Raw genomic sequence first — 101,898 nt, 5'->3', positions numbered from 1 at the left:
TTATTATAAAATTAACTTCGCTAGACAAACCCCTGCATATAATATATGTATAATTGTCATTATATTTTTTACTTATATATTAATATTCAGCAGTTATTTTTCAAAAATAGTTTGCTAAGTTTTTTTATTTTTTAAGATTTTTTTTTTAGTTTTTGAAAACAAGCACAATGTTTGGGAATTAATATTCTACGTTCTAAAGCAACAAATGTTATAAGTTACAATTCCCGTTAAAATTATTTAAATTTTGTAAACTTAAAAAATATCACTGTTTTCAAGAAAATGGGGCGTTGTAAACTTTTTAAGTTTTTGTAAACTTTTTTTTCTTTTTTACAAAATGTTTGGGAATTATTGTTCAAAGTTCTAAAGCAATAAATGTTAGAAATAACAATTCGTGTTAAAATTATTTAAATTTTGAAAATTTAAAAAATCACTATTTTCAAGAAAATGGGGTTTTGTAAACTTTCTGCAAAGCGTTTTGAAAACTTTTTTTTTCCTTATTTTTTACAAAATGTTTGGGAATTACTGTTAAATGCCTTAGAGCAATAAATGCTAAAAATTACAATTCACGTTAAGAGTTTTGTAAACTTTTTTATTCATTTTTTTACAAAATTTTTGGGAATTACTGTTAAAAATTTACAATTCACGTTAAAATTATTTAAATTTTGTAAACTTAAAAAAATTACTGTTTTCAAGAAAAATGGGGCTTAGTAAACTTTTTGAGTTTTTTTAAACTTTTTTTTCTTCTTTTTTACAAAATGTATGGGAATTACTGTTCTATGTTCGAAAGCAAAAATTTGCAATTAAAAATTTCAAATTATGAAATTGCAATTAAAAAATTGCGATTCCCGTAATAATTGTTTAAATTTTGTTAACTCAAAAAATCATTGTTTTCAAGAAAACGAGGCCCTATAAATTGCAGTCTGCCTTATTTGGTTGCCATAAAGGACAAAAAGCCTAGTTTATCGTAAAAACAACATAGCCTAAAAAAAATATGAAGCCGATGTGAAGTGTATTATAGTTTTATAAGATATGAATAATAATAATGATAAAAAAGAAAAGAATTAAAGAGTGTTGCGGGGCGATTGTTGTTTCCAAATTGAGTAGGCATGGAGTTCATCACATCATTGACCTCTCACGAAGAAGAAGAAAAGGGCCTGCATGGGAACGCACAGCGGAAGAAGTTCACAACACGCGGCTGCTGCTGCTTGCACCACATTTGGCTATTCATCTGCTGTGGCGGTTGCCTCACTCGCGTTCCGTGAACTGAATTGCAAAATTTCATCATCATAAATGGGCGATCAGTGGCGTGCAGACATGTGTTGAGCTCTTGACTATAGGCCGATAAAAAAAAGAGGGTTAAGACCACCGAAAGGGGCAAATAAAAACTTATTTAAATAAGAATTAAAAAAATATTCGATATATATATAGCATATTAATTAAATACAAAAAAAAAAAAAATAAAAAATAAAAAAAAAAATAAAAAAAACAGGAAGTAAATGAAGAAAAACAATAAGTTCTATTTACTGCTCATAAGCTGCAAGTAAATAGAACTCATAAAATAAGTTCAAAATGTAGAGAAAACATGGAAGAAATTACAGAACAATGAAAAAAGGGGTAAAAGAAAAATAATGATTAAATAAAAATAATAAGAATCCGGAAGAAGAAAAATTCCGAAAAAAAGGAATATATATGTATAAAATATTATTTATTACAAATAATATTATTTTTTTATGTTTAAACGTTTTTGAACCTTTTTTTTTCTTCTTTTTTTTTACTAGAATATTGAAAAACAACGCATAAAGCTATTGACACAAAGGATAAACCGAGCATTCGATTTTCTGTAAAGAGCAAAACGTTATGATTAATTAAAAATTAACAATATTAATAACGGAAATATAAATCGCCATTTCGATAATAAAAAAAGACAGGGGCAACTTAAATAGCAGTGCTAAAGAGGAACGTTATGTTTCGATTGTTTTAATTGTTCTGAGTAATTTCACCTTCAAGGTGATCTTTTAGAAATATTTCGTCTTTTTATACGAATTTTGAATTTATGATTTGAACTATTTTAAAATTAATAACGTCTATGGAGCCGTATTTTTTTTAGAAGGAAGAAGTTAAAAGCATGTTCTCGTAAAAAAAAATGCTACTGAAATGTGAACTCAAGACACGCAGAAAAGGAAAAGTTACTTTAAAAATATGTAAGGGAAAAAGATCTCTTAAATACATATTTAAAATCCTAATAAACCTCTTTGAAATCATAATAATATCTCTTTAAAAAGCGGGTTTATAAAAATAAATAAATAAACAAGCTTACTTTCCTCTCAACCTTTTGCCATCGCCTAAAAATGAGAAAAACCTGCATTCCTTCTCCTCCCTATTATAAAATAATGGCTGATCATAACAATATTAAAAAAAAACATTTCAAATTTAAAAAAAAAAATTGTAATGTAAGGAAGAATTTTAAAAAATAACAAAAGTGAATGAGATGCTTTCGAAACCAGTCTCTTAAGGAGAAAGTTAATTTGTGATTAATTGTTGTTCTTTGAAGTTTTTGAAAATTGAAATAGGTCGAACAAAAGTGATACAAATTTATTTTGTTAAATGTTTCAAGAATGATTTTAGCATTAATGAAAAAAATTTCAATTGTTTCTATAGTACGTGGTGTAACACATGATACTCTTCGTATCTTACGTATGACCGTATCACAAACATGCGGGGGGAGATACGCAAAAGTATGTTTCACAGGAAAAGGAAAGAAAAAAAATATCAGGGACAGTCATAATTTCTCGTAACGAATGACAAAATCGAATGAAACGAAACGAATGGCAATGAATGACTCGATGCACTTTTTTTTCTTTTTGAAGTTCTGAAGTCAATTTTAGAATTGCATCAAATCTAAATAATATTGGAAAATATTCAATAAAATGAATTTATCGATTCGGGAAATTTTTTTCACCAATTTGATGTAACGCAAATTTAGACGCAAAATTCTCTTTGTAAAATTTAATAATAATTTAATAATTTTAAGTAAAGCTTTCGAAGTTAGTTTTAATCTGAAACTCCTGCTGTATTTTAATTTTTAAAATTTTAGGACCGTGCAGAAGAGAGCATGGTCTTACATAAGTACAAAATACATATTTTTTTGTATTGATAATAAATAAAAGAGATAAATTTTTCACTGTTTTGATTCAATTTTTAACCTCTATATTACTAACTATGATTGTAGCAAGTAATTTTTTATTATTGCGTTTAGAGTTATAAATTTTTTTTTAATTATACTCAAAATTTAATATTGAATTACGTGCAATAGAAACTAGTTAAGTATTTGCAAGTTTAAGTGTTGCTAATAAGGATGAAAGTCGATTTTGCTGACAATGTAATTTTCTCAATAAATAAACTTTTATTTCACGATACAATCATGATCGATTAAACAAATGAATTTGGTTAAAAATAGAATAAACACCATTGAGCTAAAAGTTCTCTTAGAATCCTAAAATATAAATTACATTTTTATTTTATAAATAAAGTGCAGGTCGGTATACAATCAAACTCAAGATACGAAGAAACTCTTTTGCCAACAAGGCACTGTAACTAATTTCATAATCGATGTTTATTTAAGTTTTTAAAACTATATACAAAAACATCTAAAAATCATTTTAGCTTTATCAACACAGAATAAATCCACTGACTTCATATTTTAAATAATTTTTATTTATAAAATTACATGCTTTCAGAAGCAAGCCAGATCTTATTGGTGTCACAATGAAATTCATTGGTGTCTAGAAACAAAGTGTCACAGTTTATATCAATATTACGCATATAAACCAAGTGTTTAGCTGCCGTATTACGCATGTCATAATCCTGTTAAATGCCGTATTAACTCGTTCCGTCCTTATGGGCTTTTTGGGTAGCTTGGTCGCCAAATACTGACCACAGTGAAATCAGGAAATACGTTGATTCCTGTTTCCGTTAGAAGTTTTCGAAATGGTGTAAGAAATAAGGCAAGCGGCGGTGATTGTTGACGCTTTGGCAAGCAGCGCTTACGCTGTTCGTCAGTGCAGAAGGACCACAGCTGAATACCCCAACTTTGCTCACCTGAAATAATAAATATAGAATTGAGAAGTTTTATAAATTTCAAATTTAATGAATTTAGTGGCTATCTATAAGGATATCTTTATCTATAAGGACAATCTATAAGGATATCTTTATCTATAAGGACTATCTATAAGAATATCTTTATCCTTCTATCTATATAAGCATGCCTAGATCCTTCTATCTATATAAGCATACCCATATCCTTTTATCTATAAGGATATCTATATCCTTCTATCTATAAGGATATCTATATCCTTCTATCTATAAGGATATGTATATCCTTCTATCTATGAGGATATGTATATCCTTCTATCTATAAGTACATCCTTCTATCTATAAGGATATCTATATCCTTCTATCTATAGGGATATCTATATCCTTCTATCTATAATATATCTATATCCTTCTATCTATAAGGATATCTATATCCTTCTATCTATAAGGATATCTATATCCTTCTATCTATAGGGATATCTATATCCTTCTATCTATAAGGATATCTATATCCTTCTATCTATAAGGATATCTATATTCTTCTAGCTATAGGGATATCTGTATTGTAGGGTTTGTAGCGGCTGCTAATGAAACTAGGGAATTTTTACTTAAAATTTATTATTAAGTGCGTTTCATGGAAAATATTTGGATGGATGTGCGTTAATATTGAATTAATTACAGACAGCGCTAGATTGTTTTTAAAATTGTCAATCGCATTTGGAATTATTCTTTAAAGCATAATCTGTATAGAATAAAGGCAATGTTAGTATTATTTCGATGTTCTGTTTCAAATACCAGATTCTTTACAATTAATTGAGATTTTATGCATAAATTTTCAGATCTGTACTGCTGATTCAATTAAGTTATCGTCATTGGAACTAAGCTGACAAAAATATATGACAATGTATTTTTTTATTATACACTTAGTTTCATAACATTAAAGTTTAATTTGAAAATGATTGGAATAAAGTTAGGAAACAAATCCCTCTTTAAATCGATATTAGTAATTATGATTAATTATTATATTAGTAATTATTAGTAATTAGTATCGATATTAGATATCGTAAGTAATTGTTAGTACTGTTTAATATTCTGCTGTGTATTACGCATATCTATGACAAGTGTTACTCTAGAATGTTAATGTTTGTTAAGAATAACGTCCGTAATACTCTTTTTCTAAACGTTTTAATTCCAATATAAAGAGAGTTTTAAAGGATACTTAGAATACAAAAATAATGATCGAAACACGGGAAGTAAGTGAATGGACGACTTAATTGAATCACCTTCTCATTTGTTGGAGGAAACAGGATAAATAGAGTATTTAATGTAAAGATGAATTAGTTTGTAATATAAGAAATATAAATACATAATATCTTGTAAATACATAATTTCAAAAATGTGTAACTTATAAATTTGAACATACAGTTTAATGGCACAATAAAAAATGAGATACGTAGCTTTTTAAAAAAAAAAAAAAAATACAGTCGACTCGTGTTATAACGACCCTGTGATAGAACGACCAACATGATATAACGACCCTGTTAAGGAGTCCCAATTCACATCCATAGAAAATAACGTTATTTTACTCTTGCTATAACGACCGTAAAAAAGGTCAACTCTTAATATAACGACCCTCTCTGAATTTGAACACCGCTCTTTTCTAACTTCCTATTGGAAAGTGGGGTTGAATGGTTGACCTTGAACAAGCACACATATGTTAAGTCCTCTTAACATGTCACTTCAACAAATTAATGCACATCAAAAAATTAATGTCTTCGTCTAATGAAGCCTCGTTTATGTTCCTCGGTTTACTCTTCTTTATAATACTGCAGATTATGTACATTAAAAAAATTCGTTATATATACCGCAAATTATGTACATCAAAAAATTAATTCATTAGAAACTAGATTTTTTTTCTGTCAAACTAAGTTTTTTAATCTGTACTTTAAAATAAAATTCTTAAGTGTTAACAGTTGTAATTCAATTGTTAAAATGTCATTACGTTTTATTTTTGTATGCATCCTATCCTTTTTTGGTTTATAACATGTATACCACAAATAGTATATGCATGCATTATGACGTTTAAAACCATTATGTGACCGATTTTCAAAGGAAATTTGCTCATTTTGATATAGCGACCATTTGATATAACGACCAGATAGGGGCAGTCCCGATGGGGTCGTTATAACGCGAGTCAACTGTATTACTAAAATTAATGAGCGACAGATTATTTTTAACGAAATTATATCAAAATAAAATGACAAAATGCAAAGAAGAAAAAAAATTGAACGGCAATAAAATGAAAGCGAAACGTGAAACTAAAATGCTATCCATTAAACGAGAACTATAATTTAAACAAAAACGACATTGGTAAAAAATTACTGTAGTAAATTATTCGGTTGATTTGCTCTATAACAGGGGTCCCCCAAGCCTTTAGGGCCCCCCCCCCCAGCAATGGCACATTCTATAATCTAAGTCTGATAATGGGACACCATATACATAAACAAATAAAACAAGGAAAGAAACAAAAAAAGAAATGAAATTTTCAAAAGTAAAATTATTTTAAATAATTAAATTAAAAAAAAAAAAGGAATTGAAAGCCGCAAAGTGAAATAACGAAAAAATGTAACTCGTAGTCACACGATTATGTCCTTAAATTAGAGTTCTTTCTAAAATTTAATTTTATATTATATATATATATATATATATATATATATATATTTTTTTTTTTTTATAGCCGCCGTTGAATTGCCGGCCGAATTTTTTGGACTGACGGCTGCTAATGTTTAACCACGTAGCCTTGTAATTTTGAACCCAATCCAGCAGACAAAGGAACTCCTGGATCAAGTATGGGGAGAAATTTGCTTTTGTGAGGACTTTTTGATGAAACTAACCCGCATTTGCGTCCCATGGAGAGGAAGATCACGAAAACCTACCATGGTTAGCCTGACGCAACGGGACTCTAACCCATGATCCGTCTACCACTGTGTATATTTCACGTCCGCACTGTGGTCGATGCAAGCCGGATGCGGAATTCGTATTGACCAGCCATATATGTATATCGCAGCTGGTATGTGTAAAATGATCGGGAGGCGCCATGGAGCTAATAATACCATTAAGAAAATTGTAATATGGAATATTTATGCCTACATAGGAATGCTGATGCTGGACAAATTTCAGGAAAGAACTCATGTCTGGTCTTCCAAAATGATTGACTGCTTTCAAACCAGTAAAGATGCTTCTTCGATTGGAGATTCTTTGGAAGTGATTCTCACATATGTACTAGAAAAAGAAACAAGAAAAAAAATATATATGTGAGATGCGCACTTGTTTCGCTACATTTTTTTTAATAAAAAAGACATGTGCACGTTCGTAAATAGATTTTTTTCATACATTTTTTGAACACACATTTTAAAATTGTTTTCGATTTAATTGGTTTTGAGATAAATCAAGTGGTCTTTAATAATTTTAGTATAATTTCCTGTTTTCTTTGATTTGCTGTAATTTTTCTTTTTGAAATAATAATAAAACAGTAAATACTGAACGATTTCTTTTTATTTTGTTGGCAATGATTAGTTTCAGAAGAAATTTCTCTGTATTAGTTTAATTATATGGTTGAGCACTTATTTTTTTATTTTTAAATAAAATAATAATATAAAACAATATTTTAAAAATATTTTTAAAAATCTTTTTCTATATATTTTATTTGCTAGCTTTTGAAACATGTTTTGTTTTTTAACAACGTAAAAAATTTTAAAATTAAAATAAGAGAAATTATACATAAAGAACATATATTTTCGAGATAACAGAACAGCTAAGCTATTTCGTTTCTGATCATAGTACTAAATAATTTAAGAAAAAAGTGAGTTTTCGAATGAACATTTTTAACAGTTTCATATTCTCGGAATATTGTTAAAGAATGATCCTTACCAGCATAGTTGTCCTGAGATCAAATTTGTGAAAAAACTGAGTGACGAAAATGTGCACCTCCAAAACCTTAGTGACGTCTTTTCTTTCAACGTCACGTAGTACGTCAATAAACCATTCAAAATCTCGATGTGATGGACAGACCCATAGGAAATACACCTATTGAATAATAATTGTCAGTTCGGTGATAAAATAATAACTATTACTAAAAATAAAAAAATGAAGTAAAGAATAGGGATAGGGGTAGTCTTCGAAGAGTGGAAAGTCATTTAGGAAAACTGCTCCAATTTTTTTTCAAACTTTAAATGAATACTCGGACATTAGACTTTAGAAGGAAAAATTTCGTTTTAATTACTAAATTGTGTATTATTATTATAATTATTATTATTACTCATTACCAGGATTAGGATGCTAATGAATTAAAAATTCTTGAAACCATAAAAATGACCTTAAAATAAAAAATAATGCCTTTTAATTCCTTTAATTTTCGTCGCAATGTTTTACATTAGTCTTTTTTACTCTAAATACTAACTTGTATTTAATAATTTAATAAATATAAAATTTTAACTAAAATAAATGTGTGATTTTTGAATAAAATGATATGTATATAGACACCTAATAAAGATAAATGAGAATTAATTAATCTTTAGTTATAATCAAGTAGAACATCAGAATTTATCTAACCCTTTTCAATATTCTAAAAATTGAAAGAACGACTTTCATTCAAAAGAAAATTCTTATGTATCTTGAAAACTTGGATCAATATCAACACTTTTTATTGGAGCAAAAAACGTAGATTCAATGTGTAATTTACTGTAATTTATTAATTCCCTAGCAAACTTTTCTTAAAAGGAAAGGCCAAAGTTGATTTTAAAAAAATGACTAAAACGGGAACAAAATCGAACAAGTAATAAAAAATTATCAAAAATAACTATGAAAAGTGTCTTTAAAAATGGTTTTAAAAAAAAGGAACAAATATGCAAATACTGCAAAAGAGGAGAAAAAAATCCATTACATCATCACCCTAGCTATTTATCGAGCTATAAAAGATTTTATGTAAAATTAATTAACGCGTCTACCTCTATCTAGAAATTATTGCATTACGAAATAGTTTGTTACCAAGAAAGTGTTTTAATTTATTTTTGTAAATTTTGCGACAAATGTTTAACGGCGTTAACACAAGATTTGATTATGAATTAAAATCCGTAAAATTGCACGATATAACTTAGATGTTACAAATGAAAATCGTTATTTTTCTTTGGTTGGCAACACTTTAAAGAATAAATGAAAAAGCAGACGATTTTTTATCTTCTAAAAGTATTTTGTACCATTAAACGCTTTTTTGTAAGTGAAGCTAACGATTCTCTTTTGTACGTGGATCGTGAAGGGATTTTTCTGAGAATATTAATTTGTATAATTAGTATTGATCAGTTGCTGCTGGTTAACAAATGACTGGGAATGTGTTGCTTTGAATTTCCTTGAAATCATAACACTTCTATTAGAATTTGGATTCTTGATTTTTATTGCATTTAAGAGGAAAAGTGCTTCTAAAGAAGAGGCAGCTGTTTATGATTATTCATTACATCAGCCTCTTTGAACTCATTATCTATTTGCCTGGAAGCTTTTCCAATTGTGAAAACGATAAACGTGATTAAGCAAGGTTCGTTTATCAAAATATTTTTATTACTTGAATGATTTAGATTTTTAAATTATTTTAATTTCTAAAGCTTTGAGTAATAAAACTTCAATTTATTATCATATAACAGTAACAGTATTATGGCGATAAAATTATTCATAACTTAAAATCCAGTTGCTTGAAAACTCAAAAATTTGAAATAATAATTTTTGAAAACAAGTATGTTAGATTTAAATGAGTTCAATAACAATTTTGATTTATTTAATTTAATTAATTAATTTTTTTGTTTTAAAATTATTTGTAAATAAATATTTATCTTAAAGAAATATATTTTATTTAAAGATATATTTATTAAAATATTACATTTCTTATCTACATTAATATTTTCATCAGAAAAACCTCCCCCCCTTTGTTTAAAGGGTTTAATATTTGTAAAACACGTAACTATAGAAATTAAATAATCTTCTAATAGTAGTGTTAAGCCTCATAGCAGGCACATTAATTTAAAAATCTAACTTTAACAAACGTATTCTCATCCAAGTTTACAAACTTTTATTTAACACTGCGAGTCATTCAATACTTTTCGAGACCATAAAAAACATTCAGTTTTTTTATTTTTATTTATTTTTTTAAATTTTTTTAAGTATTTATTGAGAGATCGGCATTCAGATTCCTTTAAAAAATATTGTCCCATAGGTCCATAATGACGCTTTAGTTGACATCACACTATAGATAGGATCAAATTGCATTGTCCATTAAAATTTCGTGACAAGGTGGATTTTAGCTGAGTGTACAAGACTTTGCGAAAAGAAACCGTATAATGACCTAGATTTAAGATTATTTCCCCCTTGACACAAGTTTAATTAAAGGATTTTTTCACGCCTGAAAACCCTACGTCAATCTCGATTTAAGGTTTTCATATTGAAGATTGTTTTCCAAGGTTTTGGATTAGGGAAATGTGAGTAGAATAGAGAGCAGATTGTCACAGATCTTGTTTCAAGGTTAGAAGGTTTACACATAAACCGCACATCAAACCTTTTTAGGTTAACATTAAAAGGTTTTTGCCGAGCGAAAATGAACCTTATTTTGCTATCTGGGAGTGGAGGACTTATTTTTATGTTAAATATTTTACAGATATTTGTCGAAACGTTGACGGACACGATCATTAATTAATTTTTCAACTAACAAAAGAATGAATAAATACGATATATTCTTTTCTCTATTCAGAGTAGAATAAATCATATAATATTATTAATAACATGTTTGATATGCAGATACAAACGTTCCCTAAGTATTTTTATTTTATCCTTTATTATGAAATCGTTTTATTTGATAGATTCGCGTCAATATGACAAAGATTACTAGATATTTAAAAAAACGAGTAAATAATAGATAAGCAAATTTCCTTTTTTTGAAAAAAAGAATCTCCATCATACCTTTTTGCAAGCTACTCCAGAATATCTGTTAGTGGATGTACCAAACACGAGATCATTGAGAATGGATGCATAGGGGGTAACTCCGATGCCTCCTCCAACCATTATGGCCACTTCGAATTTGTACCAGTCCTGGTTTCCTCCACCGAATGGACCCTCTAGGCGCACTTTTTGTCCGGGCTGAAATAATGAAAGAGGGAGTAAATTTTTGAAAGCAAAAAAGTTCAATTTACAGGCTTATCCCTTAAATGCATACTAAATCCAGATCTGCATCGTAGGTTTGAAATCTCATATCTTCTTATGTAACAATTTTTGTAAAGTGCGATTTCACTTTTCGATTTTAATTTTCCAAAACTATTTTACCGTTTCCGAACGAAACTAGAATCTTTGGTTATTTATATCTTTGTAACAATTTTCATTCTTGACGTTCTATCTAAGAACAATTTTATTTCTGCGGGTGTTACGAATTAAGGTTTTTTACATAGAAAGTACTTACGTTGGAAAATGATTGTTTTTATTAAAATTTATGATTGAAATATTATATTACTGTACGCAGTAGATTTGTAGAGCTCAAGAAATAATTGTTCATAATGTAGAATTACATCAATATGTTTTTTTTTTTTTTTTTTTGAAATTTAAATCTTATGTGGTTATTAATATAATATAATTAGTTAATATTTTCCCCAGTAACTAAACCCATTTTCTGGGTTTTTTATTGAGAACATGCATTTAAGGTTTTATGCCCCTTATAACAAATAACAATGCATAGTGCATAAGAGAGATAGCGTCCTAATATTTGATTATGATCTGACTAGGAAACAATCTTGCGTGCTTTTAAGGCCTGTGTGAAGAAGCCGAAAGTTTATATATTTAAATTGTGAATAGTCAATTTCTCAAAAATTTGATAAACCTAATTTTTAGAAAGAAAAACAACTAATTTCTTTCTTAACAAACACAAATTCCATTTTAAGAAAAATTATATTTTGATTAAAACTAAAGTATAGGTAAAAGAGAAAATTAAAAAAACTTAATAGTTAAAAAACAAAGACAATTTTCTAAGCTTGTACTTGAAACCTCAAGAGATTCACCTTAAATTTTCAAATTAATTAGTGCTAACAATATTTTAAGTTCAGAAATCAGCCACATAAATGTATTATCTCTGAAAAAAGAATTTTTTTCTTCCTATTGATAAATTTAGATTTTTCATCCAAAAAAATGTGAGGAATAAAATATGCTCCAATACCTTAGGCTTTAGAGATGTCGAAAGTTTAAGCTGTAAATGTTAACTTCCTTTTTTCTGTATTACATCGTTTCAAAGTAGTCGTATTTTAAAATTTTTTATTCTCAAGAATTATTTTACCGATTCCCTTCAAATTTTAAGCTTTTTTTGCCATTTAAAACTACGTAAACCAATGTGATTAGAGATAGAGATGTCATTTACCTTCGGGCGAATGTCTGCACTGGGATCGAAGAAGTTTCGAAGTTTCCATGTCCAGGGCCCTTGTGCTTTCACGTGCACAGAGAGATAATTTTCGTGAGGGGCAGACGTTAAGGTAAGAGAATGGCTCTCAGATGGTTGAAAGGCTGTGAAAGAGAGGCGAACCCACTGACCAGATAAATATTTGAAGTTAGGTGGACGACTGAATTTGACTTTGGTCACATCTGAAAAATTAGATTAAGTTCTTCTGAAGTTTTTACAAACAGAGATAAAAAAAAAGATTGTTTCATTCTACAAAGAGGTGACAAAAGCCGTGGGACAACAATAAAATACACAGATGGCAGTAGTATCACGTGTAAAATATATGTTTGGATAGTACATTGGCAGGACTTTTACTTGTGTTCAAGTTATTCATCTGCGAATGCTGATGTAATTATGACCGCAGGACGAGAATTAACAGAATTTGAACGTGAAATAAATATTAAAGCTGAACACATGGGAGATTTCATTAAAAAAATGTAAGGGGATTCGACATTCCTAGACTTACAATATCATGAATGTGCAAGAATGCCTAATTTTAGGCATAATCAACCTTCCACCATAAATAACCGAGTGGCTGCCAACCTGAACTTAACAACGGAGACCATCAGAGTGTGCATATAATTGTTAGTGTTGACAGACAATTAATATGGCGTGAAATTGCCGCAAGCATTAATGCAGGACGTGTAATAGACATGTTCGTTAGGGTAGTGTGGCGAAATTCAGCTTTAATGCGATACGGCAGCAGAAGATCGACTCTAGTGTATTTACTAATAGTATGACATCACGTCCAGCGCATCTCCTGGACTTGTGACCCTATTGGTTGGAACCTAGATGATGAGAAAACTGTAGCTTAGTCAGATGAGTCATGATTTCAGCTGGTCAGAGCTGGTGGGAGAGTCCGAGTGTGGCGCAGACCCCAATGCAATGGACTCAAGTCGTCAACAATGCACTTTGGTAATCTGGTGGTGGCTCCATAATAGTGTGGACAACTTTTTCATGACCTGGATTGCACCGACTCAGCTACTCGGAGACGACTTGGATTCATGGATTTCATGTATTCAAACAATGACGACAGTTTCAAGGATGACAATGCGCCATGTCATAGGGCCGTAATTATTCGCGAATATTCTGAAGAACATTCTAGACAATTCCAGGAAATTATTTGGTCACCTAGACATGAATCCCATCAAACACTTATCAATATAATCGAGAGATCAGTTCGTGCAAAAAGATCCCGCATCCGTAACACTGTCACAATTATGGGCATCTACTGAGACTGCATGGTTGAATTTTTCTGCAGGAGACTTCCAACTACTTGTTGAGTTCATACCACGTCGAGTTTCTGTACATCATTGAGCTAGAGGAAGTACGACATGATACTAAGAGATATAACATCACTTTTGCCAACTCAGTGTATTTCAATGATGGATTTTTTTACTAAACAAAACCAATGAACGAATATAATAATACAAAGATGATTTATTTACAAATGATGAAAAACACAAATAAAGAACAGATACATCGCAATTTGTACTTATTCAAGTATAGATACTCTAACTAATCTAACATCCACTCGCTATCTTAACTGTTCACAATTCCATTTGATCTCCTTTAAAAAATAACAACTCAGTCTCGCAATTACGTCTTCCTCCAGTTTCCATTGATATAGTCCAGTACATAATTACCATAAATTCGCAGGATAGCTTATGACTCACTAAGTACAATTCACGTTATTACTCAATTTCATGGAAACCTTTGTAACGATACGAAATCAAAGATAGAATCGGGGCAATAGTTGTTGAACGCGGTATATTTTATTCATATGACTAGATTTTTTGATCTAATTTTCTTACCAGAAGGCAGAAGCTCCGTTTCAAGAATGTCTAATTCCATATATCTCGTCTGAAGACTGACCACTTTGTCAAGTGCAAATAAGATTGCTGGACACACGAAGAACATCCAAAATCGAGGTGACTGATTGAAAAATAAATTGGAAAAATTAAATAGCACACTGATTGATGTAATTTTAATACACTTTATCTGAATAACAAGCTATGGTTAAATTTAAATTGCATTTGAGAAAGAATAATTTACTCCCTCGTTAAATGGAATAGGAGTTTCAAGGTAACATGATTTCCCCTCTCCCCATGCTTTCCCATTTACCGTTACAGAAAATCTTGCGTTATTCGCGCTTGAAAATCTTTGCTCTTCATAAGTTTCTGTCCACAAACTTCCTGTATGTTTATAGTAATTATAAATATGTTTCATTTCCTAATGAGGTTTAATGTTATATTCTTTGAGAACGGTTATGGTTTCATAGCAAATCAAACATATCGCCCTCTTTCTGATTAACCAAATCACGAAATATATTTCGAATGCAAATTTCAATATATTGAAAGTTCCATTGATATTTGTATGTATTGCACTCACTATCTATCTTTTGCTCCCTTTTTATATTAGTAAATCATAACAAAACACAAACAATTCAAATAAACATTATGTTATGTATGGGCTTTGGGTGATTAGATGTCCTTTAAACGGGCTTTGTTGTTGCTGTAGTTCATTTACGTCGCACTAGAGCTGCACGATAGGCTATTGGCGATGGTCTGGGAAACATCCCTGAGGATGACCCGATGACAAGCCTTCCCAATTTTGATTCTCTGCAGAGGGGATGGCACCCCCCCTTCGGTAGCCCGACGACCTGCATGCGAAGTCGAGAACTTTACGGTAGAACAGTTTAACGAGAACCAATACCGCACAATCTCGGTCCCTACGCAGACTGATCCAAGTGGTCACCCACCCCCACACTGACGGCAGCCAGTGATGCTTGACTTCGGTGATCTGCTGAGAACCGTTAAACGGGCTTACACACTACTTTATTTCACAGCAGACAATTTTTCTTTCTTCGCCTGAATAGAATATTCAGTTGTTTTCCTTGAGCCGTGGTGGATCAAGGGGTAGAGAGTCGTCTCTCAATGAGGTGAAATGGGTTCGAATCCCAGCGATGACTGGAATTCGAATTCCGCACCAGGCTTGCACAGACCTCAATTGTGACGTAAGGTTATACTCAGGTGTAGACGAATCATGGATTAAAGTTCCCTTTCCATCACGTGGGTGGTTTTCCTCTCCATTTAACACAAATGCTGGCTAGTTCCCTCAAAATGTCCTCCAAGAAAGCAAATTTCTTCTAATACTTGGTACCCTTGTCTTCTGAATTGGGTTCAAAATTACAAAGTTCTGGAATTGAGAATTAGTAATCTTAAACTCAAAATTTGGGTCGGCTGTTCAACGTTGGTTATAAAATAAAATAATTGTTATGCTGTGCTTTCGAATAGACAACTAGATCCATCTGTTAGCATTTAGCGTATAGAGGGTACTACCTTTTCCCGCTTTTAACCACTAGATGTCTAGAAAATTATAATTGTTTGGAACTTACTCGAGTAATCAGTAGGGTTCTAAGATTGGAAAATTTAAAAAAACCCTGTCTATATTGCAAAATTCTTTGTTTATAACGATGTTTAAGTGTAGATGAATTTTGTTACGCTATAAGAATTTGTACTTACGCCAGTTATTTTAGCTAACCCATGAATGAGGAGGAGTATATAAAGCACTACGTACAAAGAGTGCGTTAACCAAAAATATTTATAAGCCTTCTCTCGAATGCTGGAATGAGCGAAAGTAAAAATTATGCAGATGACAACATATAACAGCATGCCAGTTGCACCTGGAAAAAATATATACCATTACATAAGTTTAGCAGCGATTTAGTTGAAATATGTAAATCAAATGTCATCAATTTCAATCGAATTGAGTTTTAAAAAATTTCTTGGGAGGCTTTTCAGGAGATTTAGAGTAGAGAGAATAACAATTACATTTATAACATTTTGAAGTGATAAAACATGGCAAATTCCTTTAAAATAAGTAGCATTTTTATGCATGTTGATTACTTATAAGAAGAAGTTTCAATTTGCTTTAAGGCAAAACAAGCATACAAGTTGTATGGAAAGCTTTTCGTAATTAAGGAAATCATAAAATAACTTTGCCAACATATGATCTTTTGACGATGAGTGTAGTATATCCTTGGAGGGAACGGGATAAATTTTGTATGGAGGTAAAATTAAATATACGGTGAAGAATAATTTTAAATTTTTTTGAAGTTATACTTCTTATGCGACTTCCAACAAGGTTGCGTTAAACGTTTAACGCTACATTTTTATTGACCGGGAAATCACGTGGTAGGATCCAGTTTTCCCTCATTCATTTCCATAATGTTTTGGTTCTCACTAGCATAAAAATAATAAAAGTATTGTTTTACCATAAATATTTTTTAGTTTGATTTGATACACATATAATTTAATAGGGTAGTATTTTTTATTTTCAAATTTAATTGGATAACAATTGTAAAAAATGAGTGAAAACAATCCCACGGACAATGCGACAGATTTAAGGTTATGTCAAGGTACGTCTCTTGTGAATATCAATTGATTGTCAGGCTTTCTCTTCTGAAATTATATTATGACGCATTCACATGCATTATTAATACAAATACATTTTCCAGGGCGAGACGAATCACAAGCACTTCCACTGGTTCAAGAGAGAAAAATGCACAATATTAACGTGATTACAGAGCACAGAAGCGAGCGGAGTAGAAAAAAGAGTCGTTGAATAGAACTAGTGATCCTTCAACGACTGCTGATTCTTCTACAATTAACGTCGCAGGTTGCGAAGTTTAACTTCTTCCGCGCGGAGGGACTCCACGCACTATTTTTTTCCCCGACTAGCAGTTACCACCTTAAGAATTTTAAAATTTTCAGACCGCTAAACGTTTTTCAAAGAAAAGCGATCTTTTCAGCAAAAAGATTAGACTTCAGATAAACTGTTATTTTTCTTGAATAGATATAAAAAGAGCAAGATAGGTATACAAATAAAAGTTCGTTCGCCCTCCTTCCCGTAGTGGTCAGAGCTCAAAATATTTTACAATTAAAATAATAGACCAATAAGACATAAAATTGAAAAGAAATTCGTTTATACGTATTCTATGATGCAATAACTTTGTTCGAGTTTTGTTTCCGCGCCCTGTTAAGCCCTTATGTTTTCTTTCTAATACTTAAACATTTTGAGGTAACAAATTCAATTTTGAGAAACAAGAATGAAAAAAATGATAAGGAAATGAATTAGTTTTACCAGTCACCGTTTGAAAAAGCCAATAGCATATGGTAGGTTTGAAATCAGATCTGAAATTTAAAAAAAAATCAAATGAATAAAGTTTTTTTAAATTCTAAAAACATTTCAAGGCAATTTGTAACTTACTCAAAATTGATTTCTTGAGTAAGGCATCGCAGGTTATCCGTGTTTTGTGTAGAAACGTGGTAAAAATTTATGCAGTGTCCCACAGTGTGAATTACTGAAAATAAAATCCAAAATTTATGTCTCAAATATACTTTACTTAAGATGTTATAGGGGCATCATAATTTTTTTTTTAAAAAAGTGCGAATGGAAACTAAAAACAAATAATGAATAAAATAAAATTATTGAATGTATAAAAAATGAAATGTTCGTTTTTTAACCAGGTCGAGTTACAAGTAAAATATACCAAAATATTTTATATAACATGTGAATCAAGTTGAGTTTCAACGCAATTTATGTCTTAAAAAAGAAAGACTCTTTCCTTTGAGAAAAACGCTTTTCTCCCCTGCTTTTCTCAAAGGAAAAAAAACACTCTTGATTTAATGTAATGTTAACGTGCATAATTTATTGAGAAAAGATGCTACAGCACAAAAAACTGTTTATTGCTACATCTATCAAAGCAACAATTAGTATAACCAAAATAATGATTTAAAAGTGTAATTATTAATTAAAAAACTTTAATTTATTTGTATTTTAACCCTTTATAAGATCATTTCTGGTAGTGTTATGTTAAAATGTCTTTAGTCTTGATTTATAAAAAGAAATTCTTTTTAGCTTATTACATAAAACTTAATTTTATTTTTAAGATCATTTTTTTGTGGAAAGGTAGGTGGAAATATCAGATTTTGAGCTTCCATAAAGAACTGGTGATAAACTTGCATATCTATGCGTATAAATAACCTAGTTTATAAATTCAGTGTTTATAAGTATCGAAGAAAAATGAATTAACGCGTTAGTGAAAATAGCTTCCCAGTAATGATCTCTCTTTTTGACCAATACGAATCCTTACTGTTATCTACATTTATGTAAACAAACTCTTCATAGTTTTTTTTTTTTTTTTTTTTTTTAGAATTTATTGAAGTTATCAGGTCTTAAAATTTCATTGCCGGGAAATACTTTTTCATTGACATTCAAAAATTATTATAATTTTAAAAATTTTGAATTTTGAAGTTTACGGTAGTATGCTTCCCACGCTCTTATGTAGTTAATAACATATTTTAAAACAAATTTTTGAAGGAAGTCAAATTATTTTTTAATTTCGATTTTTATAATTAATGTTTGATAAAATAAATATAAAATATATAAGTTTATTTAGAGGCTTTGTTTTTGATTCTATACCACAAATTCCTAACATTTTTCGGTGCATCGCCTAATTTACAAGACGAAATTTATGGTATTCGTTTAATCGCATAGTTCATTTATTGAAAATTCCTACTTAACAATGATTTTATCGTTGAACATACTTTAAAAAATTTTTTTTTAGGAAAGTAACCTTCATGAGCAAGAGAATTACTCGGTGCGAACATCTAAATGGGGTGTAAAATAAATTTTAAGGAAGTTATCTTAAAAGTTTCAAACTATTGTATATGCTTATGAAAAATGAATAAAAAAACTATCAAGACAATATGTAAAACGATTAAAAAAAGAAGCTAGAATTACAGAAGGCAAAATGAAAAATAAAAATAAATCGTATCAGACATCTAAGTGTAACAAAAAGAAAAATGAGTAGAACAGCAAGCAAAGTGTTATAATATCTATAAAATTTGGTCAGTAATAAATTGCTGAAAAGTGCACTTTAAAAAAATTATGCATTAGGATATCCCAGCGACCCTCTAGAAGTCTTAACCGCCCACTGATTGGGAGGAACTTATGGTAAACGCAAAATCCGATGATTAATTACAAGATGTAACAAGCAGCACATGAACTCGACAGTATCAACTCAGTGCAGTTACAATACCTATTCAGGTAAACCTGAAAACTTTTGTCTTAACCCTTAATGAGTTCATGGAATGTTCACTTCCACCAACTTCATTAATTTTTAAATGTAACTGGGAAACTATTTTTAAGCCATGATTTGTGCTGCCATCTGTTGATAACTTTAAAAATATAACTGAAAGGCTTTGTTTGAAGTGCGGGTAACAGTGATGGTTATTGTGGGGTCAAGAAGAGAAGAGAGAAAAGAGATCGTTGTGCGTTCGCTAATTTGATCATCGAGTTTATTTCTAGTTTTACACACAGAAGAAAATTTATGTCTTAGGTCAATAAACACGGGGGAAAGTGTGAAAATTTAAATTCTTTTTTCCACCTAACAAAAGTGGTTTTAAAAATTAAACAAATTTTTTTTTATAACAGTCGTTGAACAGCTGATCCAATTTTGGGTTTGCGACTACCAATGTTCAACTCCGTAACCTTGCAATTTAGAACCAATCCGGAAGACAAGGAATTTCCTGGATCAGTATCCCCTGAGGTATTATTTGTTATGATAGCAGGGAGGACTTTGTGAGTCGAGAGATTTAACGTGCACCAATCAGCATTTACTACACGGGGAGTCTTCAGCCGGCAGGGATCGAACCCACGACCTCTTGAACACATTATTTGCAGAAATGCAAATAATATGCAAAGAGTGTGAAGTCTAAAGTAGAACTTTGTCAGAAAAATCATTTGATATTGTCTATTATGAAAGCAGTTAATCTTTATTTGGACATGGGTCCAAACCCCTACCAACCAGGCCTTCGCGGCCAAAAATTACATTTTATGTGATTGGCTAAAAGAATTTCTTTTTACAAATCAATATCAACTTCTAAAATATTTCAACATAACATTTCTGAAAAAAAAAACGGGCCACAAAAGGGTTAATCTATTGTAAATGTCAAATTTATGTCACTCACGTGTAAAGAAGAGTCCAGTGGCAGCAACCACTTTGTGAAACTGAACGTGAGAGTCTAGGGGAATGTACTGGTGTAGAGGCAGTTCTCTGAGCCTCGTCAACAGATTGCGGCACATGGTCAGAAGTAGGACCGAATAGCAAAACGAAAGTGCTGCAGCAGATCCTCTGGTGATGGCGATCCCCACACCCATCACGTGACGCAGATCTGTATGCTCTGCCAGGTACATGTAATCTGTTAAGAAACAATTTATTAGCATATTTACAAAATTCACACTTATTCTATGATCTCCAAATTAAAAATATTAGTTAAAAACTGGGACAGCTTTCTTGAACTGTATTAAAACATTTCTAAGTTCAAGTGGTTACAGTAAGGATATAGAATCCCTTTACGGGCTTTTGACCAATTCATTATGTTTCTCAACTGACCTTCAAAGGCCCTTGAAGAGTTTCCATCGTACATTGTCTCTCTCTGGTTGCTTTAATGACTCACTTCGGCAGTGATACAGTGTGCATTATTCGAGCTACTGGTTAGGAATAATCTTTTTAAACTGCTGTTTGTAGAAAATGCAACACCATGAAGGAATCATCAGAATCAAATGAAATTCGCAGCAAATGTCAATTATAGGATATTATGCAAATTAATAAAGTTTCAGAGCCATCGCGCGTGCGTGGCGCGCGCAGCGCCCTCTGAATTGATGCTGAAAGCGTATAAATAAAGTGCTGTAGCGGGACGTTGAAAATAGTCTATGATTATTTGTTAGTGGCAAACGTTTAGTGAGACCTGAGTATGCCTCCACGACGGAAGAATAAGAAATTCAAGCAACTTACGGAGTTTGAACGAGGGAGGATAATCGGCCTTCGAGAAGGAGGATTTTCCTATCGCGCAATAGCAGCTCGTATGCAGCGGAACAGTTCCACAGTGATGCGAGTTTGGAAGCAGTGGACCGACGAGCACCGAACAACTCGAAAAACAGGCACTGGACGACAGAAGGTGACGTCAGAGCGCGATGATCGACACCTGCTCCGCATGGCGGTGAATGGTCGCACAGCTTCCTCCAGGCAGCTGGCAGCACATTGGTCTACTGCTACAGGTGTACAATTGTCGGCTTCGTCAATTCGTCGTCGTCTGCTGCGCCGTGGATTGCGTGCAAGGGTGCCATTATACAGGATTCCCCTCACGGCGGATCATCGACGGCTGCGTCGGCAGTGGGCTCTTGAGCACAGAGACTGGCGAGCTGATTGGCACCAAGTTGTCTTTTCAGATGAATCACGCTTCAATTTGTGGACCCATGATGGCCGTGTTCGTGTTAGACGTTATGCCGGTCAACGCTGCCTTCCTGAGTGTATTATTGAACGACATAGTGGTCGAACACCCGGAGTTATGGTCTGGGGTGCGATTTCGTATCATGGACGATCCAATTTGATACGAATTGAGGGTAATCTCAATAGCAACAGATACGTCCGTGAAGTGCTACAGCCCGAAGTCGTTCCTTTCCTTCAAGGCATCCCTGGAGCTATCTTTCAGCAGGATAATGCACGCCCACATGTTGCGCGGACTGTTAGAGACTTCTGTTCAGCACAACGCATGCAACTTCTTCCTTGGCCTGCTTATTCGCCGGATATGTCGCCTATTGAGCACGTGTGGGATATGGTTGGTCGGCGTCTCACTCGTGATCCGCGTCCTGCAGTTTCCAAAGACGAACTTTGGTTGCGCATACAAGCGATATGGAATTCTCTTCCTCAAGCAGATATTCAACATCTGTTTGACTCCATGCCACGTCGTATAGCAGCACTTGTTGCAGCGCGTGGTGGCTGCACCAAATACTGATTTCGGACGCTTAATTTGTTTCTTTTGTTTTGAAAATTTCATCATTTATTTGTATCAGTACAAGTCGTTTCTGCATTAAATTTCATTTGATTCTGATGATTCTTTCATGGTGTTGCATTTTCTACAAACAGCAGTTTATTTAAAGGGATCTCAGAGATCATGTATTAATCGTAGGGATTATAGTATAATTTAAAGTAACATGCACGGCTGTCAACCACCTATACACCTTTCTTTAATAATTAATAAAGTGTATATTTTGATTTCCATTACATGTCAATAATTCAAACCTACATACTGCAAGAGTGGCATAAATAACACACAGAGATATATGTATAAATGTTGGAGGAATTAATCAATTCCTTCTTATTTTAATTTTACTCTGTTTTTTCCCCTATCAGTTCAAAAAGTTTTTAAAAAAAATCACTTAAGTTGTTTGCTTCTATAACAATACTCACACAGAATCCTTTCGAGTAAGAGTACGAAAGTGATGACGTAAAATATGAATAGGTAGAAGACGTGCTGCCGATATTTCTCCAAAAATGTCACCATACTGTTGTATTGTCCTGTCCAATAACCAGGTTTAGAAAATGGAGGATACTGGAAACTGGTCATCCTATGATAGAGGGATAAATTTATATCATTTAAATGATCGTGAACTGATCGTAATTTTAAGGAAATTAAACTGAGAAAAGTATAAAGAAACCGTAATTTGCAATCAATTATTTTGTTTTTAATTTTTTTTCTTCAGCTTTTGCTGTGATGCCTTTTTAAGAGAATGCAATAAACGTTTTAAACAAATTTAATAAAATAAAGAAGTACGAAATTGTGAGTTTATTTAAACCAAGAGTAAACCACGAAGTTTCAAATGCCTATTTTTTCAGTTTTTCGAAATTCAAACTAATTATGACAGGAATACCCAGGATTACGCAGAAGCGAAATAATCCTGCCACAATTGTTTGCAAATTTTGTAATGATTTTTTGAGAAATTGAAACGTCACAGTTTATTTTGTCTTTACTTGAATTCATTTGTTTCTCTCTACTTTAAGTTTTGGAATTCAATCAGAATGTTTCAGGAAACGTTTTCTCCCGCGCTATAGCTTATCCTCTTATGCGAGCAAAAAAATGTTTTTTCTTAAATTATGTTTTTCTTTTAGCACTGTCATTTTTCATTAAAGTCAAGAAAATAATCTTACCTAGCTACGTTAGTTGATGTGTCCAAAAAATTTTGCTTTGCACCTAAAAATAAATAAATAAATAGAGTTGAAATAAATAAGTATGTTAGAGTGTTAAACATTACGCTGCATTATGTTTCAAAGCATAAAATGTATAAAACTTAAAATCTTGAAATTACAAAATTGTGTAGAAAAATATGCAGAGTATACAATGAAATAAAATATTTCAAGATTTGATAATTAGTTCCAGAATAACCAACTTTTAAACTTGTAGTAAAAAATACATTGCAGACTGCCGAAATGTAATTGGGGAGTTTAAAGTTGATGCGCTGAAATGATCATCATTTTTTATGAATTTGACGCTTGTTTTTTTTCTTCTCAATATTCCAACTTGTTTGAAAGTTATTAAAATTTGAAGTGCTTTTTTACGTGTTTTTTTAAAACTTTTTTTAGAAATTTTTTGTTTGTTTTAAAGAATGATTACATATCCGTTGTGAGAGATAAGATATTGCCTTGTATTGCCTATGTCGAAATTATGAAATGTCCAAAACATTTACGACTGATCAAAACCGTTCCGATTTTAATATAAAGGTTACCGTTATTTATTGTCAACAAATATATTTACTTTGCATTCAAAATTTCATATTTTGTCATACATTCTAGATTCTTAAGTATCAATAATTGTTCTTTTCAAATGTATCAAGTGATTATTTTTTTGAAATCCATATAGTCTTTCACTGAATAAAATGCTCTGACATAAAATTATATTATCTATATTTTATAAACAAAATTATCTCTTTTTTATCTTGACTTTTGAAAACAAAGAAAAAACACTGAATGATAAATAAAAAGCAAACACGGGGGTTGGTGAGGAGATACTCTAGGTCAGGGGTCCCCAACCCTATGACCGCGGACACCATAGCGCCCGTCGATCGGTCTAGGTACGCCCGCTGCTTGTGCCCAACGATAAAATATTTCAGTTTTCCATTTTTCCATTAAATGCAATGCAAATTTTATGCTATGCAAATACATACTGAAGTATGCTGGCTCAGTAAAGGCAAAGTACTTGATAGATTTCAACATTTAATTGAGGAAATAAAAAATTATCTGGCAGCCAAAAATCAAAAATTTTTAGAACTAAGAGATCCTCTTTGGCTCGCTGATTTGTCTTTCATTACGGATATAATGGAAAAACTAAAAAGTTTAAACTTGAAACTGCAGAGAAAGAACAAGCAAAAATGATAGAGGCTATAAACTCGTTCAGAGCTAAGCTTGGTTGTGGATATCACATTTGAAAATAAAGTCTCTTGCGCATTTTCCAAACATGAAAAAAATTATAGGTGACAGTGAAATTGACTTATCAACATTTGTCATCAACCTCCAATTGCTTAAAGATTAATTTGAAAAGCACTTTCAACAATTTAATATCATCGAGCCTTTGATAACCTTTTTTGTTAATCCTTTCACCAACCAAATAAACGTAACCGTAATAGCAACATACACTTCAGAATTTATTCAAGTAAAGCGAAAAGAAGTGGAGATAGAAATTGTGGATCTTCAGAATGACATTATTTTCAAAATTATTATATCAGATGAGAAATTCTGGAATATAGTTGAAGGAATAAATTCCATTCTTAAAAAGAGCAGCACATAAAATAAAATTGTTTCTTGGTTCCACATACTTGTGCGAATCATTGTTTTTGACAATAATATCATAAAATCAAAATATAGATCCCGAATTACAGATGAACACCTTGACGATTGGTTACGAGCAGGAATTTCATCATATTTTCCCAATTATGAAGCGCTAGCCAGCGAAATGCCATGCCAAAGACCACATTGACTGTATTATATAAATAATTTTTATACTTCGTATGTTTTGAAACCAATTTAGTGATCATTTATTTTACACAAGAATATTAATACTAATTATATTCATATGTTAAATAAATTTTTGTGCATTATATGTAGTGTGTATTATTACCTATGTATATCAACTATTAATTTATCTTGAAAAACTAAATGGTGCCCGCCATTCGACAGATATTCTGGTATTTTCTCTTAGGTACAAAAAGGTTGGGGACCCCTGCTCTAGGTAATATACAAAAAATCTTGTCTCTTTTGACCTACCTTCACGGAAAAAACTCCAGCAGGAAGCCTTTCTCAAAAAGAAGAAAGAAAAAAAAACTTGTTGTAAAAACATGTTCTAACATGTTTTCGATTGAAGGAAAGAACTACCAAGTCTTGCCAGTTACGGATATTTTATCTTTATAAGAAATGCTAGAAATGAAACGGTTTTGTAATTATTTTTTTTCTTCTCATTACTGAATCAGGTTCTGTGCGAGAGTTCTAACATGTTTTCGGGTGAAGGAAAGAACTACCAAGTCTTGCCAGTTACGGATATTTTATCTTTATAAGAAATGCTAGAAATGAAACGGTTTTGCAATAATTTTTTTTTCATTACTAGATCAGTTTTTCTCGTGACGTTTAGTCAATACTTTTTAACTCACTTAAAATCGATATCGTTTTTTCTTTTCCCTTCAGATTTCGACTTAAAAGATCGTTAGCATGAAATATCTTTTCTAATTTAGTTTTAGACCCGACGATGCGAATATGACGTGATATTTAACATGAAGGGATTATTATTTTATAACGGCCGTTGAAGAGTTCACCTAATTTTTAATTTACAACTACCGATGTTCAACTACGTAACCTTATAATTTCGAACTAAATCCAGAAGACACAAGAACTCCTGGATCAAGTATTGGGGGCAATTAGCCTTCGTGGAGGGCTTTTTTTGATGGAACTAATGCGCATTTGAGTTAGCCTGACGGCATGGAGACTCTAAACGATGATCCGTCTATCAATGAGGACATTTTAAGTCAGCACTGTGGTCGGTGCGAGCCGGATACGGAATTCGTATCGACCAGCCATCACTTGGATTCGAATCCAGGTCACTTCATTGGGAAGCGGGCGTTTTATCCCCAGAATTACCTCGGCTCGAATGGATTATTATTGAAAACAAGGCTGCAAACAGTTAACTAAGTCTTTAAAGTAAAGGTCATTAAAGCGTGACTTGTGAAGGACATTTCGGTGGTTAGCAAAAGTAATTTTAATTTTTTTGGGTTTGTGACTACTAATGTTCAACTCCGTAGGCTTGTAAATTTGAACCCCACCCATAAGACAAGAAAACTCCTGGATCAAGTTTTGGGAGAAATATGGCTTCGTTGAGGACTTTTTCATGCAACTAACCAGTAAATCAGTTACATGAAGAGGAAAACCACGAAAGCCACCCACGGTTAGTCTGACGACAAGGGGAGTCTAACTAGTGATCCGTTTTCCACCGAGGACATTTTTACGTCAGCACTGCGGTCGGGGCAAGCCGAATGCTGAATTTGTATCGACCAGCCATCTCTGGGATTCAAACCCATTTCCCCTCACCCGGTTCACGCTCGATCCTCTGAGCCATCACTGCTCTAGAGCTTATATCATTGATATCTGACGCAAAAGAGTGTGTAAATATTTGATAGTTTTTCATTGCATTATCCATCAAAAAAATTTGAGTGCCATGTCTTTTTGAATCTGTTATGGTTGTAGTTGTAAAATTGGTTGACTTCATCTGGTCAAAAGAATGATATTTACTTTATAATAAGGAAACTAATATTACTTTATGAGTAATAATTATTACTTTATGATATTTACTTTTTTATAAAATAAGGAAAAACTCAAAAAATTACACTAAAGTTAGCTGTTACCCTCATCAGCTACTGAATTCCTTTTTCTATATTAACTCACGTGTTGCCTAAACGGTTTAATGAATTTATTACTGTGGTCCTCATGTGCAAATGGTAGAAGATGTGAACTCTTAAAAACGTTCATGAGTTATCATGGTTATTCGAATTTTTCTCTTTAATAAATGTTTTTAATCTCAATAGCTGAAAAAAATCAAAGAACTATAGTTCATTGACGCAACGATACTTAGTTTAACTTTTAGTTAAATTAATTCAAAGTATACGTGTTTCATAAGGAATAAGACTCAATGAGAGAATCTTTTACCTTTGCAATCTAAACCGATCGCTATGAAGTCTCCGCGAAATTCACTCATCATGAATTTGAAGTCGTCATAGTTGAGTTCCTCCTTGTGTTGCAGCCTGGAGGAAGAGAACATCCCTTCTATCAGTCCCTGCACGTCCTCCTGTCCAAGAGACTCAGTTTTGGCTATGTCTACGAGAGATCGCAGCATGTCACTCAGTTCCTGTTTGTCGATGACACCGTTACCATCGTCATCGCACATATCAAATACTATCCTCAGTTTGTCCTCAGTTTTACCTGCAAACATGAAAGTAAACGGCACATTGAGTAGAATGGAATGCAATATTTAATACTGACCCATTGCGAAAAAAGAACATTACAAGGTGAAAAGACATAACTTAGACACATATAATTCAAGCTTTTAATGCTTATTAAATTATCACTATCAAACTTCTAAATAAACATGAAAATATTACTACCGGTGATATATTTATAAGTTATAATGTAGAGCCGAAAACATGTCACCGAATTTATTTTGCCCTATTCGTTGCACAAATATTTTCGTTAGGATTCTAAAGTCCCATAAGGTTTTTGTGCAAACATTGGTCTCCAATATGTCCCAATCATAAAACTTCATTGGATCGTATCTATTCATTACACAAATATTCGTTAAAGTCTCAAGAGGTCTTACCGCAAATCTTCGTTTCCAATGTGAACTAATCTTAAAACTCTTTTGGATCATGTCTATTCGTTGCATAAATGTTTTCTTAAGGATGCTAAAGTCCTGTAAACTTTTAGCGCACACCTTTGTCTCTATAAACTAATCATTAGACCATTTCTTGTGAATAAAATGGCTACTGTGCTCCCCGATAAAGTGAGAAAAATGCACTTTGTGGCATACTTGAGTGCCTTTAATTTTGTGTGCTTGAGCAGAATTATAATGGATGGTCCATATTCGGCAATGAAAAAAACTTTTTAAGATTAAACTTAACATCTTCCAGAATTTTGTGGTATGAGGAGATCAAAATATTTGGTTTTAAGCTTTGCCCAAGTTACTTGAAAGCTTACACTTGAAGCCGTTTTCTATTGACTAGCATCAATGTGTCTGGAGGATAATTTTTTTCTGGAGTCCAAAGGGTGGCTTTCACACGCTCTACACGCATCACCTATCCATAGCTCAAGATCAAGCCCTGTCTTATGGGCCCTATCTTTAAAGTCCATCATAGAAATGTCACATAATTTTTAAACCAGTCAGAAAAACGAAGACAGCACTTGAGCTGATACTCCTACATCCAAACTACAGAAAGACGACAGGATTAACGTGCAGTCAAGATTAGCCGGCTGTCAAGATTGAATTCACAACTCCTATCTCTCTACCAACGGAATGAGCGACTGCTTTACCAACTGCACCTTCAAATGATTTACATTTACATTTCATGTAGGGTGCCGTATAATGTTGAGCAAACTTAAGCGAAAACTAGAATATAGTGGTTCAGAAGCGATGCTCGGATGCCTCAAGGATCTTCTTCTCTACACGGGTTAAGCCGGAATTTATTCCTAATTTGTGCTCCACGTATAACATTTGCTTTATCTATGCATTTTTTTCACTGTCTATAACAGAGGTCACCGAAGTGGTCTATATAGACCCCCAGGGGTCTATTTAACAAAAGTGGGGGTCGATCTGAGCCAAGGGGTCGAATGGGGGTCTATCCGAATCGGAAGGGTCGATTGAGGTCTATGAAAAAACAGTTCTTAATACGCAAATCACATATACCTAATTAAGTATGTAAAATTTGTGAATTTCTTTATAACTGACTTAATATCAGTTTCTTTATAGAACATAAATAAATAAACGTATATTTATTAGGGTGAAACAAGTAATTACGTACCAGCGCGCAGTGGCACGAACTCTGCACTTCTGGTTTATAAGTCATATGCATATGTGCCATAAAATTGACCAATTTTGAACCCAATATAGCGAACCTTGCAAAAAGACACCAAGCACACCCATCTCATTGATTAAGAAGTAATAAATCTGTGGTTATTTTACTTATTATTTCTACTTATTTAAAATTACTTATTATTTAATAAATATTAAGGTATTTAAATTTCAACATTAATATATTTTTCATAAGACTACTGTTACACAATGTACTATTACTTTAATAAATGTTTAAAATCATTAAATAAATGTACAAACACAGTATCTAATAGAGTTTTATGACAGAACGGTTTATTAACAGAAACTACTTTTACGGGGGTCGATGGAGATTTTGAAAAATTATATAGGGGTCGATGATCAAAAAAGTTTGGCAACCCATGGTCTATAAGAATGAACAGATTGCAACCCCTTTATGATAGAATCACCTTTCCAGTTTTCTGAAATATGGTATCAATTTGCTGATTATTTTAATTTATAAAGTTTTAATTTGCAGTCTTATTTGTTCTTAGAGTAATAGTCTTAAAAATTCCTACCTCTGGAGAAGAGAAGGACAGTGTCCAAGAATTCTTGAAAGCTGATCTGACCGTTCTTGTCTTTGTCGATGCAGTTGAACATGCGCTTCACGAACAGAGCGTCGGATCTCATGCCCAAGGCTTCAGAAAATTCTTTGCGGGTGAGGGATGTCCTCATCACCATCACCACATCATTGCACTCTTCCAGGTAACGCTTCTCTCCCGGTCGTAGTCCGAAAGTCTGTAAACACCGTATTTTGAACATTATGTTGTACAGAAAAGCAATAGGAAATATACAGGGTCTTTATAATTAAAGTTCCACTTTGAAATGGCTATAAAAATTAAACTACCCGACCAAATGTCATCAAACTTGGTAAATGTCTATAAGAGGTCATGAGATTTTAGTTCCCGCAAAAAAAAAAAAAAGTTCAAAAATTCACCACCAGCAGAGAATGGCGCTGTATGCAATAGTGTTAAGCAAATGTTAAATATGTAAATTTGTTTTACACGGCTTTTACCGTAAATTTGCCGTAAACCTTGCGGTGTCACTGGACCTCGGCGTTTTCCTCTTACAGTATGGAACTTTTGTAAAGCCCTCCGTTCATTGCTGTCGCATTCATAGTAACATTTCACGAGCAAAGCACGGTCTTGCATGGTAACAGACATTGTCCACTCAGAACACTGACAGCTCAGACAAGGCGCCTCACATTTATAACTGCAAAGTCACATGATGACGTGTAAAACAAATTTGCATATTTCACATTTGTTTAACACTATTGCATACAGCGCCATTCTCCGCTAATGGTGAATTTTTGACTTTTTTAAATTTTTTTTTTTTGCGGGAACTAAAATCCCATGACCTTTTATAGACATTTACCAAGTTTGATGACATTTGGTCGGGTAGTTTTATTTTTATAGCCATTTCAAAATGGAACTTTAATTATAAAGACCCTGTATAATGGATTTTTGTAACAATAACCGACTTGCGAGGGCATTAAAGTTTGTAAATATTCTCAGAATTGAAAGTTTCTCGATCTTTGTATTCACTTATTTTATTTTATTATGATTTAATTTCAGATTCATGTACAAATCAATCAAAATTTTATTTTAGATTATTTTCTGAATTCAAAAATTGCAGATTGAAAACAAACTCAATATGCGTGATCATGGTTTACGAAAGTAGTTATTTAGGATTATGCGACTGCGAAAAGCTAGTAAAACCGTACAGAAAAAGAATGATTAAGGTACAGAAAACTTTTCTAATTGAAATAAATTGAAATTTAAAATAAACCATAATTATTTAAAATGAATTTTTTTATGGATTTAATAAAAAAATACATGCCTAATTCGGTTTTTGTAATTCAAAAAAGTATTTTGTATTAGTAGAAGTATTTTTGGGTGTAAGTTTTTCCCCCATCTGAATTGCATGTGATAAAGTATTGTGGGGCGTGAGTTGTTAGCGACCATGTCAACCTTCATCTATGTAAGGGTACCCACACCGTAGAATCGAGTTAACATGTCTTATATACTAGGGCAGGGATGGCGAACCAATGGCACGCGTGCCATTTATGGCACGTGGGGCAATATTTTAGGCACGCCACCGATCACAATTGTTATTATACTATGAATTGTTATTACATAAATGTTATTGCACTATGAAGTTTATGTAGCAATTAAATTAAAATTCACAAGAAGCAAACAAAATAATAAACAATTATTAATAAAAAAAATTCACAATTAATGCTAAAAATACAATTAATAACCATAAAAAACAGGTAACAATAAATAACTAGAAAAAAAATTAACAGTCCTGCTTAAACTAACATCTTACAACCTAATATAAGTTGGTTGGTAGGTTTTGTATGCCTGTTTAGGCAGAGGGGTGCGATAGTTCTTGTTTTCCAGTGGCGCCATCTATGGCCAATAATTCGACTTCTGCCACATCCATTCGTCTCACCCGTTTATAGGGAGAACCCATTCATACATCCATTCATTCATCCACAGATCAGAATTTTGACCTGAATCAGTGAACGATCGCTCTCCAATCCATTGTCCCCAGAGGTATTGATTTGTTATGGGAACGTGGAGGACTTTGCGACTCGACAGATTTAATGTGCATCAGTCACCATTTTACTACACGGGGAGTCTTCGAAATCGCGAACTCTCGGGCATGGACCCAGCGCCCTACCGACCAGACTATTCCGGCCTCTAATATAAGTTATTTGTCATCTAATCTGCAACAACAGAAGTCACACTGATGTTACTTTAAGTTGAATTACGCGTATAACTGAGACATTGCGAAATGTTTTTTTTTCTCTGTAAATAAAGTGTTTTGAGTTGATAGTATTTTAGATTATTATTTTCCCAATAATCACGAAGTCAAACTTATTTGACGGTACGTCTATGACCTCATTAAACAATTTTTTAGAAAAAATGGCACTTTGGTATATAAAGGTTCGCCACTCCTGTACTAGGGAATTGGAATTATGTTTTTGCAGTGGTAGATACACTATACAGTATTGCTCAATATTAACGAACAAATTATAGTACTCATTCTATTTTGCAAAAACTTTGATTTTTTAAAATATAAAGGAAGCAAATACCTTATAAGAAGTATTTGTACTAAGAATAGCATAAAATAACATACTGAGTAACTAGTATACAAACTCTACTGTTACTTCTAAGTACAAAATAAATACTTTTCGCTTCTAATAGTAAAAAGCTCCTAATTTTATTACTCAACTCGTTTAATGTTGTAGCATTTTATATGCTTTCTCACTGAAAGTAGTATACTAATTAGAAATCTCAGGGATTCAAACTTATTTCTTTTATATCCTCTGAGCCCTCCAGGAAAAGAGAATAAGACTATTAAAAAATATGGACGTTGATGCCAAAAGCTGACTTCACATCTAAGAAGAAAGAGTATTAACGATTACACTATTTATTTTTTAATTAATTCTTTAAAATTTGAATGGTACTGTAGAGACTCGATTTTATTTAATTTTGGGCTTGCGACTAATGATGGTTAACTCCGTAGCCTTATCAGTTTTGAACAAAAGCCATAAAACAAGAGAAATACTGGAGGCATTAGGACAAACCAGTCTTTGCAGAGACTTTTTTGACAGAATCTACCTATATTTCCTTTACAGGAAGAGGAATATCACGAAAACCTCACATTGTTGGCCCGGCAGAAGGGGTATTCTGATATATGGTCCGTTTGTCACCTAAGATATTTTAAGACTAGCTTGTGATTGATGTGAGCCGGGAATGGAATTCAAATGACCAACAATCGCTGAGATTCGAACCTTGGTCCCCTCATTGGGAAACTCTATCTCCGTACCATCACGGCCCATTCCATTTTAATGTAATATTTAGCTGTGGCATTTTGAAATGTTGGATGAATAAGGCAATGTTAAGTGATGAGTCATATTAAAAAAAAGAGGTCAAATATTTTTAAAACATAGTAATATGAGTTTTTAATACCAGAGTATAGGCTTCTCTGAAGAAGTGTTCCAACTTTTTCTGCCGTTTCTCTTTGGTCTCAGCATTGGAGAGCATCAATTCCCTCTTGACAGGGGTTAACTGAATCTGCCCATTCCGGTCTTTTTCGAGCTTCTCCAGAAATTTCGACATAACTCCTCTGTTTCTAAATTGGAGTACCTGTAGGAAAGAAGATTGGCGTTGGAAGATATAGGAATAGAAGTAAAAGTGTGTGTGAGAAAATTGACACATTTTAGAGGATTTCATAGGAAATATTAAGAAGTATTATTTTAGCACAAAAATTAAAAGTTTTTAACTGGCCTATTTTTGTTCTTTCGAACAACAACAACCAGAGTTTCAGTTTTGAAAGTGTCAAAGAAGAAGCGTGTTGCAACTAAAACCGAAAAACTGACATAACCACACGTGTCGATCGAAGAGGCCGTCAAACAGATGCAGGTGACTGGCAAGCGAAAATTCCAATGCGGCTCACCTTAAAGAGATAAAGTGTTCAAATTGCAAAATGTAACTCAGATATCACAGCATCTTTAACATCGTTTATTTGATCTTTATCTTAAAATTAGAATATTATAAAATATTCAAAGATAAAGTTAAAGCAAAAATCAGGGGAGGGGGATATTATGAATTACTTACATAAGCATGTGAGGCAGTTTATGTTTTGCTTACTTTTGCAAACAAGGGGAAGTTTAAAAGCATGCATACTTAACATTTGAACGACCCCTATCATCATCATCATCCAACCTATATCCCTGATCATCAAGTACCTAATCCCATCTTTAGGGCTCTATTTTTTTAAAGAGAGTGCCATGCTTTCATATTTACTCCCTTGTTAGACAACGCGAACAGCACCTGTGCTGATACCCCTCCCTGGAAACTTCCACTTCATAACCAACGAAAGGATTTTCAGCCAAGACATACTTAACGTACACCTTGCTGCGTATACATGCAAGTTGTTTTGTCAACAACAAGGATCGAACTAGCTACCCTGAGCTCTCCAACCAGTATTGTGAGCGACGCCTTAAGCGGCTGTGTCAACGAGTTCTATCTCTAGAATAGTTGAAACAGTAATTTTTGATCTTAAAAAAAATTATGTTGCAATAAGCAGGTTGTGAATTCCAGATTGGTGTTATTTCATTTTCTGTTCGTTTTTCTTTTATCTGGGGCTCTTTTTTATTAAAGTAATAGTGATTCGAGGCAGTACGTATACTTTCTTTGCAAGCACATTCCGCCACAGTATTAAAAAAAGTAAATAAATAAAAAAGAAGATGTGAATCGTATAATTTTGATTAAAATCTCACCATATCGTGGTCCTTGGAGGATCGGACGAGTAGCATTGGTTTCCTAGTTTCTTCGGTGATTTCAAAATGCAGAGGATGTTCTAGAAAAATCTTCCTCAGTACCTCCCCTTTTCTGTTGAGCGTCGACAAAGAGTTATCTGTTCCTATCTTAACTTTCACACATCGCTTATGATTATGGTGGAGCCACTCTTTTACTTCTTCAAAAAATAACAGGAAACACTGTTACAAAAAGCAATGCAAAGATAAACAAGAGAACGTTCATTTCTCTTCTTTGACTTAACATGGCCCAACAAAAAGTTTGTATTACATTACAATACCATTAGAGTTTTATTTAATGGATGACTTCAAATAATTTTTATACATTAGTCTAGAAACTGCAATAAAATCATTTAGTGAAATGATTTCGGGTGCACTTAAAAATTAAACAGGTCAAATTGATGATTGTAATCATAATTTATGTTGTTACAAAGCTCCATAAGTATGTGAATGTTTCATCAGTCAAATTATAGTCCTTTTGGCAGGGCTCGAAAAACCGCCCGTCCGCCCATCCTCAGCGGTCAAAAATTCCCCGCGGACAACGTATTTCTCGAATCCGACGTCCGCGCGGACGATCATTTTCCCGTTAATGTTGGTGATACATTTTCAATTTTTGTTATCTTACAAGAGTCTACCGCCTCACTTCTAAAATGACCCTCTAATCTAGAAATACAGCATACTGCACATGGTGGAATTGATGTTTTCTCTGTCTGGGAGTACTGCAGCGGTTGAAAGGGGCTTTTCAGCAATCAACTTACAAAAAACACACATTACGCCTTCTTGTTTAAGACCAGTACGTAAGTACTGGTCTTAAACAAGAAGCGTTAAATGGAATTATGAACATCTACCTAACTGGAAAACCCCTTTCAGATTTCTGTGCAGAAACCTCTGTAAATCATTGGCTTGATTGTAGAACTGGCAAATGTCATATCTGATTAATTTAAAAAAACACAGTACCCTCGGATAAATTGACCTTTGTCCTTTAAATTATTTTATAAAAGAAATACTAGTTTACTGTTAGTAACCTAGTATTTTTTTTATTACTGTATAATGTAATCCTAGTAACTACTAATTCATTGTGCAATTTATATAAATGTTTGTAATAAATAAGAGAAAATTATATTTTTATTTATTTAGGAGCTACGGATTAGTTTCAAAGGAGGGCGAGTACATTGTTGGACAAGCCGTCCTCTGGGACGGGTAAAATTTCTGAGTTTTTTCGAGCCCTGCCTTTTGGTATACCTTGTTTCACTCTATATAAACATTTATTATTACTTTAAATCGCAATTAAGGTTGACCCAGTTTAAGACTATGTGACTGAAAATATTAAGAGAGAGAAAATAACAAATAATTTCTCAAACACTACCCACACTGGCTTATGAATACTACTCACACTGACCCAATGATTTTGAAATCTCCCGATGATTTTGAATATCCTAGCAGCAAAATAACTTGGACACTCATTGGGCCAATATTCATGAATCTTACCTCAGTAAGGGTTCAAAGGGCCTTTATTTTTCCGATATTGGTCCTATATAGAATTGTCCGATTCACCTGATATTTCACAGCCACTTCACAACCAATATCGGTCCTTTATATAGAATTGTCAGATATACGTAATATTTTGTATCCATTATTTAGCGGATGTTAGCGTTAATATTGACCAATGTAGGCCATTCTAGGAACAATATTAAAGAATCTAGACAACCCAATATCAGTTCCTCGGGGCATATTTTTATAGGACTCATATCGAGCCAATTTTGAACCCAACTGGGGCCAAGGTAAAATTATTACTAGGGCTTAGATTAATATTTTTGAGATTTTCTTTTGCGCAAAATCATTCTTTTGAGAATTATTCGTGAGGGCATTGATTCCAGAATTCTGTACAACTTGGTGGACATATATGTCCAGAGAATACCATGCATTGGTTACACACTCTTCAAGATAATGTAAATTAGATGGAAGAGTCGTCGGATGTGTCTTACCAACGTGTCCCAAACATACAGAGTGACGTTCAATGGTCCCATTTTGTACCTATCTGACTCAATTCGCAGTTGAATTTTCGTCTATGAAGTATCCGTCATCTTCGGAGTAAAAATGTAACATTTTAGGATGAATTTGATTGGCCAATGTGTCCAAGTGTTGCATGGCTTTTTGTTTAGCTTTGAAAAACACCATTGATTGGCATAACTTTTATACTATAGTTTGTCTAAGGTAAGAACTCCCCCCGCCACAAAGTCTGAAGCCGTCTTCTGCTATGGAAACAAGAATAGCGCATTTCAGGAAGGGTAGCTTCTCTTTGTTCTAGGGCTAACACAATAGATCAAAGAAAAATATCCACTTTCTCTCGCCGACCAGACCGAGCCAAAACCTGTCCTACACAATGACCCTACATCCCTAACTTGAAATAGTTATACCAGCCATGGGTCCAGACGAATGGCTAGGGGAGTTCTTACTTTAGACAAACTATTGCAGAACATGTCTCACATTAAGATACTCCCCCCAGACATTAGAACAGATCCCCAAAGAAAATCGCCCAAAATATAATTTATTGACCAGTATGTATACTTAATCATATTTCTAAAAGTTATTCTATACAGTTTCGTTCATTATCCGAAACTGTACATGCTGGCATGGTCGTAAGAAACAAAGTTCTAATTTCCTTGACGGCACCCCTTAAAAATGGGCCAATAATATCAAGCCCCCGGGTGTGAAACTTGAAAAAAAGGCATGATTTTTCTCAAAAATAGGACGTTTTCTGCTATAATATTCTAACTGATAATTGTACAAACACAAATATAGACTAATTCTTCAGATAATGGGGGCATAAAGCGATAAAAGGGAACCTTTTTTTTCATAAACATGTTTATGAAACATATTTATTTCATGACATATTTATTTCAAAGTTAATAAGTAACTTAATAATTTACTTACCAAGGTTTTCGCAATGTTTACCAACTATCACTTCTTGTTGCAGTTTGATACGTCTCTTCCGACTATTTTGCAGCTTGATCACGCCATACCCTGCTCCGGCGCATGCTAAAAGTCAACATCGCATTAAGTTGCATTGCAATTTAAAGGCTTATAATTTGCCCCAAGTTAACGAGACTAAGTTACGAAAGCTACAATACGTAACAATGATTTATAATTGTCAGGAAACTTTTAACAAGAACAACCTTGAAAAAGCTTACTGAATGAAGGATTAACAATATAGTTAAGGCGGAAAATAGCGAGATTTTCTTGCTTTGAAACTAAGGTCAGTATGTAGGGCTTACAACGCTAGGGAACAAATACTGTTTTTGCAACCACCTAATCATATTTAAAGGGTCATGTTTTTCAGGAACATTTTGAAATTCAAGTTAGAGTTTTATAAAACCAGAATTGTTAGGCATACATTTCAGATTTACGTATCATAAAAGAATTAAATTCGTTTGCACAACAATACTTAGAAGATATATGCGAATGAGAGAAGAAATATGTAAACAAGAAATTAGAATGCTTTCAAGAAATTTCTTAAAATTATTTTTTAGTCAAATATTAAACTGATTTGAATTGTGTTAGAGTATTTTGAATAGTTATTTTTCTTTAATTGTTTTGTAATTATATAATATGAATTTGGCGGTCCTCCAAAGTTGCGCTTAGGGACAGCTGTCCCTTATGTCCCCTCTCGCTTCACCACCGTTGAAACAAAACTACTTTTGCTTTACGTAACCTATTGTGTAATCTATTGTAACCTTTTGTATAACTTAACCTATTTAAATTATTTTTTTTTATTTTAAGAACAAAAAAAATTAATTTGTTAATTGTTTATAACTTAGAATTTGATTTATTTGAAAAAAAAAAAAGAAAGAAACAGAGAGTCCTAAATTTTTACAACTCTTTTTCTTCCTCCAAACTTTTATGCAAAAATGGTTACAACACAAACCAGTTAATTCACAAAAACTTACATTTATTTCTTAAATTAGTTTTTTAATTAAATTATGTTGTATATGGATACTACATCAGAGTTCCTACCTTCACGAAAATATAAAATAATGAATTAATAATTTCACAAATGATTGTAAAATAATTCAAAATATTTTCACGTCCAAGCGTATTTTCTATGAATAGGCTGTGAGACTTTATCTGTCTTTGTTAAGACTTTATCTTAGCTTTATCTGTGAGACTTTTTTTTAGACTGTATTAACCCTGTACTCTGTCTTAACAGTTTCTTGAGCTATCAGATACATCGTATTATCCTCTCTGTTATTTGGGATAGCCGATATTCGATATTCGGTTCGACAAAAACTGGGTTTATAAATTCAACTAAAGAAAATCAGGAGGAGTTATAAATGTTTACTAAATCAGACAACTATTTTCGCTAAAAATTAAAATTAGTTTGAAAGTGTGTTAAGAGATGGCGATGATGAACGAGGACACATTACATGTTTTCAAAGTAATCACCATTGGAACCACAGGAACAACGTGGTGCAGTCTGAGGGTCAAATTACACAGATACCTTTGCAAGTATTAAATGATCTGACATGAAACAGAAAGCATTACTTCATAGTTTTATACGCCATCTATTAGCGAATTTTGTGACGAATTTTAAATTTTGATTAAAATAAATTAGCTACTTTCCTACGCAGAGCTTAACATTCTATTTTTCTTTTATTGATTTTTTTCAGTGTTGATCCTCTTTGGTCACCTGATATTTTTGGTATGTTTAGACGATTTTTTTCTTGTACTCAGTACGCGTTTTTTGTGCACTTTTTCAATTCGAATGCAATCTTAATAACTTACGCCAATATTGTATGCTACTGTAGGCTATTGCACACTTCCAAGTTATGCCGATGCGATACAAAATAATTTAAATCACGATATCCTTCTTACCTATAGGTATAAAAACAAGTATAAGGCAGGAGTAAATGTAAGCAACTTCATTTCCGTGAAAGCTATCATGTCCGTGCAACATTAGGCAGGGTTCCAGCGCATCACCAGTTAATTGCATGGGTTGCGGGCAAGGATCACCTATGATAAGTAATAAAAGTCACAATTAAAATTTCTTAGTCGACAGAAGAGTTTTTTTTAAAAAAAAAAAAAAAAAAAAACTAGAAGTAAATATAACGAGAAACCATTCTAAAACTTTCAGTATAACTGATGGTATTTCAATCGAATCAAATATTAGTGGATGGTATTAAATATCTTCTATTGCGTGAATGAATTTCTAATAATGAGAAGTGGAAGCAAATGTGTTATTTATATTTAGTAAACAAAACACTCCCTTTTATTTTCAGCTGATAAAATAAGTAAAAAAATTGCTATTGCATGATGACAGACTTAAATGCATTCATGCTTTCTAAGTTTCTAATCTTATGATATATTCTTTGTAAATGGACGAATCCTCATTTTACACTCTCCGTTAAGGCTTGTTTAGACGATCCAATTTTTTGGACAAAGATTGTTTGATATTGATGGAAACTTGTTTTGCTTTGAGCTTGGATCGTGTAAACAATCATCCAAGAATTTGGTCCAACTTCTTCGACGATAGTAAAGCATGTTCTACTTTCCATCCAAGTTTTTTTTATCTCTTAACCAATCAGCGTCTTAGGTTTTGTGACGTCAACAAGCAGGCAGCAAATTATGTCATTTTGTTCTCTGTTTTCATATATTTTAGTCCAAATAAATTGATTTGTTGCGGTTTATTTGTGTTATTATGATTTTATTTGAATTTATTTAGTAATTTTAAACTTATGTAAGTATTATTTTATAATGTTGAATATGAACAACGAATCAGTGACATTCAAGAACTTGATAGTGTCGACGAATCTTCCAATTTCTTGAACAGAGAAATCCGTCCAATTTCTCGGATTCAAGAAATTGGACTGTGTAAACAGGCCTTTAGTGGGACTTAGGCAAATCTTGATTTTGCCCCACGGTTGCAAGTGAGAAGTTTGAATATGTAGGCGTGAGGCAAAAGAAAGATTTGTCGAAGGGGGTGAAGTGCGAAAAAGAGAGAGGGGAAATCATGTAACCTTGCGGAGCCTATTTTATTTACAATGTGTATAATCTGGGGAGAAAGAATTTCTACTTTAGCAAACTTCTATTAATAGCTATCTTTAATAATAATCATTTAATACTTTCCGACATTATGACATTCGTTTCTTCCTTCTTTTCATTTTTGTTCTAATGTATTTTATATGCTCAGACTTTTTTTTTCATTTGTGTAAATATATAAAATATTTGTCACACTGTGAGAAATTCTGGATAAAATTACGAAAAAAAGTAACGGTACTCAGACTGCCAGAACTTCTTTACGTTAAATTTTATGGAACAAAAAATATCTGATATAACTTAATTTTCACAGTAAGATTTGCCATAAAATTACTGAATCACTGTATTTAAATAAATACTACTCTTAAAATTACAGTATGAAATTTTACGGTAAAAAGTGGATCTTATGGTAAAAAGTGGATTACACGGTAAAATGAATTTTAGGAAAGCTGCACTCAGGGTGCCAGTACTTTTTAACGTAATATGATAAAAAGAATTTCACTGTGCATGGCGGTTCATTTTGATTTGTTTAGTTTTTAATTTTTACAGTAAAAAAATTACTTCACCATGGTAAATAAATATGAATGACTTTTGATATAGCGAGTGAATAAAGGGATTAAAAGGAACGTTCAGAGAAAGGAAGTGAATCATTAAACTGGATACATTTAATCTTAAGCATTTAATTAAAAGTTTTAATTGGGTTTTGTTTTAAACTGAATAATTAAATTGCAAAAACCTTACCTTCTGACCATATGAATAAGCTGTTTTGTATCGAATCTTCTGGAATGTCTGTTGTACTTATGACTATATCTTTCAAAGTTACTTTCTTTATTTGTTCAACTTCATCTTTCGTGAACACACTAAAAAAATAAAAAATTTCAGTATTGGATTGAAAAAATAAATAAAACGGATATACTGAAAAGAATAATTTTAGAAAATAATTGAAGACTGCAGTGGTTACCACGATCAACTTTATTGTTATCGTGATTCCTCGTTTTTAGTTGTTTGGTTCTTCTGGTCATTATTAACAAATCAAAAACAAAATCAATGCACTGCTAGAAATATTAATTTTAATATGAAATTGCCCGTCTTTAAATTAATTTAAACAACTAAATGTTTCGTTCAAAGTCAAGTGGGTCAATTTTCAGAGCTGTTTGCAGTTTTATATACTTTGTATGTTACTTATTGAATAGATTACACAATTTTCCACTCTCCACACTTTTACTCTCTCAAAAACCATGCTTTCGGAAGTGCATGCTTCCTCACGGTTTCAGTAAGAAAGTGGATCATACTGGAGTGGAGAAAAAAACAATATTTGCAGAAACCATGAAAACGGAGATGGGAAAATGTGCAAAGAGTTGGAACTAAGCCTTGTGAAGTTAAAAAGCTATAAGAAATATTATGATCATATATATATACATAATATTGGCGTTATATATGATATATGTGATATTGGGGCGTAAAAGTTTAAACGTTCTTAGAATATCTAATAAAAACCTGTTAAACATTTTTCATTTCATAAATTAAATCTTGCAGATTCTTTAAAACAAGAAGAAAAAAAATGATTCATCATGATAGGTACTTAGGTACTTTATTTGCGTCGCACTAGAGTCGCACTATGGGCTATTGACGACGGTCTGGGAAACATCCCAGAGGATGATTCGAAGACATGCCACCACAACTTTGATCGTCTGCAGAGGGGATGTCTGCCCTGCTTTGGTAACCCGACGACCTCCGCTTGACGTCGAGCACTTTACGGCGGAACAGTTTAACGAGGACCGATACCGCGCATCCTCAGTCCCTACGCTGATCAAAGTGGTTACCCACCCACTTACTGACCGAAGCCAGGGATGCTTGACTTCCTGATCATCAGTTAACCTCAATGTAAAAAAAATCCGGATCAAATTCCGGTAAAAAGTACCGGCACCTAAAGTAACTTTTACAGTAATAATTACCGTAAAGTCACTGAATCACTCTAATTGAATGAATACTGTAAAAATATGTTTTAACATTTTACGATAAAAATGGATTTTATGGATAAATAGATTTTACAGATAATGCACCCAAAAGTGCCAGCACTTTATATTGTAATTTGATCCGATTTTTTTTTTACAGGTTAGCGAGAAACGTAAAGAAATTTCTCTCTCAAGTTTAACAACTTTCCCAATTTACTAATAAACTAATTTTGTTGATTCGTTTGCATCTTTTTTACAAAAATATTTAACACATAAATTAAAGTCAATCATTACAGTCTTGTAGATTTTTAATGGTATGATTTCATTCTGATTTTTTTCAAGTTTCCATGAGATTGACAGAAAAGAAAATATTTGATGAGGAACAGTGTTGAAATCATGCGTAATATTGAAAGGTTTTTTTGACCCTCTTAGGAGTATGTCACATTTGAATCCTTTCAAATCTGTGATAAGTCACATCACAGATGTGAAAGAAGTAAAGATTCTGCGAGTTACACATGTCTGCAATTCATATTATTCAGGCAACGTTTCAGCATTTACGAAACTTTTGTGATTGCTCCAGCAGAGAGGCAACGAACGATTCGGGGTTCTTCCCTTGTAGTTACCTCATGAATATCACAACGCTAATTGGAATTTTGATAGCATAACTTTTGTATTTTTTATACACCTTTATTTAACTAGATATCAGTTTGTCAAAATTAGTAATTCAGGACAATTGTTGTCAAATTCCTCTTTTTTTCCCTAAGCGCCTAAGAGTTGATTGCTAAAATGCTTTAATTTTGTAAGCCGATAGCATATTTGTCCCTTAATTGCTAATGAATTATATAGTTTCAAGAGAAATTTTCAGTTAATGCTGTAAAATGCTCCTTAGTAAACATCATGTAAGTGAAGATAATCCATCATTTACAACATATCACATCATTTACAACATATGTTATCTGTAAAACCTCTATTGTTGAAATTACTATGGTTTTTTTAAATTAAAATTAGTTTAAATATCTCTTATCCTCATAAGGATGACACATGGTAAGTGTTCTAATTTAAGGTAAGCAAATTTCGCGAATATTTAATATCATATAGTATCGAAAAAATTACGAGGTATACAAATTTTTATATCATTTTAAAGAACGTAATTTCACATGAAGAAAAAATTTCTCGGTCGAATAGTTATTGAAAAATCGAATTTTAAACTTCTGAAATTTTAAAATTCGATTTCCCAGGAATTCGTCAAAAAATTGCATGTTTATTCAGAGGAAGTACGTTTTTGTGTCTGATTTCATAACTTAAAATATCATACAAACTTTTTAATTAGTATATTTGAGGTCACCCATCCGAACCATTAAGATAGAGCCCAAATACGGGAAAATTCGATCATTAAATAAAAAGTTATTCAGAGTGATATTTTTTTTTGCTGTGCTCCCTACACATTTTATCAAGTTGATTCTTATATTAAATAATAATTATTTTAAGAGGGTCAAAAAGTTTTAAGATATCATTACATACTTCGCTTTCAAATCATTCGTAATTAAAAATATTTCAGTGAATGCATACTAGTATTTTGTGAAAGGAAAATACTTTATTGAGTCTGAATTTTGTACCAAAATTATTCACCCTGGATTCTCGAACCAAAATCGATCGGCATCTCTTATTCTCTCAAACTGCTGCCGGATGATAGTCCGGAAGAGAGGTCCGGGTCTTCCTGCTTCTGTTTCTAACATTCCACCGATGTAGAGATCAATTTCATCGAAGTTCTTATACAGGGTTTTAATATCTTCCAAAATCTACATAAGACAAGTTTAAAAAAAAGTTATTCAAAGACTTGATTTAAAAAAAGAAACAAATTTTTTTTAAAAGTCCGCAGACTTAATGCAAAAATTGTTATATGACATATTTTTGAGTATTTTAGTAAAGTCACCTTAGCTTTTAATCTTTAAACAATATTTTATCTTCCGTAGACAAGTTTTGTTCAGGAATATTTAACAGTAAATCAGGCACGACTGTTTATTAGCCAATCAGATATGCCCTATCTGGAAACACCCAGTGGTATAGACTTTGAGCGTACAGAGGAACATATTAATATGATGCTGGTCCGACTTTTGCATCGATGACAGCCTGTACACCTTTGGGAAGACTTTTCCACCAGTTTTTGTTAGGAATTGACTTCCGTCACAGTGATGATGGTCTATTTGGCTGGCTACGTCATCAGACCTCTACTTCGTTCCAAAGGTGTTCTATGGGATTTATATTGGGCTTTGTGAAGGTCAGTCCAGTTTTAAAACACCCATTTCGTCAAATCACGTCTGTGCAAGCCTCTATGTGTGATTGAAGCAGTTATCCTGCTAGAAAAGAAATGGGCCTTCCCCGAAGTATTACTAGACAGCATTGTCCAGAATATCCACATACATCTCAGAGTTCATGTTTTCAACCACAGGAAGTAACGGACGCTGACCAAACCACGGAAAACACCTCCACACCATTATGTTTCCACTATCATAACAACCGGGTGTCCGGATACTTTTTGGTCGGATAGTGTTTTAGATGGTAGTTATCACTGGTGTCTAATTTTTTTCGCATTTTATTTCAGTTTCTTATATAGAAAACAAGCCTACGCAACTTTTTTATTAATTTAGGCTTCCTTTCTTAACGCCAAGCAGTTTGGCGCCGTAAGTATCCAGCCTACATCACCAAGCTTTCAGCCTTTTGTTTCTAGCAATTCATTTAAACATACCTTTTTCATAATTTTCTTTCATTTATATTTATAACATGCCACTCTGGGTCATCCCTTTTCCACCCGCTCTCAAGAACACGGGAGGAAAATACGTGTCTTAATTTCTTATTTAGTACTATTAAACTTGGTCTATTCATTTGCCACATCTTTTATCTAATTTTTTCTTTTATTGTAGTAGTTGTCTTGTCAATGAACTTTAATGTATTTGCGTTACCCGAAAAAACAATACCAAATAGCCTTCTACCTTCTACCGGATGGATATAGGCACTAATTATGACTAGGCTTACCAACTTGGATAATTTATATACAAAAATGAATGTTACAGTAATAAAAAGTTTAATGAAAACGCAATTTATGGATGAAAATTTAACCCTGCGTTTTCAAGACTATCTTGATATTCTCTTCCAGCTATATCAACACAACTGAGGAATATCTTAAAAATATCAAACAAGAATGAGAAAATTTGCTTATAAAAGGTCAAGCCAGTCAACGAAATGTCTGTAGTTAACCCATGCGATCATCGGCAACCACTTAAAACCGAAAACGGCACAAAGATTGCAAGGAATAGAGTGGCGCTATTTTATCTCAGTAACCAGGGCTCTAACTGAAACATGTTGTTGTGCAAATTAAACTATCTCAATTTTGATTAGACCATGACTCAACTTAAAATCGAAACATGGTGAATTTAAAACCTCATTAACGTTGTTGCCACACGATATTACGATTCAATACTGAACAGAATTTTTTCTGTACGTAACAGATAGATCGTGTAACAACTTATACGCATCAGCCATATTAAAATTAAATAAACACTGCAGTGCTAGTGCTTGCTAAGTAAGTTAAGTATATTTGTGCTCTAAAAAAGTATTATAGGATAAAATCAGCCATATATTTGATTATTGGATTTTTATCAGTTAGTCTTATATCTTATGCGGTTTTTAAGAATTATTTTAATCAGCGAAGCAATTACCTGAGGGTTAGTCTCCATGAGTTGAGGATTTATATCAGACCAGTTGCTTAGTCCTGGAAATCGAAAGTGTTTCCGGACGGTGTTATAATCAGGTAGCCCATTGTCTCGTCCTCGCATCACATTTAGAGCAGCTAAATCTCTTCTAGAGAATTCTAAAGAGCCGAAAAGCCTGTCTGAAAATGAATATAAAATTTTTATTAATGTCGAATAGTAATAATTTTTATTTGAAGGGAGCTTCAATGAGATATGGTTGCTAAGAATACAAGGCAAATACAAGGAAATAAAGAAAATAAATTATTGAAATCGCCGTATTTGAAACAAATCTCTAAATGATTTATATTTTTAAATTATTCTTTTTAAATATTTATTGGACTATTATGAACTGTTTTCAATCTATCTTACTACATCTCTGTTTGAAATAAACAGTTAAAGTATGTTATTGTACCTTTATAATCTTTATTTGGTCGAATACTTTTATATTTTTACTTTGTTTTTTTCTTCTTCTTTAAAGTGGTTTCTTCCTTTTTAATTGTATGGACCTGGTTATTTTAAGCAATTTCAAAAATAATCGAAGTTTACCTGTAAACCATAAAAAAAATTCTCATAAATTACAGCAAACTTTTTTTCCAATGTGTCTTTCCCTCAAAAAATGGGTTCCATTTTCTCAATTCTACTGACCTTATTCTATCTCTAGGCCAGTTAAAGAAATTTTAAGGGCCTATATTTTACCAATGAACCACTTTAAAAAAAATTTAATAAATTGCAGTAATTCAAAAAAATGAGCCTTATTTTTAATTTTAGAGGTAAGAAGATTTTAGTATTAATTATTTAAAATAAAAATTGTGAATTGGGAAGAAAATTATGTTTTATATGTTTTACGGAATGCAATAATAAATATTAAAAAAATATCTTTTTTACAAAAGAGAAATATACATATATGTTACTGGGAATGACAGAAATTGGTGGTTATTGACTTCCACCGGTGAATGTCGACAATCACATAGTCGCTTTGGTAAATGTCCGAAATATATACTAGCTCTAGTTAAGTGCCACTGCCCGGTATACATTTGTCCGGTATGCTCAACATCAACGTTTTTTTAAGGTCAAGTCCTATTGCCCAGTATGAATTTCAGCGGTACTGCTAACATTGATGTTTCTCCTAATCTTTCCTCAAGAGGTTTAAAAATATCGAATAAATATAATAATATCAAGGAATGAATTAATATCAAATCGTATATAACAAATATTTCGGACGTTCACTAAAGCGACTATGTGATTGTCGACATTCACCGGTGAAAATCGACATTCTCTTGATTTCGGTCATTCACCGTAACGTATACACCTTAGGAAAACTGGAATTGGGATAGCTGAAAATTAATCAATACTTTTTTTTAGAAATACTAGCTTTTGGCAGTAATTATGAAACAAAAATGTATAGTATTTTATTTTTGTAAGCTTTATTTTTTCCTTTTTTAAATTAATCTAAATAACTCAGAATTGGAGCTCTATCAATTTATAAACATTTTTTAACAACCATCAAAAATGATTTTTTTTGTAACTTCCTGTCTTGCGGGGACGACCAGCTGCGAGCTGATGTTTAAATTATGTTGTTTCTCTGAATATTAATTAGGGATTTCGATATTCGCTTTGTTAATAACTAATACTTCATTGATAAACATTTTTCAAAATTTAAATATGACCTCTGACGTCGGAGCAAATGACATTGTCTTCTTTCTCGGCTATCTGAGATGCCATTCCCATTATGATTTCTTCTATACCATCTTCTACTTTGTCTGGATCCCACCAGGTGGAGCACAATCTTTTTGCCGGGTAACCGGATAATGTCTTTCGAAATTCACACTCAGCATTCCTAAAGAACAGGTATCATTATCTGTTGAGTAGTACAATCACAATTTGACATGGAAAGGTATAAAATGACAATCTGTTTTGAGCACCATTTCAAAGCCTGGTTATTGAAACATAATTGGGTATAAAAGATAATTTATAATTATTAGTAATTCTTCTCTTTAATATTGAATCCAATAATGATCTATAAACTTTTGATCAAGTCATTTATTGGACCTTTTTTTTCTAGTAATATAACGTTAAAATATTTTTGGGATCGAAATTCAGTTATAAAATAAAAATTCATTTAACTTGTTACCAAGAACCATTTTGATATTTCAATTCTTTTTATAGCGAGAAAGTGAGTCATCTTCAAAAATTTCAACCAATTTAAAAAAAATTGGCCATAAACTTCCATGCTTATAAGTAAACGAATTAATAAATTCAATGTTTATAACTAAAAATTAACGCGATGAGAAAAGATTAACCGAACAAACAAGAGATACATCTTCCCCGTGTTGGTTTCTCTTCTTGATTCAGCGCGAACCTTTACCGTTACCCACATTTATCCTAACAAAAACCTGCATTGTTTTTTTTTTTTTCGATTTTCCGAAATTATCCAGATATGGCTTCCCAAACTATGAGAGGAAAAACAGCTGTCATCGACATTTAAAAATCAATGAAACTGGTAGGACGGCTTTATAGTGGGTTAAACTATGTAATTTTGAGTGCTAAACTAAGTGGAAAATAACTGAGTGGGATTTGAGTGGAAAATAAATAAGTAGGTCAAATAATATCCAAGAAAGTGAAATTTTAAAACATGAGTTTTAATTGAGGTAATAAACTTGCCGTAATATTTGAAAAAAAAATATTTAGTTAAAACCTAAAAACTGCACTGATACTTATTCAATGTTGGTAGAATTGAATTTAAACAAGAATACTAGTTGGTGAATCAACATAATGTATGTTAATAAGATTTATTAAAAAGAAAATATAAATAATTACTGTAACCTTTTGTAAATCCCTGGAGGAATCAGTGTATGTCCAAAGCGAAAAGCTGCTGATTGAAAAACGTGGCTAACACCTGGGTGGAGATCTGCTTGATAACCTTAAAAAAAGGACCACAAACGCAGTGTTCAATCAAATTAAAATAAAGAAAGAGCTAAGATTGGATTATATGTTGGATGAATACATTAATTCTTATCAAAATTGTTGATAAAAAAAAGATTACACTGTTAGGAGTTAAACAAATTTTTTACTGCATTTATACAAAAGCTTGATCTTGCCTAGTTCGGGTGTGGCTACTTAAAATCTGAAATTAGTTTTGCTCCCAAAACAAGAGATTGCTTTTTTAATGACATTTTTAATCTGTTTTGTCGAAATGCACGAGTTTAAAAACGTTATATATATATATATATAGGGAATCACGCAAATGTTACGATAAACTTCCAGGGGAGTTAGAGGACATTACCAGGATTATAATTGCATTAGGAACTCACGCCGAGAAGCGTCGTCATACGCGGTGAAGGCCACTTTCCTGTTATGACCTGTTCAGAAGCAGTAAAAGAGCTGGTTGATAACAGAAAAACACCCTTGCGACGTATGACGATATTTCTGGGATGGGTTCCTACGCAATTTTAATCCTGATGATGCACCTTGACTCTCCTAGAAACTTTTCGCACATTTACGCGACCCCCTGTATCATATATTTTATTTTATAACCGTCGTTGAACAGCCTATCCCGAACCGACCCATTTACGGCTACTCATGTTCAACTACGTATCCTTGTAATTTTGAACTCAATCTAGAAGACAAGGGAACTCCTGGAACAAGTATTAAGAGAAATTTGCTTCCATGGAGGACTTTTTGATGGAACTAATCCGCATTTGCGTTGCATGGAGAGGAAAACCTCGAAAAACCTGACGGCAAAGTATTTTAAGTTACGATTTGTCTATCACTGAGAATATTTTACGTCAGTACCGTGAGCGGTGCGAGCCGAGAGCGTACTTCGTATCTACCAGCCACCCTGTAATATATATCACATTTTTAAGCTTATACATTTCAAAGAAAAAATAGACTGAAAATGTAATTTTAAAAAATCTGTAGCTTGGAGAGATAAACCGATTGTCGATTTGACAACAGCGATACAAAAGTATAGTTTGTCTACAGTAAAAACTCCTCTAGCCATTTGTCTGGAGCCTTGGCGGTGACTATGGTAACGAGGTATAACTATTTCAAGTAGGAGTGTAGGGTCAGTGTTTAGGAAAGGTTTTGGCTTGGGTCGGCGAGGGAAACAGAATCTTTTTGTCGGTCTACTGGTTTATCCCTAGAGTGAAGAGAAGCTATCCTCCCTGAAATGCACTATTCTTGTTTCCATAGCAGCAGACGGCCTTAGTCTTTGTGGCGGGGGGAGTTCTTACCGTAGACAGACTATAACTAAGTTTTAGTAAAAAAATATCTCAAGCAATAGAAAACGAAAACAAAAAGGTTACCCAGTGTTATTTACGGATGCATCTAAATCGCAATAATTGGATTTGTAAAAATAGAAACATACCTTTATAAGCAGTTACATTTTCCATTAACAAAACTGGCAAATATTCATAGAATATTACATTCTAAAAAAGAAGAAGAAAATATTAGTTTTGTTTTGTTGCAGTAGAAAAAAAGGGTCACCTTCAGAGGGAAGAATGATTCTACTTTTTGCATGTCAACCTACGAAAAATTTTCCGAATTGCTCCGAATATTCTTATTTATTCAGTTAAAAATTAATAATTTTGTAAAATTTTTATTTCGTTTTATCACTGGAATGTGTTCTACTGTTCTTTTCAATCGAATTTCCAATTTTTAGGTTAGGTATCTTTCAAGCCTTTTGCAAACTCTAGAGTTTTAAAAATATATGTTTTTGTTGTCGTAGGTAATTAATGCAGTGAGGGTGCGATTGTTCTTGTTTTCCAGTGCCGCCATCTCTGGCCAAGAATTTGACTTCTGCGACACCCATACGTCACACCCGTTTATAGGAAGGACTATTCATGCATCCATTCATTCATTCATTCAAAGATCGCAATTTCGACCTGAACCAGAGAACGATCAATATCCAATTAAGTTCCCTCACATGTATAATTTTTTTAATGGAGGCATGGAGGACTTTGTGACCCAACATAAATAACGCGCATCAGTCACCATTTACTACAGGTAAAGTTTTCAGCCGGCTGGATTCGAACTCACGGTCTCACGAACGTGAATCCAACCTCTGCCAACCAGATTATCCCAGTTTTTTAAAATACCCATAACCCTAAAATTTAAAATTATATTAATGTATTAAGTTCGGTAACTGAAGTTCAATATAACACATTTCAATGAATGAAATGAAACAAAAGTTATTTAAAAAATTTAATTAGTTACTGAATAAAGAAACTCCGCACGTATAATTTTACGTAGATTAGCTTGTAGGAAGTCATATTAATTTTCTGTTTACATGTAGGGGACTCTTAAGGATAAAAAGGTCATTTTGAAGAACATAAAATATACTAGGGTTAATTTAACTGCAGGATTTAATCCACTAATGGTTGCAAGACAATTAATGTTTGTTGTTATACTTGTGATTATATTTAGTTTTTTGTATACCAGTACATTTTATGTCATATTAGAATATTTTTTAAACTGCTCCCAAAAATTATTCGTAACGTAATAGAAATAAAAAAAAAATTCATAAAATATAAAAACAGATTATTTCTTCAATTTCCTTCGAATTAATTATTTTTCTAACATTAATAATCTATTTTAATTATTCTGCATTGGAATAGAATTCAGAATTTAATGTAAAGCCGGAATCAGGTATACTGCGAGTAACTTCAACGATGTTATGTGTATTCAAGAAATGAAATAAATAAAATAGTAAGAAATTAAATAAGTAAAGAAAAAAAGTTAGGTTTAACTTTTGAACAGCTTTGTTCATTAACCAGTGTTTTCCCAACTTGTGACCATTTCTAAATATTATGCATAAAATAAGTTAAAAGAAAGTTTTTTTTCCTCACATTTATTTTAATAAAGAAAAGACCATTAAGAGAATTTCAATGAAAATTGTTTTGAAATAGTAAGTAATATATTTGAAGCGTATCATACAAAAGGCATGGTGAAGTAAAAGACTAGGTTAAGAAATCTTTAATTAACTGCATCTTTTTTTTCTTTAATTTTATTATAGAATTATGATTTACAGCATGTATACAAAGAAATGACTCTCTTTCTTTCGAGTAATAGCCATTTAACCTAATTGACTGCCACTTTCTTGACACTTAAAACCTGTTTCTTTGATTGAAAACCTTTGAATGAAGTGCGAAGTGAAACGAGAGAAAAAAAATTCCTTTTACTCTTATATAATAAATTAAACAAAGATGATTAATATTTACTGGTTCATGTATCAAAAATGTTTCAAGCCAATAAAACCTATCTTTAAACTCGAGATAAAATGCCAAGATGAACACGGGTGAATGCATTTGGCGGAAAATTTAAACTTATTATTGAAGAGAAATTGGATTAGTTATATGAAAATCCAAATATTTTTAAATTGCATATTAGATATTGCATTTTCTTTCCATTTTTAATAATCTCGTTTCTTAATGTTCATAATTTTCCAGACAGCGTTCACATTTGTTCACCATTTTTAGGATATATCTGAATTCTATTGAGGAAAATTGAAACAATCTAGTACTAGAGACGAGTGAATAAAGTATCTATATTATATAAAACGCTAATACGTATGTATCAATAAAACCGATGATATTTCTTTTCTCGCGTTGGCAACAGTTTTCATTTTTAGTTATAGGCTTCGGTGCGGAAAAGCACGTAGTGAGCATCATATGGCTAATCTATATTATATAAAACGCTAACACGTTTTAATTGTAAGGTTTCAGCGCGCAAGAGCACGTAGTGAGCATCATATGTCTAATCGGGTGAATTCTCACCGAATTATTAAAAGAATTCTCACAAAATTACCTTCATCGAAGCCGATGCTTTACATCCGGCGTTCAGTACTATTTCATATTGTTTTACAACACATGGTTTTAGCCCTCTGGTGGGAAAGACTTTAAAACAAAACTTACAACAGTTACTTTTCTCAACAACTGAAATTTAGAATAGTGTGATTAAGAAAAATATGCGAACTGTTTGCAATTTCAAATTAATATTGAAATGCACAAATTTAGAATTTTCTACAGTGAAAAGTTTTAGGAACTTCAGTGTTCAAAAAAGTATACAAAAGCTAGACGTTAAGAACGTATCCAATGAGCGAGCATCGGATTGCTTCGCAATCCGAAATGAACCGCGAAAGCAGTTCCGGGTGTTGGCGAGCGGCAGCGAGAAGGGGGCGAAGCCTCCTTGTTTGTGAATAATTCATGATCTTCATATTTCCTCACTTTTGTAATTTTGCAACTCAACTTCCACAATAACTTCAAATAATACCAAAGCTTTATGAAAAGTTGGTAAGACAATGAACTTTCTGCGTTAGTATACAAATTATAATTTTCTGAATTAAAGATGTGTACTTGTAGTAATGGGGGGAATTGTGATTTTAATAATTTCCTTCATTTAAAACGGTGTACGAAATGGAGAATTGTTACATTTCTTACGTAAAACCAGTGAACGATATCACGTATATATTACGTATAAAAACTCTTTAATCATATCTGAGATTTACGTTGTAGATTCTTCTATTTTTTGCATTAAAATCCTGTTTGGAAATAATTGAAAAACTTGTTTGACAGAAAAGTGTTAATTGTTTTTTCCCGATCATGTTTGAAAGTAAAAAGAGAGAAAAGTAACAGCTTTTACATTTAATGAAAAAATGAAGATATTGATTACTGCTAAGATCTTTTAAAAATAAAAAACTACAGGAGTTCTTAAAAATCACTCCTGTGCACAAATATCCACATTTAAACTGTAATGTAAATTAATGAAGATTATTTTTTAAGTGCCTAGTTTAAAAAAAAATTACAAGTCTTCAAAGTTTGCAATTCCTTATATAGAAATTTTTTTTTAAAAATTATACTACGATATTTTAATCAGTTTATAACCGTTGTTGAACAATAAACTCAATTATAAGTTTACGGCTATCAATATTTAACTCCGAAACCTTGTAATTTTGAATCCAACCCACAAGACAAAGGAACTCCTGGTTCAGACATAAGAGTATTTTTAATGAAACTACCCTCATTTGCGTTACATGGAGAGTAAAATCTTGAAAACCTCCTACTGTTATTCCGACGGCAAGGGGATTCTAACTGAGGTTCCTCTACCACTCACATCATTGGGAGGCGAGCTCTCTATCTCCTGAGCTACCGAGACGATTTGAGAAAATTAACACTTTTTGCACAAAATAAGAGTTGAAAATGAAGTACACATTTCTATACCTTGCAAATTAAAAACTTTTTAGACATTCTTAAATGAGATAATGAAAAATACAAGGAACTATTGAAAGTAATTTTTTAAAATAATTTAGTAAACAAATTTTATAATAGTAAGTGAAATCTTTTAGACTCATTCAAAATCTTCCCGAATTATGGCTAAATACGAAAAAAAGTGAAATTAACACTATTGCTATAGTTTCTAGATAGCAGCTATCTCCATATTTGCCCGTCAAAAATCCAAATCCGTTGAATGAAGTCATATTTCTCCAAAGATGGCACCTTTTCGCGTCTGATTCCATAATTTAATTAATTGGCACTAAAAAATTAGCACACTAGAGGGCTATTCATTTAAATCTATATATTATATTAGTTCATAGATTGTGAAAATCTACGATAACGTAAGATATTGCATAAGTTTTTTTTTCTCCTGTTTTATCGTTAAATTTTTTTGCACGAGGTTTTATAACAGCGTAGAGATGAAGTCGTGCTCGCCAGTGGAGATCCAAATCCACCCGTCATTTAAGGCCCTAGTACACCTGAGCCTGAGATAGGTACAGGACGGACTGAAACTTCAAGATGACTAAAACAATATGTAAAAAAGAAAAACAAAATCCTAAGCTAAATGGAAGTCATAAGGAAATTAGTGTTAGCCTGACAAAGTAAAAGCACAGAACAGAAGTAGGTCATTGTTATTTTTTATGCCTAGTATGTAAACTTATTATATTAATTTATACTTAATAACAGAAGCAAAAATTTGCTTAAACGTAGTGAAAAATATTTTTTTTATAACCGTCGTTGAACATCCGACCCAATTTTTGGGTTTAAGACTACCAATGTTTAACTACGTAGTCTTGCAATTTTGAACCCAATCCAGAAGACAAGGGAACTCCAGGACCAAGTATTGGAAGAAATTCGCTTTCGCGGAGGACTTTTCGATGGAACAAATCCACATTTGCGTTGCATGCAGAGGAAGACCACGAGAACCTCTCACGGCTAGTTTGACAGCAAGGAGACTCCAACCTATGATCCGTCTACCACTGAGGATAATTCACGTCAGCACAGTGGTCGTACAAGCCGGATGCTAAATTCAGATTGACCAGCCATCAACGGGATTCGAACCCGTTTCACCTTATTGGAGGGCGAGCGTTCTATCCCCTGAGCCATCGCTGCTCAGTAAAAAGAAATTATGAAAATTTTATGTCCGAGCTCGTCTCATTTCTTATAGGATTAAGAAGAGCTCAACCCGAGAGCGATAGAAAGATTCAGAAAAGCACAACTGTGCCTTTCTAGTCTAATCAAGTTCAATCCTCTTGCAACGTCATATAGTTGTTTCTTTTTCAAGAACGAATGTTCGCCTTGTTTATCGAAATATCTGACCAAGTTTAAGATTTCAGTGAAAATACAAAACTTTTACCCCTTTTTAATAATTTTTTATATATGCCGTGAAAGATAATACGAATTAAATTTCTGTCTTACGAGTCAAATTTTTAAAAGCTTTTATACTGTTTTGAAAGCATTTTTAAACAATTGATAAATAAATAAAACGTAACTATATGCAGCCGCTGATGGTTATTTAAATGCTATACCGCAATGGTCTTTTCTATAGTCGACTTTTATTCAACTGCTTTAAAACGTTTGTTGTATTTTTTTAATAGTTAATAAATGATCGATTTATTTCGGAGATGTAAATAAAATGTCACCTGCAGTGTAGCAATAACCCATCTTCGAGCCTTTTGAAACACTTCCTCATCTGACCAATCAGGATGCTCAGTAACAATCTTAGTAGCTATAACGTTGTGCCACCTGTAGAAGAGGATGCCCAAAGACAGGAGAGCAGGATTTTGGTGGACGCGGGGATCTCCTAACACTGAAAAAAACAGTAGAGTTTCAGATAAAAATATTGCTCCCCATTGTATTTTTGTACTTATTCGATAAAAAAAGGTTCGACACCCATATTTTTGTTAAATTTAATTTACATAATTGTATATGAAACATTTTTAAGACATATGCATGATAACATTTACCAAATGAATTAATTACACAGAATACAAAAAAAAAATATTGACAAAATAAGAAAATTGATTTAACGCTGAACTATGATATCGCTATGGTTAACTGTAATACTGCTATGATAAACTATAATCCTGTAGTCTTGATACAACCTCAATAGGTAGGGGAACGCAGCAATAATTTCGTTCAAATTGAAACAAATTATTGCGCTTCGTTCGAATTGTAATGCACAAAAACTGAAATTAGCATTAAGAAATTCAAATGTTCGAACTCTCATTTGACCAAACTAATTTGACCATATTTCCCTGATTGCGACTACCCCATAATTAATCAAGAAACCAAATCCGTCGAAAAAAGTGTGTTAATTCAGGGAATGTCTGTTTTTTTGTCTGATTCTGCAACTTAATTAATAGTTTGTGATAATTAACACTAGATGGCGCAAAGGAGCTGTCTTGACTGCTTTTTAATTTCAATTAGAAAAACAATGATGTGTATAATGACACAATTTCTTAAAATTTTATGACTTTTGTACAACATATAAATTTTTTTATTGTTGATATTTACTTATATTTTCTTATATAACTGTAAATAATATAAAAAATATTAAAAAATTAATTTTAAACATTACACATCAGCTATTCTGTCACAATCCAGCCAATTTGACTGCTTTTGGGCAATATAGGTATATACTAAGTTTCAGTGTTTCTTGTGTTAATTAACATGTCTGAGGTCCTCTCTTAGAACTGTTATGACCGGTACTTAGTTCATAAAAAAACTGGTCAAAGAACAAATGTTATTCAAGGTAATATCATTTTAATTTGCGCACTAATACAGTTAAGAGTACCTTTCAAATTACTTTCATTGCTTACGGTATTGCAAAACAATTTAAAATCAAAACCAGTGCCGGATTACTCATTAGGCCAGACTAGGCCATGACCCCCAATGATTAAAAGCCCCCTTAAAATGGATTTTTTGAAAACAAATTTTAAAAAATTAAGAAAAACAATGATTAAAAAAAATCAATTTCAAATATACACTGAGTAGCCAAATTATTATGACCACCTCAGAGTTTTAAGCAAATGAGTTATTGCGTCACAGCGTTGCCGCTAGAGGGCAAGATAACCATAACACGGGAATGCTGGACAAGTGAGTCATCAGTTATACTGTGTTGCTTACTCAGATATGGGAAAGAAAAGTGATTTAACTGAATTTCAACGTCGAATGATTGTGGGTGCGAGATGTGTCGGAACGAGCATCAGCAAAACGGCTGCAATTGTGAAGTGTTCTAGAGCAGCAGTTGTTAATGTGTACAAAAGGGACTAATATAGGGACAGGGACAATCAAGCAAAAAACCGGATCTCAAAACGTCAGACTTGTGGTTACTGAATGCTCGATCAGAGAGAAGGCTGGCCAGGGTTGTGCAGCGCAACAGGAGAACAACAGTGCGACAAATTGCAAGTGATCTTAATCAAGGAGCAACTGTGAACGTCTCTGAACGTACTGTTCGAAGCACATTGCGCCGTATAGGGTATGGAAGCAGACGACTGAAGGGGTGGTCATAATAATTTGGCCACTCAGTGTATATGTTATGATTATGAAATGTTAGGATTATTTTTTATTTCTAATTTAACAAAATAAAGTAAAATTCAATTTATTATTATTTATTTTTATTTTAAATATGCTTTCTTGAATGAAAAGGTATATAAATACTTTTATATTTGAATAAATAAAAACTATACGAGAAAGAAAAAATTAATTTAAGGACCCCAAAAATTTGAATGGCCTAGGGCCCCGCGTAGGCTTAATCCGACACTGATCTAAAAAAACATTACATCTTTTATCGGCTTATATATGTCATTCAGATGGAGGATTATAACTAGAAAAAAAAAAGAGAAATATTTCGTTAAAAATTTTTTTTTTTAAATAGGATTAAGGTAGAGTAAAATAACAAAAAATTTTTTTTTAAACTGACTCACAAATTAAACTTACTAACAACAACCAAGGGCGGGGCTGTAGATTTTTTCAAGTAGATCAAAAATTTTATTTATTTTTTGAGGGGGGATTTGTGTCAATCAATTTCTTGTTTCTGATCGAAACGATCGAAAAATTAAAACATTTACTCAACTTTTAAATAGGTCATGGTTAAAAACTAAGAGTTTAAATGTGATTGTTTCTCTGTTTGAATATAACTTAAGGAATTTATTTATAAATTTTTATTTGGTTAAAAAACTTTTCTTATGATCAAGAATACTATGCATTAGAAAGGAAAGGTTAAAATTATCTGTCACTGAATTTCCTTTTTCAAGTTTCAAACATGTGTTTTGTTTATACATTAACAAAATAATGCATTTTATGGAAACTTATTCAAATTTTCAAATAGATAAGGTAAATTTTAGCCATTATTTATCTTATCTAGTATTTGAAATTCAAATTCCTATCTTGCATTTGAAATTCATGTATTTGAAATTCATATTCTCTGCCACATGTCAGTTAAAACTATGTTTGTATTTCTTAAACTCAAGTGAAATGCATTTTATTTTCAGATAAAGAGTTTACTAGAATCAGCTTTTAAAGATTCTTCTTTTAAATACATTTCGCAATTTAATTTAACCCTCAGTGCTAAAGATATTACTGCTTGCTGGCTAACAGATTCATATACAGGGATGGCGAAAATCTTTCGATAAGCGTCTCAATTAAAGTACAATTTATTTTTTTACAGTCCAGTGTGCCCCACATTGTATTTCTTTTTGTTAAAAAATAATCTTTAAACCATTGTTTTAATTTTGAAATATAGAATTGCATTGTAAAACTATATTTGATGTCTGGTCATTAATTTGCTTAAAATAGAAATTGAATAACCAATATTTTAAAAAAAAATATTTCAGTTAAATTTTAAGGTAAAGTATAATATCCTATGAATGTATACTGGGTATTGGCCTTTAACCACTAAAAAAATGCCAGCGCTGGGTATTCTGAGAAGTGGCACTTAACCTTAAATTATCAGTGTAAGATGTACCGGGTAATGACCCTTACTTCACTTTGATTAATCCGATTATTAAAACTAATTGATTGGCTATTATTATCAATAAGCGCATTAGATACACCAATACTTTCATTAATCGTATGGGAGAGGAGAGGTTAAGGGGAGTGGTGACAAGCAAAATATAGATCTGCGCTAGTCCTGCCTTGTTTATCACTAAATCATTTAAAATCTCCATTTTTATCATTTCTACGTATAGAGTGTTATGGAATATATATTTACGAAACATGCGCTCAGGACTCAGCAGTCGTAGATGGTCGGCGGGTGGGTAGCTGTGAAGTGGAGCTCTCTCGTGATTTCTGGGTGGAAATCCAGAAGGTCCCATTCTGAAAGTGCCATTCACAAAATTCCGCATGCTGTTCACCCATGCCTCGCTCGTGCTGTAAATAAAACTTCCGTCAATCCAACTTGTTACTTGATTCACCTGCAGAAACAGAATCTGTAAGGCTATTTTATATAAGCATCAAGTGCCTTAGAAATCGAATTTTAGAATAAGCTTGTTGTTCTACAATGATCACCCTTAATACATGATTTTAGAACACTTGCTAACATGGATGTGAAAGAGAATGCATGTTTATGTGTTAAAACAGCCGTGTACATGCATATAAATATTTTTTTAAAATAATCTTTAACAAGGACTCTCGAAATATAGATTGACTCGAATGATATATATTACGAAGGACGCTGTATATAATATCTTGTGTAAAGAATTAAAGTTTAAAAACGAAGTTTTCTGAAGAATAAATTCGAAACTTTTTTTAATTTAGATGAAAACTCTTAAAATCGTTATTTTTTTTTTTAATGTAGCCCAAACACATACTGTGATAAGATGAATTTTTAAGCATTAAAAAATTCGATCACATATGATTTTCATTCTTTTAGAAACGGAGGAATTTTTTTCTTCTTTATTTAAAGTTTTCACATTTTTCATTATAAACAGAGAATTTATGGGCTAGGAATAACAAAACCTAAGCTGTCAATTAAAAATAGCTGTTACATGTACACTTATAACAAATTGAATGGTTGAAAATATTTTTCCATAGAAGCAACGCATTAGTAAGTACAGATAAAAATTGTAAAGATTTGTTTACCTGCTCTCGTGGATTGTTGGGTGATTGTCCTGTCTTGGAGTCGTAGAGCGCTCGATAGAAAGGCATAAATTTCGATCCTTTGCAATGAGCATCAAAAGCTTCATCACATTTCTCCAATTCAATCCTCTGCATTTCGATTGGACAACCAGATTCACTGGCCATCACAATCTCTGACGCCACCATCTGACCTATTGGTCACAACAGAAAAATATATGTAAGTAATGTGTGGTCAGATCGGTATCATCGGTGACGATGCGTTTCACAGATGAACATTGCTTCTATTTTATTTTATAACCGTCGTTCAACCCAATTTTTAGGTTTACAGTCACTAATGCTCAACTCCGTAGCCTTGTCATTTTGAACCCGATCCAGGCAACTCCTGGATCAAGTATTGGGAGAAATTTGTCTTCGTGGAGGCCGTTTTGATTCAACTAACACGTAATTACGTTACATGGAGAGGAAAACCACGAAGACCTCCCGCTGTTAGCCTGGCGATAAGGGAACTCTGACCCAATACATATTAACTGATGCAAATACACGCATTAGAGTTATGGAAGCCTCTGAATAAAAAGAAAGAACAATAAAGAACCAGCAGGATTATTTTATTTTATAACCATTGTTGAACACCCTACCCAATTTCGGATCTGCGACTACTAATGCTCAATTACGTAGTCTTGTAATTCTGAACCCAATCCAGAAGACAAGGGAACTCCTGGATCAAGTTTTGGGAGACATTTTGCCTTCGTGGAGGACTTTTTGATGGAACTAACCAGCATTTGCATTACATGGAGAGGAAGATCACGAGAACCTAACACGGTTAGCTCGATGACATGCCTCTAACCCATGATCCGCCAACCACTGATGATATTTTACGTCAGCACTGTGTTTGATGCGAGTTGGGTGCGAAATTCGTATAGAACAGTCACAGCTGGGATTCGAACCCAGCTCACCTCATTGGAAAAGCTCTATCCCCTGAGTCATCGCGGCTCAATTGTTCTATAGAACTTTTTTGATATTAAAACAAATCTTGTACTTACCGAAAAATGTGAATAGTGTGGTTAGATTTCTTGTGGAGGGTAGACCATCCCCACCTCTCATCAATGCTTGACTCAATGCTCGGGCATTCGGTATATTTTTCATTAAATACACACCATCGGAATAAGAAGCACTCACTTTCCTGGTCAAGTGACTCCCTATAAATTATTATTACATAAATGAAAAATCTTTGGTAATACATGCTTGAAACTATATTTTGACTACGGTTTTATAACTGAAGTACTATAAATGAAGGTGAAAATATAAATATATAAATGAAAATTGTTCAGGGCAGCGGGAAAAATTTCTTTTAACCCTCGTAATGTTCATTCTCAACTAGTATGAAAATATAGGCTATATATTCCCATTAACATATTTTGTTGTAATTGTCATGTTATCTTTCACTCTTAATTGTTTTGTTATCTTTCACTCCTGTTAGTTTTAAATTAACACTTCTAAGTGCTGGATTCATTCCGTTAATATTATTGAAAACCTGTGTTTGCAATAGTTTTCAAAAAGATTTCAATATTTAAAAAGAAACTAATATTAAGCGTAGCTTTTAAACAATATTACTTCATCTTTTCACCGAAACACTTAATTGATTTGATCAAAATTAAATCACTTACACTCTTCTTTAGCATAACATTTTGAGTTAGGAAGTTTTTATTTAGCTGGTTTTACTAAAAAAGAAAACAATAAGTAAGAAAAAAAATATTACTCGAATATCTAAACAACTGAAGATTGAGTAATTAGATTTTTAATTTTCATTATTAAGAAAATACTTTTTTCCTTAATTTAGTTTTAAAATGTCAATTGCTATTTTTATTTTGTTTAAAGAGAATTTTAATGTTTCTTCACTTACCGCATGAACCCCAGTGTGCATGTGCCGGATTATTGTACCAACCATCATATCTCTGCTTCTCAGTTTCAGACAACAATTTCTTACTATCTGCAAATCATAATTTCATAATTTTTATTTTTACACACAAATAATACTTACAATTAGCATTATGCTGTTGATTGCATGCAAGGAATTAAATTCCCGATATTCTAATGGGTTATCCCAGCAATCCATTAGAATAAGATCTCGAATAAGAGAACCATACTTTGCGAGAGAAATCCTTTGTGGAAAATGCTTTGTCACCTCGAATGGAAATTTATAGTTAAGAGAAAAGTTCATTTAAATCACGAGTAAACAATGGAATTTTAAATGCTGAGGAAATATTTTCAAAATATGAAAATGGAAACAAACTATGGCAGGATTACTCAGTATTAAGCAATGGGGAAGATTCTTTCAAACATTTGTATGCATTTTGAAAATTTTGAAATGTTTTAAGTTTGAGACAACAGTTTCCTACTATCTGTAAATAAGTAGTTCATTCATAATTTTTATTTTTACATGCAAATAATGCTTACAATTAGCATTATGCCGTTGATTGCATGCAAGGAATTAAATTCCCGATGTTCTAATGGATCAGTGCAAGAATACAAAACTACGGAATCAACAGCATATGTTATTATCTTACCAAAACGTTTAAGTTGACAAAAGTCATTGATGAATATAATAAACAATAAGGGTCCTAGAATAGATCCTTGAGGAACACCACGGTTTGAAAAAATATAATTACTAAAATTACTTCGGATTTTAACTCTATGTTCTCTGTTTGAAAGATATGAAATAAACCAATTTAAAATAATTCCTCTGAAACTAGCAAATTCTAATTTTTTGATTAAAAGATTGTGATTGACATTATCGAAAGCTTTTGAAATATCAAGAAATATAGCTACTGTTATCTTATTTTCAGCAATACTATTATGAATAAATTTTGAAAATTCCAAAGGAGCTTTTTCTGTACTTTTGCCTTTAATAAATCCATATTGATTTTCAGAGAAAAAATTAGTATGTTGTAAATAACTGTACATTTTATCAGCTAGAGCTTTTCCCATGATTTTGGAAAATGCAGATAATATTGAAATTGGTGTATAGTTTGATAAGCAATTTTCATCCGCGGTTTTAAAAATAGGAGTTATGGTTGCACTTTTTAAAGAAATGGGAAAATGGATGATTTGATTAAGGTATTGATGAAATTAGTTATAAAATTTATGTTATCAAGAGCAAATAATTTAATTAATTTTATATTAATACCATAGTCAAAGGAGTTTTTATTAGAAAGAGAATTCATTAAGTACATCACAATCATTCAGTTCTAGGAAAACAAACAAGGTTAAACTTGGCAAAATATAAATTTGAAAACTGTTTGAATTTGGGTTTGAGGTACTGTTTGCATTTGGAAATGATTTATTAAATTGATCAAAAGATTCATAGTCGTTTAAAATATCAGGTAAAGTAGGTGATTTTCTTTGATTACCAATAATACTATTTACAAGATCCCATTTTTGTTTATTTGAATCACAATTTTAAAATTTGTATTCTGATTTTGCTGTTTTAATTAAGTTCTTAAGCTCAGAAATTATAGTGTTGTATGCTGTTTTGTAAGTAATATCTCATGGCTATTTTCCAGTTTTTTTAATAGTTTTTCCTTTCTTCGATTTAAAATCAAGATATTACTATTCATCCAGTTATTTTTGGCTCTTTTGTTTGATTTATGCGTATATTTAAAATTATTTTTTAAATTATTGAGTTTGAAAACAAAGCATATTGTTGATCAAGAGAATCTTGAGGATTGTAATTAAATTTGTAATTTGACAGATAATTATAGAGCTTATTATAGTTGATTGAAATTTTATTTTCAGTTTCCTTAATTGTAATTACCTCATCATTATAAATACTGCAAAAAGTTGGATAGTGATCGCTTATGTCGTTTATGAATATTCCGGATTTTACTGAAAATTTATTTGTTTCTACGAAGACATGATCAATGCAAGTTGACGAGGAATTTACTCTAGTTGGCTTGTCTATGTAATTTTGAAATCCAAATTGGCATAATAAATTAATATATTCATGAGTAATAAAATCATCACTTAGAATATCAATATTTATATCACCCATCAGTATTATATTAGTATATTTAAGTTCAGAGATAATTACTTTAAGTTCAGTATTAAAAAAATCAACACTAAAATCATGAGATCTATATAAAGATAGAAATAATAAATCTAAAGGTTTGCAATAAAATAATATAGATTCTGCGGAAACAAAATGTGTAGCTAACTCTAAAATATCAAGACATCTTTTAATAAAAACACAAACACCTCCAGAGCGATTATTATTTCTGCAATTAAAGAATGAATTATAACCATTTATTGAGTAAAAATTAGTTTCATTTTGGTAAATCCAAATTTCCGACATAATTACAGCACTTATATTTTCGATCATGCTAGAAATATGTGAAATAAAATTATCAAAGTTGGCTCTTAAACTTCTAATATTTATATGTAAAATATTAATGTTGAACTTACAGGTTGAGGTAATAAAAAAAATTAAATCGTCCAAATTTTCAATTTTTAGGCAGTCCGGCACAGATAAAAATGTTTCTTCAGTTGGATGGAATATTAAGGTCTTGAGATGATTTCACACGTATTATTTTGGACTATTCAACTTTTCTCAGGAATATTGAGTATTGAGAATAGTAAAGTTCTACGAGCTCTCTGCTTTCGCTTATAGCTCTGTATTTCAATAGGTAAAAGCTTAATTTAGCCTATCAAGATTTATATGAGCTCTGAGGCTCTTTTTCAAATTCAACCGGGTGGGTGACCACTTGGCTCAGTCTGCGTAGGGACCGAGGGTGTGCGGTACTGGTCCTCGCTAAACTGCTCTACCGTAAAGTGCTCGACTTCGCGTGCAGGTCGTTGGGCTACCGAAGCGGGGCTACCATCCCCTCTGCAGAGGTTCAAAATTTGGATGGTTTGTCTTCGGATCATCCTTAGGGATATTTCCCAGACCTTCGCCAATAGCCCATTGTGCAGCTCTAGTGCGACGTAAATTAACTACAACAATCTTCAAATTCAACATCAGTCAATATCTATTTTTTCATAGGTAAGGCTTAAGATTGGGGCACGTGCGTCCCCGTCAAACGACAGGACGCTTCCAACCGAAATCACGAATTTAACACCCAGGAGTATTGAGTATTGTAAAGTGCTACGAGCTCTCTGCTTTAGCCTATAGCTCTGTATTTCAATAGGTAATGCTTGACTTAGCCAAACAAGATTTGTATGAGCTCTGCCACCATCTCATTGTCACCATTTTCACCACCAACAACTCAACTCACAAAAGATACACCTTACAGCAAGGGGGATAAAAGCAAGTAACAAAGATCCCCCCCCACATCATCATCAACAATCAACAGTATGAGCTCTGAGGATCTTCTTCAAATTCAACATGCTTCCACCGAGTCCAACAAGGAACTCCTCTCAGGAATATTTTACCATCGCGAACCCAACAAAATTTGAATCCCTTTTCAGATTTAGCCTTACGTGAAAGATAAAATAGATGCTTCAGTTCGGTAGTCAAATGCTCATTGAAGTAAACAGGCATTTCTGTGAACCTGGAGTTGACTTCGCAGGTTGTAAGTTTACGATTTCTAAGTTTCTTTAAGAGCTCATCACGTACAGATTTGGATTTAACTTGAACGATGATGGGTTTAGGTTTATCTTTATTAAAGCTGGGGACTCTGTGAGGGGTGATCAGATTTTTGGATATATTAGTATTTGCAACATTATCAATCTGGAATATATTACTTATGGTATGTCTTCATTTTCACATTCGGGTAAGTTATTTATTTCAAAGTTGGATCTTCGGGAATATTGCTTTTAAACAACTGCTTCTTTTAGTTCATTTATTTCTGCGTTTTCTCTAGTTAGCTGATCATACTTTGTTCGTAAAGTTTTGTTTACATTTTGTAGCTCTGTGATAGAATTTTTCAACTCTTGAATTACTTCACTAATGAATTCCATTGAACAGGTTAAATCGTTGAATTTGTTAGTTATTAACTCTTTTAGGTCTTTATTTTGCTGTAAGATATTCTCGAGAATGTCTGGGCTAGTTGCACTTTTTATTTTCGTTGGGTTTTCCTTTGGTTTTGAACATAAGTCCACTTTTGTATTTTATCAACAGAAAAACAGAATTACATTCACCTTTACATGTTAACTTATCCTAGTCTTACAGAATTGGTTCTGTACATGCTTTACACAAAATTTTTGATGAAGACATTGTTTGAAGCAATATCTATGTATAAAAAGCTTGTTTACTAAAACATTAGATTGATATTTTCAAATTTTTAATAATTATAAGTAAAATTAGATTTAAAACAATGGGTAAAATCAAAGAACGTGTGCAAAGGCGAGAAAAAACGTGTGCAACAGAGGCTACCAGCTGTTCCCCTTCATCATTAATAATTAAAGATAAAAGGGGAAAAACGCTCATGTCCATTTTATTTTACAAAAATGCCATATGTTGCATTTTGGGGATAACTAAGTTTTAGCAAATCAATGTCATGAAAAATTGGCACCCAACTCCGAGAATTATTACTCAGTGAAGATGGGCCGTGCTGTGGAAAAATAGTTTCAGTCCGTGCGCGAAGTCGTTTTTTTTTCCTTTCAGAATCAGCTTAATGTACATAAATCATTTTTCTACCTTGTTCGTCTTATAAGTGTTTTTCTTAAAAGTCTATCAAATGACCCCTCTAAGCAGCTTTATTTATAATTAGAAAACAAAGGAGAGCAATGCCTAGAAAAGAAATAGAAAAGAGTATACATTAAATGTAGACTAAAAATAGTTTTTTTAGCCCACGTCATAACTTATTTGCATCATCAACAATGTTAGCGACACCTGTGCTGACTATACAGAGGGACAAGGATAAAATAACAATTTTAAATAAATTTTAAAAATATTTATTACCATATATGTATATATTTTGACACTTATCTTTTGACTTGATATTAATATCAAAGCTATATTTTGAACCAAAAAATTATACAAAATTACGAAAGTGTCCATCAAATGTGTTTAATAATTATTAGAAAACAAAGGAGAGCAATGCCTTTAACCGAAATAGACAAAAGTATACATTAAATTTAGGCTACATCGTATTCTTTTAACTCGCCTCATATCATATTTGCATCATCATCGATTCTAGCAGCATCAGTGCTTACTGTATAGAGGACAAGGACAAAAGAAATTTGTAAAAATTATTTATCAACATTTTTTAGCGTATGTATATGTTTTTAGAAATTTTGGCCCCCATTCTCTGACCTTATATTAACATCAAATTTCTTTTTTGAACCAAAAAATTGTTTGAAAAAATAATTAAAATGTCCGCCAAGTGACCGCCTTAAACGCAGCTATTAATAGTAATTAGAAAACAAAGGAGAGCAATTCTTAGTAAAAAAAAAGACAATTAAATGCAGACTACGCAGAATTTCTGGATTCGTTCATATCATGCTTGCATCATAATCAATTTTAGCAACACCTTTATGACCTTCATACAGTGACAACGACAAAATAGAAAAAGTTCTTAAAAAACTTATTAAATATTTTTTAGCATGTGCATATGTTTTTAGAAATCCTTTCCTATCCTTTGACTTAATATTAATATCAACGTTCTCTTCTGAACCAAAAAATTATGAGAAATCACTAAAGGGCAATTCCATATGTGACGGAATGACATTTTGACTTGCAAAATAACAATTAATTGAAGTTTCTATGTATCTAATTTCAAATAATTTTTTTTTATCATGCATATCATTATTATTGGCATAATGCTCTTCATAAACTAAAAAAACAGGATTTTCTATATTTTTTACTTTTAATTTTATGAACTTTTTATTTGCGTGACGGAATGACATTTTGGCAACCAAGCTTTTGGCATGCCGCTTAGAACTGGTAGTTTCTGCGAATTTTGCAGCTATTATTTTTCTGAACTATTTTATACTTTTAGTATAATGTGTAAGCAATGTAAAATGTGAATTTGGAAAATTAACGTCAGGTTGGCTAGCAGTTATTAACATCTATTTGCTGTGACGGAATGACAAAAAGTTTAGTAGAAGAAAGCCTTCATTTAAAAAATGTTTTATTAATATGTAAATGATAAACAGAATGTAACAGATAAACAGGATTAATATTTATGTAAGAATTTCAACAGTTTGAAATTTAGGTTGTCTCTGAGGAGGTTTTATATCTAACTTGCCAATGTTACATCTTATCTTCGTTCTCAGGAAATTTATGCATTATTAAGACATGTGACGGAATGACGTAAAAGAAGTTACTTTTATTTAATATATTAAACTTAAAATGTTTAAATTTTGTTCTATATGCATATTTTTTATCAAAATATTGCAAAAGAAAGATACATTTCTTTTATTTTATAAGTATTTTTCAAGAAAACAATTTGAGCACAAATGTGAACAATTCACCTGTCAGCCATGTGATTACTTTAGAATGCTGTCAGATTCAAAAAATTTAAAATTATCAAAAATGAAACGGCAATATGTAGACTTTGGCTATTTTTGAACATTATTTTTGAAATTAAAATATGCAATTCATAAAAAAAAAATTCACTTGAAAGTTGACACTTCCGTGGAATTGCCCTAAAGTGTCCTTCAAATGATTCCTTAAACGCGGTATTTAATAATAATTAGAAAACAAAGGAAAACAAAGGAATTAGAAAACAAAGGAGAAAAATGCCTATAAATAAAAAAAGAAAGTATACATTAAATGAAGACTACGCAGAGTTTTTTTTAAAAAAAATATGATTTTGTGCAAAAAATATATATAATTACTATAATTTTATGCAAGCTCATTTTAGTAAATTAAAACGAAAGGATAGCTGGATATCAAAAATAATCCAATGTATTTGTGAAAAAATAATTAAACTTAGGAATACAGAATATTTGACACAGTAAGCAGTTATAATCATAGAAAAATATATCTTTTTTATCATGTCAAATTTTCACTCGGTAGTTGGATTCCTTCCACCACTAAAGTAACCGTATGTTATTTTTTTCAACAGCTTTAACAGTTAACAATTCTTCAACTAATTATCGAATGTTCTTTTTTTATTTTTTTTTTATTTCTGTACATTTTTCTATATACCTTGATTATATATTATCTTAGTTATATACTTATTGTACCTTAATTATATATTATCTATATACCTAAATTATACGTGATTTCAAGTTGTATAGTGTTTTGCAGTAAAACAAAATGCAACGCTAAGGCGAAAACCCAAAATAGTCGTAGCGTTGATGTCGATTTTTAATCTAAAGAGATTTTACTTAATAAGACAAAATCCTTAAAACTAAGACCTACTTGAAGCCTGTTTCATAAACAGCCGGAGGCGATTGTGTATAAGTCATATCTGATAAAGGATTTCAGATAAGTTACTTTTTTACTTTAATCAAACTTAAAATGTGCATCATTTCTCCCCGGAGAAAAAAATTTTAAAAAATCCATAAATAGTTCAAGGTTGCACTATTTCCTTTTAGAAAACATCAGTAAAACCCATTCCTTATAACGAACTTAAACATATAAGAATCATTTGTTCTTAGAAATTGAATTCGCTTCTAGTATTTAGATCTGTTTAAAATGTTCTATTTCCTAATAAACTTTTTTCATTTATTTCCAAACAGTTCTAAAGAAAAGTCAAGGAACAACAAAAGGACAAGGTCAACATCCAGACGAGTTCTCTAGGATGAAAATAAATTGCTTTGGCAGGGAAATTAGGTTGAATATAAGAGACTCAGCGTTGACAGAATAATTGCAGATATTGATGAATCAGTTATTACACCCTGTTAAGCCTTCTACTTTATGATTTTCGTTATGAGTGAATTAACATTGTCTTTATTTCACGTCTGCTGTGATGGATCGGTTGATTTTTCTAATTAGAGAAATAAAGATTAAAGTAGAAGTTAATTTTTTTGAACAACGTTTTTTTTCCTTATTTCAGATAATTTGATTCATTGTGTTTGATATAGTCAGGGAATTCTTCATTATTTTAATAAGAATAAAAGTGATTAAATGTCTCTTACGCTACATTTAAAAAAATGATTAATAAAATTGTCTTAATTGTCTAATATATATATATATATATATATATATATATATATATATATATATATATATATATATATATATATATATATATATATATATATATATATATATATATATATATATATATATATATATATATTAAATAAATCGCTTATATTATTTGTTTTGGTTAATTGTCGCAATTTTTGTCTGAATAAACTAATAAACTGACAGTTTTCAAAACTATAATGGATAGCGTGATTTTTGTTATAAATCCTTTGAAGTTAATTTTGTAGAATAAATCCGTTAAAGTAAAAAAAAATGTGTAAAGTTGTAAGATGTGAAAAAGTTAAATCCTAAAAATTTTTTCCAGCAATACTCTTTAATACTTTAAAGAAATCGAACCACCGTGTTTTATGTTAGAGATTAATAAATTTCAAAGCAAAAAATTATTTATTATTTAGGTAGAATTACAAGTAAATAAAGACGTCTTTCACGATATAAATTTTTTAAAATTTCGAAATATTTAAGCTTTTGGTCTCTAATAAAATATGCCACGAATTATAGACTTACCCTGCAATATTGGAAGAGACAATTTCGGTTATTGATATTTCTTTGAATTTCTTTAAGAATTACTTAAAGAAATATTTTATAACATAAGAATTGTTTAGTTCTTGCGGTTTTTCATACTTTGTAATAATGTTTAAAACTTTCAAAGGTTTTAGGGACCGACAATAAATTATGAAAAAAAACAGTATTTTTGAGCACCCTAAGCCAGAAAATAAAGCAATAAGCTTGTAACTTGTATCGATTGGTTGTTACTTGCAAATGCAAAAACTACTAAAATTTCGTAAACTTCGACTAAACATTTATGGAGATATGGACATTTTTATAAGAAAACTAATTTTTTGACTTTGACGTTTTTTTGTTATAACTTTAAAATTTTTGAACAAAATTAAACAGAATTATCGAAGTAATTTAAAATTAATTACAAAACTATTATTTTGAAATTCGAAAGAAATCATTCAAAACTGAGCAAGATATGACTATTTAAAGTAATTCTTTTATACTGCGCATGCGCGGAAAAATTTAAATAATTTTTTTCTTCTTACTTTTTGTATTTGACTACTGAAGAAAAATTTTGGTTTGAGTTTCGACAAATATAAAAAAGTTTCAGTAAATTTTCTAAGCAGTTTTTGTACTTTTAAAACTCAAAGCGACTTGGGGTTTTCTACAAATTTAAGTTTGTTTTTTCCGTGTGGTTTTTATGGGGTAGTGTAATTTGCAATACTTAATAAAATTTGTGGAACAACCATAATAGTTTTGAACTTTATTTTAAGAAATGCAAAAACTGCTTGGAAAATTGTTTAAAATATTATACGTCTTAAGCGTATTTTAATGTATTTTTTTATTTATTAGTTGCCAAATACGATTCACTACAAAATTAGGAAAAAATAATTCCAAATATTTTCCGCATATGCGTAGCATGAAAGAGCTACCTTAAATAGTCATATCCTGCGTATTTTGAAACAATTTTTTTTAAATATCCAAACAGTAATTCAAATTAAATTACTCCAAAAATTTAGTTTAATTTTACTGAGTAGCAAAAGCTGTAGGGGAAAAAAAAACATAAGACAAAATTTAGTTTTCATAAAAATGTCATTATCTCCATAAAAATTTAAGATAGATTTAAGAAATTTTATACAGTTGTTGCAAATAACAACTTAAGTAGCCGATTCAAGTAACAAGTTTATAGCTTGATTTGCTGTCATAGGGTGTTCAAAAATGCTTGTTGTCTTTTGTAGTTTATCGTCAGTTTCTTAACCTCTGAAAGCTTTAAACCTTATTGCTAAGTATGAATGAATTAAAAATTTCTAAAATTAAAAAATAATCCTCTAAATATTTTTTGAGAAGTTTAAAAATATTGGAATTCGTCAAAAAAAGTATAAAGTAAGTTTTTGTATCAGATTTCGTAACTTAAAATATCGTCTGCACTAATTAATTTTATAACTGTCGTTTAACAGCCGACCCAATTTTATGGGTTTACGACTATTAATGTTCAACTCCGAATCCTTGTAATTTTGAACCCAATCCAGAAGACAAGGGAACTCCTTGATTGCGAATTGGGAGAAATTTGCCTTCGTGGAGGACTTTTTGATGGAGCTAGCCCGCATTTGCGTTACGTGGAGAGGAAGACCACGAGAACCTCCCACGATTAGCCTGACGGCAAGGGGACTCTAACACATGATCAGTCTACCACTGAGGATATTTCACGTCAGCATTGTAGTCTTTGCAAGCCGGATGAGGAATTCGTATCGACTGGGATTCGAACCCGGTTCGCCTGATTGGACGGCAAACTCTCTATCCCCTGTGCTCTCCCAGCTCTGCGCTAATTAATTGGCATATTTGAGGTAACCTCTTCGAACAATTAAGATCCGATTCTTAGATCAAAAGCTATACAGGGTTAATTTTTGCGCACTGTTGATGAGTTAAAAATAAATATTTTTTAAGTGAAAAAAAAATCACTAATTTTATAGAAGAAAGTGACACAAAATGTATTTTACACAGAATCTGTTTTTTTTTATAATAATATTTTTTTTAAATAATATTTTAAGTATGAATTTTGCATTTCATGTTATTTATTTTAGTTATTTGTAAGGAGAAAATATTTAAAAAAAAAAGAATTTCATCTGTATATATAAACAAAATTGCTCATTTCACGATCATTATGATAGATCTATTAATATTTTAAAGAGAAAAATAAACCCGTTTAGATTTTAGAGCAATGAACATTTTAGACAAATTGAAGCATTGTATAAATATGTCTTAATCATTTTCTTCTTAATTATTTTGCACTTTTTAATTATCTTGCAATGATTATAAACATTAAAAAAAATTTTCAAGCAATAAATTTTTGAAAAAAATTGGAAATGGTAATATTTTTATTCACAAATAAGGGTTAAGAAGAATTTTGCACTATAAATGCTCTTAAAAATGCATGCTCTCTTAAACATGCATTTTGCTCATAAAAACGTGTGATTATAATAGTAAAAAAATTAAGAAAACAATTAAAATCTCACAAAATTCACTTTCATAAAGTTTGCAATAAGGTTATAAAACTCTAAATTCTAAAATCATTTCAAGTTGTTCACTGTTACGCTAAAAACTATTTTTATTTCATATCCATTATGACAGATCTCTTTTTTTTAAACAAAATTAATAATTAATATTCAGAATTTAATGTTTAGAACAGTATTTTTCATTACATGTTTTACATAAATTGAAACACTGTGTTTTATAATTGAGATACTTTTTAATGTGTTCAAAATTAATTAGATAATTGGAAAATACTTTGTAATACAACTTTAAATCACAAATAAATTGCTCAGAAAAAAGTTCATATTAAGTAAAACAATAATAATAATTGGGGCCGGGATAGCCTGCTTGGCAGGGCGCAGGTCGCACGTTCGTGAGAACGGTAGTTCGAATCCAGCAGGCCGAAGACTCCCCAGTATAGTAAATAGTGACTGGTGCACATGAAATCTGTCGGGTCGCAAAGTTCTCTATGCTCCCATTACAAATTATACCTCTGGGGGTACAAGATTAGAGACTGATCATTCTCTGATTCACGTCAAAATTATGATTTGTGGGAATGGTGTGAAACGAGAATGAATGAATGGGTGTGTAAACGAGTGTGACGTATGGGTGTGACAGAAGTCAAATTCTTGGCCATAGACGATGCCACTAGAAAACAAGAACTATCGCATCCCTTGCCTTAATGGCCTACGACAACAATAACAACAAATAATAATTAGCAGCTCACAAATTAAAGTTTTAATCGAATTTAAAGTTAGGAAAGTAATGTTAGCAGGCTCATATAAGAGTTCGCAGACATTTCAACTATTTCTTCCGGAGTTCAGTTTTTTATTTATTTGTTTATGTAGTAGAACAAATTTATTTTAAGAATTTTGCGCAACCCAATCTTTGATGTAATATTGTTCATGATATTTCTAGGGCTATGTCATTTTCACGCTCTGAAAAAGTTTGATAATTTTAACATGATTTCTACCCAATTTCATTTATTTATGTGTCGTAGTTAAATTGAAAAATCTGGCTGTTTGCAGTTATGTCCGGTATTATGCTGTTGTTGTTGTTAATTTACGTCGCACTAGAGCTGCACAATGGGCTATTGGCGAAGGTCTGGGAAACATCCCGGAGGATGATCCGAAGACATGCCATCACAATTTTGATCCTCTGCGGAGGGGATGGCACCCCCACTTCGGTAGCCCGACGACCTGTGCGCGAAGTCGAGCACTTTACGGTAGCACAGTTTAACGAGGACCAATACCGCACACCCTCGATCCCTACGCAGACTGATCTAAGTGGTCACCCACCCGCACACTGACCGCAGCCAGTGATGCTTGACTTCGGTGATCTGCTGGGAGCCGTGTCTTAACGACCAGTCCACTGCGGGACCCGGTATTATGAAATACACCTGGCTAATATGAAGAATCTTAGCTTTTTAATCAACCTGACTTCATTTGGGCAGATTACAATTTGCCTTGAAACTAGTTTTGGAAATCTGTGAATAATTCTATCAGACTAACTTTCTTCAAGCTTACTGCAATAAACCTTTGCTAAAGCTATTTGCAATGAGAATTCATTACTCTGGGCTTATTGTAAACGGTCTGAAATAAATCATGCTAATTGAGCAATGAATGATATATTTCCTAATTAGCCTATAGGTACGTCACTTCACTGCAATGAACCTAAACAGTGTCAGACTGAACAGATTAGAAAATACTGGATACATATCGAATTAGCCTGGGGCATCTTTTTGTTTTTGTTTCATAACCGTCGTTGAACAACCTACCCAATTTTGGGTTTACGACTATTAATATTTATCTCCGTAGACTTGTACTTTTGAACCAATACAGAAGACAAATAAACTCCTGGATCAGTACCCCCAGAGGTTTGATTTGGGAACATGGAGGACTTTGTGACCCGACAGATTTAAGATGCATAAGTCACCATTTACTACACGGGGAGTTTTCGGCCGGAGGGGATTGAACCCACGACCACTTGGAGATGGGCCCAGTGACCTATCAACCAGGCTATCAGGGCCCAGCCTCGCGCATTGCAAAATGACTGCGGCTTTTTGCCAACTGCTAGATTATGTAACTAACCCAAGATGAGCCACGGCAGCTTAGGGCTAGAGCGCTTACTTACAAACGTGATGCTACCCTATCTGTTCGAAATAATTGGAGTTGAACAATCTTCGACTCTGGTCAATATGAAATTTGAACCCTACTCGCACCGACCAGGACCACAGTGTTGACGTAGAATGTCCTCAGTCATAGACAGTTACATGTGTTAGAATACCCTTGCCATACTAACTGTGGGTGGTTTTCGTGGTTCTCCCCATTATGTATCGCAAATGCGGATGAGTTCCATAAAGATAAGTCCTTTACGAAGACTGATTTGTTCCAATATTTGATCCTGGGTTATTTTGTTAGTTTGGGTTAGTTCCATCAAAAAAAGTCCCCCACGAAGGCAAAATTTCTCCCAATACTTGATCCAGGAGTTCCCTTGTCTTCTGAATTGGGTTCAAAATTACAAATCTACGGAGTTGAACATTGATAGTTATAAACCCAGAAATGGATCAGCTGTTATAAAATTAAATATAATTAAGCTACGACAATTGCATTTTTATAACCTAAAAGTAACATTTTATGATCTCAACATTCAATAATTGTTTATTTTTTAATGGTAAACCGCTTTCTGTTCCATTTGGTGCTTATTCCATAGTCATAAAATCAGACGTGGTCATTTTTTCATACGAATTACACGTGTTTCTTTTGATTGATTCTTTCTGTAACAGTCATTATTAAACATTCATTATTAAGCATTACTTGTTTACTCATTTAATTAAGTATTCATTCCTATTTTGGAAGAAGAGAGATTGAACAAGGAATGATTAATGTAATTTTTAATTAAATGTCCTTTCATGTTCTTAGCGGTGTACGTAAAAATCATTTTTCAAAACACGTCTTATTTATTTCATTAGTTTCGAAAGAAATAGTTGATATGTCTTTCAACCAATCAAAATTGATCATTGAAGATTATTTGAACGTTTTCGCAAATGGTTTTTATCTTCATGCAAATAGAGTTATAAAAATGTCGGCTACTTAAATAATTCTTTTATATTTTCAGATATTTTAACTATTTTTTTATTTTCACAAGTTTTAATGCATTCTTTTGGTCCTTTTAATATTTTAAAACTTTTTTTTCGAATTTTTTAAATTTTTTTATACGTTTTTGATTTTAATGCACTATTTTATAATTCTTCAGTAATATTATTAATTTTTATGTTCCTTTGATATTTTTATTATTTATACTTTTTTGATTATTTTAATTAATTTTTAAATTTTTTCAGTCCCTTCACTAATTATTCTGTAATATTTCATGGGCCATTTTTCTATATTTTCATTCATTATAATATATTTTTTAAGTCTATATTTTTGCTGATAATTTTCATAATACATATATCCCTTTATGACCAGATGTAATTTTAAAGTACTTATTTCTGTTGTAAAAAAAAAGGTCAAAACCTAAAAAATTGCGAAAGTTATTTCATTAGCACGATTAATTTATGAAATAAAAGATAACTCATTCCCACTAAACTATATTAATAATTTTAAAATCTATGTTTATGTTGGCAAATAATTACTTAAAAACTAAAATGGTAGCTAAGAAAAGATATTTTTACTCAGTTTGAACATATTTTAAAACATATTACTACTTTATACAAACATTACCACTTTTTACACTATGGGTTAATTACTAATCCAATCCGATCGTTGTGATAATTTTATTTATCAAAAGATTTGATATATTTGATTAACATATTTATTATTATTTGATTAACATTATTTGATTAACATACATAATATTTGATTAACATTTTATGTTAGAAAAATATTTTATTTATTTTAGAGCCTATTTAATATAGCTAAAATTTATATTGATTCTAGTACAAAAATAAAAATACCTGAACAGCGTGCTGAAAAGCGATACTGTAAACTATTTCTTTTTGACTAATTTTGAACAACAAAATCGAGAAAACATACTTAGCCCACAAGAAACATATATTACATACATATATACGTACAAGAAACATACAAATAACAATCAATTTGCATGAATACATCTGGCAGAGGTTAGGCAACAGTATGGGAATTTTTATTTTCAATTATTAAGAGAGAAGTCACTTCTTCAAAAAATACTTTTACCTTTAATTTCTACAATATTTGACAACATGGGGAAAACGAAATACCGGAAAAACTTTTGATAGAATGAGTGGATTTTCAAGAAATAAGGTACAATTTTTATGGTTCACGGGGGTTGATTATAAACATGATTTACTTGTTAATACCGGATTAAAAGCATGCATTTCCTGAATGAAAAACCCTCTTTTCGTTAAATTCGGATTCTTACAGATTTTGGCTATATTTAGAATGCCAAAATTCGCAATCTCTCAAAAAAAATGTATGAGTAAATGTTAATGGTAAGACAACGTATATTTTGTGTTTGTTCGTCGTGAACAAATTAAGATTAAAAATTACAGTATAAGTTTTGTATATAAGATATACTTGGTTCTGTTACCGACTAAGTTATTTTGCTTCATTTTTGAGGAACAAAACTCAATTTCCCTGTTTTGGGATTCAGTTTCCAAAATAAGAATAAAGAGAAACAGATTAATTTGTAAAGTACCCAAAATGTAAAAAATAATAAAATCAATATTAATATTTATTTCATGTATAAATTTTTTTAAAAAAAAAATGAGTTTTCAAAGAAAGGTAATTTGAAAAAAAAAAGTTTTTTTTGTTTAAAATCATTGAAAAAGGATAAAAGTGGGCATAAATAAATAAATAATTAGTGACATAATTAAAAATAAAACGCAAAACAAGAAAGTAACAAAATAGCAAAAAAATTTTCAGATCAATAATATAATTTTGTTTAGTTATCAAACTGAGCAGTTTTCAAAAATCAAAAAAATATTTCATAACGCCTAACATTTTTGGATTCCTCTCTCTCTGTATATATAATATAAAATAGAATATTTATATGATTATTTTTACAGACTAAATATTTGAAAACACCTATTGCTATTCATTGATCTTCTATAAATATCATATAAAATAGAAGAGTTACATGAAACAAGAATTACTTTTACAGACTAAATGTTTCAAAACATTTAGTGTTATTTTCGGATTTTTCTATAAATACCATTTAAAATAGAACAGTTATATGAAACAAGGATTATTTTTACAGACTAACTGTTTTAAAACATTTAATGCTATTTTCGGATCCCTCTATATATACCTTATAGAATAGAAGAGTTATATTATCAAACAAAGATTATTTTTACAGACTAAATGTTTCAAAACATTTGTTATTTTTGGATCCCTATATATATGCCATATAAAATAGAAGAGTTATATGGAGCAAAGATTATTTTTACAGACTAAATGTTTCAAAACATTTCTTATTTTTGGATCCCTATATATATGCCAGATAAAATAAAAGAGTTATATGAAGCAAAGATTATTTTTACAGACTAAATGTTTCAAAACATTTCTTATTTTTGGATCCCTATATATATGCCAGATAAAATAAAAGAGTTATATGGAGCAAAGATTATTTTTACAGACTAAATGTTTCAAAACATTTCTTATTTTTGGATCCCTATATATATGCCATATAAAATAGAAGAGTTATATGGAGCAAAGATTATTTTTACAGACTAAATGTTTCAAAACATTTCTTATTTTTGGATCCCTATATATATGCCATATAAAATAGAAGAGTTATATGAAGCAAAGATTATTTTTACAGACTAAATGTTTCAAAACATTTGTTATTTTTGGATCCCTATATATATGCCATATAAAATAGAAGAGTTATATGAAACAAAGATTATTTTCACAGTCTAAATATTTCGAAACATTTATTGTTATTTATCTCTATATACCATATAAAATTGAAGAGTGATAAAAAAAACACGAATTCCAGACTCACCTATTAAACACAGACTTTCTATGAGAACTGATAAAAATATCCAATAACAAATTATCATTTTTCTTTCTATTTGGAGAGAGCAGTTTCTCTTACTCGATACATTTAGATCAACTAGTTACACTGACCTAATGAGGTAGGTTTTTATTCCAAGAGGATTATTTGTAAGAGAAAGGTGACCAAACAACTTCGATTTCATTTCAAAAAAAGCGATCAACCGCGCCCAACCACCCCCCTTTTTCTTCCTACCCTACCAAGTTCTTTTTTACACTTATCGTTTCAGGTTTCTTTTGGGTGCCTATTTCAATTATAATTTAGATCTTTCTATATTAAAAAATAGTAAATGCCGCCTCCGCCGTTGCTACTTTGGGTGTACAATTTTACGTTACATTTTTAGTTGCGCAATGAAAATCAGACTAAGAAACTTGAAAATGCGATGGAGTTAAAGCATTTATCATTCGTAAATTACTGTCCCTGGCCAAAGTATTAGAACCAGTGTAAGATTCTATGTGAAATCTTAATTATCAGGTGATACTCTACAGCTTTATTGTTTTTAAGGCGGCTGAAACCGGATTACATTAGTTTTGTGTATCAATTGATTAGCATTGTAATGCAATACGTTAAAAATAAATACAAATAGGAAGTAAATGAAAAATAAACCCACTACATGCATACTTAAATAAAAAAAATATTGCATATAAACCTGTGCAAGACATGTCTAGGACTGGGCTATAAATCGATGTATCGAGACATATCGATTTAACGCATATATCGGCAAGACGATACAGCGACTTTCATTCAAGGCGATACATCAGAAATCTGATTTAAGCCGTCGAGAAAAAAGAACGAGCGCAAAACGATATAGCGATATAAGACACGCAAGGATATAGGATAACGATATAGCGATATAAAACTCTTCTCTTAGGCTGAGGGCAGGCTGCTTTGCTTTCCTCAGTGAAATAGATATCCCACAATTACAAATTGATAATTTGTAAGCTACAAATCGTTTGCGGTCGCCCCCTTTTACATGGTGGACGCTAGAGGAAGGGGGTTTGAACGGCGAGAGGACCACTCGTCTGGTCAGCAGAAGGGGAGATAAGGAGTGATAGATTTATGAGGAATTAGAATGCAGAACGCCTTATCTTAACAATTTGTTCTTGTGGAATATAACATTTCTTTCAATTTGTTTTTGTGGTATATCTATTTCATTGAGGGACGAAAAAGTTTCTAGTTGCGACCTTGCTCTCAGCCTTACGTTCCGATGTCGACTCGCGCTGTGGAAGACGATGTTCGTTTCGTTATGTTGAAATGTCCTTGATTGGTGAGCTGTAGAATCAGAATCAGAGTTTTGAGAACACATATCGTTATATCGCATGTTCCTTTTCGCACCTCTTAGCTTTTTTCTTTCTTTGTCGCGACTTTTCTTGTAGATTATTTTCAGTGGGACTAACTTCGTGATCGCCGATGTTACCTTGTTCAGAAGGCAATCTATTATTGAAAAGAATATATAAAGAAGAGTTTCTTCATTAATTAGATAAGTTTTTTTTAAAAAATTCTTTTTATTTTTAATGAAAATTATCGGCAATCTAATTTAGGCGCCCATAAAGAATTGAATTTGTTAGGCTATTTTTTACTTTCTTTTAATTTATTAAAAAGTTTTTGGATGAAACTTCTAATAATTTAATGAGTTTTTATTACTGATTTTAAATTTATAAATCTTGTTGTTTTTATTTTTAGAAATAAAGTTAAAACAAAATTTATTTTTGTCATTTGGATTTGGACATAAATCAATCAACTTTGTTTATACAAAAAAATTTGAAAGGTTTGCGTATTTTATTCATTTTTTTAAATAATTTAGCACTTAGTTTTATTAGAGAGTATAATAATTTTTGTTAAAAAATATTCTTTTCATATTATTTGTTAATGAGCTAAATATATTATCGAATATTACAATTTTTTTGTTTTTAAGAAATTAAATCTTACTTTGTTTCTCGTTCATAATTCGGTCATTATTTAATTTAATTTAATTATTTATCTGAAATGATAAGGTCCCGCTGTGCACTGATCGTTAAGACACGGTTCCCTGCAGATCACCGAAGTCAAGCATCACTGGCTGCGGTCAGTGTGCGGGTGAGTGACCACTTGGATCAGTTTGCGTAGGGACCGAGGGTGTGTGGTATTGGTCCTCGTTAAACTGTTCTACCGTAAAGTGCTCGACTTCGCGTGCAGGTCGTCGAGCTACCGAAGCGGGGGTGCCATCCCATCTGCAGAGGATCAAAATTGTGATGGCATGTCTTCGGATCATCCTCAGGGATGTTTCCCAGACCGTCGCCAATAGCCCATTGTGCAGCTCTAGTGTGACGTAAATGAACTATAATAGAACTATAATAACTGAAATGATAATTATAAAAAATAGTGTTTTAAAAGCGTTTTTTCTAGAATTTATTTAGCACTTTGTTTTAAACATAATGATAATTGTTAACGTTTCATTTAGAAATTGAACATTACGAGCGAACTTAATAATTATGTAATTATTTATGCATAATAGTACAAGAAAATATTAATTTGTAAAAAATGCTTTAAAAAAAGTTTTTAGCACTTTGTTTTACCCGTATTATGAATTTCTAAACAAACATTTCAATAAATATTTTAAGTAAGATTTGAACATTGTAGTCAATTTATTTAATATCTTTCTTAAGCAAAACATATATATCTTCAAATTTATAAATTGATTTAAATCAATCTGAGTATGAAGTTTTGATAGAAATCTGACTTTCTGTGCCTTACAAGTAAATGAAATTCAAAAATACTATATCGCGATGCAAAACTGACGATGCATCACGATATATAATTTCTAATATCGCCCAGTCCTAATGCTGAGCTAAGAAATCAATCACGAGACTATCAAAGGACTAATAAACCTGTAAATAAAGTGGTTTTTGATTAACCATGGTTTCCGATGTTTCTTTACTTTCAGAAATTTTCAAGTTTCAGAATATTACCCACCTGATTCTCAATAATATAGTTCATAATCAGATATAAAATTTTATGTTTCATTAGTTAGTAATTTATGCGAACTTTGTTTAACTATGAATTAACACTTCCTTTCAAAATGAATAAATTTTCCTTTAATATTTCTTCAGTCAAAAATTTTACTTCACTTAAACTTTAAACATAATTGCATTTTAATTTTGAATCAAAAGTTTTTAGAGTTCATTAACAGAATAACTGTTCATTGAATTTCCTATGCTTTTTAAAATTAATTTTCTCTAAACTCATTTATGCTATGCTTTGGGGATTGAATAAGTCATGCTACTATCTTAACACTATACAACTTAACTCTGATTAATTATTCTAGGTCTACAAAATAAAAATAAAAACATTTATTTCTCCACTTATGTCAAAATATCAGAGTAGCTTAAGAGAAATGTACTTAAATTTATTCAAGTCAAGTGCTAAAATTTAATGTTTGCTCTCTCTGAAAATATTAAAGTAAGACATCTAGCAATCACTTATGTACGCAAAAGACAATAAGTCAGAACACTATATTTAAAGAAGGATAAATTTCTTAGTGACAAAAACTAAAAACAACATTACGCTTTAGTAATAAATTTTATTAAATTCTAAATTCATAAAATATACATTAATTTTTAGGTGATAAGCCAAATATACAATTACATTTAATGCTGCAATTTCAAAATACAACAATATGCAACATCTTTTTGGTCTTACAGTAAAGAACTGGATGCAAAATTTGCCAACTGCAATTTTCGTAAAGAAACTAGTATAAAACTTTTCCACAACTTCAATGTTAACCCTTTCTCCTATTTTTATTAAATGATTTTGATTAAACTTTTCGTCATGGTTTGTTTGAATCCTTATTTTTAACTTAATAGCAGTTAACAGATTTTGTTACATTATGGCATACCAACAGTTTTGTTCTAGTACAGATGCGTAAAATATAAAAACAATTACAACAAATTTGCTTTAAAAAGAAAACTAAACTATGAATTATAGTACTGAATTAAGAATTTTTTTTAAATAAAAAAGCCTTTAAAATATACCAAAGTTGCAAAATACAGGTTTTAATTTGGAAAAAAGTTATTTAAACTGCATCCAGCACAATGTAATTTTGTACAAAATTTTTTTCCAGATTTAAATAAACTTATATTTTATATAAATTTTATATTGTTTGCTGTCACAATTTTGTTATTCTAAATTACTGCTCAGTGTGCATTAATGAATAAGCTTAAATTTATATTCTACTATCGAAAAGGCTGCAATCACTGAGATTTAACGTTAAACTTTCGACACAGTACAACGACATTGTTCCACAGCAGAAACTTGCAGGCACAAATCGAAAAGTTCCGAAACGGCTGAATGAGTGTGAAACACGAAGAGAAAGCAGAACGGCCGTCTACCACCTCCACTTCATGCCCAACACTCCCCCAGACGTTACGAAACTTCCGATCCACACCTGCACACTTTCCTGTTGCAGATCGATGTCCCCGTAATGCACAAAAAGCATCCGTCGAATGCCAGTTCAAAGCAGCATTTTAATGAACTAAATTTCAAAATTTTTAAAACGTTCATCATTCATATTACACTCTTGTAAATTGTTACAGGAAATTTTCGAATCTAATATTTTGTTTCAAAAAATTTACTTTATTACGCTGAATATGTGCTTAAAAATTTTGCTTCTTTTAATGCCGTCTGTTCATGAACTTTGGCATTTTAATATCTAATATTTAAAAGAAAAATATTTTATTTTTATTGAGCTGAATATATTCTAAAATTTTTAATTTAAATGCAGTCTCATCATGAATTTCGGCATTTTAATATCTATGTTATGAATACGTGAAATTTCGGCTGCGTTTTCAATACATTGTATAAAATGAAAATGCAATTTGAGAACAAATTAAAGCATGAAGTCCGTTTAGTTTAAATTCCATAAAAATCCGCAAAATTGTGATTTATACAATTTTAATAGTTAGTCTTACTATTTAATGCAATATTAGATGTCAAAGAAACATTATAAAGGGACTTTAAAAATGACGGTAAGTCTAAACTAGTTTCAGTTAGTCTTTAATTTAAATAATGGAACATTTAAGGTTTATGTAATAAAAAACGGTGAGGAATGGATATATTGCCAATAGAACTTAATATACGCAGTTAATTTTTTATTTATAAAATTAATTTACCTCTGTCTGGAACGGTAGTGCTGTTCTTATCGGTAAGCATTCCACACATTCCTTAAATTAAAATACAATACTTTTAATTATCCACAACTTAGGGTTCGCAATTATTTCCCCGTAACATTTCTAGAGTATTATTCAAACTGTTATATTTGCCAGTATCCTATTAGGAACCTGATCGTATAGTAAAAGTTAGGATATATTTAAAATTGTGTAAATACTTAAAGTCATATAGAGTGACTAAAAATTTTATTGCAAAAACTGGGCTTGCTTATCAACGGGAAATTAGAAATCTGAAAACCTTCATTTTATTTTTATTATTATATTTGAACGTATCCTCATTGTTTCAGAATTTTCAGAGCTCCGAGAGCAAATGTGTTATTACCGAATTGTCACCTTTGCTACAAAGGGGAAAAATGTATCTTAAATTTAAGTTGGTAACATCCTTACAAAGTATACTTATAACTTAAGTATTTTGAATATGGGCTTAAGATTTGAAAGTAGTTATATAAAAAGTTGGGATAAAATGTACTGCAGATATCTAACGGATTTCTGTATTTCTTAATTTAAATTAGAAAACTCACTTCTGAAGTTCGTCTCGTTAAGGAAGCACGATATTTCAAAAAAAAATTCCATAAATTTTTTTTTAAATAATTTAACACAGATTTTGACTGAGAACAAACAAATAAGTATAAAAATTTAAATGGAACAAAATTTAGGAATTTCAACTTTATTGTATTTGATAATTTAAGATTTCCCTCAAATTTAAATTACGAGATACAAAGTAGAAATTTTGAGCAAAAAATCGCTCTTTATACTTTTATTGTGCCGTACATTTAAGTACCATTTAATTAATCCATACATCTAGACAAAAGATACTTGATGTGATAACTGAAGTTTGTAAGGAGAGTTCATTTTGAAACCTGTTACGAATTTACAATATTAGACAAAATTCCAATCTTAACAAATTTATATCTGGGTAAAATTTAAAGCATATTTTAAATAAGGGTGAAATGTGTAAAGTAATGTAATCGAAATTTTTGTCACTAACTATTACTACTTTATGATATTATAATAATATTTTTACCGAATTAAAATAGAACTATTTTGATCGTCTTAAATATTTTAGATTTCAAAATAACTAAAATTAGCTTCAAAAAATTCTTTAGCAGATTAAGGTTCAAGTTGGACAAGGTTTGCGTTTAGTTAAAAGTTATAAATGTAATATTTTCAACGAACTCTATGTTGCAGATCTCAGATTGAAAATCCCCTATAACACAATATTAAAAATTCCTCCTTATTTTACTCCATAAACGGACATCGGAATTTAAAATTTGGTTCAACTTGTTTAGATACATTTACTATATTTAATTTTAAATCTCGATTATTGTGTAGATGAATTAAATGAACTAGCAGATTTCAAGTACGTAATTTTGCTTCGTTGGGAACTAGTTTGTTATAAGCTAGATTAAAGCTATAAAATCGTGAAAAATAAATTGAAATAATCAAATTCTAAAGTAAAATCAGTAACGGGTAAATTCTTTAATTTGTTAAAAAAAATCATTGAAATTAACATCTAGAAACGGAACTAGACTGAATATTCGAAAAATTAAATAATTTAGTTACTTTTAACCAAAATTATAAAATTTAATTATTATATAATCAAAGTAAAAATTAAATTTATGGAGAAAATTTTATTTTCTGGAATTAAACACAAGATGAAATTCCCGGGCTATTTCATACCATGTTTTATTCCATTTATAAAAAATTACTCCGATAAATATTTCTCATAATCTGAAAACTTCCAAAACAATATTCACCCCTTCAGTCATATTACATTAGATTTTATCAAGTTTTATATTAAAACATTTCGTTACTTTAACAAACTACATCATTAGAATAAGTATTCCTTTTGCATTGCTTGATTGGCATCTAAAAAACTGTACTTACTGTAACATAACATTTGCACTACTTACATGGACTGTATAGATCATTTTATATTTGATACATAGTAACAACATTTCATAACATATATTCTTTGCAAGTTAAATTTACTAGTTTCATATCCTGGGATCTACAAAAATACAAAATTTCTAGGAATCAAAATCAATTTTTAAGAGCCAAGAATGCTTTCAAATATAAAATAGCATAAAAGCGTTTTGCTTTGGTGTAACATTCTCGGCCAGCTGCAGTTTTTTTAGAAACAATAGAGACCTGCCCGATATTTCTGATAGTTGTAGATCCCTGATATGTAACTTTACTGACACTTCTAAATACTTCTCGATGTTTTAGATTATTAGTATTAATGTTAGTGTTTATTAAAAGTCAAAGCATTTAGTAGTGTAACAGTGTTGCTGATACCAGTTTAAAATACCTGCATCAAAACCACATACTTACAGTAACAATTGGTTTTCCAAAATACTTACATTCATTTTATTACTCGCCGTTTTGGTAGTTTCTTATCAAATATAAAATTAAATACTAAAATATTGTATCGATGTTTCACAAGCAATGCGAAAGAAATAAAATATTCCAAAGTAAATAAAAATAATTTCGATTTCATGAAAAAAAAATACTGAGTCTTATACCTTTTCTTCCTAATCTTAAGAATTATTAACTAGTTTCTCAAATTACAATTCCCGATAAAATAGCAATACTTATTTCACTTTTCAAAATTGTGTTGTTACATATGGCTTTATTGGAAATATTAATCCATATACAATGCTCAACTTTGAGTGGACTTAAACAAGGAGTAAAAACTTTTTAAAATTAAATCCTCTTAAACTATTTTCAGATTACGATATTAGTAAATGAAAATACAAGTACACAACTTTTGAAAGTGATAAATATAAAATCTTTAAAAATTAAGTTTTGCGTATTAAGGTCAGATAATATATTTCATTTAAAAAACATTTTTTCCCCAAATATTCAATCTTAAAAATGAGCTTGAATTTTCCTTCACAAAATTTAAGATTAAAAATGAAACGCTTATTTGACTTTTTTTAAATTGATCACATTAGAATTTTTGATTTAAATAAAAATAAATATTATCAATATTACTTTTAAAAAATTCCTGTCAATATATTTTATAATATTTTGTTTTGAAAATATACTTAACAGAAAAATTTATTTCTCTCAGAACTCTAAAAATTTTTTCCTCCAGAAATTAAGAAATCAAATTACGCGGTGATGAGTATCATATGTAATGTTTAATTATGGACTGATTATAATGAAAATTATATTGGTTGTTTTATTTATATTTGTGTGCATGCATCCTCAGAAAGCAAGCAATAAGTAAAGTACACTTTAAACGAAACATTAAGACCGAAAATTATTAATATATACCATTTAATAAATAAGTTTCATAAAAAGTAAGATAAAAATTCATTGAAAAGCAATATGGATGTAGAGCTTTAAAAATTTCTATGTTAAGAGTAACACGACACCCAGTTCGAATTATTAATTTATTTTATTTTAAATTAAAATACTATTCAGGTTAATGTAAAGTAAACTTAATTAACTGGATTTATGAATATTAACTTTTTTAGCAACGAAGAATATTTAATGAACAAGATCATAGAATGTTTGCTTCAGAAAATAGTTCGTCAAAAATACAATCCAGTTTACCACTTAAAAAACTATGTCCTGAGATTATAAAGTATATTTTTACACTGCGTAGAATGAATAGAATTTGGAGCTTTCATCAACTTCAGTTAACACAAACGGTATCTTGTCCCCTTAAAAATAAATATTACAATGTCTATATACGTTTCATTTTTGTTCAATATAATTCACATGCATGAGATTTTAAAAGTTTCTTGGAAAAATAAATCGCAGCAAATTTTGTGTAATAATGCCTTAAAAGGTAAAATACTTTAATATTAATTAGCATGTGAAAGCCGTCACAAATAGATTTCTAGATATGAATCTAACATGTTTATCAGTATAGGATATTTTTCTTTTAAAGGACAAAAATTTACACCTACTCTCATAGTATTAAAAACTAATCAAGTATTTCTTAAAAACTCCCTGAAATATTTAGTTTGATAGAAATTTCAATGGGATCCCAAAATCATATGATAACACGCGATATTTTTTGAAGCTGGACAAAATTGATATCTATTTAGGCAAAAAGTTTTTAAATAATTATACTTGGAAAAAATTTTGCGTATACTACTAAAAGTATTTGTTAGTGCTTGGCTGTTTATTAAATTTATTTATTAACTTTTATTTTAAATTATTTCAGGAATAGAACGAAGTTTTAATTTCTAATATGATATTTAAACCCAAACATCAGGTGACTATTCAGTAACAAACCATGTAACATCCGAAACTATCACAGTAAAATTAAAGATTTGGTATATTTACAATTACTGATTATCCCTAGAACGTGGAATTTGTATATAATTTACTGCATTGCTTTGAAAAGTCATTTCTCATAAAATCTATCGCAGTTTTGAAACATACAGTAAATTTGTTATTTATCAGTTCAATTTGAAGATGTTGGAATTTTCTTTAAATAAAATTTTGAGGGACTTCGAACTTTAAAATACTCGAAGATTTGTTGAATACTTTAAAAATTCACAAGTATAACATTCTATCGTTATTGCGTAGAGTTTCTTATTAGCGACAAACGAAGTACGAGTAACGTGTAATACCAGAATTAAAAATCTCAGCCTCTAAATTTCTAATCGTATAAAAATTTCAATAGAAACTAGGGGATCAAAGCATTGGTTATCTAATTACTCTTACTAAAATTATTTATGTTAATAATTTTATCATGCAATAATCTGTCCTCAAATTAAAAATTAAAAATAAATTTAATTAAAAATATTTTGAAAAATAAGTTGTAACAAAAACTGCATTCAAGATAAACCTTAAAAAGAGCGGCTAACTTCAAAGCTAGAAAATTAAAGAATTTTGACCTAAATGTTATCACAAAACAACAAGGGAGACTTTGAATATAACATGATAAAAAATTGTGTTGCATAAATCACTCATTTCCAACAATGATTATCAATGATTTTTAGTTTTAAAGTATTTCAAAACATTTAATTTCGAGAGAACAAGAAATAACCCATTATTGATATAGAAAAAGGGGACTGTCTTGGGAGGATTGTAAACTATTGTCATAGCTACTGTTATAATTGTTGGAGACATTCTAATAAAGTAGTGATGGAGGCACCCACTGATACCTAAAAGGAAGAAAGAACATTTATGAACACAAATGAGTGCGTTCAATTTATTTATGCCAAGCCACAAATTAGAGTTGAAAAATAAACTTCTATTTTTTTTCTTTCTAATTTCTAACATTAAAAAAATCATTTAATTTTTTTATTATGTTTTGTTGCACCTGTTGGAATAAGTGTTAATGTTCAGATTAAAAGGGAACTGCTAAATTAGAAAAGATTTCATTCTAGATAAATTTTTTGCTTTTAACCAAGGCTGAAAAAGCTGCTCCAGATATTTATGCTATGTATGAAATGGGTATCATAGTATAAAGAACCGGTTAAGATTGATTTGCTAAACTTAAAAATGAAAATTCTACCCTCAAAAACGAACCTTCCTCCGGTCGTCCAGTTGAGTTAGAGCAAAGTAAAATAGTTAACAAATATTCGAGTCCAACGAACAGTTTCCTAATTTTTTTAAAAACAATTTTGACGGAAGCTCAGTTACCAACCAATATAAGTATTGATTGCAAAATAAACTAGAAAATTATGATCCAGGTTATGGATATTCTACGTTGGAAGTGATAATTCCAAAAAGTATACTTCTGTAAATAATACTAAGAAACAGTAATCTAAAAATGTTTTAAAAAGTCCAAGTTAAGAAAATTTCAAATTTTTTTAAAAAAAGTACGAAGTCTATTTTAGAACGGGGGAGAGACTACATAATCAGTGAAAAGAAACGATTGATTAAAACTAAAAGCATTGTTTACATCACTTATAACTTATTTCTAGAAATAAAATCTTACTAGCCCTTCAAGATGCTTACTTAGATATACCATATGTAATTAATATCTAATAAAAGAACGAAAGTTTTACCCAGTTTCATAATTGAATCAAGTTTCTATTTTAAAAATGCATGAATAGTAAAGAAAAAAGCTCAATTAAAAATTTAAAAAATGTGGATTCGGCAAATTATTTCAGTTATTCTAAAAAGTATATAGAAGGTTCAGTCAACTTGGCATAAGTGAAAGAAGATTCTATCAATGAATTAAAATTTGATAAATAAAATTCTCTTACTGATAGGAACTGCACTCAAGCCAGTCCTGTGATTGCGTGACTCCCAGTCGGTAAGCCAGTCCTGTGATTGCGTGACTCCCAGTCGGTAAGCCAGTCCTGTGATTGCGTGACTCCCAGTCGGTAAGCCAGTCCTGTGATTGCGTGACTCCCAGTCGGTAAGCCAGTCCTGTGATTGCGTGACTCCCAGTCGGTAAGCCAGTCCTGTGATTGCGTGACTCCCAGTCGGTAAGCCAGTCCTGTGATTGCGTGACTCCCAGTCAACAATACAGTCTTAAATACGTGGCTTTAATTTCAGTAGATGCAATAGCCAATTAACCTATAATGACACAGCAATATTTAGAATTTTAAATTTCACATAAATTAAAAAAAATCTTTTACGGAAAAAAACAAATTATTCACAGACTTAAAATTTTACTAAAATCTTGAATTTAAAATAAGCAATCTCACATACGACCAGTTTTTATAGAATTTAATTTGCAGGTAACTTGAGAAATTAATATAAGATAATCGAAACCTTTTTACACAAGTGTAGTTTAACCACTTGTAGATTCAACTGCTTTGTTGATGTCTTCAAATTTTTACCGATTTCTAACTTTTTTATCTTGTTTTTTTCTTTTTTGTTTAGGCCCAATCGCATTAATAAATCTGTTCTCGACGGCGAATACGTATTTATTTTTACGAATGTAGGCTCAATAATTTGTTCATAAACAGTACTTATGCTATTAAATTAAAAGTAAATTTGTTTAAAAATTTCAAATGTTTGGACCTTTTATTTATGAACATTAAAAATGAATGCTGACCAAACTTCATTAAACATCGTTCGACAAGTTTAAAACACTTCCGTGAGAAAAACAGAATATGAATTTAATCAAATTCACTCTGATGAATTTTTCAAAAGATTACAATATCTAAGAAACCGTTTTTATTTACTCAAACATAATTAATCTTTAATTTTACTAAACTGTCTCTTATTGATCATAAAAGCACTTTTAGATATATTTATGCCGCTTAATATTTCCTATTTAATTTTAAAAATTAAAATGCTGCAATTTCTTTAAAAATAGTAAATTTTTAATAAAAGAAAATTTTAAAGCACTGCATATTTTGTTCTACACTACCAAAATGTCTATAGAGCAACAAAGATACACTTACCTAATATAACTGAAGCTGCCGTAGCTTAAATTTCTAAAATCCAGAAGGTTATTCGTAAGAGGGTAATGAAAGTAATAATACTCAGTTATCCAAACTACTAAGAGATTGCTACGTGGCAGCTGGATAGCTTAAATAGATTTTTATCTCATGGTCACAGTTATATTACTTGTGCTGGTCATTATTAACGAAAGATAATTTAGAAGCAATGCAGTGATTCAGAATTCGAATCGTAACATAATAAATTGTATAACAAACAATCTGGATATTTGTATTGAAGTTGCCATAAGAGTATTGCTCTCTTACCAAATGTTGCGAAGAATAAAGATAGCGAGTTCAGTTTTTTTATAATCTGTATTCCAAATTTTAGAAGTAGCATGAGGAGGTATGCTCGTTACTATTTTAATCCTACCATCAAAACTAATTTTACAAGAAACAATAAATTTCTTAAAGTCATTCTTAATAATTTAGATTTATGTAATTAATGAAAAGTCGTACCACATTAATTTTTTACTGAAGAATAAAAGCCAGAAAATTCTGGGCGTGGAAAGGTCTGAAAACTGAAGCACCAAATTGAAATAAAGAGAATCACACGTTTATAATCCAAATTTATCGTATAGCTGCAACGAATATTTATAAGTATCACATGACTGTTTAATTATAAGACATAGAAACACAATATGATACTGCTGTGTAATATTTAATGTTCCAAAACAAAGTTTTTATGCAGATCCCTCAGTTCCTCGTATATTGTGCTGGAGTTCTATTGAAACTTCGGGACTCGATTCTGCGACCTTCTCCTCTGTGATGCAACTGGAAGTAAGGCCTTAGAAAAATTGACCACTGTGAGCCGAATCAATTGTAGTGTACGAATGCGTCTGTATTGTCTTCGTATCCTTAAAAAGAGAAAATGCCCAGATCATCAATAAGAGAAATTATTGTGTTGCTAAATTAAGAAGTTAACAATGAAATCTTACAAATTTTACTTAAATTAAAACATACAATTATGATGAAGGGGCAGTTATTCTTTAATTTTTCAAAGCAAAAGAAAAATATTCTTAGAATTGAAGAATTTTGCGAAGTGTTTTATTATCCATAGGATTTAGTGACTTTGCTGTTGTTGTTAATTTACGTCGCAATAGAGCTGCACAATGGGCTATTGGTGACGGTCTGGGAAACATCCCGGAGGATGATCCGAAGACATGCCATCACAATTTTGATCCTCTGCGGAGGGGATGGCATCCCCGCTTCGGTAGCCCGACGACCTGTGCGCGAAGTCGAGCACTTTACGGTAGCACAGTTTAACGAGAACTAATACCGCACACCCTCGGTCCCTACGCAGATTGATCCAAGTGGTGTCAGCCACCCGCACATTGACCGCAACCAGTGATGCTTGACTTCGGTAATCTGCTGGGAACCGTGTCTTAACGATCAGTCCACTGCGGGACTAGTGACTTTTCTGTTAGATGACAAACTGAAATCGTTGGAAGATTTGCATCTTGACTTTTCTTAATCACCCCAGCACTATAAAACAGTAAGTAGGAAGGTATTTTATTTACGACGCAGTAGAACTGCACAATGGCCTATTGGCGACGGTCTGGGAAACATTCCTGAGGATGATCCGAAGACATGTCATCGCAATTTCGATCGCCTGCAGAGGGAATGGTTTCCCTGCTTTGGTAGCCTGACGACCTGCGCGCGAATTCGAGTACTTTACGGTAGAACAATTTAGCGAGGACAGATACGGCGTACCCTCTGTCTGATCAAAGTGGTCAGCCCCCAGCTAAATAACTGCAATCAGTGATGCGGTGTTCTACAGTTAACACGACCCGATTTTACGACTATCCATTTCAAACACGGTTAGCCTTGTAATTTTAAACCCAATCAATCCAGAAGACAACGAGTATCGGGTGAAATTTGCCTTCTTAAAGGACTTTTTGAGGAACATTACTCCAGTTTGAGTTACATGGTGGGAAAAAACACGAAAACCTCCCACAATTAGCTTGACGGCAAGGGGACTCTAACCCATGATCCACTGATCCGTCTACCACTGAAGATAATTTACGTCAGCCCTGTGGTAGGCGCGAGCCGTGTGCGGACTAATTTATACCCTTTATATCACTATACATGAATTACTTACACGTGTAAGGTATATTTCTGTAACACCGTTCTATTGGAAACTGTGTCTTTGTTATCTTACATTGCATACGCAATGTAGTTTCGTGTTGTACATTGCGGGACCACTAAAAGTGTAATTACAAGGACTAAATTAACTGCTTAAAACCAGTAAATGCGCTCCCCACCTAATGTAAGAAGGATTCTCAGTATAATCCAAAAGTCGATTTTCGTCTGTATAAATAATAATGATAAGATGACAAATGTAGGGTCGCAAGTTTCCTAATCAATATTACTAACATTATAACCTTATTGCTGAAAAACTTTGAGAAAAAAAAGTCCTCAAATTCTAAAAATTATCAATTACCTTTTCTCCCGATTAGCGTCACTCTATATTTTAAAGGTTTCATGGTATCAAATTGCATTGTACCATCAATCGTTCACTCAAAATCGAAAAACAAATCGAGAGAGAGCAGATATACGGAATCCAACCAAAAATCTAAATGAGTGATGGTAATTTTGTTGTTGTAGTTCATTTACGTCACACTAGAGCTGCACATTGAGCTATTGGCGACAATCTGGGAAATATCCCTGAGCATGATCTGAGGACATGCCATCGCAATTTTGATGCTCTGCAGAGGGGATGGAACCCCTGCTTCGACAGCTTGACGACCTGCACGCGAAGTCGAGCACTCTACGGTAGAACAGTTTCACGAGGACCCATACCGCTCACCCTCGATTCTTCTCAGACTGAGCCAAATTATCACCCACCCGCACACTGTCCGCAGCTAGTGATGCTTGACTTCGGTGATCTCTTGGGTACCGTGTCTTAACGATCTGTCCACTATGGGACATTCAATAAATCGGAAATGCTTTTAAGTATTGCAAATATAACTTCGTTTAATTTAGACATAATTTTAGAAATGTTCATTTAGAAAATCCCCTACCTTCCTCTATACGTTCCCCCCCTTTTTTTTTTAGGCAAAAAGGGCAGTTTTGTGGGGTGGAATTGAATTTCTTCTAAATAGACAAGTGAGGCATTGTTCCCAGCGTACGCTGAATTAAACGAGATTAATCCTAAAGAGATCGCACTAGTTGAGAAGTTATAAGAATTTCATATACAAAAAGTACAAATTTGTACTAGTATCTATTACATATGAGAGGTTGTTTCCGTCAATTTTTTCAAGGTGAATCGAAAGAAATTATACACAAGTCATTAGAATACACAGTGGGCCAGCATCCAAGGTTTTGTGGCCAAAATTAGTATTTCGCTAAAATTTGTTTCAAAATTTGGAGGTTTTTATTTAAAGGTTTTTATGTGCAGGTAAGTTGAATTCATAGTTTAAATTTTGAAATACACTAAAAATACCCCCAAAAAAAACAAAATGGCGGCTGAAATATGACGAGCAAAAATAAAAGAAATAATATAGTACGTTTAAATAATTAAATATAGCAATGAAAATATAATAATTTTCGTAATTTTATATTAAAAATGAAAAGCCAATTATATTTCCGAAGTAATATTACAAAATAATGCGAATTAATTACAAAATAACGCGAAAACATGAAACAAAACATAATTTTTGTTTTTCGGTATATTCAGTCCACCATTGCAATACGGGCAAAATGGGGCAGGTTTTTTCGAAAGAAGAAACATCAAAGAAGAAAACAAAAAAAAAGTTTAGCTTATTACCTCGTGGAACTTTTTGGAACTAAGTTTCGAAAGTCATTCAAACATCGTCAAATGTCAAATGATAAGATATAAACTATAAGTTTGTCAAGAGTATTAACTAATCCAACAAATTGAAAAATTTTATTATAATTTCAGACTAATTACTCTGATAAAAATGTAACAGTAAGGTGAAATTCCTATGTATATTTCTGAAATAAAACTTTAAAAGTTAAACTATAAACATATTTTTCATTACATTGTACTCTCGCCGGTTCAAAAAATAGATTATAATGTTTGGAATGTTTATGAATACTTAATTTGGACTATATTAAAACTGCCTACACATATTTTAGTTGAAAATTAAATTTTTGACTTTTGCCCAAAGATCATGGTCTTCTGGCCCACAATGGAATAGCTCAAAAGTTGTTTTAATGACTTGAGTTTAGTATCATTCGATTCAGCAGTGCCTAAACATAAAAACATTGCATAATTTCCTTTATGTAGCTATATTAAATTCACAAATACGTACCAGTACAAATTTGTACTTTTTATAAATAAAATATTTATGACTTTTAAACTATTAGTACAATTCCCTTTGTGAGTGACCTCATTTAGCTCAACGTGGAAAAATACATCGGAAACAATACCTAACTTGCCTGTCTAGAAGAAATTCAATATTCTCCTTTAAATCGACTCCATCCAGAAAGGGGAGATGTACAGATGAGTAAGTCTAAATTTACTCATGTACCGTACAGATGTACAGTAAGTCTAAATTTACTATACTAAATAGCGTTTTTTATTGATTGATTGTTAAAATACCTTTATTTTCGCTAGTTTAGATTTTAGTGATAATTTCTTATTTTTGATGACTTTGTCGTTTGACGATAGATTGTCAATTGACAACATGAAAGCTTCAAAAAATGTTGGGTCCCACAGTGGACTGATCGTTAAGACACGGTTCCCAGCAGATCAAAGTCAAGCATGACTGGCTGCGGTCAGTGTGCGGATGGGTGACCACTTGGATCAGTCTGCGTAGGGACCGAGAGTGTGCGGCATTGGTCCTCGTTAAACTGTTCTACCGTGAAATGCTCGACTTCGCGTACAGGTCGTCGGGCTACCGAAGCGGGTGTGCCATCCCCTCTGAAGAGGATCAAAATTGTCATGGCATGTCTTCGGATCATCCTCAGGGATGTTTCCCAGACCGTCGCCAATAGCCCATTGTGCAGCTCTAGTGCGACGTAAATGAAAAACAACAACAACAATAAATAAAATTATAACAAAACTTATTTTTCCTCTTTTGAATTTGGACATAAACCAATCAACTTTGTTTATTCAAAAAAATTAGTAATGTTTGCGATTGCGACTTCTTTTTTTAAAATCATTTAGCACTCCATTTTATTAAAGAGTATAATTGTGTTTTTTAATTTTCTTTCAATATTGTCAGTTGAATATATTATCGAATATCATAATTCTTTTGTTTTTATTTTTAAGAAATTAAACCTTACTTTGTTTTTTCGTTCAGAATTCGGTAATTATTCAATTTAACTTTATTATTTATGTGAAATAATAATGATAAAAAATAGTGTTGTTTTAAAAGTGCTTTTTTTTTGTTTAATTTATTTAGCACTTTGTTTTAAGCATACAAATAATTTTTAACGAACTTATTTTTTGAATTTTCTTTCTATATTGTTAGGTAAATATATTGATAAATTTCAATTTTATTAATTTTTTTATTAATTATTTTTAAACTAAGAAATCTTTCGTTATTTTCACGATTATTTTTAGAAAATATAACATTAATATCTTTCTTAAGCAAAACATATACATCAAATTCATAAATTGATTTAAATCAATCTGAGTATGAAGTTTTGATAGAAATCCGACTTTCTGCGCCTTACAAGTAAATGAATTTCAAAAATACTATATCGCGATATATCGCTATATCGCGATGCAAAATTGACGATGCATCACGATATAAAATTTCTTGTATCTCCCAGTCCTAGACATGTCATTATTAAAACACTACAGTGTGTCTAATCATTTCGTCTAATTATTATAATATTCTTATATAATACCTGATATAATAAATATTCTATATTTATATAATGCATCGTCTAATTTATACACTCTTCGAATTTATATTATATATCGTCTGATTTCACCAATTGATACACGAAAGTAAGCAAACCGGTTTCATTCGCATAAAAGCAATAAAGCTGTCTCCTGATAATTAAGATTTTACATAGAATCTTACTACACTGGTTCTGATAACTTGGCCCAGAGATTGTAGTTTGACAATTTACGAATACTTACGCATGGGGTCCCGCTGTGAACTAATCGTAAGGACACTGTTCCCAGAAGAAAATCCAAGTCAAGCATCACTGGCTGCGGTCAGTGAGAGGGTGAGTAACCATTTGATCAGCCTGCGTAGGGTCCGAGGGTGTGCGGTTTGGGTCCTCGGTAAACTGTTCTACCGCAAAGTGCTCGACTTCGCTCTCAGGTCGTTGGGCTACCAAAGTGAAAGGGCCATGCCCTCTGCAGAGGATCAAAATTGTGATGGTGTGTCTTCGGATCATCCTCAGGAATGTTTCACAGACGGTCGCCAATAGCTCATTGTGCAGCTCTAGTGCGACGTAATTAAAGTACCTGCCTACCTACCTACAAACGAATGAGAATTAATTATAGTAACTCTTAAACTTGTAGTTAAATGTACAATCGAAACACGCCTCAGGAAGCGGAAATGAAAATAATGACTTAAAAAAGAGCCCTTTTCGCGTAGCTCTTTAATTTTAGCATAGCTAGTTCTTTTTTATTTTATTTTATTTTATTTCATTATTTTTAGAATTTTTTCTCACTTTTTTGTTTTATTAACATTACGTTTTATTTTTCAGCAAAACATATGTTAGAATTTAGAGACTTGAAATTACGAAGTTATGTATACGAAGAGTACGGTGAAATAAATAAATCCAAGGTTTGATTTTTTTTGTTCAAAAAACATCAACTGCTAAACTTGTAAGTAAAAAATACCATTAGGTGCGATAGGCAGACTGCTAAAATGAAGCAACAATGTCAGAATTTGAAATGGTGAGAGATCATTTTTATTTATAAACTGAAGACGAGTATTTTTTGTTTTCAAAATTCGTATTTATTTGAAAGTTATTGTAATTTTAAATGCTTTTTACCAATCAAATTTTTTCTTTTGTAATTTAATTCTTTTTCTCTGCATATTTTCTCTGTGTTTTTTTATTATTTTTTTTTTTGCTTTACATAATAATTATTCATCCATTTTGGCTGAAAAGGTTATTTATTTCTTCTGATATCTTTATTTTATAATTTCGCGTTCGACTTCGTGACTATATTAACAAGAACTAATACATATGATATAAAATATAAAAGAATGAGATATTAGATGTTGCCAGAAACAAATAATAACATTTACTTCTAAAACCATAAAAAAACTGAAGAAAAATAGGCGTTTTCAGTTTGATCTGTTATGATGGTGAAAGTTTAACGTTTCATATTTTTAACGTGCGATGCTACTTCTCATTTAGTTCTCCTTATTGTGTCACGCAATCTGTATTCTGTAGTTTATATATTTTCTTCAAATACAGTTTATAATTATTTTTCAAGGAAATCGTTCATTTCGTTGTGATTAACATATTAACAAAATGGTTTCAGATAAAAGTATAATAATTATATAAACAAAACGGTCTGTCTTTCTTACGAAAAACACCGATTCTAAGAAGAAAAGATGACGAATTAGAAGCAAACTCTGAAATTCCCATTGTGTGAAATTTTTCGTACTTTTCTTTGAGGTTGATTTTCGAAGGCTCCGTCGTAATATCAAATTATGCTTTTTTTGCGAATAATATGCTGTTTTTTATAACTGCTGTAAGTTTGCAACTGTTACTCATAACTGTTAGGTCAAGGTTAGCCTATCTAAAGTCAGAGCTGTCTACGCTTATTTTGAAAATGGCGCAAAACGCCAATATGAAGAAAAGTTACAGTTTTGTAAAGCGTTTATGGTCGAATTTTTTAATATTTAAACATTTACTCCAATGCTGCATTGTCTGGGATCTTAAAAATTTTCAGAAACTAAGAACAAGGTAGTGAATATGATAATTTTCATTTAGGTAGAAAAATGTCTCCAAATTGGCGATTTTTAAGCGAGTTTAATAACTTTTATAATATTATTTGTCTGTTTTAAAGCCCAAATAATTGTTCACTGCAAGATTATAAATACAGTTTAAAATCATCGCATTGCTTAGGCACTAAAACGTTAGGTTCTTTTTATTTTCCTTGGCGGCAGAGTTTCGAAAAACAGCGTTAAAGCAGCGATGTTAATCACTCGTGATTTTATGACTGACCACAGTTGGCCTGTCAAGTCAAATTATAGCCCACAACAACATTATAAAACATAATTTTCTGCAATTATATAATTATATATATTTATTATGTAATACTTTTAAAAGAAATACTAAAGCATTGGTCTAAATAAAACTGATCGTAATAAAAAATCATAAGCTAAATAATATTTTTTGGCGTATAACAGTGAAATTAGTGATTTTATGTGCATTAATTCCGATTTATGGAACATATTTATAATTATTTTCGATATTGTTCCTTTTTTTACCCCCTAAACTGGCATATGATGCTTTATCTCTTTTATTTTGTCAGCTCCAATTAAAAATATTTAAAAATCAATCCTATCTAAAAACTGTTGGAGATTAGCATAAAAAATGAACTAGGAAATTATTATGGAAATATTTTTAAGTATAGAAACTATAAAATAAGAAAATTAATCATTTAGGTAACAGTGTCCAGAAAATGAATAGTTAAAAATATTTTTAAAATTAAATTTCTTAGCTATAAATTTTTAAAAAAAAATCTTAGATTTAGTTCTCGTATTCAGTTTTGTAATCTTTTAAAAACTCCCTTTATTACACAATAACAGAAAAAAGCAAGGTATTTGCTTTAAAAATGTATTCACTATTTATCATCAAGCTTAATTTTTCTTAATTTTAATTGCACATTCTAAGCTTATATGGATTACTAATTAATTTAGATTTTATGACGTACTGCAGAGCATAAGCATGAAAGATACTTTTTTTTTCCGTCATGGCATAGTCTGGTCCCGAAATTGATTGATCGTCAAGACACACGGTTCCCAGTAGAAAACTGAAGTTAAGCATCCCTAACTGCAGTCAGTAAGAGGGTGAGTGACCACTTTAAGCAGCTTGCGTTGGGTCCGAGGGTGTGCGGTATGGGTTCTCGTGACATTATTCTACCTTAAGATGCTGGATTGGTTGTCGGACTACCAAAGCGGGAGTGCCATCCCCTCTGCAGAGGATCAAAATTGTGATGGCATG

General features: G+C 31.5%; 1 protein-coding gene and 1 long non-coding RNA gene across 3 annotated transcripts; one reads left to right on the top strand and one right to left on the bottom strand.

Annotated features, from left to right (window-relative positions):
* Positions 1–3,713: 3,713 nt before the first annotated feature.
* Positions 3,714–80,306, bottom strand: LOC107451888 (dual oxidase). Its single transcript, XM_016068121.4, has 30 exons — positions 80,157–80,306; positions 62,949–63,035; positions 62,089–62,244; positions 61,052–61,239; positions 60,183–60,384; positions 56,611–56,777; positions 51,064–51,124; positions 49,521–49,617; positions 48,365–48,534; positions 46,665–46,837; positions 44,578–44,747; positions 41,735–41,853; positions 39,833–39,970; positions 37,895–37,999; positions 34,925–35,121; positions 33,612–33,788; positions 30,150–30,369; positions 27,699–27,971; positions 23,664–23,706; positions 22,926–23,083; positions 20,644–20,874; positions 17,879–17,972; positions 17,753–17,802; positions 16,132–16,292; positions 14,422–14,542; positions 12,530–12,750; positions 11,092–11,268; positions 8,023–8,178; positions 7,243–7,374; positions 3,714–4,098 (listed from the first exon to the last, which is right to left on the bottom strand). The coding sequence occupies exons 1-30, from the start codon at positions 80,212–80,214 to the stop codon at positions 3,973–3,975; spliced, it is 4,428 nt and encodes a 1,475-aa protein (XP_015923607.2). The 5' UTR covers positions 80,215–80,306; the 3' UTR covers positions 3,714–3,972.
* On the top strand, positions 66,374–70,955 carry LOC107451890 (uncharacterized). 2 transcript variants are annotated; one of them, XR_015434934.1, is made up of 2 exons: positions 66,374–66,612; positions 70,673–70,955. It is a non-coding gene; the product is annotated as an uncharacterized LOC107451890 (long non-coding RNA). The 2 variants fall into 2 exon arrangements; XR_015434935.1 differs by lacking the exon at positions 66,374–66,612 and adding an exon at positions 66,623–66,813.
* Positions 80,307–101,898: the final 21,592 nt, after the last annotated feature.

The sequence above is a fragment of the Parasteatoda tepidariorum genome, chromosome 6, assembly GCF_982258835.1.
Source record: "Parasteatoda tepidariorum strain Cologne lab strain chromosome 6, Ptep-v5.0, whole genome shotgun sequence".
NCBI lineage: Eukaryota > Metazoa > Arthropoda > Arachnida > Araneae > Theridiidae > Parasteatoda > Parasteatoda tepidariorum.
Note: the sequence above shows the minus strand (reverse complement) of the source record. Positions and strands in the feature narration are given on the sequence as shown.

Coding starts and splice junctions, on each gene's coding strand:
- LOC107451888 (XM_016068121.4), bottom strand. CDS start 80,214: ATGATAATTTGTTATTGGATATTTTTATCAGTTCTCATAGAAAGTCTG. Junction 63,036..80,156: donor AGAAAGTCTGTGTTTAATAG/GTGAGTCTGGAA, acceptor TATGATTTGCAG/ATAGTAAGAAATTGTTGTCT. Junction 16,293..17,752: donor GCTTTTTCAAACGGTGACTG/GTAAAACTAATT, acceptor TATTTTTTCCAG/GTGCAACTGGCATGCTGTTA.